The sequence below is a fragment of the Ostrinia nubilalis genome, chromosome 13 (assembly GCF_963855985.1).
Source record: "Ostrinia nubilalis chromosome 13, ilOstNubi1.1, whole genome shotgun sequence".
Lineage (NCBI taxonomy): Eukaryota > Metazoa > Arthropoda > Insecta > Lepidoptera > Crambidae > Ostrinia > Ostrinia nubilalis.
Genome location: NC_087100.1, coordinates 9265773 through 9409951, shown reverse-complemented (window position 1 = coordinate 9409951; position 144179 = coordinate 9265773). Strand labels below are relative to the sequence as shown.

Genomic DNA, 144179 nt, shown 5'->3' with positions numbered 1-144179 from the left:
CATGCGATTCCGCCGGCCGGCCGCCGCGCGCGGTCAGCTCCCACCCCGGAACGAGCCGCCGGCCCACTTTTCGGTTCTCACCGTATCCCACCGATTCTTTGTAGCCGTAGAAATATTTTTATTACGCTCACACGATCTAGCTTTGTGTCGATAACCTGGGTTAATTGCACGCAAATCAATGGCGCCGGCGGCGTCTGCGAATTTATATGGGCAAGAAAAAAGGACGAAAGAATTCCGAGAGCCTTGTATCGAATCGATACGATTATTGTATGGATAGAATAGTTGATTAACGATTGAGGCACCTGTATGGAGCTAATGCGTGATGTTAGCCTCTACGTCACTATGAGTCATATGCGGTGATAAAGTTGACTAGACGCATTGTCTACAACAATGGATCATTGCTTGTTCTGATTATGTCATATCGCGGGACAAAAACTTATTTACACTTAACATGCATAAGTTTAAGCTTCAAGATCTTAAGATAAGGTATTTAATAAAAATGCTAGTAACCGCAAAAAGCTCTACGAAAAGTCGTTCTAGTATGTAGCAACACTAGAAGTAGGTTCGGAATTTCATAAATTCGGTCATGTGAATGTCAAAGATACGTTGCGTAAGTATCTTAAATGTTTTATAATAGCAATTCACATAACACTAGATCATGCCCGCAACTTCGCACGGTTGGAATTTGGCCGCGCTTCGAAGACTACGAACATAGTTATAATAAGCTCTATTTCGTTTAGATGTTACTTTTATCCCTATCAAATATAATACATATCTTCCATATGACTTTAACCCATTGTGTATCGTCAGATGTCCTATGGGCGATGGTCCAGGGTTTGGGCGATAGCGGAGCGCACACGAGCGTTCGTGCCCAGGCCGCATTCCTGTAGCTTGCATTCCGCAACCGCTACTACAGACGACACAGCCTCCGTACTCATCAAGTGTACAGTTCGGTACAAATAAATTGATTACCAATATTGAGACAATGTTTTTTAAAACCTTTTTTCACGAAAGCATGAATTCATACCGCTGGGAATTGGAAATCAGTTTCAGTGTCCACTGTAGGTCCTGTAATTGCGTTTTTCGGTAGTTATTGGATTGTGAAGGTATTTTTAACCACCTATCTACTATTTATTATAGCGCCGGAAGTTAAAAATAAAAGGTAAATGGCGCATTAGACCCGATTTTTACATTTCGCTACACAAAACCTCTTTTCTAAGACGTCTCTTTTATCGATTGATCATAATTTGAAAGAAAGAAAGAAAGAAAGAAAGAAAAAAAATTTTATTTAGTCCAAACATCCAATTCCAATTTCATGAGTTCTTCTAAAATTCAGGAAAATTTCAGTAATTGATACTGCAGGAAACTATTTCAATGTAGAATGTCTATAGCGGAATAGACGTTATTTTATTAATATGTACAAAAAAATAGATTCTAGGTATAGGTACACACACGATAGTCGAATTCTTTACTATATCACACATTTGGTGCTGAAAATTGTGTATAATTCGGAACCGATCGTGATTTCTAATTATTTTTCATCAAAAAGGGTAAAAAAGTAATAAAATAATGCATACCCAAACAGGTCTTTATAAACTAACTATATGAAAGAGTTGCAAGAAATTAACTACTTAACTACGATTTTACCAATATTGCTTGATACTTCTTTTTACCAATATTGCTACGAAAAATGCTACGAGCTGTGCGCAAATTACACGAATACGAAAAACCGCGTTAAATATTTCAGAATACTTGCATGGGTATCATCGGGCGAGTTAGCGCGTTGGCAAATATTTCCCGTTCGCCGCGGGACAGCGGGCGGCTAGGGGCGCTTCTTGCCAGAACCGCATTCCTGCTTCTTGCATTCCGCGCTACAGACCCTCTATTACCCGACGCTGGCTCTGTTATCAACTTATCATAATGCTAGGAATCGATTGAGTGGAAGTTTTATCGATACTTTGTAACATCGATGTTTATACTTAAAACTAGGTACTGTAATTTCATTTTTGTTAAGTTTTAGAAAACGGATTGTTTCAAATTAATTCAGAAAATGGATTCAGTAATTTATCAATTGTTATCGAAAGTAATTTTGTGATTTATGTAGAGCATGTGGCAACTTTTATATCTCAAATGTAAGTTAACCTGATAGAGTCCAGTCAACAATCTGAATAAGTTTGTAAAGTCAGTAACAAAAATATGAGTGTAAATTTTTTAAGTAACTAAGTATTATCCTTAATATCCTTACTCGCAATTGAAACTTTTGCAAAGTTAAGGATAGGCTAAGCACACCATAGAGGTTGTTTTCGTACTCTCGCAATAAATTCGCGGTGCAGGTTAAGGGTACTCGGCGCGCGCGGCCGCAGGGTGGCGGGGTCGTCGCTCGCGCATTCCCGGCCTCCGCCGCAGGATTCCCACTCGAGCGCATTCTTGCCGCCGCTTCCACATAAAGAGTTAGGAAGCGACCGTTACGTACGAAATAATGGACGCGCGATTTTCAGTACGAGGAAAACTATGATGAAAATGTTTCGATAAACTTTTATCGAGGCATTTTATCGATTTTGCTCGATAAGCCCGTACATTTGTCGTTTAAAATCTTCGGAATTATTTATCATGCCCTGCATCCTAGCCCGGCGATTCACTAATACATTTTTGATAAGCGGTACTTTGAAGGGAATCATAATTATGCAAACTTTCATCTCTTCACACGATCAGTTATAAGCCGCACCAAATCTTATGAGAGTTAATTAAAACAAAATCCAATGATCGGCTCAGAATAAAAGTTGACCAAAAATGGATTATCCGTTCGATTTAATATTATTTATTTACCAAATCCGACTTTTATTGGCGTAATGGAAGATTTGAGTTGACACCTTGTAAGACGCGCCAAAGTTGACATTTATGCCAAACCATAAACGTCACGGTTGGCATAAAACGCGCGATTAATAGAGTCGACTCGTAAAGCGGCGGATGGCGGTCGCTTCCGATAATTTCGTCTCATCACTCCATTTCATCGCTATTTCGGTTTTATGTCCACAATCAAAGCCAAAGCGTTTAGAGAAAGAAAGTTGAATAATTACATAATGTCATAAATTGTTTATATAAATTTGATAAATATTTTAAGTGACGCACATTGCTATATTTTATTAACAGGGATATAACGTAGACATACATATCGTTTCCTGTCAATTAACTGTTGGATTCTTACTTCAGATGTTTCAAAAGTGTTGATATATTGATTTTCAACATTTTATAGTTCGGTTACAGTTCTAGCACATAACTGAAACAGTAGCTGAGGTATGAGAGCGACACGGGTGGGTGTTTTTGTGACGTCGAACGTCAGCAAGTCTTTAGAATTTTGAGCTCTGTCATATAATATGTCACGCCCTACCATGCTGCTTCCATACTTCAGACAATCAGTTACGAGCTAGACCTAGATCTTTACTTGACAAAGTCCTCATTGGTTACTATTGATCGACTGAAAAGCCATATCCACACAGGGTAAGTGCATTCATAGTTCGGTGGCGCGGGCGCTCCGCGGCGGCGGCGCCAGCGGTTCCGAGAACCCAATGGAATGCGACTATTTACAACTTTTACCTATTTGGTAACGTTTACAATGCGTGCACGTACCGCACTGCGCTAGGCAGATGTAACCTTTTGCTCTGACATTCCTTTGCCTGTATGTAGCCAGCTAATAAATAGCATACGATTCTTAGCGTTCGCGTTAAAATCCACTGCCGTTAAGTTATTGTATGAAATCCAGTAGTTAGTTTAATCTATTCTGAAGAGGACGACTTTTTGTAATACAATATTTTACGTCAAATGGGAAAGAATAAGACAGATAAAAAAAAGACAGTTCAACTAAATACTGTGAGAAAATTTTCCTGATGACTCTGAAATTTCAGCTTCCTGAAAGCACTACAGTACCTACTTACATGAGAAATAACAAGCACGGTGTTAAACTGTTTTGAAAAGTAGCAGTTAATCGCGGCAGGCTGTGGCAGACACCGATTAAAATTTCAGCGGAACAGTTAAAACTAAGTTTAACATCTCTATAAATGCAGTTAGGGTTAATTATCTGAAGTACATATTACAGATTCAGCTAAGTACTCTTAGTAATTCGTTAGACAAATGATGCCATGATTAATAAAAACAACCTTATTATAGCACATGCAAATTATTTAGGAATCAGTTTTCTTAGAAATTGTGAAAGAATTCAAACAAAATCGGGATTAAAGCCGGAACACTAAATACATCTCTATCTAGAGCAGCAAAATCGAAAACTCATCAACTACAAGAACACTGAACTTTACGTGTCCAATGCCTCAAGAAGCGCAATGCTAGTTAATTTTAGTATGAAAAGCAGCAGTTAACCGTTGGTTGCGGCCGGGCGGCCACAGTCGCTAAATGAATTAGCCTGGGCAGGAATGGGGTCGGCCAGTCTGGCTGCGCTGGCATCCGGCCTAACGACGATCGAGCGGCGCATTCTCTAGCCGCGCATGCTTGCTACAAGATGTGTTTGCCCTTTTGTTGTCTGTTGTTCTTGGGACAGTTTTAATCTGACTTTATTGGCATATTCAAACTCTTTAATAGCATATAATACCTATGTGTGTATCGCAGGCCCTTTTTACACGTTCCAAATATTTCTCTCGCCGCGCATGCTTGCTACAAGATGTGTTTGCCCTTTTGTTGTCTGTTGTTCTTGGGACAGTTTTAATCTGACTTTATTGGCATATTCAAACTCTTTAATAGCATATAATACCTATGTGTGTATCGCAGGCCCTTTTTACACGTTCCAAATATTGTTCTACTCGCGCATGCTTGCTACAAGATGTGGTTGCCCTTTTGTTGTCTGTTGTTCTTGGGACAGTTTTAATCTGACTTTATTGGCATATTCAAACTCTTTAATAGCATATTATGTATGTATTGAAAGCACTTTTTACACGTTCCTAATATTTCTCTCGCCGCGCATGCTTGCTACAAGATGTGTTTGCCCTTTTGTTGTCTGTTGTTCTTGGGACAGTTTTAATCTGACTTTATTGGCATATTCAAACTCTTTAATAGCATATATGTAGGTATGTATTGCAGGCATTTTTTACACGTTCCAAATATTTCTGTAGCCGCGCATGCTTGCTACAAGATGTGTTGGCCCTTTTGTTGTCTGTTGTTCTTGGGACAGTTTTAAACTTACCATTCTATTGGTACTCGAATTCTTAACCAGTTCGTAGGCCCTATTCAGGACACTTAGGCCCTAATCGACCAAACTTTTATCCGAGAATAACTCCTGGTATAACTGGCACATTGACAGTTTATGTATGGGAAATATGTCAAAACTGACGATTTATTCTGAGATTAAAATTTACTCTTGTTTGGTCGAATCCACCCTTACAAATATACCCATCCCAAATGTAGCTTGCTCTACCACCACTTCAAAACAAAATACTTATCGGCTGATGTCAAGACCTAATGGCGGATCTCTAATCTAATGTTCGTCGTGTTCATAATGATATGAATTTAAATACGTAACAAGAATTAGCATTAGTGTTTGGTACTCATGATTACAAAAGAGAGCCGACAGCAAACTGAACCAGGAAAACACTTGCGGAACTTTCTTTAATCTAGGATTAACCTAGCGAATTGACAGCTATAGAATGTCGTTTTAATTTAGAGTTAGATTAATTATTGATTGAAGATTAATGAACAAAATGAACAAATAGGCTTTGTAAAGTGAAAACGTAACCTAATCAGATGTTATAACGAATTATCATAAACACAAAACCTAAATCATAATGAAACTACGAATTAAAATAGAAGTTATGAAGACTGTCTGTCATTAGGTAACTATTTTGTAATAGCCTTCTATCTTGACCTATTCAAAACGACAATGGCGTTTTCAGTTACAGACCAACTGATAATTAAACTGTCAGTTCTAAATTACTAATGTAAGAGACGATTACCATTAGGTGTTTATGTTTACCTGTGTAATTAGGTACTCTGTGTACGGCGAAAAAGTAAATTTTAGGTACAAACATAAGTTTTAGCTGTAAATAAACATTACAACAAAAAAAATAGCGCAGAAGTATGAACTCGTGGGTCTTTAAGTCCCGATTCAACCAAACTTTTATCCGAGAATAACTCTTCGTATAACAATACTTATTATTATTATTCTGTGGTATAACTGGCACATTGACAGTTACAGTATGGGAAATACGTCAAAACTGACGATTTATTCTGAGATTAATATTTACTCGTTTGGTCTATTGCACCCTAAGACAATTACTGAAATTCCACAGGTAAGAACCTAATACCTACCGTTCATGTAGCTTGACTGTTTGAACAATAAACTATTTAGTAACTGTATTTCAGCAGAACTTACCAGAAAGCTCTCCATACGGAGAAGCCCGCGGCCTGCAGCGGCAGACTGACCGCCAGCCCCTCGGGGAAGTTCTGGATGCCAATGCCAAGTGCCAGATTTCTGTGGACAAACAAATTTCATACATCAGATATTGATTGACATTTTGATTGACAACACCCACCACTACTATTGCTATTGAGAATGGGATGCGTTAAATGAGGCAAGAAGGGTCTTTGTCCAGCAGTGGATCTCTTTTGTTAAGGTAAAAATACGTCATTTTAGCACGAAGAGCAGCTACCATTCTATTCAATGGAAAATAAACTTCAAACACACGTGACAAAGCATAAAAGTTTTTCATTATTCACAAGTGACGTCTTGAGCCACTCCAGTTTGTCATCTTTAAGCCATATTAGGTCTCAATCGGCAAACAAGAGCACTGTTGAGCCCGTGCCACTCGAGCGGCGTGTGTTTACATTGCGGGCGCTTGGGCGGGCGCCGCCCACGCCGCGTGCGCTGCTTCGCGACATCGCCTAAACAGGTGGCTTTATAAAAACTACGGTAATGGTACAAATCTTTAGTGATGAATCAGATAGAATTAAAACGGTGGGATGTGCTTGTGTAGAGAAATGGCACGCAAAAATGGACGAGAGGGCGGAAGGAATAGCGACATAAATAGTCCCGATATAATTTATGTACAGATACAGTTTTTCTGGTAGACATTGCAGTGATGACACCAATTTCTTATCAAACTAGACAACTAGTTTAAAAGGAATCAGTGATAAATAGATTTCTGTCAATCGATTTTAACGTTGGTCGTAAAGTTTTTATGAGCTTTTAGCGATTTTTTTTTTTCATTTTAGTGCTTTCGGGAGATAAACTTTTTAGTTATCTCAGAGATTTAGATATGAATAAGGATAATTTGTCTAGAACTCCTTTGCTTGTCAAATGGTTATAACTATGTTCAGTTTTCATCATGATATTTGTAAAATTCCATATCTAGGCGATGGTCTACGACAATATTCCCGATGGTATGCAACATACTTTAAGTACAATTAAGGTTTATACAATAGGTTCACTTAGTATCGATTGCAAATGTAGCCCATAATTATGCTGCCCACAATGATTTACCTAACAAAGAAGAACCAGAATAATCCGTGCTTGACGACAAAGTTTAGTTAGATTGATAATAAGATTTTCGACTTGTTTCATCTTCTTATACCTTATCCCAGACATGAGTTATTATACGGAAAGCAATATAGGTATCTTATCCCTTTTAATCAATGAATGAATTGTAGAGGAAAATGGATATCTCTAACCCATTATAACTATCTACAGGTTATTTTAAGTCTTTGTTTTGTTTTGTTCTAATGAAAAGACTGTAGGAAGATACCTATTATTATCAACTCATAGAGTATATGAGTAGTTTAAGTAAGGGTGTTCATTGGTTATCGCAGACATCTGGTCCACTGGTCCTACTGCACTCCATTGCGTTTCAATCAGCTCGAGTGTACGGCCGGCTTAAAAGCGCGAGGGAGATGCGCGGGCGCATTCCACCGGCGCCGCCCCCTCCCTGCACCTGCACCCTCCCCCCGCTCTAGGAATGCGACTAACTGTACAGCCTCCGTCACCGTTAAACGCAACTGTTACTGTAAAGGTTACCGACGTACGTATTACGTAAGCGTAATAGTGTACTATGTATTTGCATGTTAGTCCAATTTCGTTTGATGTGTATGCTGATCGGAGATATTAACAGTTTATTTTGCATTAATTATGTTTAGTTTTAAAGAGCTTATCGATTATGTGTGGTGACTATTAACTGAATATGTTAATCGTATATATTAAGATTTTTGCAATTAAATGAACACCTTGATGTAAAACAAGGTGAAAATAAAAAGTAATGAACTGATTTTCATATAGAAAAAGACAAAAATGACATTCCAGGTTACAATGCCATATAAAAACCAACTTTTAATGGTTCCAGTTGCGAGCAATGTTGCCACCAGGAAAAGTCATTGTTCGACTTTCGGCAGTGCTTGTAACGTTTAATCGAGTTTTTTATGATTACAATTACCATGCCAAGTAAAATATGTGTCAAAACGTTACACTTGGACTGTAAAATTTACGTAAACGGTAAACTACAAGGTTAACAACCATATCTTCGTCAAAAAGTTAAATTTTCCAACACATAGAGTGAAAATATTTAGAGCTTTTTCGAAATAAGGTACCTACTTAAAAGGTGAATATTTGAAATGCGATCTTTAGGTACTTGTAAAACAATTATAAATTGTAAGCCAATTATTTAAAGAGAAAAGGGCTTTTACAAATTTTGTGCCGCTATAAAAAGAGCTATGATCAAGAGTCGGAAATTGTTATGAGTTCCTAATATGTACAGTTCTCTACTTTTCAACATAATAAAAAAAGTTTACGGGAACATGTAAAAGCTACGAGTAGGTGTAAAAGCTACTCGCGCATAACATCGCATGACGCCCGATCATGTTTTCATTTAACGAGAATTTTATTAGAATACAAACATGTCTACCCTACAAGAGCGAGGCCAGGAATTCCTGTTAAAATGGTTAAGTTAATAAACATGCACAGCGGAGCCTTTGAGCCGGTGAAAGCTGTCCGCCGGCGGTGCGCGCGCGCCGTTCATCAATTGAGTTAGCCCTTCGCCGCATAAATAACCAATCTTGAGTGCGAGCATTTATTGACACACGATTTTCAGTTTTCCTTTGGAAACTTTTTGTAGAGACGACAGCAGATCAAGGTAATTGAATCTTTTATAGTGGCAATAGGAACTAATTTTGAACAAAAAATGTCTGGTGTGCTTATTGTTACACTGAATGATCAATGGAGTTAGCCCTTCGCCGCATAATTAAACAATCTTGAGTGCGAGCATTTATTGACACACGATTTTCAGTTTTCTTTCGGGCACTTCTTATACAGACGACAACATCAAGCTAAGTGCACCGGCATCTTTAGTAGTGTCAACAGGCGCTAATTTTCGGCAACAATAGCCTAATGTGCTGACTGTTGACTGTATTATCAATTGAGTTAGCCCTTCGCCGCATAAATAACCGAACTTGAGTGCGAGCATTTATTGACACACGATTTTCAGTTTTCCTTCAGACACTTTTTGTAGAGACGACAGCAGATGAAGCTAATTGAATCTTTTATAGTGGCAATAGGAGCTAATTTTCAACAACAATAGTCTGATGTGCTTACTGTTACACTGAATGATCGATGCAGTTTGCCCTTCGCCGCATAAATAACCAATCTTGAGTGCGAGCATTTATTGACACACGATTTTCAGTTTTCCTTCGGACACTTTTTGTAGAGACGACAGCAGATCAAGCTAATTGAATCTTTTAACGCGGGAATAGGAGCTAAAAACTCTTAAGAAACTCATTTATTTCTATAAATAGGCTTAAAAAAAGCACTTTTACACGTCCCAGTATTAAACCCTACCACTGCTTCAGGACAACAAATGGGCCAACAATTTTAAACAGCAATGGTCTGATTTGCTTATCTTGAGTGCGAGCATTTATTGACACACGATTTTCAGTTTTCCTTCAGAAACTTTTTGTGGAGACGACAGCAGATCAAGCTAATTAAATCTTTTATAGTGGCAATAGGAGTTAATTTTCAACAGCAATGGTCTGATTTGATTACTGTTAGCCCTTCGCCGCACAAATAACCTATCTTGAGTGCGAGTATTGACACACGATTTTTAGTTTTCCTTCAGAAACTTGTAGGTACAGACGAGAGCACATCAAGCCAAGCAGAGTCGCATCTTTTATAGTAGTATGCGTTAATTTCTAATTTAATTTTTAGCACAGCAGATTTTATCTTTTTGTACATAATTATTTTTCTATTTATAATTTATGTATTATGTATATTGTTAACTCGATTTGTATGTTGTGTGCACTTGTTATTGGAGCTGCAACAAGTTATGCTGTGTAACCTGCTTTAGACGCTTTGTATGTTGTGGTTGTGTCCCTGTTTTGTGCACCAAATAAAATAAATAAATAAATATAATAATCGCATCTATTACAAATGTCTAAAGAGCCATAGTTTGGCTGAAGTCTTGTCGTCTATAAAAATTGCTTTACGAGTTATTTTGAGTTGAGATTGAAAAAAATAAAACTTAGATGTGTAGGTACTGATTTTAGGGGCCCAAACGGTTTGCTTCATAGAAAATGGTTCTGAGTTTGATATAAACTCAAAACGAATGAAATTCAATGATAAATGAAAGCAAAAAATAGATATGCAATAATAAGAATAAAGATGCACTTCAACAAGTCGATATAACAAAGATATTACCTACTTAGTTTGGTTGTAACGTATTAGGTTATTATGTTATAAATAACCTTTTCAAATGTACAAAAATGTTAACTGCTTCATACTGATTACGAGAGCTATTGGCATAACATCAATTTGTTGCAAATTCCATTTGAATAAAGTTATTTCGTTACCGGATCGAAGTACAGTCAGCGTCAAATAGTTCATAACACCCAGAGTGGCCAAAAAATTGATAAGTAACACAACCTTATTCCAATTGCATCAAAGACGTGTTGCGAACTTATTAGCTTTGGGTGTCAAGAAATATTGGACTCTGACTGTACGTACAAGTTACACAATAAACATCGATTCCATGGTCGCATTTTCCCAATCAATTGATGTATCGAATTACGGCAAAGATAAATCGTTTGTGCGAACGATGGCTACGTTGGGCCTTTCTCTGACCTTACAGAAGGAATGCTAGTTTTAATTTAGAATTTTGGTCATAATTTTAAGCGAAAGGAATTTATTTCTACTAATCGTTACATTTTTGAGGTTGTTGGGAAAAAGTTCGCAATCTTACATTTTCCTACGTTTGCTACGCTAACATAGTGTAGGTCTTAACTTCCTAAAGGCGGATGTGAGCTCTACCTTACTAAGTGCCCCTGACTAGACCAAGTGGAGCATTGATATCCAAATAAGGGAAAAAAATACAGACACATCATTTGTATATCAACCAATACACCGTTAATAATGACTGAAACTATGCGTTATTCGTTATACAGCTTGGGCGGCAACGAGGGCGAAATACGTGCGGCGGGCGGCGCGGAATGCGGACGAACATAGAGTAAATTATTTGGGACAACGTGTGTACTTTGACATGTAAATGTCCTTTTTATTGCCTCAGAGAGGTAATTTGCATAAGATTATGTCACCTATTGTTCAAACTTTCTGAGAAATAAAACAGTTTATGTAAGTATACTTATAGCGGCCTAATTTCGCATTTCGGGACTGGAACTAAGTGGCAGTTTATTAAAGCTTTATAATAAAGAGTAAGAATGTCGAAGAGTAAGAAAAAAAATTCATCTTACGCTCTATCGCTTTAATTGTTTAGTGTGTCACGGAAACGGTTGCGCGCGCGGCCTATTATGTCAACTTACTAATATCTATAGAAATTTTTATAAGTGAACGGAGTAACGCTGACTCCGGATACATCCGAATTCCAATTACATCACAGACGAGTCCATTTCACTTTCCGACCTACCCGGAAGTGAATTCCTAAGCACGATCATACGGCGCGGCCGAATTTTCAGAAGCGCACACCAATTGCGACCCTGTGCGCACCGACAATAGAGGCGCCGCTTCGGCGACCGCAGAAAGTCACCGAGACATGCACGAAAACCCGAAGCGGATGTGAACGTTCGAAAGCGTCGGTCGAAAAGTGACTTAGTTTTCGAGCGTTAGAGTGTAGATTGTTGCGTCCATTTGAGCGACAGTCGCGAAAGTAGTGGCAACTTTCACGGCACGATGGGGGCGCAAGAGGCGGCTGCGCGGGGCCCAGCCGCGGCGGCCCATTGACGACACCGTGACCTACATACCGAAGCTCCATTCATGCCGCGGCCTCGCGAGCAGTGCGCACGCACAGGACTCTAAGCCCGCACACTTGCCGATACTGCGACACCGGAATTTCCATCGACCACTTGCATAACCTCGCGGCAGCCGTTGTCGCAATCGGAGCCGCTCAGGCCGAGGTCGCACCCGCTACCATCACTACACTTGTTCAATTAGAGCCTTCCAATAATATGCGCAATCAACTAAGTATAATCTCTATCCATCTCTAGGACGCGCCGGCTCGCACGCCAGATCGCCCTCGCAGCTGCCGAGCCACGAGAATCCTTGGTCAGATCGTGGTTCAATGCCTATTTTTAATTGATAAGCACCGGATACAGTCTAACGTGCAGACTCGACTATAATGTATGAGTAATGTTAATATGGCTAATTCACGTGAGACTAGAACATTTGGGAAGTGGAGTGTTGTCATCTAACAAAGGCCGAGAACACAGACTCGCATGTCCGCGATCGTTGGATTAATCGTGAGAAACACATGTTTACTCACACGTCCTAATTATAATACATAGACACTTCATATAATGTTCACACCATTTGACAAGCTTGCTTACGCTCACCGATGATTCGTTATAGATTTTTTTTTAATTATAACGAAGATCGTTTTTTGATGGTTTGAATTAAGACGATATCAGTGGAAGCAATAATTTATTATCTGAACATCAATCGTTTCTCAGTGAGTAATTACATTTCGATTTCAGTATTTGTTATTAGTATTTATACAGTGAGCATTGTAACCTCTTTGTTTTGTAATTGATTGGAAATCCCAACAAACATGTCGAATACGTTTAAAAACGTTACCGAAACACATGTATTTACATACATAAATATACTTTATAACAGGTACCTAGTTGCAGAATTGTATTTCTTTGTTCTAAAAACAAGTTTTCAAAAGTAAACGAGTAGGCAGCGTAGTGCTTGGTAGACAAAGATTACAATGTGGAGACAAATTCTTGTGAATTGACAAAGCCAAATGTTTATCAAAGAAGTGACATTAGAGTTGTCGTAACAACGAAACGAGACAATTGGGACAAGAATGCTCGAGCGGAGTCGGGGCTTACAATGGGCTGAAAGGTTTTCAGTTGGTCAACCTTAGAAGTGGCAAAAAGGAATGTCGACGTGTCTTTGTAGTATGCGGTGGTAGATGAAGTGGCAGTGCGAGGTAGTTGCGCTAGGTATGACAGGCGGGGGCCGGGCGGCGGGCGGGGGCGCCGGCTGCCAGACAGCGGGGCTCCGCATGGGAGGCTAACAGCAGCCTCTTGCATCGCTCGGTGTTCCGACACGACAGCTTCACGCGAACGGTGCTCCACTTAGATTAAAATTGCATATTAAGTAACGATTACTTTGCAATCAGCAGTCTCGTTTGGAAACGTTTACACGAAATGTTTAATAGCTGTGACTTGGGACGACTTTTTGTTATTTGGGAGGTGCGTTTATAAATATATCTAAGTTTAGAGACTAATGTAGAGATTTTAATTCCGTTGTTTATTCCTTTTCTTTTGAATGACATTTTGAAGAGTTTGGTCGTATTTACATCTTGGATAAATACTTATTAGTCTAATGAGTTCCGACATGAGTTATGCATCGCAGTGCATGCGTAATATGTAGATACTGCGAAATAAAACAATCATTTAATAATGTAAATACGGCTTTACTTTTCAGGCAAGGTATCTGTTTCATAAGTACAACGAATACCATTTAAAAAAAATGCTGATTGATAATATAAGTTTACCTAAATTAATTTATTATACTTAACTCATGCAATAAATTCGTCATTACAATAAAGTTTTCAAGATGCACTGTGACTCTATTGAAACGTGACTGAAAATGATTTCTATAAATAAAATGTTAATCGATGTTAAGCAAAAGTCATAAATATAATAGAGCATATTGCCAGTCGGCGACACTGTATATCGGCGCGGCCGACGACCGTTACTTGTGAAAATTATGTTTGAGTCGCAGTGACGGCGGCCCGATCACAGTATAAATAAATAATTAGTAAGAACACTTCAATACCTACTCACGAACCCACCAGACGGCTGGTGCTTGAGGAAAAAGTCGGCTGAAAAGGACGCGCGCTGAAATGAGACGTGCTCTACATAAAGCTCTCGCGTTCGAGGATACGCAAGATACACACATGATACATCTCGGCTCTGCTCCACCGGCCGTTGATTGGCTACAATGCGCCGGGCTGTCGTGGAAAGTTTCGCATTCGACACGTTCCCAGCAGGGCGCGTTATTAGTCTACTTAATTACTATACCGCTTATTTGATTTTATCAAACATAATAATAGTGCGCATAAAAATATAATAGGCACCTAAAATCGACTACCTATAATCATAAAAGTTAACAGACAAGAATTTGACCATTCAAAAACATAATTCATTATCTATTTAAAATACAAATATGGAAGGAATGACAGGCGTAAAAAGTAAACAATAACGGCGCTTCAAACGTCCATAAACAAATAAGTTTCTGATTAAAAATAATACCTACACCATTCACAGATATGAGACGAGCGATCGGAATGTAATATCTATTGAATGAGAGAGCAATTAATAATCAACATTGGAAAGCGTAAAAGATTACAAGCAGAGCCGACGAATTCTTGAGCGGGCGGCGAGCGCCATCGATACAGGACATTAGCGCGCGGGACAGTGCGGGCATCAATAACGACAACCGATTGCCAAACAAAATTTATGCCGCATTCAGATCACTAACTGTAAAAAGGCATCATTAAAATGACTAATCAAACGATCAACATTCAAGAATCCAGTAAATGTTAATTATATGTCGGAATTTATTGAAATTATTCGAAATAAAATTAATTCTCGTTGTGATATTTACTAGAAGAGAGGTTCTGGTTGTTTGTGGTGAAGTGGAAGGCTACCACGGACCGGTTGAGGTAAGTGGTCCATCAACCTCGCCGCCTCCTTGCGGGCAGCCAGCCGCGTGCTGGCGCTGCCTACCGCAGCGACGGTCGTTGTACAAGCCCCCCGATATGCGACTGAAAGCCTACTTTAATAAGTTTCAAAATCCTGAACAGGTCAAAACAACTCTGAAACAAACGATGCGCAGAAATTCTGCAAAGACTGACCAAGCTAGAAACTTTAGATAACGAATCCTACAAACCTAAATACCGAGAAAATTGACATGAAGCTTGCGAAACAAACGAAGATTCAGCACTTGGCGATACCGCGCATATTCTACACAAAGCAGCGATTTAGAATGTACGGCAAAAGTACAATGGTAGAACTAGCCCTATGGTAAAGTGCAACGAGATCGCGTCGGCGCCGCGCACGTCACGCGACCGCATTCCATGGCGCCTCCATTCATGTGGCGAGAGCGAGAAAACGCCACAATGCCTTAGGCGAGAACGAGAAAGGCGAACGAGCGCCGTTACCCTGTATGGGAATGCAATTCGTAAGCGCACGCGCACGGATTTGATGCCGGACTTGGTGCGTTCCATCTCACGCCCGTCACCCGGCATATCGGTGTCCCACTCGCTCGCTATGAGCGCTCCTTTCGGCGCAGCATATCTACCGATGCGTCTGTTTGCATACTGGGCGATGTGATTTGATCGATCGCCGGTTTCCTGTGAGAAACACAGGTTGTTTGTCGAGTCAGGTGGCGAGGTGCGTTACCGTTAACTCTTTGTGTGTCCGAGCCGCACGCAGTGCTCATTCCTTTTAAGGATTTGTCTATTTGACTTGTTCGTTACTAAAACCCCGACTGAAATAAATCTAATTTGGTGGAGATACATAAAAACAAATCAATTTGGGCACACCAACGACGCCGCGACGTTTCTCCGTTGCTACTGAATCTCAATAGCAAACCAAGTAGAAAACCCATTACATTTTGTCGTATAATAAAAACACACAGATCCAATAAAGTAGTGAGCGCGTTAGCTGTAAATTTTATAAGTACTTTCTTATTACGAACTAAATGGAATGCGGTTAGGCACGACAACCGTGTCCGAGTTCCGAGCCCTGGCCATAGTTGAAACAGGTTAACATTATTCAACTTTATGTTTAGCTTCATTCATATTATTAATGAATTTCGTTACCCAACCATTAGAAAATGTGTTATCGAGTCACCCTAACAGCCAAAAGATAATCTAGCAACCAATACGAGAATAGAGCATTGTCGCCCGATACCGTTACGCTTAGTCACATCCGCTTATACACATTACAATAGCAAGAAAGCTAAATATATCAAGTGAATAATGACTTTCTACGAAAAAAACTTTTATCATCGTACGAAATGGGAACGGCGAAATATTCGCCCATAACAAGAACCGCAGGAATTAGACTTACCTACTTTTGTTTTAACAAAATTTTCGATATTTCGAGAAAACATATTGTAACCGAATGATATTCAAATCTAAAGTGTTATCAGCGGCAAAAATATACAAGTTGTTGCGAGAAAACGTATAAAAATACACCAAGAGTCCCAGACACGCATAATACCCGCCCGCCCAGACATTGCACTTCCAAAGTATGTGATGAGCAGTTTATTCAATGTCACAATCTGGACTCTCGCCAAAAATTTCACAATAAGGCGAAAAATGTAAACACAGCCGCATTCTAATTTCACTAATAAGGTCGCATGGCTGGGACTGTCTCGCCGTCTGACCGCGGCTGCACGAGGACTCGCCAAAACAATTCGCATAACACCGACGACGTATTTTAGGAACCTTTGATCAAAACCGATGTAACGCTCCGACCGATGTAACATCAAATTTTTACATTCTTCTAATTCATGAAAAGAACAGTTTTGGCACTAATTGCTTGAAATATTGTCAAATATAAAACGGGTTTGATGCTGAAAACTTGAAAAATGTACCGTAAGTGTCTAAATAATTATTGTCTATTTACGAAAGACTTTGATATGTTACAAGGAGGCATCATTTTAATATTTTACTCTAATTTTGATCTGCATTATTGCGGGCAACTTCTAACAGGAAAAGTATAATTTAATTTTGCTGATTCTTAAAAAAGTTCAATTCTGCTGAAAAATGTTCAATTGATCAACACATGAGAAATGTATATTAAACTACCTACAAAACATAGTTATTGTATTGTTTTTTTTTTTTTCAAATTTATAAGAAACAGAATTGAACTCTATCTACTGTTAGTATCTAACAAGTTACATCAAAACTACCAAACGAACGAACTTTACACCAACTGTTTGAAAAACTTGCTCAGAAATATTTAAAGATAACTTCAATAAACCTTTGAGGGTCACGATAAATTTACGAATAGTGCACGCGAATTCCAAGAATCCTCAGAAAGCTGTCAACATACATCATGTTATGATTAGCATGCAGAGGCAGTCCTTGTGCATAGAATGTACTTAAGGACGACATGTTTCTGCTCTTAGTCATACAAGATAGAGTCATGTACACACGATTAATCTAAAATCTATTTAACAGTCTATACATATTCATACCGAACCTTTACATAAACGATATCTCGAATACATAATACATAATCGTCATGGTTTAGGTATTTATTCCTTCCTATAGTTTAATTGCGAATAGTTATCTGCTTACTCATCAAAGGTTTTATTCAAGATTATTCAAACCGGTAAGGTCGAGTAGGCAGTCAAGATAGTAACATGTTTAAGGAACACTGCTGATAATATTTTATTTTACTATTTATTCAGCATTGCAATCAGTCCCGGTTTTATACGAGTACTTATTTATAAGTAGAAACTACTACGAATACGAAAACTCCATGCATATCTTTCAAGTACCTACCTATCTAAGTAGTCCTGAACGTTCTGTAAAAATAAGATTTAAAGCTTTACTGTAAATAAAAGCAATGATTTTAGCATGGTATAAAAGCTCGAGGTTCAGCATGTCATAATGATTAAATTCTATAGTGTGATTTTACACAGATATTGAAGCCTAAGGAGCAATAATCTTCAGCAACAAAGGCCTACCTTAAAACCTATCAGGCAATTCAATTATTCTTTAGTACGTAGCATTACTTGCGATTGCCCGTAGATTTGTATTCATGAAACATTTATGAAGATAAAGTCACTTAGTTTCGGCCCTTCGAGGCATCAGTATGCGCATGATGTCATTCGTGAGCAACATGCGACTTGTACTACAAACAGGTATGTAGGTGAGCGTAAACGGCGCCAATGCGGATTTCCTTCAAATGCATTCCTTGCAAGCCTTCGCGATTACTCAGCGATCAATGTACAGCGACAAACGTGTAGTGATGGGAAGATTCACCGTTGTGGAATTAAGAACATACGAAGATACAGGAAATCTTTCGAAGTACATCAGTACATACTTATACTATAGGACATCCTGAGACCAGTGGATTAGTGGTTTTACTAGACTAATTCACTCGTCTTTGCCCGCGGCTCTACATTTCGAATCTACTATGAGCTCAAGAAACAAGCTTACGCGACAAGAACTTGTTGACTTTGTAGTTTTCTATTGGTGAAGGAATTAGGTACTAGAATATCTCGAGAAGTTAGCTCCGAGAGAAACATTCACAAAAACGTTTACTTTCATCAAAATACTGTACATTTCAGGTCAATTATGCATTGACATTAACAAAAATCATAACATTTCAGTATAAACAAACACATCCTGAAAAATCTATGTAGAGTCAAGCTTTCATCTCTTGCTTTAAAATCACCTACAGTTAAAAGATTTGAGATAATATGTAATTAAAAAAGATACTGGGAGCGAGGAGATAGTGGTCACACACTATAGGAGGTACCGGTCGCATGTTGAACAGGTGAATTATGAATGGGACACGTCATTGCGCCCACGCAGCGGCAGCCTGGGCGGCAAAGACGCCGCGGCCAACGTCGATAATTGCTTAATCGATATGCTTCTCGATTCGGGATGGCTATTATCGATATCACACAACAATTGACGACCTAATTAGAAAGCCGTGACGGGAAATCGGAGATTTAAAAGATTTTATACTCGTTTAATCTCTGAGAGGCATTTAATTATACAAGTACCTACACTGTGACCAAAATGAAGGCTAAATGTGATAGAAATAAGTTTAATTCTAAAGAAGATTATTTAGATATTATTATACAGGCGCCTAAATTTTATATTGTTAATCGGTTCTACTCAGCAAAACTAATTTAAAAAAGTAAAGAAACTGAAACATCAAACGAACAAATCACCGGTGAAATCCAATGCCGACACATGAAAATGCATTTATCGAAACGTGCATTTACACATAATGCAGTATCTGCCCGTGGCACACGATCAAAGTGCTAAATATGATCATTACGCTCGCAGGACATGAGCACAAAGGCGCCAGCGCATTGCTCACCCATTCATTCACCGAAGATGTCAAGGGCGGCAACTCGCGGACTTATCACAGATTTACTCACTTCACAATCATATAATTTACTCATGCAATACTCGGAAAACTTATGCAGATGATGAGAACCAGCCCAGGTAAACAATCATGACTCACGCTTAATTCATAAAAATAGCAGGCGCATTTTCCTGTGGCGGACGTTGTAATTATTTGTGTAACTAAAATGAGCAATGCCTATAAAAAGCCACGATGCCTCATTAATTCCTTTATTTATGAAAACAAAGATTTTATGTTGGACATGATTGAAACTACCAGAATCTTGTCCATCAAGACCTTTGGTGTCAGATAATATATTTTGCTTTATACAGCGAATTATACTCTCATGTAGTACTTAATATGGGCGAGAATTTTGCATGAAAAATTAAAATGTTTTCAAGAAGATCGGAGACATACGTCTAAAGATCAATAGGTGTATGATAAGCAGTAAACATGTTCAGTTACTTCCATTGTAACAATTTCAGCGTTCTACAATATACCCGAAAATCCTGCTTTCTTTTAGGAAAATAAATACAAATTGGAGAATTTACTGCAAAGTAACATTTCATGATGTAATATAACACAAACAAGTTACAAACGCACAGGTGCCAATGCAATACATATAATTAGTAGGTACATAGGTACGTCAATAATGTCTTTACAAAACGATATGCAACAACTACACAAAAACTTGAAACACCTAAGTACCTACTACATCACGAAAAGCAATTCGCTGTTATTTACCCTGTCATCAACATCAACCCCCTGATTGTACGCATTGAGTTATGGCGTGCACAACGGGCAATTATGGCGCGTATGACGCGGGCGCGCCGTGACGCGCGGCGGCGCCTGCGCATACAAATAATTGTTACAATAAACCACTTCAGCGCCACAGATAAGATTTATGTAACCGAACATTTGACGTACACGACTTTCATAGAAGTTAGAATGCATCGATAACAAGGCTCGGTACAAGGAAAATAACAAGGGTTGACTATAATCGCATGGCGCCGTTGCAACTGAAATTCTAAGGAAATGCGGTTTAATACCTTTTGATATGGAGTTAGCTTGAAAGCGTGGCAAAAAATTGTTTTGCTGTTGATATTGAATTGCGGAAAAGACATGTAACACCTATTCATTCATTTTAAATCAAATAATGATAGTTTTATATATCCCTTTAAGCAAACATTCTGAAAATAACATTCCAACTTCAGTTCAATCAATAGCCTCGTCCTTCAGTATTTCATCTCAATAATCGTATCATAAAGGCAGTGCGCCAAAACGGCCACAAATTCACCTTATGTGGAATCCAATGTAGAATTTGCACCTCAATATAGGTCCTGGCAGATGGAGGCAAGTCAGTTTTTAGGTACTTTAGGTACGAGCACACAATTTCCAGGGGTGGGCAGCTGAACCCCCCTGCCCCCCAACCATTCTAGGCATGCCCATGCCTCAATCTTAGCGCAGGCGATCGCGTCCGGCGGCCGGCGCACAGGAAATCGTAAAAGCGCATCTAGAGCGGCACCGAGCCGGCGCGGGCGCTTCTTCCGGCATCGCCGCGTCACTTCCGCCTGTCCGCCGGTTTATGAACGTTTGAACTCCTCTATTTCGGGCAAAGGCGCCAAGGAAGTGCCGGAATGGCTAGGATGATTTCGCTAACGACACTTCCCGTACCACGAATACCGGCTGTGTAGTTCGCTAGGATCAGATATTTTCGTGGCGCATTGTTGGTAACCGAATACCTACCTACCTACTTATGAAACTTAAGTTTCCCACGATTATTATTTCAAAATTAGGTACGTTATTGAGGTTTGATGTGTTTTCAGACATTTTTCAGTTTATTGCGATACAGAAAACGTTTCAATAACTTTTCGGAAAACGCCATAATTGTTTTACACAATTAGTTACCATGATGGTAGAGTTGAATTGATGTGAGCATGTGATTGATGTATTGTGTCAACCGTGTATCTTATTAGAGATCAATCAATGCAGCCACATAAAACCCAGCAGTTAAGTTGTCTTAATAAATCTCTTTTCTTTTGTGAGAAAGACATTCATGATATCGTCATTCCTAAACTACAATGCTGGGTAAACCATTAACAAATTGTTGTAAATTGATCAAACATTTCGGCACGATCGTTTAGCCACACCGCCCCACCTTTACCATAGCGCATTCCATCGAACAAAGTAAAAAAATGTCAATACGTAAACCCGAGCGACTGTTTTAGAAAGTATCGCGTTAGTAAAGAATTCGTTATGAAATAGTATGAAAAGGTATTGTTTGTGGCGGCGGCGGTGAAAAAAAAAATGAAAAAGCAAACAGTTGCGCATTCCAGTGCCTAGTGCACGTGGTACATTCCAATGGGGTCATGCACCACGCGGCGCGTGCGCGGCTGCGCCTGCGTAAAAACAAGTGCAGCGTTCCACCGGGTCCGCACTCCTCATTCGCCCGGATCCTCCTCGCAACGCTCACGTGTCAAACGCTTCGGCGTGTCAAGGGTGAATTCGTTAACGAGATGTCACATTTATCAAGATGTTAATCATTTCAAAACATCGTTACGCCTCTGAAGCGATTTTTAATACGACATTATCCAATTGATTTTTTGTCAGTGCTTATTTTTGTAACTGAATTCGCGCATTGTTTGTAATTGATATCCTTAAGCATTTACTTAATAATCATTATCAACATATTTTGTGTATTCAAATAAACGCAGTACTTAATTGACATAATCGTGAACTAAAACAGAAACCACGTGTAAGGTAACATAATGCACAAACACAATAATCAACGTTTGCAGTTTTGAATAAACCTACTTGACCCCGGATTTCAATCTTGTCAATAAAAATTGGGCAGCTAGTCAAATAGTTTGATGTCTTGGGTTGAATGGAATAAGCTTTATAATTTTACAAAAAAAGGGTAAGCTGTTATTTTGAAAAACCAGTTACTGAAAGAATATGTTTCTGGTAACGAACGAAACGAAATATTCATTAATAACAATCTTTTTCAGTTTTCTTCAGTTAAATAATAGGTGATTATCGTATTGTGACGTATCTTGAGGGAATCGCTTTGCATTGATGTAAACGGTTTCTACAAGTTTAGCGGAAAACACCGGGGAAAACTTATCAAGAAATGCAAAACTTGTTTTTACATTATTTATGTCAAGATTTGTAAATTAATGCCGTTGGTAGAGTCGGTAGCACATTACTAAATCCAAAATAGCACTTATTTGCAATGACATAAGATGCAGATTGCAGAATGATAGCCTGCTATGCTGTCACCTGTATTAATACATAACAGTTTTCGTTTAGAATCAATCCTTTAGCGTCATATCATAATAAAGTCAATTTCACCGGATAAAGTTTCAGTTTATCTGCCATATAGGTAACTATTTTGACTAACTTCGTACGCCAAGACATGTGAAACCAAAAGTTGCAGTTCGTGAGATCCCAAGCTTTAAGGGATTTTACCAGCAAGTGACGACTGAAACAGGGGATGAAAAATAAGTCCTTAATGCACGTTTTCACAATCAATCCCAAATTAAGTGACCCTTATGGTAACACATAACAGGAATTTTGTTTTCATAGGGGTCACTTAAAAATGAGGGATTGATGGTGTAAACGGGCATAAGACTCCTGAAAACAAGCACACAGGCCTTGACACAGGCGACGCTAGCGAGGTCCGCCGGAGGGCCGCAGGCTCCGCAGGAATGCGGCCGGCGTCCGGCCCCACTGACCTCCCCGCCCCGCCGCCCGCGCGCTACATTTTACAACGACCAACGGCATTTTCCGAGAGGAAAACTCTTTCTAGTGCCATTCCCAGGTACTGCCTGATTGAGTGCGTGGATAGAAGGGGTCTTATACAAATGATTCGATTTTGGACTCGCTGTTTGAGAAGTCACAGATGTGATAGAGGAGTTGATCGTATAATTGATAGTTTCGAAAATAAATCGAGAAGTCTTAATTGTATCAAAATAAAAGGAGTAATTATAGCACAAACCAATAAACTGATGTTAGGTTTACAGATGTGGAATAAGAAAAGCATAATGAAATAACGAATTTTCTCTAGAGGCGCTTTCTATCGGACCAAGAGAGGAAACTATTAAGATATTTTTTTTTGATTGGACACAAATGGAACTCAAGTCGGATTGTGTTACAAACCTTAATTTCACGGCATACCAATGTTTTCAAATAAACATGCGAGCATCAAACAAAAATAAAACTGCAATATTTTTCATCCCAAAGTCACCTCTAACTTAAATTTAAATTCCTCGACTATATTGTATACGTGTTACGGCGTGAATTCTCGGAGGAGGCGTAGCATAAAATCGACAAAACGGGTCCGAAATCCGTGGAAGGAGCCAACGCCGACACATTCTCGAGGCTCGAATCGTAAATTACCGCGGCGCGAGCGGCGCCGGCGCCGGGAGGAGCGCTTGTTACGTTATTTGAACAAATTCCCGGCGGTGTTAATCTGCATAATAACAGCGGCGGTACAAAGCGGTTGCCGACTCCCATTATGCGCGGGCGCCACCCGCCGCCCGCCGCGCCCCGCGAGCCTTCCCGACTCGCGCTAACTCCGCTGCCTTATCGCTTGCCATCGTTACGAACGTCTACCTCCGATGCAGTTTTCCTCATGCAGTAACAGTGAAATGCTTCCGAGTATTAAGACCGCAACTTTTATTCGGTGAAATAAAGAATAAATAGCACGCGCGGGACACAGAAACATCAATCAGTTTCGGGTTCAATGTAAGTCGAGTTCTTCGCGTCTGTTTTTTTCTTTACGGTCCACTTTAGAAGACCTAAACTAAATCTAATCATACAAAAAAGCTTCGATTGAAAGCTGTTAGAAGCTGCAACTTTTGTGTGTCAGACTGCAAGTCAGGTAGAAAGTAAGTACATTCGCAACGAACTATGTGAGAGCCTTAGTGGTTATATTTATTTTGTGTCCTATTATTCAAGATTTGTGATATTTCTTCAATCGATTGTATTATAGATTAAATCGGTTTGCGCAGTGAACCCCTAATGTGTGACTGACTACCCGAAAATATAGAGCGGCGCTTTCAGTTTACAGAACTGTTAAATGATTATAACAGTACTGATGAATGAATATCAGTCTAGATACTCGTAAAGATTGTAAAACATACAACAAACGCACCAGAGTGCATATTTACCTAACAATAGCTTATTGACCAATTACAATGCTCATCGTCACGTTGTCGGCGAAAGACAATTAATGGGTTGAGAACGACAAAATACGTATCGGCGCTGACCGCAAGTTGGAGTGTAATTAACAAAACGTTAGCTCGTTACAGAGAGGTGCAATTATTCGTATAATAAGGCAGGGGGCGATCTGCATAACAGGCGGGAACAAAGGAATCGTCGAGTGTTATCTTGTTAGCGTTACCGACCATTACCTGGGGCGGCCGCATCGCGCCCTGAGCGGTCGGCATTCCGATACCCCGGTCGCGAATCTTTTAATTTCATACGGCTATTTATATACCCGGTCCTGACGAGACAACACAAAATCACAAATATTCGGGAGATTGAAGCTTGGGATTGATTAATGAACAGTGCTCGGAATGTAAGGGTCTTTTTGCACATGTAGAGCAGGTAAAAGCATAGCATCCATAATTCATAACATTATTTGAGGGATCACAAAGAAGAGACCTGGCAATTTACAAAACATACTAATAATGCGGAATGAAAGTACAAACTATCAAAACGTACTTAAATTATGAATATTAACTCATTTTCAATCTATTCCATACCTATGCTCTACATTACAGATCGAAGCTCAAAACTCTATCTTCTATCTCAAGTATAAATTGAGGCTTTTGATTGGTTTTTCAATATTTAGACAAAATATCAAAGAACAAAATCAATGACTGTGATTGAAACGAGTAGGTAAACCAAATATTCAAGTTAAATTAGTATCTAGAGGTTACCTAACCATAGAGGTATCATGAATAGACTGGCAAACAGATAATCCTGCCAAACTATGTATAATATCCTACCTACAAATTTACTATAATCTCTCCGTGAAAAGGTTTTGATCTGGAAAAGGGAAATGCCTCCCATTCATACGGGTTGCCTGGGCATCATACCAAGGCTGGAGAAGAAGATGATAGAGCTATCTACAGAGGAAGAACTTATTTAGGTGATCCCACGGTCTTCTGTCAAATAATAGTCTCACATTATGGACTAGGGTGAGACCTATTATATTGACCAGTGTTATTTTTTTTAAAAGGTTTGGTATTTGACTAAGGTTTCTCTTCTCAGACCTAAGGATTGATGTCACTACTGAAACAAGTTAGTGTTTGTATCGAAGTTCTTTAGTCTAATTGAATTGGATGACTATTAACTTTTTGGTCCATCGAAACGTCAAATTACTGACTTAAATTCAAAATATGTATCATAATGTACCACCAAAATGATCTCAAACACTAAAGTACATTTTTTATCAAAGAATTCTACACATCGGCCACAAAAGCATAATAACCAAGTCTAATTAAACACGCAATATTCTAGCTATCGTCACTCGAAGGTAACAATGAATGAAAATTCAAATCGGTGGGTAATTAGGCGCCATTATCATTTTACGAGTCTAGCTTGAGTGCATCAGGAAGCTATCAATCAAGGAGGCTAAACTAGTGTTTAAGCATATTTAACTGCTCCCTATGCCTGCCCACACTTATTAAATTATTCATTACTGTTATTCGTAATACGAATAATATGTTTTTTATTGTATGATATAGCTATTTCTTAATTTTAGTAAATCGTTAAATGCCAACGCGGCAACGGTCTGTAAATATTATAATTAGAACGAACACAATTAAATAATGACCGTGCCAATGACTTTTGAATGTGAGCACACAAATATAAGAGTTAACGTAACCCAATAAGAAATTGCCAATCATTACTAAGGTACTCAGATGCTGTATGTACTTGTTAACAAGTACATTAGTGACAGGTGGCAATGTTTAACGGTTATGAATATGTTCGGGAGGCACCCACGCGTCGGTATAGACGACGCGACAAATCGTCAAGGTTGACTTCAATGATACGTCGCGCCGGCAGATTTTTCAGTGAAATAGTTTCACCGGGCGGCGGCGGCGGCGGCGGCGGTGACGGCTACGTCTGCGCCGCCGGGTCGATGCCCCGCGGCCGCCACGCGATTTGGCTCGACTCGGCGCAACTACAAATGAACCGACGTTGCCAATACACTCATTTCGCTACTCCTCGCTCCTCTCTCGGACACCTTCACCGGCGGGCCCCTCGGCCGTCTCGACTTACTCGCTTTGTGCACACAGAAAAAGTTTAAAGTCGCCGATGAATGGCGAAAAAACTTGCAACATCTCTAATTTGCCATAGAACGACCGGCGCTATTCAAACGTTTCATAATGAAATAGGCAGAATTAACTCTTGTTGCCAGAAACGAGATCACCATGCCAACGAGGTAAGTAGGCGTGTGACGGCTTATGCCAAACATTCGATGAGACGAGACGTGACAATTCTCTACGGCGTTTTATCTTTAACAAAAAGTAGACGGGATATTTATACTGAAACCTAAAAATATAACAGAACAACGATGAGCAATCTTCCATGTAAAAATAATAGGACAAGTATTTGAATCCAGTTCGATAGCACTTTACACGAGTGCACTCCAATTCCAAATTAAATCTGTATTAATTATTTTATGTCTGACACTTACATAAATTCTCCGAATAAGCGATTGCACGAGCGCAAGATGATAGAATTAAGTGTCGTAATAGAGTGTCGTTTGTTTAAATAGCCCTTTGTTTGGTACAAATCGTAAGTGGAGCATTACGTTCAATATCAATAAATTAAAATGCAGATGGCGCAAACAGTGTGTTATTAATTAATAGGTCGGAGACAGCGGGCCCGGGTCCCGGCCTAGCTTGCGTCCCGCTCCCGTAAGTTATCAATGAAATTCCTGCGCCAGCGCCGCCGCACCAACGGTGCCTCACGTTCCTTCACTGACGTAACAAAATGGCGGACACATAAGTACGTGCTTGCCCTATCTAAGTATTCATAGAACTACGCATTTTTGGCCCATGGAAATATACTAACGCAATTCCCAGGAAAAACCTAAGTTATATCATGACTACGAAATGAACTCTAAAGCAACAGTATCAGTTACACAATAGTGTTGTGTGAATCGCTAAACGTTATTAGCGCAATCTATTAAGAATTTGAGCTGAGGAATTGCTGCCTAAATGTTATAAGCATAAAAATGTTTATGGCGTAATACTAAATCAATACATTCGGAGTAGTTTCCTGATACGACTTGATGGTATTTTCATGTGGCTATAGACCTCTATTAGTTGTCCACAGTTTTATGACTCCACCTACTAGCTCCCTCTATCGATATATCTTCGGAACCATCTTATCATGAATAGTAAAATACACTAATCCATGACAAACGGTGGTTTGTAAAGTTAATCGGTTTATACAGAGGGCAGCACTGGTGAATGCTTAGAGCGCTGCTGGCTATCGCAACAACTTTGATAAAACTCGGTAGAGTCAAAACTTTTGTTATTCTTGGATAGATGGCGCAGTGTTTATAAGTCATCAGAAAAGGGAAATCAAGAAAAATTTATTCACCACAAGTGGCAACTAAATAAACATGCGTTTATAATGATTTTGCTTATGCTTGTTGGTTTAATATGATAAATTCTAGTCAACTGCTTTCTCTACAGGTGACCGAGGACATATGGCAGCGGATTTATCGGGAACTAAAATCAGTATGCAATCCGTGAATGAAAGATATTTTATCTTATCGATCTGTACAATAAGATCTCAGCAATCTTATATCATTGTTTAAAAATGTTTTCTTTTTATAAAATTATTTCAATTTTCATAAAATTCATAAAATTGCACGTGTTAATCTATTATGCTCTCACTCATTACAACGACCGAAGTCTTTAAATTCCACCATTAAATTAATGAACTAATTCAAATATGGCAGTGGTATATTGAATAGACCTTCTAAAGGTTTTAGAGGAATTTTAAAGTTATCCGACTTCATGCAATAAATATATGTAGGAGAATAGGACACTACAGTCGCAATGGCCTCAGTTGAGGTATTATCTAGCACAAAATCAATAAAGCAGTGCCCGCTCCTTTATGCAAACGTCCTAAAAAGCATTTCTGCTTTAATAAACACAGAAAACTAGTACTAAGTACAGTCACGGAATGAAAAGGTTCGTCAGTTTTCAAATTGATTCCTTCAACGAATCGCGAGCACATATTACCTTTTGAAACTATGTTACAGAATAATCTCGAGTTAGAGAAAATAATCTTTAACTGTTCCTTAGTAAAGTTCAAAATTATTCAGATCGAAGTTGTTTGACGATTTATCTTGTCAAGAAGATTATTATGATTGATAAACTAAAACCTTCTTGTTGGTTCAACCTGCCAGTATTATTTCTATAAAAAAACGACATTTTGTAACATTGTTGCACTGATGGGATAGAAAAATAAACAAGCAAAACCTTATTCGTTAGCCAACGTCATATTTATTTAAATGTTAGCAGCACTGTTTCTTACACTGTAATGTTGGCAGGTTTGACTCTTACAGTAGGTACCTAGTGCAAGCGAAAACCGACACTAAGGTGACGAACCTTTTCATTCCGCGACTGTACATAAGAGATAAGGTCTACAACATACCTGGCACTGTTGAAGTTAGCGGCATCGTTTTTGGAGGCGGCACCGAAGGAGACGCCCACAGCAAGCCCCTCGGGTATATTGTGGACTGTGATGGCCACAACGAGCAGCATGATCCGCTTCCACTGGGACTGCCGCGCTTCAAGCGCTTTGGCTATGCTGTCCCGATGGTCACCTTCGCCGTTCTCTTTCTGGAAAGTTAGAAGGAAATGTTACATGAAATGCTCCTGATTCCCTGTCTATTGTCCCTTACCACCGTTGTGGTGTATCTGGAAAAAAAGTTGCGATATCCACCTGCCAACGCTGGTCACAGAAGGAGTAAGTTGCTTTAGGATGTATATCATGGTCTTTATTTTGAATTGTGTTGGTGATTTTAACAGTTCTACAGGAGTTAGGTAAATGGGTATATGAGCCGACACTAGCCCATGTTCCCATATGCATATAAATGGTATGGTGAAGTTTAGTCAGAAAATTAATATCATTATTCTAATTATTTTAATTTTCATACAAATCTGATTTTATAAATTTTATTTTGTATGAAAATAAAAAATAAATAACTAAATGATGATATCAAATTTCTGACTTCATCATACGTATATGCATATTTATATGCATATTATGTTAACATGGGCTAGTGTCGGCTCATATTCGCTGGGTGCGAAGTACTAGGTGGGGGTAACATAATCTATCGCAGCGCTCATGGTGGTCAAAAGTAGAAATAATGTAAGCTCTGTCATCAGATGTATCTGTCAATGGCAAAGCGATTCTACATAATGCATTTTAATATCATTAATTAATAGCATGAAAAGGGTCCTACTGGGAACTTAAATAAAAGAGTGGACTGTATTTCGATAGGGCTGGTTTAATAGGCGTTTACAATTTGGAAATAACTAGACTATACAACGTGGTAGTACAAAAATGAGTCACAGTAGTTTTTGTGCACAGATGTGTGCCTTATGATGAGAGCGTGAATTATTGAACTCTGCCCTTGTTTTGTTCTTAATTCTTCTACATCTCGGACTTGTCCAGCCAATACCAACAACTTCCCTTTAAATACGGTTTGTGGTTGGAATTTGATATTATAACACTCACAAACCAGGTCTTCAAAACAATACTCATTTCGATCTGAAAACGATATTTAATTTATTACTAGCGATACAGGAACATTTAAATATATTTACTGTTATATAATGAAACCGTTAAAGTAGCTTTTTCTTTTTGTTTTACTGTAAAACTACAACTATAAATAAAGTAAACAAACCCTGACACAATCAAAATTAAACACACTTTTTGGACTTACCTCATTTGATTTGAATGACCAAAATGATTTCAAAACCTTTTTTCCACCCAAATCGTGGTATCACAACAATCTATTAGTCGAAAATATTTGTTATTTTTCATTTCGATATTTTTTCACAAATATACGACTTAAATGTCAATGTGACAGAGCCCACAAAGTTGTGGACGCTAGTTGGCGCTGTAATCGTGCACAGAGCCAATACCCATTTACCTAACACCCTGTATACATAAGATCGCACATGATTTCGGTCCAGACTCATAAAAAATTGTGGTTTCTCCACATTACAGTTTCCGTTGAGGAAAGTCCTGCACAACTCAATGCCATTCGTCAAAAGGCTATTTGGCAACGGAATTTTCCAATAACAACAAAGAGTCTTACCAACTTGCTTTTGGATGATATGAAATAATAAAATTCGTAATAAATTCACCCATTCCACCACCACAACAACATTTAAATGTGCTGCACGTATAGTAAATACCGACAATAATAATTGCGACCCGCTGAATCTTTGCTCACTGGCGCAATTGCAAAATTTTCCTGCGATTGATGCAATCAGATGAGTCTGCATCACTAAAGAAAGAAAGAAAGAAAAGTACTCTACTCTTTTTCATCTATTTAGTTCATTTGTTTTCATCATCATCACCTGAGTAACATGACACTACACTATACTTCGGCCTGCACTCCCCACGCTGGCCAGTCGGGTTAGAGAGGCCTGATGTTCGTATATTTTCTTTTATGACATCGACGGGAAGAGTGGCAGTAGTTGCTACTACGGTGCATTTGTTTTGTTCTACTTACTCCAGTAAGTGCGGGCGGCGCAGGACCGATCGTTATGGAAATCCTTGGAGGAGGTCTTTGTCCAACAGTGGCGTCATTTGGCTAAAACGATTGCTTACCAGAGAATGCTGCGAATGGTGATGGCCGCGCCGCCTCTGCGCTGTGTGCTGATTGCTGATACAGTCAGCAAAGTCTGCAGGAGGCGGCTGTGCGTCCAACGTCACCACGCTTGTTGACGGCCGCCTGTTGAGCGCCGTCATCATTTCTAAGTCCTCTATCTTCTCTTTTGAATCTTTAGTTTTGGTCATGCCTGTAAAAAATGAAGATATTTTGCTTACTCATAGTTAGACCCTTTTAGTCTTAGCTACCGGTCGGTGGAAATCCTTGCGGGAAAATTTTGTCCAGCAGTGGTCTCTCAAGCGATTTATCGCAATACAAATTCATAGAGGTTAGTAAGTAAGTACACAGGCACGCCTCGCCATTTTGTTCATTGGTCACCGATACGGTCGGGTATCGAAGATTTACGAAGGGCCTTAGTTGATAATAAAAAAAGCCTGCAATGATTTTAAATATTTTTCGAAGTTGTTTAATTGATAAGATTCGGAATGTTTGTATCAATACAATCTCTATTATCTGACCGTGACATGACTGCTATCTTTGAAGTAAAATAGAGTCGTTTTGCCGATTTGGTTTGCAATTTATTTGAAGATTTAAATGTAAATATTAGAGACTTTGATGTTCAGTCTTTTAGAGAATTCTTGGAGGATGTGTGTGACGTAGGTACCTACACAGACAGTAAAGAGTTGAAAAAACAAAGTTATGAAAATTTTTCAGAGATTAGGCGTACGACTTCCTCGGATTTTGATCGTATTAGAGGTTCAAAGAAACTATACCCACTTGATAATACTCTTCTGTATGAACATCTACTTACCTATTCATAAACCTGACTTTTCGATTAAAATAAAAGAATACAAAGCTTAAGGAAAATGTGTAGGACACGTACTAGTTAGCCATTACCAAAATAAATGTTTAAACATTTGTTTTCTAAACCAGTTTTACTTGGTCTTATCCTGCGCATTTTAATTTCCTATTAAGACATTGAACGGTATATAGTGAACGACCTGGCTTCTCATACCTACAGGTAAGTATGTATAGTCTTTGCCTACAGATTTTGACAATCTTGCAAATTAAAAATATCGTTTTACACACTTCGTAAAATCGTATCATAAAAACCGTTCCTTACTTAAGTCATTGAAATGCAGCCAGAAACCTGCACCAATATTATAAAGTTGAAGAGTTTGTCTGTTTGAACGCGCTCACGCGGAAAAATTATAAAACTATTTTAACGCGCCTAGGTACCTCTGGCTACCTACACGAAGCTGCGGGTACAGCTAGTGTAATTAATAAGATGATTAGATAGACCATACATTGCCTATCATGGCAAATCAGTAAATATTTTAGCTAAATCAGAGATGTCTTCAATCAATGATAAAATATGTTTACCCATCTAAAGTGAAGACATAATGATCTTAAATAATTAATGCACGAGTAACTACGTAAGGTATTAATTGTGGACTTTTCTCAGAACCTACAATCGATTCAGATCCAAGTTCTCATTGAATTATTTTAAACAATGAGGTTTTCTTTATCAAATATTGACGATCGAATCGCGCAAAGTTGACTTCATATTTATTCTATGATGTTCTATAACAAGAATACGTATAGGTACCTACTTGATTTTTTTTATTTGTTTGTTGATTTAGTGATGATAATGTAACACGACCGACGACTTTCAAAATGTTTGTGCACTATGTGTAATTGTGTATTGATATCAAAACCTGTATTTTTATGCATAACAAGGCAGATGTTTGACCGCAATCGCACCTGGTGTTAAGTGAGATGCAGTAGTATAAACCCATTTAAGAAAATATTTGGGAGTTACTATGTGCTCTAAAATTCACATTTGAAAAACTACATAAATGCATTATCATTTCAAAACTGCAATTAAAGCAAACACGACTCATATTACATGTTGAAACTTCTATTGCATGACATTATACATTAATGTCACTGCTATCTTGAAATACTTAAATAAATAAATATCTACATGCTTTACATATTAGATTGATGCAGTCATAAAGCAATGCTATTCACTGTAAATACTGATAACACTCTATGTGAACTCCAGACTACATGCTGGTAGCCAAGTCTTTTTAGATAAGATATATCTTAACAGAGACCACACTCTATTAAGAGTTAAAATCCTCAAGTTGATCTCTAGCAAGATAAAATTAACAATATTAGTATAAAGTTTAAAGAATCCTACACTAGTTTAAATAAACAGTAGTGACAAATATTGATGTATTTCCTTGTTATTACGTCTCATACAGAGTAACTTAAACTTGAAACACATCAGGGTCAATGTTAGAACTGTATGAAAGCAAGCCTTTGATACCAAGTCATAAAAGTAATAAAAATTACTGCTGATTACAATATACTACACACACACGACCCAACAAAAAACGTGATAACATACTCTTTTAATATTTACTAATAAAAATTGTATTTTGAATTATTTGTCCTCATTAAAATTTCCATGTTTATCAACTGTTATTTTTCTTATAATTATTCTTGCTTGAGGATCAATATGGGTGTGTTTCTAATTTGTAATCACAATTTCACACCAATTATTTAGCCCCATATTATACCTACAGAGCTTAAAGGTACTCTTGACAACTATATTTGCAGATAAATGTAATATTAGTTACTTAAAAATGTATGAATATGGTTAATACTATCACATAAAATATTCTGAACTTTGGGAATAAATTAACATAAAACATCACACAAAAGTTTGAGCCTTTTAGTATTCATACTTTGTTACACAATTAGCACTGTTGGCCATTCAATGACTATGTGTACTATATATGTGACCTTCAATTTATAAGAAATCATTATTGAAAATATCAAATTTGAAAGAAGGCAATGTAACAATATTGTAATTGTAACCATGCAGAAATAGTTTAGGATAATGAGTTAGATAGTACAGAATAACTTTAAAATAATGTTTGAAGATGTTAATAATAAAATTTTCACATCAACAACTGAAGTTGCTTCCATAGCCACATATTATTGTATCACTGGAATTTGAAGTACCAATATGATGATTTTGTTAATATTTGTTTAAAATTATCAATATGCATGCAAGGGCACTACATTGTAGCTGCTTCAATAAGGCATTCACTGGTGATTTTATAGATTTAATATGAACAACAAAGTTATATTGGTTTTATCTTTTTTGTAGGACCTTGCAATCAAAACAAGGTGAACATACTAGATGCCAATAACAGCCGATGATAGCAAATATATAATCCTAGCAAATTCAAAGATTAATAACAAACAACAAAATGTATCACCTGTATAAATAGTTTTTTCAAAAGTGGAATATCATTTAAAATAATTGAATGTTTCATTTAATACTTTCATTATGGTACAGATTACATTTAAAAAGTAAGTATTGAATAGTAACATTTATTGTTCCATTGCACGAATTTATTCTACCATGTTCCATAAAATTAAAATATTTATGATTTAAGTTAGACCGAGCTAAGCTATAAGTACTTACTGATAATAATTTTGTTGACATATTATATGCAATAGGGTTCAATTATTTGTAATATCTGGAGCCCAAGTAAAGGTCAAAATCAATCAAATAAATGAACAAGTCATCATTCGTAATGATCATAAAGGACCTACATATTGATGGTATGTGTTACTAGACAAGTTTATTTGGATGAAGGATAGTAGCTATCTGTCTATCAGCACAAACAGTAACTATTCCAGACACATGATGGTTCATTCAACCTGCACCAGGTTTGTGACCTCAGTTAAGCAAACTCACATAACGATAACAGAAGGGGACAAACCAACTCAATGAGGTAGGCAACAATTAACAACAAAGTAATAAAAAAATATACTTACTCATCATCATATTTGTCGAACTAATTCCCAAATAGTCCAAAAATCTGTCAGTTCCAAACACAAATACGGCTCCAAACAAAAAGCCGGCGGCGATTGGCACAAATGCAAACTGTCCTTTATCACCATAAAGGGGAGATCTTTCACACATTTCTATCGCTGGCTTCAAGAGAGACCAATATGATGCCGCTGTCATTACTCCGGCAGCAAAACCAAGTGATACATCTAGTAACTTCCTCTGTAAAAGAAAGCAATAACAATGGAATCAATATCACTCGTAATTGTTACTGAGGACCAGTTATCAAGCACAGTATACGCACATGTTTGCCTCGTATGAAGAATACGCAGCCGGCTCCAGCGGCAGTAAGTCCCCACGTCAATAAGGTCCCAAGAAGGGCCTGTGTTACCGCACCGTATCCCGATATCATTTTGTCACTTACTGCTAACTACGTATTAAGTAAATAATTAAATTTTTAAGTACTTTTTATGGAGCATTATTCAACACATGTTGACGCGAAATAAGTCACAGTTTATGCATTCCTTTTTATATATCGCACATGTTTATCTGCTTTGCTGTGTGGCCTTGCTGTCGTCAATCAAACAAATGTCAAATTTGACGTTACTCCGGCTGTCATAGCCACAGATGATATGAAAACTAAAGATAATATAAATTATGACCACAGATAATTGAGAGAGAAATCGAGGTAAATAGTGGAGATGTCTTATGACAAATAGTATTTTGATTGAATTTGTGAGATAGGAGTAAGAGGAAATTGTATGCTTTCTTTTTTGCAAAATAACACGATCACTTTTATTATCCTATTACTATCATATTCAGACATGATAATATTTTTAGATAGTTCTTCAGATATAGGGGTTTAGGTAACTCGTCTCTGCACTTGCCCAAAACAGTTAAACAAAAAAATACAGTTAGTTACGCGCTACGGTCCTGCTAGTCGTGGGTTTGAATCCCGTAAGTAGTGTATTAGAAGAACATTTAACTTTATTTAAAAGAAAGAAAGAAGAAATGTTTATTCAGTATTTGAAGAATATTGTAGTTTTACTCTTTTTTATTACCTGTGCTATTACTATGGGCTTTGTCCAACAGTGGACGTCATGCGGTTGAAACGAACGAACGAACTTATTACTATTAGACCTCTTAATATTAATTTGCAAAAAGGTACAACTTATGTAAGTATAACTGATATCTGAACCTGATACTGCCGCAACGAACACTATCGAAACTGCAACGTAAATTAATAGTTACTTAGTTTCAATAGTGTTCGTTATCTTGCGTCATCAATCGTTTAATCTGGTCAAAAAAGGTCAAAAAAGAAAAAGATCCACGCGATCTGATCTTTTTTTCTATAATGACTCGACCAGAACAGAACTTTAACCTGGAACCTGCGTTTTTCGTGGCGAGTTATGGGACCACTTGGACGTCAGTCGGTCGGTTCAGACATTTCCGTCTTGTAACTCCACTGTTAAAGTACAATCATAATATAGGTATACCTACTCGCATTTTAGTAGGGATTTCCCTGTAGAAATAACAAAACTAATAAAAAAAAGTAGCTGATTCACTCAGGATCATCGTACGCTGCAGCAGATCTCATGACTGTATATGCTGGTAGCTAATACACTAGCAACAGCAGGTAACTAAGTACCAACTACCTGTCAAGATACCTATTTATTGTTTATTTGAGTACAAGATGCATTGAGCCATTACTTATCGCCGGCCGCGGCCGCTTGTTATGTAAGTAAGTAGGATCTCTCAGACCTTATGAAAATGAGCCTCGCCCGTTATTGTTATTAACCCTTGTAATATACCTTCCTACTAGTTTCTACTAATAGTACTACTTAATTAAGCGCAAAACATATAACAGTGAATAATAATAACAAAAGTGTTAAATGTTTCCTAACAGTTTAAAATGAGTCATCATACAACCAAGATAATAAAGGCCGTTATAATTAGCCGGTAATATAAAAAAACGCACGTGGTAGTCCTTAAACAAACCGTACTATCGTCTTAGACGAATCAGTCACGTCTTCAGACATTCGCGAACGACGCGTTAACTGCCGTGTTAAGCGCTTAAGCGTTAATTAAACACGTGGGAATTGGCCCTGTAAAGTGAGATTACACTAAATACACCCATAAATATAAAGATAAACAAACTCGCATTGTGCTCGACTATAAAAGACGTACGAATCGGTTCTGTGAATCATTCAACACTGAAACTCTGCTAGGAAAGCTCTTATTAGTAGGCATCTTAGAAAAGGCCTGAAAATATTAACAAACTTAATTTAGATGTTTTTACACTAGCCCTAAACTAAGCTTATCTTATGTCCTACCTAGGAGTATTTAAAACGGTTATAAACATGCCTAAATACCTACTTGTTTGTAAACACAAACATCTTAAGTATACCTACTTACTTACATAGAAAACACCCACATACATAAAAGCAAACATAGTCCCCCAATAAAAAAGTTACACCTAGGATGGACATTGGATTAAAATGACATTTCCATACTAAATGAAAATTTAAGCCAGAGTTCAACTAGGGTATAACTTTTATTAGTTAGTATTATTATAGTGCGAGGTCGCGAGGATCGAACCCGAGACCTCCGGCATAATAGGTACTAGTCCGGTACATGAACCTACATCAAACGACCGTTACAAAAACTCCATTTGAAAATAGCTAGTTAACCTTAATCAAGCGTGCAGTCAACATTTCCTATAACAACTGTTTTCGGTTGTCGATATTAAAGTAATTAGCCCATTTTAGGTATTTCATTAATACCCATCTGTTGTTTACTGCCGTAAAATAGACGATAAGTAAATAAAATTAATAAGGCGTTTAACCAACTTACTTACACCTTACGCTTTGATATTTACCGATTTATCTGAGACTTGTTAAGTGTTTTTTTTTACTTACCTAAGTACTTAGTTATTTCAGCTGTAAAGTACCTATTACCACCTATGTACTTAGGTTTTCTTAATATCCAATCCTAGACACCAATTGGAGAAGGTAGGTATTACGATAAAACCATAAAACTAGGTTCTCCAAAATAAGCTTGTTATATCTAACTGACTGTTGATGATCATGACATATCAAGTTCATGATTTCGCAAGATCGTTGAACCCTGAGGAGCACATTTGGAGCGTGGCTGGTAGGTAATGTAGGTAGCAATCGTACCAGCTGAGGCTTAGAGTGAAAAGCGCACTCGAGCCGTGGGCAGTAGATATACAGGGTGGGTAAAAAATAGCACAGCTGTTATTGGCAGCTGAATGCAGACACAAATTATATTATTATCACATTTGTTTCGACTACCACATACCTACCAGGGAATGAAGGCATTAGATCAATTTCATGTTTCTTAAGATCATACTTAGTTAAACAAAAAAATACAGTTAGTTACGCGCTACGGTCCTGCTAGTCGTGGGTTTGAATCCCGTAAGTAGTGTATTAGAAGATCATTTAACTTTATTTAAAACTAGCTGACCCGGCGAACTTTGTTCCGCCTTAATGGCAATAAATAAGCAGACTTTTTTTTTTAAATTTCGAACGGGATAAAAAGTATCCTATGTCCTTCTCCTGGCTCTAAACTACCTCCCTGACAATTTTCAGCTAAATCGGTTCAGCCGTTCTTGAGCGCACTCGAGCCGTGGGCAGTAGATATACAGGGTGGGTAAAAAATAGCACAGCTGTTATTGGCAGCTGAATGCAGACACAAATTATATTATTATCACATTTGTTTCGACTACCACATACCTACCAGGGAATGAAGGCATTAGATCAATTTCATGTTTCTTAAGATCATACTTAAGTAGGATCATATTCAGAATAAATTTTAATTTGATAGGCATAGTTTTCTTTCTTCTTGAATTCTGGTATAAAATTACAACTGTAGTAACAACAACCATGGTGTCAGCCTTTATAGGCCACTCTATCTAAACTGGCTAATTCGTTTTTGTTTGAGTGTCTTCCAGAGTCTAGGTAGATTTTTTTTTTTTTTTTTTTTTTTTTTTTTTTTTTTTTTTTTTTTTTGACATCTGGTTTTTTAACTTTGCTCCTTTGCTTGCTAATTCTCTCAGTAGATCTATTTTTATTATTTCTTTGTAAACAGTTTTTTTGTACGTAGTTAGCAATGTTTTGGAAATTGTTGGCGGCGGCCTATGTCCAGTAGTGGTCGTCCAGTGGTTGAAATGATGATGATGATTGATTAAAGCCCCTTGAAAAGCTAGCTCTAATTTCGAATACCCGCAGGAACTACTAAGTAACTACGACACAGTTATCTGATTATCCGTGGGGATCAGTTCTTTTTTGCTCACCCTGTAGAGTGTGCAATGGATTGGCAGGCGTGGGGCTGTCGCGGCTCGCGGCCGGCATTATGTCCCGCTCGGCCCACATTGACAGCCAATTAGCTGGGAGGGGCTGCCAGCAATGTGCGATCCACTTATGGTCACGATACGTCCCTATAGTTCTGCTGGTTCTGCTTTCGCCACCACTAAAATTTTCTTTAGATAACAGTGACATAACAGGTAATTTTGAACGAAAAATTCAATCTTCCAAGAATGTTTGCCTATCCTTTGAATTCCACCAACTCCAATTTAGGTAATGGTGAAGTCTGTCATTCACCATCAAAATGAATAGATAAGGGAAGTAAAATCTCTGAAAGTTTTCAAGTTTTGTGATTTCTGTATAAAATGGACAAAACGAATAGTTCCGTATTAGGTAGGTCCATAAGGTTTAATTTAGTTTAGAACAGAAAGTAAGTAAATCTCTTTAATGGAAAAACTCTAACTCGTAATTTGGCTATAGTTTCACCAGTACAAACTTAATAGGAAAACCGCAATCATTATTTATTTTTGATACATAATGACCGAAATAACTTGACCTAGTGAAAGCTGAGCGTTTACGATAAAAATTCCAAGTAATTTTATGGCTCATTCTCATAATGTCGTGGTCCGACCCTGTAGCTGTAGAGTCATGTTCTTGTAGGAAAGAAGCATGTCGTCTAGATAGATTGTCTTATCTGTTTTCTTGTCTAACCTTGTATGATTATACTGAGCAGTTCTGAGGCACTTTACTGACTTTAATTTTACAAGGAGCTTTTAAGCGTCTTAGTCAACTATTTTTGTTGTTCTATAAAATCGTATAATCCTGTTATGGCCACTTTACATGGTTTCCGCACCGCATCGGACGCATCGACGGAAGTAAAATTTTGGCATTCGGTGAGGAGAGCAAACCATTCGTTTAATTTTATTAACATAACCTAGACTAAGGCCAAATGAGATCTTTAGCATGCTAAAACAGTACCTAGTTACTTATCTGAAGCAGGTATAAAAAGAAAAAAAATATTAAAATGAATTAATTACTTATGTAATATCTCGTAATAAGCCTAAACTAGCACATTCCTTCCTAGAAAGTTAGAAACATATTACTTAGGCTTATTTTAAAATGCGGCAGTGTTACGAGTTAACTTGAAGAGCATGAAACATTAAAGTAAGTACCACATAATAAATTCTCTCACGATCGAGCGTTCACGCGACATTATAATGCCTTCTAGTGTTGCTCGCAGTTAGCGCATCATAAAGTGCGATGGTACCTTAAAGCGCAGCGATGGCTGCGCTTGCGAGCAGAGCGTCTGCGCCGACGCAGCCACCGTAGCGATGAAAGAACAAAACATTCCGCTAGATCGTCATTATTCAAATTTTCGCTGTACCACTTGCCCGGTTGTTCCGGCCTCTGCTTTTTGTCCTATTTCGTAGCACTCTGAAATTACGATTAGTTCGGTCTAAATGAGACGCGGTCATCCGTGGCAGATGGCCGTGTGAACGTTCCGTTATCAAAACAGTTTACGCGGTTTGTGGAAAATCTAAGAGGGCCTGGGCGGAAGAGTTTACCGGCAAATGCTTACTTTCTATTGAAACAAAACCAAATCGGAAACCAGCAGCTAATGCCCTGGAAAGTCTCTTCAAATATAAATAAAAATTACGTGCGGTCTACCGCAATTTTAGTTCCCATTCGCATTTCCAGGAGTCAGTATTATCTACTCATCAAAATAGTTTTATCTATCAAAAATTACGGCTGTTTTCTAATCTTCAAAGTCACACTTAGGATTTTAAAATGTTGTTTGGAAATCGAATCCCATGCTGAAGACCATTTTAACTTCTGCACCATCGCGGCCGGCTCAGTCAAAATATTTATTAACTCGTTAGATTTTCATTAATCATCACACCATACAAGAGAACGAGCGCACTGACCGAGTAGTCCAATAAAACAACTTTAAATGCGTTCAAGGATCTTAGAAAGTTATTTTAACATACCTACATACATACACCTACACAAAATTTTGTATAAAATTAGAGTCGCATAAATCCTCATTAGCACTTGCATATACTTACTAGGCTATCATCGACATCTACGCGGTTAATAATAGTTTTAAATACAATAGACCAAGTCCAATTTATAGCAATGACTATTTCATTTCCACACTTTAAAAAACAATTAAGTAGTTACCTAAATAATATTTGGTTAGCGCAATTAGATACAATCAAAATCTATCCAGGCCAAGTATCCGTTACTTGATACGAATATTAAGGCATTTTAAGTAGCTTTACGTTCTAAGAAAACAAAGCGGATTAATTAAAGAAGATTATTAAATAAACGCTTCCTCAGTCATGCACCTGTTCGCGCAAGACGAATGATAGCAAACCTAATTAAGAAGTTGTTAATTAATTTTTATTCATCATAAGCCATCTATCATTACTCTGCTTATTCTCACGTCGGCTTATAATAGTACCATTTACATTCATTCATTCAATTTCATGCATTACATACAGTTACATGATCTAATGTTCAGCAAGCCACTTTATGTGTTAGTAAACACGACATATCTATTTAGGAAATAGACTTTAAATTACCGTTGTTATGTATCCGCTCGACCAAGACTTTCGGCGCATCTAGATGAGCGTGGTACCTACACTTTATACTGCATAAATACATTTGAAATCTATCGCCACGCGCTGTTTTTAGTCAAAGATCTAGAAAGGTAGAGCGGGTAGGAAGGTTCATTTTAAGAACAATTGGCTAGTATCTTACTACAAAATTCACGATAGTTTTCGAGCTGATGACATCAGTCTTGCTACCGTAACAAAGCTTTGACCCGACGTCCTTTCCTGACCCTGAAAAATCTTGAAACAATACCGCATGTTCCTCACTGCGTTGCATCGTGACTTCGTTGTTTATTGACGTTGTGACTTACGATTGCGTCACGAAGCGCTCGATAACGACGCATACAGTTTTACGCAGCCGCGGCCGTGTGCAATTAAAAGCTAATGTGGCGCATAAAACAAATGGCCGATGCAGATCGCCGGCCATCGCAACAACCGGTGCGGCTTTACTGCTTACCATGAGCATTACCTGGATTGCGTAACGGGCGCTTACTGTATCGATTTCGGTACAACCGATCTGGATGTGTCACGACAGCACGCGGAAGGTTCAACATCATCAATCATAGAATTCGATTCGCAGCGCTTCGTCTGGTAATGGTTGCAAAAACTCACCATCGCACGCGCATGCCACACTGCCATACCGCGCGCGTTTCCCTTGATGCATTGCTGTAATAAATCGCAGATTCTGCGATTTGTATCCAGGCCATGCAATTAGGTTTACGATTTATTACATACAATCTTTTGAAATTTAAAAATGGTGGTAAAAGTGTCCTATATAATAGTGCCAGTGAATCATTTCATATGTGATCCACAGGTCATCTTACTTTCACAATGTTACATTATTTTATTTTACTTCTACGACAGGATATTTAGAAAATTGACGACGTTTTAAGTAGACAGTAATGTCTGCTATTCAGAGAAGGAAAGCAGCTTATAAGCTAGTGCACGACAGTAAACGAGCTAAGACTTTATTATTAAAAAAATTCAGTACGGTTTCAATTGTGATCCGTGGTTAAGACATTGGTAAATTGACCTACATATTTTTAAAGGAATTTTCACTGAATTTCAGTTACGATGCAACTTAATTCATTAAATTAATAAAATGTTGAGACTGAATTTGTAGGTAAAATATTATTACAAGTCTGAGAAAGAATATCAGCTATAAAGATCAACGCTTTAATTAGTAAATGTATAATGATAAACATTCTCACAAAACTTAGAGCAAATCTACCGTACATAGTGGTTCCCGTTAAACAAGTATTATATCGACTACTGGGTAAGTAGAATCTTTAAGTAGCATACAATTTACATTAAACATGGCTTTCATTACCATATTAGTTATATCGCTTCTCATTAAACTAATTTTCTTAATAGCTTTATTTACCAATTGTCCGGTCTGAATGTAGGTCAATATTTTTCTCATTTTCCCAGGTTTTTACACATTTTTTTTTTATGTGACAGGAGGCAAACGAGCAGACGGAATAGACATAATGCCTCTTAATACAAATCAAGTCTCATACAGGAGTATCACGAAACAGAAAATTCTTCTACTGAACTCCTGAAAGTACTGAAATATCCGTAATGTAAATACATAAATAAAATAAAAATATCTTTCTTTCTTTCTTTCTAATGTATACTATTTAGAGCAAAAATCTCAAAAATATCTTGCTACCCATAAGCCACGAGTGTCATGTCTTTATAACCTATTTTCTCGTAGCGCTATATTGAATAAAAATTCCTAAGTACAAGAACAAAGAGAGACATTACTCATCGAGCAGCTCGCATTAAAAGTGCATTAGCTGCTGTAATTCCGATCACTAAGAGCCGAAGCTCACGATGCGTTGCGGCGGCGATGCGACGCGCCGGAGCGGTGTCGCTGCGTCGTCTTATATAGAAATATCTGTGGCGGGCACAAGAGCGATGCGGCGCCGTGCGGTACAGCGAAATCTTTGCGGTGCGGCGGATGCGGTATCGGCAACGCATCGTGTGCTTTGGCTTTAACAGAAATAAGTTCACAGACAAATCGTTTTCCGCTCCCCAGTGATGGTTCGCACAATCTCATAATTTATTACAGATAACGATCGGGCTGGAAGGACTGATTGGTGTTAATGACCAATTGATACTTTGTACCAGTCCAAATTTGGCGCAGCCGAACTTTATGTTCTGATTCTCTGCAGATGTATCATTGCTTCGATCTTTACCGGAGCACTTGCTCTACATAGATAAAATAAGCTGAATGATATCTTCATCTTACTAGGTAGTATGTTAAAAAACAACAGACACAAGCTGCTGAGCGTTGATTGACATGACCTGGCGACTGTTTTAATTTATATTGCCTTGCCATAAAAAAGAAAAAGAATTTTATAGCCACAACGAATCACAGAGCTTTTGAAAGAGCTTTTTACTCGTACTAAGGTAAGACCACTGAAAACTATCGTGTCTTATAATTCCATCACCATTTAATTCCGCTTCCGAAGTTAGCATAAAGACTGCGGATAAAATTTTAAACGCAATGAATAATTCGTGGTAAAATTTTACATGGTACGGTAGGTCAGCCACTGCGCAGAAATCTATCGTGCAGGGATTCGCAACGCAAACAATGAGACGGTTGACACGTGTCACTCACGCGCAGTCTGGCTGCTAAATTGGCGGGAGGCCTGTCACCGGCGCGAGCTTCCGTGGATGGACGTCAAGCAGCGCCGGCGCAACCGGCGTTACAGCCCCGGGGCCCCTACAAAAGAGGGGACCCCACAATAGACTTCAGAAAAAAAATTCAATTCAGACTAGAAACCATCTTTTCCTTTGATATTTTTTTCGCGTTTTACTTTTATCTACAGTACTTTGTACAAACATGATTATGTTTAATATTTTTCATTTTATTAGGATGCTTTTATTGCCGCTATGCCTATTTATAGACCTCTAAATCCGGCCCTGGCGTCTAGTCTGTGGTCAAGATCAACGACTGTCCACTTTTCTGCATTGTTCGAGCACACGGAACAGGTGGACGCACCGGCTTGTGTTTATAATGCACTTCCTTTACTCTGAGCTATAGATACTGCGATTGAATTGCAATTTGTTTCAGGAGAGACTAGCTTTTTCCCACGACTCGTATCGCATAGATTTCGATCAAAATTAAACGTATTAGTTAGCACAGTTTACTAATAATTAACCTAATTAGTGCTACCTATTCAATAGTTTTGTATGAAAGAGTAACACTTACTTAATTGTTCGTTTCAGCCAAATATCACAATAAAAAACAAAAAAAAAAATAATGGCCTCCCCCAAGGATTCACTCATTAGTATAGTTCAATGTATTATGGTACGTTTGATTGCATTTAAAATATTTATTACTTGTTTACCTACTGCATATTCTTCGTGCCCAATTCATGATTAGTAACCAGAAGTTGTTACATGTGTATGTATGACGATAACAGTATTTTTAACTAAAATGCACGTGCATAGGCTCTTGTTCATTTACATTTCATTGAACTCTAACCTTAACTTAGGGGCCTTTTGAGAAGTTCACAAAGTATTTTTCCTTTACAACAAGAATACCAAAAGTGGTAATAACCAAATAAGTTATCTTTCTTTTGGCTTAAGCATACGCAAAAAGGATTTGAAGTCAGCCCGATACTAAGATATTACCTTAACCACTGCCTTCTGACAAGTAAATGCAGTATAAAATTGAATTGCTTCTTATTGATGTCAATTTAAATAAAACTTTTTTATTCACAAACTTAATTTCTGATTAGAGAAACAAGACCATAGCTGCGCAGTCAAGAAAACAGACTACTACCTATTTTTTTAATATGGTTTTGTTTTTATTAATACTTGATTAATATTTTCATAGTCGATCTGGAACGACAATATCAAGTCGTGGTCGTTTTAGAAGATATTGCTTTCCTCAGTAGCAAAAACGTAGTCCAAAATAGTAAGATGACCGGCGAACGAGCAATAAAAACAAATTCGAACGATTAGTAGAGTTTCGACAATGTTTTTGTTAAAGTTCTTTCTCTGGACCAAAAAACGTATTAGCTTTTATAAGTTTTTACTCAATTTGAACGGATTTTAGTTATTTAGCAGATATACTTTTTATATTTAAGTTTACAATTACATTAATTATATTTTGGTAGCTAACTCATCTAATTTTAAGTTTTCACTAAAAAAACAACATTCCCTGAAATGTGAATGCCACTTTCTCTGCCTACAGGATGATCCGGAAAAAAATTCAAATTGATTAAAAAGTATACGAATAGTAAGATCATATTATGCAAGTACAATCATCATTGGTCTAAATATACAGGGTGTTTGGTTTATACACAAAGTTTGTCTAACGTTCTACCAAACACCCTAAAATTAGGCCATTAAGCCAATGCATGATGTTTTCGTTATTATGAAATAAGTATATTTTCGGAAAAAAAACTACATATTAATTTACACTAAGTACAGATGTGTATCTGAAATCTTACATTTTTTTATGTTGTCAAATAGCCTCTTGTTGGTTCAAGTCTATAATTTCCGTCCATTTAAATGAATTATTCAGTTATTTCTGGTCGTGAACATGTGAGTTATAAATGTAAATAATGGCCGATGAGATTAGAAATTCCATTCAGATGTGTGATCTAATACGGGTGAATACGGAAGGAAAACCTATTTCATTTATTATCATCGGTACTGAAAACAGGTTTTAAGCTCTACCAATCACATTTGATTTAGATATAATGCATTATTAGATCTGTGTACAGTGAACAGCATATTAGAATATACATTTCTGTAGCGAAATAGTACTTATTACAATTTCATAAAAGGCTACAGTGTTTAACTTAAAGTGCCGTCGTCTGTAGCTACTAGATTATGTAGATAGCGAAAATTGTGATCGATTGTCTAGATGAGGAAAAGGCGACTGACTTGGATCCTACCATATGTGATGAACACGTACACCTCTATTACAAGGTTAGAAGTAGGAGGTATCTATCCTTAGTTACTCTGGGGTTCGTTCGTTCGTTTCAGCCAAATGACGCGCACTGCTGGACAAAGGCCTCCCCCAAGGCTTTCCACAATGACCGGTCCTGCGCTGCCCGCATCCAGATTCTTCCCTCGAGCTGCACCAGATCGTCGGTCCACCTATAGGAGGCCTGTCTTCCGGCCCGTGGTTCCCGGTGGTAGAACTTTTCTGCCCCAACGGACATCATCTCTACATTATAAGTATTTGGAAGATTTGTACCAAAACTTCTATTGACAAACGAAAGAAGTCGATGTTGCGTCTTCTATCACAAGTATTGTTTTTAGACTCTTTTTATTAGTTCATACGTGCTGATATTCTATTATTAAGCTGCCTCTAAACGTCTGTCATTAACACAGACAGTGTAGAGTCGTAATGTACATAACTGTAAACTAAATTGAAGGTATGAAATTGCCACCATAATTATGTATGCAACAATGTAATCCCCCTATGAAATTTTAGCAATGTCAGCGCCAATAAGCGATCCGTCTTACTTTGTTATTTCTTTGCTATTTGGTATTGGGTCACCAATAATAAATAACGGGTATACTAGTAAAGTGTCAATCCTACTAAGTAGGTGAGTATTTAACAACACGATCACTTACGTTGTAAGACAGCGAGACATGAGTAGGTACCATTTCATTGTTGCCTTCCTATACTCGTAGTATAACTACAGTGATACAAAGTTTGTCTTTTAAAAGCTTCAAATAAAAGTATGCATGTTGAAATTACTGTTATTAGTCAAACTGGTCTAACTAAGAATAGGTAATCCACGATGTCATTTAACACCAATAAACGACCAAGACCCTTATATACATTTTTCGTTAGTTTTTCAGTTAAAACTTAACGTAACTGAAACATATAGCCACGGTCAATACACTTAAGTACGTTTTCAGCGATAGCGAAATCAAACTGCAGCACGTGTTACCCCTCTGCAAGCATAACGAATCATTTTTTCTGCGGAGTTTCTTAACCTCTAGAGACAGATGATTAGACGATGTTTAATTACTGAGCAACCGTAGGCCATTAGCGGAACAAAGTAAGGGCGTGACTGGACGGTCACGGGTCGCCGCCTCAGCCACAGCTGCCTCTGGTCTTGTACCTCGTACACCTGTTAACTTCATCAGTGTCAACCTGTTTGCTGATTACCTCATGTATTCTGAGAAGTACCTAAGGTTCTTGCACTTTAGGCTGCTTAGTAGAAGCCATTTGGAGCTTTATTATTAGGAGCAACAAAACTTCATTTCGCGATATTTACCATGTCTCCATAGATTTATGTGGTGATTCTTATCACTTGAACACAGCTACAGGTTATCAAAATCTGATATCTTCTGAAATGTTCGCCTATGTAGGTAACATTATGGAAGCAATTGAGTACCTATTAATTTATTTAAAAAAAATACTTTAGAACTTAATAATCGTAATTAGATAGAGATCAGTACTCTTAAGAGTCCTGCCTGCATGAAAGGAGGATTATAATATTCTAAAAAGGAATAAATGCTAACGGGTAATGCGATGACATGTTTTGATAACTATTAACAAGCAATTAACTTCATTATACCTCTAATTAATAAGTTAAAGCTGACCATAATATTTACATATTAGAAATAAAGTTTTGCAACCTAGGTAGTAGATCTATTCATTTCAATAAGATATACCTATCTTTTATAATAGGTATTTATTAATTATTTTTATTTCCGATTGATCAGTGACATTTCAGTGAACATAATTTATCATGCAGTTCCAAATAGCACTAGCAATAACAAGACTCGTGTCTACGCCCAACGAAACTTATCTTGAGATATTCATCTAAAAATTGATTGACTTTCTATAGCGGTTCTAATTTTATATCAAGACGATAGCCGCGATGAGCTCAGTAAAAAAAGCTATTTAGCCATCTTATCGAATGATCATTTCCTGCGTTTGTAGTCATCGCTGTGGAGATTGCGACCCGCGCATAACCGCGCTGACCCGCTCTCGAAGCTCAGCCGACTGCCATTCAATCACAGCACTCCACAATTTCTCCACGCGAATGTCACGGCAATGAACACACCGCAAACTTTGGAACCAAAATCTGCCCTGATCCGATGCCAATCAGCAATGTAGATCACGAGATTGCCAAATTGCGAGGCGGATCGGTGATTGTGTCGTGAGAACGATAAGGTACAGGCGAACAGGTGGTGCCCTCCCCGTCGATGGCTAACTGTTCCACCATCATCAACGGAGCAAGCCGAGCGCGCCTGCGGCAGTCCCGTCCCGAGCCGTCGCATGCGCACCACGCAACCCGTCTCCTAAGCGCAGACGCATCGAAACACGCGCGCGGGAAAACTTACGGCCGCGCTTTCTTCGGCGCTCGCGGAAAGCTTCGAACTTTGATCTGATCAGTGCCAGTGTGGATTTTTATTTTTTTCGCAGTGATTGATTTATTGTTTAGAGGAAAAAACAATTGTTGGTTTTTTGTCTTGCGTCAGTAAGGTAATCGGGGCAGATAGCATTAACGGTTGGCTCCGCGCTCGAGTGTGGCAGACCGCAAGCATGACGAGCGCCCACGGCTGCGCTCTCGTGCTGCTGTTGCTGGTATGTTTTTATGATCATCGGCTTGGTTATCGATTAATTTATTGCGTACGAGCAACTTAACTTTAATGATGATATAAGAGGGAAGTGCATTTTCTGCACGAGCTTTATTACCTTTAATAACACTATGTAGCGATAAATAATTTAACGTCACACGACCAATTCTTCCACATTTCAACTCATTTTCATGGAAAAACTAATATTTTTGGTGGTGGTTTTTAAGTTCATTTAAAGCTCTATCCGATCTATTACAGAAATAGATGTTCCTTGGCCACTGTACTTTTTGTCCCGATTAACAATAACTGATCAATAGGCCAAATAGGACATGGCCTAATCTTATGATAAATCAACATTAAATCGAGGTTTTTATGCATTGCCTGTCAGTACAATTTTAATTAAACGGACTTTTTCCGTTGCGATATCGACTCGACTGAATGAGAGCGGATGCATTTGTTTCTGACTGACCCTGGCATATGCTTTTAATAAGAAAGTCTTATTATCATGAAAAATATACAATACAGTGTGAGTCACGTTAAAGTGTACATATGAAAATAGATGAAACTAGACCTAAGCGGTATATCCTGATAAAATAAAAACAGTAAAAATGCTAAATAATAGGCAACTAAAAAAATACATAAAATACACAAAAAAGGCCAACAAATAATAAAAAATGATACTTTTTGAAAAAAATCTGCTTAAAAATTCGTGTTTTTTTGGTTATTTGATAAATTTCTCCAAAAAATGCCCCTATAACCGGTGGTTTTTATTAGTTTGTATTATTCTCTATCGTATTACCTTCGTAAAACTAAAAATTGCATGTCTCTATCCCTATCACAACGTTTGCAATGATTGTTTGAAGTAAGCCTCTCCGGGCGCGCCATTCAACGCTTCGTTAACAACGAAACTGAAAATGGCTCTAGATTTGTAATTTTGATAAAGACAAGTTAGATTTCAAATAAAAACAAAAGATTTCGAAGTAAAATAAGCATTTTAGTTAAAATTAAAATTGTCTCTACCTGTAGCGGAAAATAATGTTGTGGCAGGCCTTTGTTCAAACGATCATAGCAAATGTTGTGATAGGGATTGAGACATGCGATTTTTGGTTTTACAAAGATAATACGATAGAGAATAATACAAAGTAATAAAAACCACCTGTTATAGGGACATTTTTTTGAGAAATTTATCAAATAACCAAAAAAATACGAATTTTTAAGCAGATTTTTTTCAAAAAGTCTCATTTTTTATTATTTGTTGGCATTTTCTGGGTAGTTTATGTATTTTTTTAGTATCGCCCGTTATTTAGCATTATTATTGTTTTTATTTTATCAGGATATACCGCTTAGTTTAAAAGTTATTACGTTTTCTTTACAATAAGTAATTGGAAGAAAAAAAATTCTATAAAAAATTAAAAAAAAATCTCAAAAAAATTTTGACCTCTTTTTTGTCGATAAAAATAGGTCTAATTTCATCTATTTTCATATGTACACTTTAACGTGACTCACACTGTATAACAAAAAGTAAGTATTTTTCTCATAATTATCTTCATTGATCAATTATTTAATTAAGCTTATTTTATCAATTATGCAGTTTTTCAATTTACAAAAATGTAAGTAAGAAGTAGTAGGTTATTTATATCAAACCAAATACTAAAAGCTATAGGATAAATATCCTAGTTCACGATAAAGCGTAGCACGTGTAGTAATCGAGATATCAGTGCTACAGATGCTGGATACAAGCCTGAAATGATAACTGAAATATAAGTCGACAGCTAGAAACCTGTCATCATTTGTTTGAATGATGGTATAGTTAGTTCTTGCAACTCATGAAGGCGAGTGAGCTTTATTTGTGTGTGTACGTGTACATGCATATAACGATAGTGTAATGTCTATCAAAACTTTTGAAAAACGATAGCGAGCCACCACACATGTAAAGCTCACTCGCATTCGTGAATTGCCACAATTATAAAGGTTTAGTGTTTGTCTGTCTGTGGATGCGAGTATTCTGGACTAAAAAAAGAAAAAATGTGTTTCCCGCGTGCAATAATTAATTTCGAAAGAGATGTTGAATCTCACAATGAATATTTGCTAACTTGTGCTTTTACAAGCATCTTTTAATTGAATTAAGATATTCGTTAGCACAATTTTATTACCTTGGTGTGCTTATATTTTCTTTTGGCTTTTAACTTCATTCGTGTTATTAGATATTTATTTGTTATACTTACTTACGAACAATCTATATAGGTATATAAAACTCAAAAGGTGACTGACTGACTGACTGACATAGTGATATATCAACGCACAGCCCAAACCACTGGACATGCAGGTAGATGTTATGACGTAGGCATCCGCTAAGAAAGGATTTTACGAATCTCCACCCCTAAGGGGGTAAAACGGGATCCACGCGTACGAAGTCGCGGGCGGCCGCTAGTTTATTTATAAAATGTAGATCGATATGTGTTGCGATGACCCTGATTGTCACGTTACGAGTAGAATTCGGTCGTTTTACGGAATCATAAATTATTTTTATTGCCCAGAACATAATGAAGTCGATCATTATAGACCACCGGGGAATCGCCGATGTCACATTTACGACCTAACATTAACAACATTAACTTCTTGAGATGTCAAGAACAGCCGAGAAAGCAAAAAGAGAATTAAAGTGAAAACTCAAAGGTGATCTTGCTAACCTAATTCCCCTTACTCTCTTGATTTTATGGGCAATAATAAAGACTTGATAGTTACTGCTCTTAAAGAGATTCGCATTTTATAGTGACGTAAATTGAATTTTAATACCTGCCTTATGCCTCGATTACCTCAATCTTTACAGTAAACTACGAGAACTACTAACTTATGCCCTACAGGCTATGTGACACCACTTTTATACAATCTGTATTTATTTACAAACAAAACAAATAAAGATAAGGTAGTAAAATAATTGACACCTCTTTTGTACAGAGTAGGTACGATCGCAATATCTTAATGCGTGTAAAAAGACTACGAAAAAATTAAATTGTTACGTAGGTTTTTATTTTACCCATTAATTGGTGTGATAGTACCAAAGTAAAAAATGTAGAGAACCCGTAAAGAGTTACCACTGCCAGTTTTTATTGCTGGTTCAATATTTATTTAACCAGCTTCAAAAAAATGGTTTCGCAATTACCTACCTAATTTGATAGAAAAAGTGACTAACGTACTATTTGTTTTACACATCAATTTGCTTTCCTGTTTGCTTTTTTGTTATTCCAACTGTAATCATTTGTTAATTACATAACATTTTTCTTTTTCACGGCGGATAACTCAAAACGAACAGGCGGAATTCTATATTATACTTATTAATTAAAATCCGTTACGGTTAATGAGCATTTCGAGAACTATAAGTAGGTATTTTAAGAAAAGGTACTATGGCTGTAGTAGTTACTACAGTAAGATAATACTTATGTTACAGTCAAAACTCATAATCGATCAGAACCACTTTTGACTGCAAAAAATCAGTCAAAAGTGCCTTCGCCTGATTTCAAATTTTACCAATCAGTCCAAACTTTAAGGTAGGTGTGATCACGTTGTATGCACAAATCATATCAAAATTAGACTTTAAAATGGTTTTATAAGTAACGCATTTTTGATGATTTCCAAGTAGTTTTCGCTAATCATAACACTTTGTACGAATTTAGACTGATTTTTCGCTGCTAAAAGTGGTTTTGACTAACGCCCTTGGTCAAAACCACTTTTGACTGATTTTTGCAGTCAAAAGTGGTTTTGACTGTATAGACTTTATACAGTATAGTCTTATTAGGTGATGATAAGGGTTTATCACCCATTTACGAAGTCGCGGGCAGGTACATATTGATGAAACAAAAGTATAAATATATTATAATTTTGATTTTATTGAATCCCAAAAATTGTAAAAAACTAAGTAGGTATAGTATTAATTTAAATTTTTCGAAAAAACAGACCTACGCAATTTAAAAACGCCGCGAAAAAAACAATGAAAATTCTCCGTTCCATTGTTCCGGTTTCTATTCATGAATAGAATCTTCTGGCCATCGTTTTATTCAGTTATCACATTGAATAGAAAGTCTCAAATGTCTCGTTACATGGCCCTGCGCCGGTCTATAGAAGAATCGTGATTGAAGCCACTTATAAAATTAAATTTCACGCTCGAGGGATTTGCGTGAAACACATAAAAACATCTTAAAGTGGAGCTTGTAACCATAATAGAGATATATTTATCGTTGGAATAAACAAAAACATGTCTGAAGATTAGATATAAAGTGAAAATAACTTTTTAGAACATAATTATGAATTATAAAAACATTTGCCTTTTTTATGGATTTAATCAAACATATTTTAGAAATATTTTCATGTCTACACTCTACAGGTTGGAAGCTTGGTAAAAACTTAATGAAAGCTTCTTTTAATTTTTCACTGTAGTAAATTGTTATTACCGGTAAATTCAAGATTTTATGTTTTGTTTTCGCAGTTTATCATAAACGTGTATTGGGTGTGAACATTAAACACCTATAGCGTACAGCTATTCCAAATACTTTGAGTCGGAATACTTAATACAAGGGAAGACGAGGGATGAAAAGATAATCCTCCTTCTGTCGTATTCGGGTAAGTATAGCCCGACCAGGAACATAAAAACCCTCGCCATGTTGCGGAAAACTAATGGTACTAATTTCTTTTAATGGCAACAGTAACTGAAAACTTCAATGACATGTCACCTTGCATGTCAGTCTATTGCTGTCAAAGTGTAAACAAACTTTATTTTAAATGTGCGCAATTGATTTTGTGAATTAAATTGCTAAAATCTTTTTATAGTCGTGAAAGAAAAGTGGTTCACAATGTGTTAAAGTATTTGTCGAAGAGAAATACTAAGGGTTCGGACAATATTTTCATTGAATAATGTTTCCGACAAAGGTTGTCAAATTGACTGACATGTTTATCGTATAGTACAGTCCACTATGAAAATTAGCTGTGGTTTGTTTCAACTACCTATTTTAAAGTTTTTTGTCACTTTCTAAGTGTTGAATTTTATGGAATTGGGATCTTTCCCGAGTATCGAGTTTGAAGCGTTCATGAGCAGACATTGCATTTGAATATTCAAGTACTGAATTTGATTATTGATGAATAACAAAATAAATCCTACTAGCTCGATTGATGGTTTCATTTAATTTATTTAAACCAGGTTACCTATAATAATATTTTTTCGTTAATTTATGAAAATATCAAATTAGCCCGTAATCCTGAATCCTGATACATAAAGTTAGCCTATTAATTTAACACAGGTACGACTGTACTCAGTGTTGCACTATCAAATGCTATTGACGCGCCTCTATGCCAGGGTTTTTATGTTCCTGGTCAGGCTATAATAAGATGATGGAGTAACAGTAAGCAACTTTCAGTGCACGATACATAGGTACGAGTAATACGACGTACTGACAGTTCTGCTTTTAAGCTTCCCGAAATATGCAAGATAGCATCTTTCAATAGTTAAGATACAAATAAATAAGAATGGTACGATATAACTCAAATATTTAGCAAAAACACAATAGTCTACGCATGACGACAGATATATTACTGCGGATATGGGTACTCTACCACGCGGAACGGTCTGAATTTTTCTAACTGTACCATTTGTAAGTACCTCCCTACCGTATTGTTATCGTAGCCAGTGAAATTGTATTATCCGTCTTCAGAAATATTTCAATTTATGTCAGTAGGGCGCGCAATTTCGCGACTGCCAAAGAATGGGCCAAATTTATTTCATACGATAACATCTTTTGAATACGATTTACATTATTGTTGCATTACTAGGTATTTAGGATGTTTTGTGCGAATCATAAATCTTTGTCTGGCTTTGATTCTGAAAGTGAAAACGTGCATGCTAAAGCTCTCTTAACATAACTGAACTACTTATTCTAATTTTACCCCCAGTTTCTCACAACCCGTTAAGTGTCTGACATTTCACTAAGTAGGCGATGGAGATACAATGGACTTGCACTAGAAACATTGTTTAGACAATTAAAAAACGTTCACCTAATCGCCGGGTAGGTGTATTGTTTTAAATGCAACTTTTTATCAGTCCTTCCCACATACACCGATCAGGTATTTGAGATTAACTACTTCAATCCTTTCATAAGCATTATCTAGAAATACAATACACGAACCTTGAAAAGATTCGTTGTTTTGATGTTCGCGTTAAGAATGCAGTAAATGATCATTGTCCGCCGTTGATATTTAGGACAAACTTTTGATTTTAAGCTTATAAGTGTATTTTTATAAATTAATTAAACTTAATCTTTTAATATTAACACCTCTGTGAATACACCTTTAAACTGCAGTTGTACTGATGATTCACTGCATTCTTAACGCGAAGTGCGAACGAACTATAGGACTCTATAGCAGAAAGTTAATATAGGCAAAGATGATAAAGATAAAGATTCAAGACGACTGTCTTGAAGGATCTTTGCCTATATTAAAATATTGTATTTATTTTATGTCATCTGGCTCATCTGCCCATCAAGCTCGTGTATTTTGTACAGACTTCAATGTTTTCTGAGGGAAAAGGATTATCCTATAGCAAAAGAAGCTAGTTTTCCCCTAAAAACCAAAGAAAAACGTAGAAAAACGAGAACAAAGTACAAGCTTAATTAACCTAATACAAATAAAATTACCATTAATTTTATTTATAGGTACCTATTTCAGATTTATTAAACGTTAAGCCTTTTTAACTGCCCATTGTCCACTATCTTCAGGCGGATACTAAGGGACATTAGGCCTCAAAAATGCCTGGCCAGGATGGGGATTGTCAGGTCAAATCCTTCAAGCTTATAATTAGTGACATTCTCCTCCTGCAGTGGAGACATGACGATGAACTATTCCCACTCCTCGTTCCTGTCGCTGCAACTCCTGTGTAAGCAGGATCTATAGCTTAATTAATTCAATTTAAAAAAAGATGTCGTTTCTAATACAACTGCTGCGCTAATAGTTTTTGTAACTAATGTTTATATTAATAAGACAAATTAATGTTTCTCTGTAAATCTTTTTGAGGAATAGGTAAATATCTATATTATAACCACATTACCTCTATGCCGCCGATCTTACAGCAACTCAGACGCGTCGCGAATGATCGGCGCGCGCGCAACCGGCCGCACGCTATCAATTACGGTGCACGTGTAACTGCATTATGCATCGCGATGACGGCTGGTGGCAGAGATTATTTTACAAATTGCCAATTAGATCAGTGTCAATTTATTCATAGGCAGTTAGATTAGCTATTATTTAATGTGCGATAAATGAACTTTATACTAGTAAGTAATCTATGAATGTAAACTTATAAAAAGTAAAATGAACAGATACCTACCTAATATAGCCTAGTAAAAATTACTTCATTAAAGTAGACCTAAAGTACGCATAAGTAAATAACTATTATGACTGACAAAGAATTGAACTTATCTTGCCCTAATAAGTACTACTTATCTTTCCTACCCGATCAAAAGTTCTTCAAAAGCTTTTTCCTAGTGATTATCATTAGGTGTTTGAAAAAAGCATTTTTAATCTACATAACATCATTACAGCAAACTGATAAGAAAGCTTGTATCTCCTCGCCCATCGTGTAGGTAATAGGGATCTTTTGCTGCTTTTAACTATTAAACTAAAGCGATTTTTCGCTGAACTTCAATTAAATAGTCGACGGCCGCCTCTTCCGCGGTAATTACCTTACAATTACACTTGCAATCTTTTCTTCACAACTGTCCTGCTGCCTGGGAAAACGATAAGGTACCGTGGGACTACCCCATGCAACCGCATCCAATTTTCAAATTAAGGAAGTGATAAGTTTTAATGGTGTAAATTGCTTTTTATAACTTAAATGGCCATAATAAAGTAATAACTGAAAAGTTTCTTACTTAATAATTAACGTTACCTACCTACGTTTAAGTAACTGCTATAAACAATAATAGTTTTAGATACAATTGAGGAGGTTTACAGAAATTCTATTTGGTCTCTATTATTTATTTATCATCGTCTTAAATGAGCCTCTAAAGTAAAACTGTAAGTAAAAAGTAATTGCAAATACGATTTACAAAACCAACTCGTTATCTAAAGAAACCGGAAAGCTAGTCTGTTTAGTTAGGTCTAAAAAGTCTGCATTCTAATATGGTACACGTAGAGTCGTAGAAAACGCTAAAGAACCGTTTTTGTTACCGAATAAAATCGTTCTCATCCTCCGAAAAAGTCTTCACGCCCAATAACCAGAGCAGCACCGTTTTAAAAATACTCGCTTACCGTTTGAATGCGAATTTGCATACGAGCGTCAACCAACGACCGATTATCAACAACATCCGAACGTTGTTTCCGCACGAAGCAGCTCGCTGAGCCAACGGTCAGAGGTTTGACCCCAACGAAACGAGATAAAATCAAGCACACTCTCCATTGCTCTCCTAACGAGCGCACTTTTCAATGAATCGTGTTTGGAGATGGTAATGCACAGCGTTCACTTACGACGGTTGGAGGAAACGAAGCGTAACTCGAGTCTAGCTATCTATAGCGACTTACTTTCGACGCCGCATTAGCTGGCATCACGTACGTGGGTTAAATGGTGTGGTGGTCCGATTTATTTGTAAAACCGCAAACCATACTTTAACTTTAGCAGAAACCATCAATTTACCTACTCCAAAAGAATTTAGTGTTTTTATTGCTTTTATTTCATCGTTTACGTTGATGTTACTACGTTTTAATGCAATCTTGTAACAGTTTTCTATAATCGTTTTCTTTGAATTTTCTATTTAAATTGATCATTTAACCATTTTTTTGTCAAAATGTATACCTTGCTACCTACCTAGATATTTAAATGAAATGAATTAAAAATATGTTGAGGGAGTAATACTTACCTTGCATAAGTATGAGCATTACGTGCCTTAGGTAACATACTTTGAACAATGTTAATCGATTAGTGACTGAATAATCTCTGGCAAACATATTTCCATTCTTTAATTAGATTCAGAACAATATAAATATTGATTTATATTGTTCTGAATCCACGTTCTGAACTAATTGTAGTTACATACTTTATTTAAAAAAAAGAACATTAAAAGGAATGTAAAACCAAACTTAATTTGTGTGAAAGCAAACGAATCTAAATAAGAGGAAAATACAATAGAACAGTAAATTACTCGTGGCATTTGGCATATCAGCCAAGATAACATTCAATTCAATGTAGAGTTCATCACGTAAAATATTAGAGGATAGGATAATAATGAAATCGCCCATGACTCAATTCTTGCACACACCAAACTTATTCTTATGGGCGCTAGGTTTTTACTTGCGGTTGATCCAGAACTCTATTAAATTAATCTTTAGATTGGTTCAGTGACTCCGATGTCAATTTCATGCTGTATCACGCATAGAGGATGGGTAGCTTAAAAATTAATAAAAAATGGCTGGACATTCACATTTTATAAATACCTAAGATACAGGCATTACCTAAATATACATTTTGCTTAGTTTAGGTATTAATTTTACCTTAATTTGTTGAAACCCCACTAGTACGTATTTAGGCTAAGTTTTTTAAACAGTAATAATTCTTATTCTTATTCCATAATAAAAGGGTTTAACAATTATTAGGACTTTATGATCTAACCATGATAGAGCAGCTTATACTTATTCTATAGCGACTATTTTCTGTGAGAGTAGACTCGTAGCACTCACAGAGAATAGTCACCATAGAATAATTATAAGTAGAGTTGTTTTTAATTCTGGTTAAGGAAAAATTATGAAACAACAAAAGAAAATCTAATTTCATTCATGAACTTCAAAGTGTAAGACTAGAGTAGAGCATTTATTACTGTGGGAATGCAAGATTATTGTTTAAGATTAGTTTCTTAATATTTATTATTATGTAAATTGTTATTCATGAGCAAGATAATGTACTCAATGTCTTACTTTCATACGTTAGGTATATTATTTTTTGGTCGAATTGAGTGGTACCTAATGTGTTTTATAAATTAAGATAAATTATTACATTAAGGGGGATAGAGCATTAGATTTAAGTTTTAAAGACTTCGTATTATTTTGAGAGACGTTTATTCCTCATCACCTCTGAGATAAAAACTTACATACCTATATCATTTTGTAACAACATATTTTATCTTACCCTACCAATAAGACACCCACTCACCCAAATAAACGCCTGATAACAATCGGAATAAAGTCAAAACTTTAAACAATGCGAGCGACCCATATACCTAAATATCTAACAATGCATACATTCAGCTGAATTAATTAAGTTAACTGCACAATCGGCTGCCCTTCCTTCCTCTGATTTTGAATGCTTATTGTTACAGATACAAACTGCGTGCACACAAGATTACGATGGTGAGTTAATTTGTAATACCTATGTACACTACCTTTTAAAACACATAAATCGTTAAGGAGTCAAAGAAACAGAGTTATCTCAATAAATTTTGATATTCGTTGATATCAATCAATTACAGTCCATTGCATCGAGGAGCGCCAAAGAGCAAAGCTCACATTTTTTACCTTAGCTATGTAATTTATAAATAATAACTACCACTGACATTAAATGTGAAAGTAAGTAAGTGGTAACAGTGTAAAATGTTTTCACGCGTTCGCCGTTTTTAATGAATTAGAGATACCGATAATGTCAACATACAGATAACGTGCGAATAGAAGCAGCGTAGAAAGACGTTAGCTTCCCGAAATGCGTATCTTCATTATCATCATTTCAGTGATTTCAGTCACAGGACGTCCACTGCTGAATTTCCCAATGATTTCCAGATATAGCCGTTTGCGCATAGTTTTAAAATACTTTATCAGACAGCACACCACTCCTTTCGAATTTCCAAATGTATTTTACATTACTAACAAGTAACAAATACATGCCCTGAAAATCACCAGTGTTTTTTTTTTTCTTCAGTCACAGACATCCAATGCACATTCTCAAGCGGCGGGTCGGGCATCCGTGACTCGGTGACAGCACTCCTGCGCAAGCCCGAAGGCTTCCGAGGGGCGCCGCTGTTCGCCGACGACCGCGCCACCGACCCCCTGGCCGACCCCGTGTGCCAGATCCGACCAGAGCCTGACGACCAAACGGAACTGCTGTACAGGCTACGAATTACAGACTTCACGAGATGCGGAGTGCTGAAGAGGAATGTGAGTATTTTTTTAGTTTCGCTTTACTGTGATTCTATAGATAACGCGACCTAAACTTTTATTAATGCGCATACCGTCACGAAATTTTTCATCACATTACAAGAGCGCTACAGAATGGCCATGTCCAAAGTCATGAAACACTTGAAGGTGCTTCGCTATATTCTACTTCCCTGAATTTTTAAACGTGGAAATTCAAATCGCCTGAAAATAAACAAACATCTCAATGAAACAAATGGATTTGGTAGAATTATTTTTGTCCTTCGTTATATTTTTTACGTGGTACAGATGTTAGTCATAGCCTTACGCTGACGCTCGAGTTTATTGCTGCTACTGAAGTTATCATGCTTCATTGTAAAGATAAGTATGTTCCAGGTACATACAGTTTATTTCACGTTAATGTTAACTAAACAGATCATAAACGGGATTAGTTTTCACTACGTGATCTTTGCTGGAAAGAGTAGGTCGAAAATGTATAAAAATGCTCGCTCATCAGGTGATCAACGGGGTTATGTCAGGCATGTCGGCTTGTCAGAGGTAGAAACATTATTTGCTATCGAAAGTAGATCTCTAAAGGTTAAACGATTTAAGAGGCGATGATTACTGATGATAGAGATGATATGCACCTCATTTAGTCAAAGGCGCTCGTCATGAGTCATTCGACCTAAATATTTTACTTTTATCGTGTTTATGGTTTATTAATTGATCCCCAATGGATAAATATACCAATTAATAGATTATAAGTTAACTCATTTCATTATTAAATGAGCTTGAATAATTTAGGTGGGTATAATATGACATTCTAATAGTTGGTAAATATGAAAATAATTAACAATCTGGAAGCAAAATACAGGATGAATTTCCATTTACGCGTGTTCTATTGAATATGCAGGCAATGTTTTGTCATCGGTGGATAATAACCCGTGCCGTTAGTAACGTACGGTGAGTAGTGGCCTACAGAGCTGCTCGCTGCGCTGATATATTATTAAGCGGTACCCTGGCATACTGAGAGGTGCATTAAACACGTGTACATCGATACGATTTCAAAGGAAACCTTAGAATCCACCGTACTAATGCTCGGTTTCCACGAAAGCGGAGAAGACGACAGTTTTTTGAATTACCACTCAGATTTCGTTTCGCCACGTTACCAGAAAACACAGCGTGGGACGTCTACCCACAAGGTGGACCGACGACCTGAAAAGGTAGCAGGAAAGCGCTGGATGCAGGCCGCTACCAACCGTGCGATGTGGAAGTCAATGGGGGAGGGCTCAGTTTCGGTTACGAAACGTTTGGTTATTCAAAACATATCTCTCCGCTTTAGTGGAAAACGGGCCTTTCTCGTCAGTCGTCATTTGTTTATGGTGACGGAAAAACTATAGAAACGACCTCATTCATCTTTCCTTCACGAGATCTACTACTGACACAGTAGCTCTATAGTAGATGGGTAAACATAACATAAATGTCTATAATAAGGAAATCTTAAGCCCTTTATCTCTTGTTTGCTGAATTGGATAACATAGTTTTACAGTGTAGGCGCATGTTGCATATTTTGAGATTACATTTCCTTGTTTAAACTTTTTGACCGTGGCCTATACTTTTCTCATCAGCTTGTGTAGACAAGGCGTAGAAATACCATCTTCTGGCTCATCAGTATGCTGGTTTCAATTAAAGGCGAGAGTGAAAAGCACTTACAGGGCAGATTATGTACCATCCTGGACAGACTCTCATTTGACATCAGGTACGATAGGGTCAAATACCTAGCTTGTTCTGTATTAAAAAATCTACTTTAGTCTAAGTATGAGCCCTTTTCAGGCCTAATGATACAACACTATATGTCATTTTGTTGCATGTAAAAGACATTTTTACTAAGAGCGCAATAAAAAGACTGTTTAGCACATAATCTGTGTATGTCGAATTTGGACGCCTTATTGGAATCGCAGGTTTTAGAAACTGCTTTTGCTGCGTTGAACTTCCGAAAGGTCAAAAGTCTAAAAAGATTTTATATGAAAAAAACTTTGTGTTACTTTCAGGGTTTCGTGCACGTCCGAGTGTGGTTCCCACAGTTCCCCGGGGTGGTGATGCAGTCGGACCAGGAGCTCATCATCATGTGCAAGCCTCCGGAACCCACCATCATAGAGAACAAGGCAGCCGGCTTCGCTGGCAGTTTGTGAGTCTTCTTCTACTTTACTCTTATGGTGTTTCCACGTTTGCCGATGTCGTTGGAGCATAGTACCTACTTATCATCTTATCTACTCCTGGTCATATGTCTTATTTACTTCGAAGTTCGAACTCCTCATAATTCTTTTAATGCAATTCGTTGCAAGTTCCAAATCAGTCAGGACCAATCAACTTTCATTGTTTGGTTTTCATTGGCGGCCAAACTTCGAAGTTGCAGCGATGTTAAGTAGTCCTAAAATATTATGATGATAACATCAAATGTGCTACGTGCCATTTAAGTGTTACAATTTATTTTATGACTGAAACTATAGCACTAATAACTTTATTAGTTTCCTTTCTAATCCTAACACTAGTCTACGAAAGATCTAGCTAACAAATAAGGCACGAACAGCCTAGTTTTCGAGAAGTGGAACATCCGTAATAAATTAATTCAGATACTGCGTAACGATCAGCTACAGAATGGGTGTTATAATAAATCATCCAGTGATAGAATCACTCAATAAAGGAATGACGCTTAATAACAGCTATTATGTTAGATTAGGGGCGTTACCTTGTATATTAGGGAGACAGAAAGCCGATGATTATACGGCGGTACAAATTTACAAGCCACGATTGTAACAATAATGTCTTCTTCTTGCGCTAAATAAATGAAGTTAGGACTATTATATTAGTAGCAAAATTGGTATAATTTAAACACGATTAAAATTAGGTAAGTAAATTAATGACTCTACATAAAAACTCAACGAGTTTGGCTAGCCCTCTACCGAGCATTCTGTATACTCGTGCTTATTACTCTAATGTTTGACCTATTAACGGGAACGGTGCGAACCTGCAACGGGAGCAAAAAGACCACCAATCCATGGCGGCCTTCTGTCTGTTATAATAAAATGCAGTGACGTATATGTACTTACTTAGTGATGACGTTATATTAATAGTTGCATTATATTTTACAGCTTTTGATAGTGATATGACGGTGATAGTAAATACTTGCTTACACACTCCATCAACAAGATAAACTCATGTTATTAGAGTGATCGATGGATGATTTTTTACTCTTTCAAGCTTAAGCAATTCAAATGTTTGATAAGTTTGAGACCCCGGGAAAAACAAAGAATAGTTTTCATCCCGGATTTTGATTGACCGATATTTTTGGGGACAAAGCTATGGGCATAAGCTAGTCTTATCTAATCTTATCTTGTTATCCCCAGCCCCCACGGAGCGCGTGTGTCCGGGGTGGTAGAAGAGACGCCAGGTCGGCTGGAGTACGAGGTGGCGCTGTACAAGGAGGCGCCGCCGGTCACGCGCCACTCCAACCACTCCGTCGACCTGCCTGTTGACCAGGTAACTGCTGTACGTTCAGCTGAGTTCTTTACTATCTATACTAAGTAATAAGAGACACAAAGATGTCGCCGGCCGCCTCCTTGTACAGTAATACCTCCAGTATTACTGTACAAGGAGGCGCTGCCAGTCACGCGCCACTCCAACCACTCCGTTGACCTGCCTGTAGACCAGGTAACTGCTGTACCGTACAGCCTGTACGTTCAGCTGAGTTTATTATTATCTATACTTAAGTAATTAAGAAAGACAGGGCAGTCATCCGGAAGCAAAACACTACGCAGCCCACAAATCTAGCTTAAACTCCAGATCCTCGCAATCCTAAAGTAAGCATTATCACCAAACAGCGTAAGAATATTTCATTAAAAGCACTTCATTACATTTGAATTCAGGAATTAAATTAATTAATTAAGGAACTCTGAATTTTAAGATTAAAGAATACATTTTTGATAAATCAATAAAATATCTCACCTCTCATCTCTTCGTAGGCGGTACCGATCGGCACAAAGCTTCAGTTGCGCGCGCGCATCAACCCCGAGTCAGCGTGGCGCCACATCAAGCTGCTGGAAGTAGCCGTCTCTCCTGACCCCGACCGGCCGCACGCTGCCGGCTCCGTACTGCTGGTCAAAGATGGGTAAGCATTAACATGTAGGTACTATACTAATTAGTGCTATAAAGTGAACGTTGCATCTCGTGGGTCGAATCACGAAAAGGCGTATCTAACAAAATGGTGATATTGAGTTAAACACACCATGTCATTAAAAAGCACGCATTTTATAACCTCACAAAAGATCGTTACTTAATTATTTTTCAGGAAGCCAGTATTGACAGGTAAAAAGGGCCCGAAATGCATTCTTCCAAACTTCAAATAAATTGATAAAAATCAGTTACCTACGCCTTTTCGAGATTCGACCTACGTCTGTTTTATAGTTCTATGATCTGAGGTTTACGTGATAGAAATTGTCTATCGTAACGTAAGCGTGTGTGTAACGGCACGATCATTCAAATAGGTACCTATGGAAATGTAAAGTCGCGCTCACGTCGCGTCACAATTTACCTAGATCACTGCAGATGGGAAGACTGAATTGCTTGAAGCAAATGATGGGTTTCCTAATATGGGGAATCTTACTAAGCTATAAAGTACGAGTAAGTAGAAGGGAACATCAGGCTTCCACAACCCGTCTAGGTACTTAGGTCGTCTATAGGTCCTCTCTATCTTTTGTTTTGAGAGGTTCTACAGTTACAAATAAATTACATAACGCTGAACTCTTCCATAATTAATACCACACGATAATGATGTTACTATACACTTTTTCACAGCTGCCGTAACCGCGAGTACGCAACCATCATCCCGCACCAGCCGGCGCGCTACCGGGAGCGGCACAACGAGGTGTTCCTGGACTTCGAGGCCTTCCTTCTGGCCTCCATGAAGGAGCGCTCCACTCTCTGGATCCACTCGCAGATCAAGGCATGCATGGACGCTGCTGACTGCCAGCCTGATTACTGCCTGGACTTGTATGAACCCTCGGGTAAGCTAATGTTTTTTAAAATAGAAACTATGTACAGAGGCCTCATACCGACAAGGTTTAAAATTTTGGTCATGTGACATCAGAGGTTTCCTTATTTTTCACGACACAAAAAATATCCTACAACTTGCATATTTTCAGGGTAGCTGTAAGGGTAGCGCATTTTCTTACATAACTTTTCAATTCCTATCATTGGAGGTCCGAAAATATTTCTCATACAATTTGATACCATAATGATCATTCTTCATAAAAAATTTAAAACCTACATATTTAAAAACATAATCATTGATATTCATAATATCACTAATCATACACTTAGTTTTTACTAATATTTATTTTCATATATTTTTCTATACTAATGATCGAAACTCATAATCATTCAAATAAATAACTATAATATTCATAAATGTGTTGTTTCCTAATATTTGTTTTCATAAATTTATTACTCATAAGTGTATTTATCCATATTATTGAAAATCATGATGTCTATATTCGTATTAAATCGTATTTTAACATTAAATTAATTTGAAATGGTCCAAAACAGGCAATATTTTGTGCCACAAAACTAACGTGACAGAAACGAATCGCTGCAAAACCGACTCCACGTAGTCTTGTCTGCCCTACCCCTAGAGTGTAATTTAAAAGCCGGAGGCGCGGAGGGAGGGCAGCCCTCGCCCGCTGTAACGAGATGCCGATCTTTTTGGATCGCCGATGGCGATCCAAAAAGCCGAAGCTGCGGAAGCAAGCGTGGGTGCCTGAGCCTCGTTACGAAAGGGCGGAAGGGCTGCACATCCCGCAGCGCCGGAGACGAGGAGATACCAATGCATGCTGCATGCTTGCTTTCATGCTGCATGCTCTGCATGCTTATCTATCTACTCTATTAAATTATATATGATTTTTTTAAAGATACGAGTATGTCGTTATTTTTTTAAAGATACGAGTATCCCAACTAATATTATAAATGCGAAAGTAACTCTGTCTGTCTGTCTGTCTGTCTGTCTGTCTGTCTGTCTGTCTGTCTGTTACGCTTTCCCGCTTAAACCTCGCAACCGATTTTGATGAAATTTGGCATAGAGATAGTTTGAGTCCCGGGAAAGAACATAGGATAGTTTTTATCCCGGTTTTTGAAACAGGGACGCGCGCGATAAAGTTTTTCTGTGACAGACAAAATTCCACGCGGGCGAAGCCGCGGGCGGAAAGCTAGTGTCGTTATAAAGTAAATTATTCTGAACAACAACATTATGAGTTGAAGTATGTTCTTAGTAACAACATTATTAATTAAAACAATATGATCAATGAATGTTATGAAGAAAAAAGATCTGAAAATAAAAATTATGTATTTTAAATGGTTCTTGGTAGTAACAGTATTGATAAAAAAATTATGATTACTAACTGTTATGAGCTCCGATGGTAGTAATAAAAATGTATGAATAAAAAAAGTATGAAAAATAAAATTATGAAGAGAGATTATTATGAACACAAATCGGTAGTAAGACAAAGAATAGGATTTAGAATTTTATGTGAGCCAATATAGAACCAGCTGTAAGTAATGAATGGGACGCATAGGTAACAGAGAGAAGTCAAAGTTTTCTTTTTTTTAATCGTAACCGTTTTTTATACCTGGTATAGGTATAAAAAACGGTTAAGAATACATATTTACATTACATTTTTCTTTTATTAACAAAAACGTTATTAATTCCAGGACACGGCCGCAAACGCAGATCTCTCCCTGACGCAGAGCACACTCACAACATCACCAGCTCCGCGTTGGTGTCAGACAACAACAGTACGCCCTTCACGCGGTTCAAGGAGAACCTCGAGTACACCGTGGTGATGCCAGGGGAGCTGTTCCACCGGACTCCACTGGAAGCCACCTGCGCGACTTCCATGATGGTTGCAGTGGCGCTGGGAGCCTTGCTCTTTATGTCCGCGCTTTTGGTGAGTGAATATTAAACTGGGACTTTTAGGTCTTTTACACAGCTAAATACAAAATACAAATACAAAATCTCTTAATAGATGAGTCATTAAGTTGGATCATCTCGTATACTAAACTTAGTCTAACTTAGGGAAAATTAATCAATAATAATAATAATAATAAATTTTTTATTTATCTCTCACACACATAACATCAATTACATTGATTGATATTTACATTTAAGATGTTACACAATATTTATATTTAATTAATTAATCCTTAATTATGCTACACTGTGTGTGAGAGACTGGAGCCTGAGATAGGTTTCCGAAGAAACCCGTATTACAGGTCTCCAGAGCTCCCACCTCCAATTAGTGACCTGATTAATAACATTAATAAGATAGGTGATCTAATGTCTACACATGCAAGTATTATTTGGAAAGAAGTGTACATGCAATGAATGTGCGTGAGCAGAATATCAATTTTATTATAATGTGCGTATGTTTCAATTTATAAAACACCTTTACACTATTCTTTTAATAAAGTATTTGTATAATTTGATAATAAAAATAGGTATAATTGGATAAAATAGAAAAATAAAAACTATAATATGTGGTAAAATTGGCTAAAAACTGACAAAATGTTTTAACTTGTTTTAAAAAGCCGACAAAATTCATTAAAAAAATAATAATGGTAATTAATCAATAAATAATATAAAACAGATACAACCTCCAAAAAAAAAACAAAAAAATTTTATGTGGTTCAAAATGACTAGACCAAATTTTCCATTATTTAAATTTAAAGTGGTGGGTTTAGGAGATTTTCAGTTTCTAGATAATTTTTGTTTTTAAGCCAGTTTGATACCGCTTCTTTGCAGGACATTCTAGTGAGAGGGTATATGGACAGCACGTTATTGGTTTTGTTATAAAGGTACGAGCCCAGAAAACAGTAGAATCGCTGTGCGTGTTTGGTGTGCAGTGGTTGGCTGCAACAGACCGTGCCCTTTCTTCGCTTTCCTTTCTTGAGATCTGGGTCGTACTGAAGTTCTGAGTGTTTTTTAAGCACTGTTTGCAATACAAACGTTTGTCTGACGGTAAGTATATTCCATTCTTTATAAAGGGCGGTTGTTGGGAAGCGATAGGGGTGTCCGGCACTCACCTTCAGTATGGCCCTTTGAGCCCTCTCTAGTTGAATAAGGTGGGTTTTAGCTGCACCACCCCAAGAGGTGATGCAGTAGTCGAAAATGGTTTGGCAGAGAGCGTAATACACCATTTTTATTGTTTTGATATTAGCGACGTGCTTAAGCCTCTTGAATATGTAAATAAGTTTACGCATTCGAGAGGTGAGGACCTGGATGTGAGGTTGGAAGGTAAGGGCCTGATCCAGGACAACACCAAGATACTTGATTGTATCTGTTCTTGCAAGGGGAGGACAAGAACAGGTCGCCGCATTTTCGGGGCATAAGTGTACGGTAATGTCGAGTGTTGACGGCGGGAGAAGATGGGACCGATGTACAAAAGCTATATATTTAGTTTTCGACACATTAAGTGTAAGAATGTTGTTTTGGAGCCAGGTGGTGACAATTTTCATGCCCTCCTGCGCCGTGGCAAATACTTCAACCCAGCTGTCACCTGTAAAAAATAGAGCTGTATCGTCAGCGAAGGTAAGTATGGAGCCGCTACGGAGTTTAAGATCACATAGGCTGTTGATATATATCAGAAACAGCGTTGGCCCATTTATACTCCCCTGCGGTATACCATAGGAGACGTTCTCTTCGCCACTGAGTTTATCGTCTATTTTTACTTTTTGGTAACGTTTAGTTAGGTAGTCCTGGAAAAGTTTGAAAGGGGTACCTCTTACTCCGATGTGTTCCAGTTTGTACAGGAGGTGAGGGATGGAGACTGTGTCAAAAGCCTTGGCCAAGTCAAGAAATATAGTTATTACTTTCTTTTTTTTGTCCAAGTTAGTAACTATGAGGTTGGTTAGGTTATGAACAGCGTCATTTGTTGATTTGCCTGGTCTAAAACCATATTGAGATGGTGATAAAAGGTTGTTGTTCTCGAGATATTGTATCAGCTGTTTGTTCATAAGCTTTTCAAGAATTTTGGAGAGTATTGGTAGTATTGCAATGGGCCTGTAGTTGTTAACACAGTCTTTCTCCCCCCCCTTGTGGATTGGTTTTATCAGAGCCAATTTGAATGCTCGCGGGAAGACCCCATTCGATATTGCAAGATTGCAGATGTGAGCAATCGGAGGTGCCAGCCAGAAGATGTTATTTTTTATTATTTCCGTAGAGATTGAGTCAACGCCGACCGCACACTTGGTTTTTAGTCCATGTATTATTTGGATGATTTCAACCTCATCAGTGGGGAGCATGGCAAAGGAGTTACAGGGAGAGTTACCGTCAGTGATACCTATGGATGATGGTAAATTCATGGACTTAGGGTTTTTCTCTGCGAGATTCCTCCCGACATTGGCAAAGAAGTGATTGACCTTGTTGATGCTACCTTGGGGGTCCGAAGGGGAAATAAGGCAAGTAGAGTAGTCCGGAGCTTTTTTTATATTAGCGACAGTTTTAATACTTTCCCATAATCTCCTTTTGTTTCCAGTAGTTGCCTCAATCAGGTTCCTATCATGATCTCTCCGGGCCTTTTTTAAAATAGATTTACAGAAATTTCTGTAGCGTTTGTAGGTTAGCTTCAACGTTTCATTGTTGGGGTCTTGTTTTAGTTTTTTGTGTAGACTATCCCTATTCTTCAAGCAACGTATGATGCCACGAGTGATCCACTGCTTACTTGTTCTTTGTTTTGAAGGGGTAGGTATCTGTTTAGAATTACGGCCAATTACTGATGATAGCTGATCTATGAAAATATCTGTTGCAATGTTTGTGTCAGAGCTGGCTAGTATTGGCTCAAAATTCAGAGATTGTATGTCAGAGGTCAGCTTGGCATGATCAACTCTAGTAACAAATCTTTTATAAACATCCAGTGGGTTAGTCAAACAAATAGTAAGGGTTACACAATCGTGATCTGTTACTGAGGAATCCACCACAAAGCAGAAGGCCTCGAGGTTAGTTTTAATTATCATGTGGTCAATACACGTCCTTCCATGCGTCGGCCTTCTATGCCCCGGAAGTAAGCCATGGCCAGCAAGCATGTTTAGGTAATCGTGATGACGTGAGTCTGGAGTATTTGGAAGGATATCTATATTTATATCGCCACATAATATTATATTACTAAAGTTTTTTTGACTGGTTAAAATTGCATCTAGGGAAGAAAGAAAACTATTCGTGTTGCGTTCACTCGGTGGTCGATATATTGCAATAAGGCAAAAGTCATTACCAAGTTTTAAAACTAGGCAATTAGAATTGGTTTCGGGGGGCTCCTCGACAGTACAACAAAGTTGTGTTTTAATATAGATTACAACCCCCTCGTTCTGAGTTTTCTGTAGCGTGGACGCAATAGCTGTATAACCTTTTAAAGCGGGAAAGCTGCTAGCTGAAGGGAGCCAACACTCAGTCAGAACTATAATATCCCATTCAACGTTAGATCTGTGAATTAGGGTAGTAAAGTTGTGGAAATTACAGTTAAGGCTTCTTATATTTTGTGAGATAATGTTGAGAGAGCGACGAGGGGCATTAATCTGTAGATACGGTTTAATATCTTCTATATCGCATGCTATTGATTTGGCCACCTCCAGCGAGTCCAATCCCGATTGAAGAAAATCAATATCTTGTACAACCATTGTTAACACTTTGAGTGTATAATTGTATTCCGAATAAGTAAATAAATATGACTAGGAATCAGTGAATTCAATTTGTGAGACATACGAATTGAAAGTAAAGTATTAATTTTAATATGTTGTTACGATATATTATGTATTGAAGTATTAATTTTAATATGTTGTTATGTTATCAATATTTATTAAGCAACAACAACAACATGCGATTGGCAGGCCCCTCTTTCCCAATTTGGGCAGGTGCCCAGGGCCCCGCGATCGAAGGGGCCCCATCAGATGGTAAGGCCCCCCCTTGATCCAGTAGGTTAAAGACGGTCCTGGCGATTAGCCGTTGTTTTATTTTTTAATTAACTGAGTAAATAACTGCCTGTTTAGCTACTTGTTACGTAAGAAACAGTCTCTTCACATTTACTCATAATTTTGTGTATTCTACAACTTTTTAAACAATTCTTTAATGCGGCTCTGTTATTTTCAGATGTGCTATCTAGCAACCAAACTGAACTCAACGATGATCAAGAACAGCAGCTTACAAGCCCCCAACGGGAAGGGCTTCGAACAGATCCTGAGGGAGCTGGCACACCACTCGCTCCCTGACTCAGGATACGCTGGGAGACCCACTGTACAATAGCACAAGACTTAAAATAGAATTAACCTCACTCGCTTGAATACGAGAAACTTCTTGCCTATAGGGTATTCTTATTCTATGTATAATTTTTGAGTTAGATAATTTTACATTCCTATAAACTAATAGGTACACATCCTCTTTCTCTAAACTGTATCTACACATCCTTAAGAAAATAAGTGACTGGTAATTTTAAAAGAAATTAAATAATTTGTAAAATATTCATTGTGTACAAAGTCAGTTTGAAATCATTATTTGTAAACTTTTTTATTATAAACGAATTCTTGCTTCTGGAAGTAGCACATTGCTGAAAAAATTGCATTATTTATAATAATTTAATTATGTAATTTATTAATTAATTTAAGAGAAATGGAACTTATGACTGAAAAATCTGAAGTTATGCCGAGATAACTTTTAAACTTTTTCAGCCATGACTGTCACTTTATTGTAAGCCATTGAATAGCTCTAGAAGTTTAATTTATTAAACCAAGATTTTAATATTTAACTAGATTTAAACGATCTAATAAAAAAGACAAATAAACATTAAAGACTTTTCATTTAAAAAAAACCCTAAATTATCTTAATAGAATAATTTAGTAAAAATACTGCTGGCGAAGTGGAAAAAGCCCATGACGACAATTAATTATTTGAAAGCCTTCTTGGCGGGAAAGTATATAGCGTCATGTTTAGCAGTTTTGTTTTATTTTCTAAAATTTATGTTTAGCCGACTTTAATCGTGGATTTAACGTGCATGAGTGTAAGCAAACGAAACAAAAGAGTGTAAACATATGATTTCAAGTTCCCTAAAGAAGTCCGCGTGTTTCAGTAGTGTTAAATCTTTACTGAAACTCAAGGGGATAGGGGCAATGATATTATATAAAAACAAAAGCAGATATGTTATAAGCGCTCGCGCTGTGAATACTCAAATACGTCCCAATTGGGACGTCTTGTGTTTAGTCTTCGTGTGGCCTGCGTCGTGCGCAATCGCGTGCGTACCACACCGTAAGTTCCTGTGTTCTTACCAAAATAAATAAAAAATGCCATCGCGTGTGTTTCGAAAGTGTACCAATTATGACTCTAAAGTAAACAAAATACAAGGGATCTCTTACCACATGTGATTATGCAAAATTATTTAGTATTTATATTTTCAATTATTTATGCAAACAATCAAGACGCCATGCGCCATGTTCAAGTTAAGAAAGAGAAAGCGATCTTGTTTTGACGTTAGAGCGATAAGGATGCGTGCGCTGCGGACATAGATTAGTTTGTGCAGAATCGTTAAAACTATAGCTATCTCTTTCATTTGCGTGCTATTTCGTATCTTTTGTTTCACTTATCAATTACATTTGTCAATGTGTGCAACAAAGAGCATAAAAGAGTAAGAGACGGCACTCCATAGATATTTTTTGAGCTCACGCACACATATGCATTTTAGAGAACGACCCGCAAATCTTTACCAACCGCACAAACTACAGGCGGAGCTACCAACATAATGCCTTATTTTCTGACAGTATTAGTGACGTTCGTAATAACTTATCGATTATCGATACTTTGCTAGGGTTGTAATTGCATATCGATATCTAGTATAGGAACCTTCAATATTTTAATGATTACTATTTTTATTTTATACTATGTGTAAGTAAAACGAAGTTTTGTAACGTAAATTTTTTATTTCGAAATAAAATAGGTATATTACAATAAGTATTGAACATGACATAGCAGTTGTAGGCATGAGGAATTATTGAAAATTATAACAAAGTACAGAAATGATAATTTTGTAAACTTTTATTTTCACAACTTTTTCTAAGAAAAAATAGGATTTTTATTTATAAACATCTTTAATTTTCTTATCAGCTGATCGAACCTCAGCCTCAAGATTACTTTTCAATGCTTTGTTGCTGTGCTTTTTTACTTTTGTCAGCAAAATTGTTTTCACTTTTTATGAAGCTGTCATTAATGATTTTACAACTTTTTCTTAGAAAAAGGTAACTTAATATTTTAAACATCTTATCATAAATTTCTTTATTATGTTGTTGACATTTAAACCAACTAAAATTACAATTTGTACTCAACATTAAGAAAATGAATTTTCCAACATTTTCCATATATATCTGGTCGGCAATATGGTCATGATAAAATTGTTTAGCTTCATTTACGGTGGTACATAATTGAATTGTTGGATAAACGAGACTTTTTTTATCATGCCACCATTCGCGAAGAGATATATATGCATACAAATCAAGGAGTTTTCACGCTCAAACACTCTTCACAAATTAAACAAGAACTGTTCTGTAATAGTTTGGCAGCTAAATACCCGCTTACATATACTACTGGTTGGTTTTCAAGGCTACACAAATTTTCAATGGGCTGTTCTAAGTTTTCAGGGTCCGGGATAGACAACACAGGATAAAATTCAGTGTCTGTGGAATCTTGAACATTAATTTTTATTTCTGTTGTTTTTAAATTAGTTTTTAAAATGTCTTTATATTCCAGCATATGTTTATTGTTGTCTGCTTCACAATTAGCACTTCTGCTATGAGGCACTTTCAGCCCAGTAACCATGCTTGTTTTAAGCGCTGCAGTAAAGTGCGTGATAGTGGGATTTCTATTGGTTACACTGTGTTGCCTAATGATTCCAAATAAGTTTTCCAGAGAGTCTTGGTTAAACTGTCTAAGGTTCATATATTTAAACCCTTCATTCTTTAACTTTTCCCAAATATCGTTTAAGGATTTGATAGATATTTGATATCCCTTTACGCATTTAACATTTTTTAGTATCGTGTTTTCCGCTGTTATAAATTTTATGGTTTTTAACTTATCAGTATAAAAGGTCCAAGACTCAATGTGATTACTTGATGTGGAAACATTTTCCCGGATCCCTTTCTTTACGTCATTTAAAGATGATGGACCATTTGTACAATCAAATAGTTTATCTAACTGTTCAATCACAAATGCTGTATCATTGCAATCAGAAACTTCTTTCCATGCCATCATTTTTAAAATAGCTGCCACGGTATTACTCAGAGCATGCGCAGCATACTTCACCCTCATCTTAGTTTTGAATGTTGGATTTACAATGGTACTATTCAGTTTTTTAAAATTTAAAAAATTTCTGTTGTGTTCTTCTGCAACTACCAAATGCCTCCATTGTGCAATTTTTCCATCGAAAGACATATTTCCACTTTTAAAGAAATTGTTTCGTAATGATTTGAACAAGTGAGGGATGTCATAGATTATAAAAATTTTGTCATTATTTACAGAGAAAAAGTTGCTATCTATGCCTTGTCCACAGTTTCTTTTTAACATGTTAAGAGCTCCTATATTTGTAGATCCCTGATCACAAACTGTTGTTAGAACCATAAATCCGATTTCTTTTAATTTTTTGATGATGTCCGATATAATTTTTGCCAGTTTTGCTGTTGATATTGTGCCTTCCACAAAATAGTGCGCAATATATTGCTTGTATTTATGTTTAGCACCCTGTATCATAAACACTAACGCATGGTCTGCAATTTTCTTTTCTCGTCCCATGTTCTCGCCCTCTCCATAATCCACGTAGCCATCCACTTTATCAGCAATTTCGTTATAAATTATCCGTTTCTTTAACGCCATCTCGTCAAATATTAACGAGCAATATTTATTTTCCTTTGGCATACTTGATGCTTTTGCCTCTAACATATCAATTATATTTTTATTTATACCAGGCTCCATTGGTATATTTTTTAAAATCCTTTGGAGCGTTTTAGTGCTTGGTAGCGTAAACAGCTTTTGCATATAGCGGTATGCTTTAGGGGACCGTTTAAATATAGCCAAAGCATATATTTTGTTGGCTAAAGTCCACCTTTTTCCTTGTGACTTTTTTTTGTTATTCTGCACTACATCCTTTACTAACGATGTCAGCACTTCCGAATCTAACTTGTCTAAATTCACTCTTGACTTCGCTATATTCCTTATTGTTTTTTTTGCATTTTGTAACTGTCGCCAAAGCCTCTTCTCTTTAATTGTAAATGTTGATGAAGTGTCTGTAATAAAAACATTTCCATTAGTAAAAAAAACAACATTAAAGCAAATTGAATTGAATATTGGTTAATTAATCAGCAATTTTACTTAGTTTTTTAAATTAGGTATGTTTTATCTTACCTTTCATTTCAATGTTTTTCTTAGGTCTTTTATAACTGTGGACTAATATTTCTGCCTGTGCATCTTGATGGCAAATGTTTTTATCATCTGAAATATTATAAATATGCAAATTAGTTTAAAATTTATTTTGTTGTTTTATGAAACATATTATTTCCAAATCAATCAATCATTATCAAGTTTTAAAAAAATGCAAAGACAGGATAATGATAGCTCTTCTCATAAAATATGAAGCGTGGGCCCACCTTCAATAACAATGACATAATATTAAATTAAAGGCATTTAGAGGTTTTAATGTTCTGCATTCTGGATGCGGTCTGCGGGTATGTCAAGACAATCTGTAAGTGGTCGTGATAAGGCAATCAGTCACGTGTGCTTTGCGTTCTTTGTTCGTATCCGCACGGTCAAATCGCATTAATATAAAATGTACAGAAACCTAGAATGTTGTACATATAAGTTCATTTTGACCTGACTGCAGACTGCAGAACGCATCCAGGGTGGCATTCTTTAGTTTGAGGGAAGGCATATTTTAGAAGGTAAATAATTAGTTTGTACACTTACCATGAGTAATGGGTTTATAGGTCATATGTTCTGGTGCATTGGAAGTAGAAGGAAGAGGTTCAAAAGTTGTTTTCGCAGAAATACCAGAATCTGGTATATCCACAGCTCCCAAACATGTTGAATTTAGTTGTTTGGTTGTAGTTGTAAGGGGAACTGAAAGCAGATAATGAAATGTGAATTGGGTAATAAAATGTCATGTTCTTACCCAACTTTAGGGTACAATCAGTCTAGTACATGTCTTGCTCACATTAAAAATTACTAGCTTATAAATATTATTAAACTAGCTGACCTGGCTAATTAATGTAGATTGCTTAAAATTTTTCAAATTGGTCCGGTACTTTTTTTGAAGAATTTGTATTACACAAATTACTAAAGTTCCTCTAACTCAACACACATTCTAAGCTAAATTGTGTTACGAGTGGGTTTACTACAATATTCAAGCTGTGGGGTTCTAACCCGCACTTTAGGCTATCTTGGCTTCGAGTTACGGAGCCGATCAAATACAAACAAACAATTAAATATTTCCTTTTTATATTATTAGTATAATTTTAGATAAACATACCTCGTTCAACTGGATTTGACTTCTTTGGAATGCAATATGAATGATCATAAAGAACTGTAACAAAGTATAGATATAATTAATAATTGAAATTATATATTATTTATTGATAAGCATACAACACATGTTTGTGGTTACAAAGAAAGAACCTTGTTAAATTGCATTCGGTTGGTTTGTTTTGGAAACCAAAGAAAATTAATTAAGACATCTAAATAATTCAGAAAAATTGATAGATAGTAAATTAAATTTAAAAAAAATAATTGAAGTCATCATCATACCTGTCTTGAGGTTTTCTTTATTGGAGTCTTTTACATGAAGAGGAAACTCTGTCAAAACTTCATCTGGCAAGATGGGATTGCTCAATTCCAGTGTTGGAATAGCTGAGTTCTTCAGCCGAGTTCCTTTGGCATTGAAGGATTCAGGAGTGAAGTGCCCACCACAAACAAACTTCAGTTGGTGTAACTTTTCAATAGGTACATATGCTAAGTCTTCTAAGCCAGCATTTTTAACCCACATTCGACAACTGAAATAAGAAATACCTATTAGAAAAGAAAAAGAATAACAAACTGAAATTTATTCATCAACTAATTTCTTTTAGTATTGTTATGCAATTCATTTGCAGAGTACGAAACAAAATACTGAAATTAAAAATTGGTTATGGTTATTTACTGTATGATTAAAAATATTAATCCCAGCCTTTAAGTTTACACAATCAGTAAAATTATCTTGTAATAAATGAGTGTTATTAGAAACTTACCGGTCAGAATCCAGAGGAAACCTACTCAAAAGTAAGGGTGATCCACCACGACTTCGCCTCTTATTACAAATAACGCACTTCTTGTTGTTTCTACTCTCCATTATCAGTAGAAGCCTAAAATGAAATAGGTATTAATTAAACAAAGCCTATAATTTCTCTCCAACCAGTGTCAATGCCCTGGTTCATGCATTTACCAGTTTTGAAAGTACATTTACATTTTCATCACATAGGGTTGTTTTTAATGAAAAATAGATTTGTAATAGATGTAATATTTCAAGTAAGTAGATAACATACCCATTAAACAGAAAAGTAAATAAGAGTTTAAACTTCTGTAGAAGTTGAAACACAGCTTATTTAAAAGAGTCTCTATCTCACAAAAAACATAACACTGAACAGCAAACTTTATCACGCCCGATACGGAGGAACTTAATCAACTCAACGTAAACGACAGAAAAGTTTATTTACAGTAATATTGCACCAAATCTGAGAAAATAACTTCACACGAATCAATTCGCCGGTTAAAAACTCAAACTCAATTGACAGACATTTTTTTTTCATTTGTCAAACTAACAATACTACCAACATAAGGACACTAACAATTATTTTTAGTATGGTGGTATTGATCCGCGGGTTCCCCTGCTATAGTGAAATCAATCCAAAATGCACTTTATTGCTTAAGGGATAAGGTTGTATATCAATTGCTACATATAGAGACTAGTTTTTGTATGAGAAGTGTCTACCCATAGAGAAAAGTAATACATAGGAAATAGAGAACCCTCTCTGTCAAATTTTTGAACCTACTAATTGACAGCCTGGTGTTAAATTCCCTGTACTTAACCTACGTACGTAACGCTCACATACATACATAGTCCACGAACGAACAAAACTCCGATGAACCAGAACAGCAGCAGGTACGAAGGAATGAACTTGAATTTGACTCGACTCTTCAATACTTTAATAGGGCCACAGAACTCATAAACGATGGCTAAGAAAACAAGAATGCATTCAACCTAACAAAAACAACACCGGCCATTTTGGAGGAAAAACAAAGTTGCCATATGTTAAATAGTAATTTCTACTACTCTATTATGTAAATTATAACAAAAAATGTCACCGTTCAGTTTTAAATTAAAACAAATTAATTTCATTTTAAAAAAAGTTTTCACATTGTAATTAACAATATTCTGAAATATATTTTAATTAAGAAAAAAATGAAAATATGAAGGAAACAGGAGCAGCGACATCTAAAGCGTTTTAGGGTAGTTAAAAAGTATTGCTTCCTCATTGTTTAGCATTGCTGCAAAATCTAAAAAGCTTTTAAATATTTTAAGATGTGTTTCTGGAGTCTGGTGGGGTGCTCACCCAGCGTCATTAAGACTTTTATACAATGCTATTATAAGAAGTGTACTTGACTATGGCAGTTTCTATCTAGAGCCTTGTAATTTAGTTGGTTTAAGTAAATTGGATGCGATTCAATCTAAAGCGCTAAGGATTATAGCTGGTGCTATGAAATCGAGTCCAATCAATGCCTTGCAAGCTGAATGTGTTGAGCCCCCATTGAAATTACGCCGCCAATATTTATGTGACAAGTATCTTTTCCGTGTACTTCAATTTGCTGACCATCCTATATATAGCAAACTCAACAGACTTAATGATTTAATTGATACTTCCTCTTATTGGTCACGTAAATCTCCTCCTTGTGTGATTATTAGTTTTCGTAAATTTATATCAATCCAAGAACCTCCTTTCTTCCGATATTTTCTGTAAATTTTGAATCCCTTATTCTTACTCCGACAATTCATTTCAACCTAGACATACATAAGGATGACTACAATGCTAACATTAAGTTCAATCAGATCGTAGACGAACACTGGGGCGATTGGCATCATATCTATTGCGATGCATCTAAGCACTCTCCAACGGGTCATGTTGGCGTTGGCGCATACCATAAACAATATCATATTGTCCAGAAAATAAAACTCCGTCCAGAATCATCAGTCTTTACAGGAGAATGTTTTGGACTGTTTAAGGCTTTAGAGTATGCTCTCCTTATGAAATTAAACACAACTGTAATATTTTGTGACTCTAAAAGTGCTTTGCAGGCATTACATAAATTTCCATTTAAGAACAATACTAATTATCCTATTATTACAGAATGCAGGAAATTACTTCACAAATGTAGTCTTAACAGTCATTTAATTAATTTTGCGTGGATTCCTAGTCATACCAATATTCCAGGAAATGATAAAGCTGATAAGCTGGCCAATGAAGCGGTTGAGTGTGGAGATATACATCCGTACACAAATTATTGCCATGACTTAACGGCAGCCCTTCCCAAAGCTTATCTCAAATCTGCCTGGGATGAGAATTGGGAGTTCACTAGCCAATCTAAGGGGAAACATTACAAGCTCATTCAACCATCCATCCTTTGTAAACCATGGTTTGTTAAAATTAATCTTTCCAAAACAGTTACTACCATTTTAACTAGAATGCGACTTGGTCACGTGTGCACTCCAGCACACTTGGCTAAAATTCATGTACTTGATTATGATTCGTGCACTTGTGGTTCTGGCGTCGGAGACTTAAATCACATATTTTTTTACTGTTGCCTATATGATCGTTCCTCTTTTATTAGTTCTCTTTTAGCCATTAAAATTCCTTTTCCTACATCCATCACTTGCCTATTATATACCAATAACATTGATGTTTATAATATCCTAGCCGAATTTATTACCCATAATAATATAAAATTGTAATTAGTAATGTATATTGTACTTATGTAAATATTATTTTATTTTTATTATTTTGTACTTATATCACACCTAAATTGATCCTATGAAAACCATCCTTTGTTCCGTTTCCTTCCGTAATTGATTCGTTTCCCTACCTTTTAACTTTAACCCAATCCCACCCTGTCTAAACGCAATGTCCGCAAAACTTATGGCAAAACTGAACGCAAAAATCAAGAACCCCGTCGTGGCTAAACGCAATCCGCGAGAGCCATAAAGAAGAAAAAAAAAAAAAGTATTGGAATTTATCGACTGAAGTCGCTGTTTGGAAGCAAGTTTGATCGTAGTATGGAAGTTTCCGTACCCTGTGTCTACCCACTGGTGTGCAATTTGGAATAGCTCGGCACGGATTAAAATCGTAATTTCTATGAACGTAACATATCTATAGTTCTGTAATATCATTGGATAGGGGGGTATCATCTCATTTATCATTATCATTTCATCAATTTATGATTATTTTTTATACTTGAATAATTTTTACACTTTGACACTGGCTGTGCAAACCACACGAATCCTTAATTGAACAAAAAAAATGTGGACTTGGGGCTTTGCTAAAAAGACTCGAACCCAAGCCGTAAGCTGAAATTTAAAAGAATACAAATGTCATGAAATAGTGTTGTGATGGTTGTAGATATCGATTGAATTGAATATCGATTGTTGTTGACATTTTTTTTGTGTATGATTATTATAAAATTAATTTCATTTAGTGCTATGTCCGAACATAAATAGTAGAATTTACGTTAAGATGATAAATTTAATCAGTAATGTAAAAACTGTTTTGCTTTTAAATAAAATGATTCCCAATAAATAGGGTTGTTGAAATGGAAATGGAATTTTAAAATCATTTCACTTATCATAGGTACATAATCATCTTGAAAAAGGATCATCATGAATAAAATGTATCAATATTTTAAGTGATTTGAATACGACTAAAAAATTTACCGATATTTTTATTTGACAATAGATTTTGTTACTACATTACTTACAACACTAATAACATAAACATAACCTAAAAATTGTTTCGTCGAAATGTTTTGATTTTACATAATCGTAATTAAATTAATTTTCTTAGTTAAAATCTCGTTCTCCAAAGCGATAATAGTTAGTTTACATTACGGACAATTAGTTGTAATAATTTAGTTGCATTATTCCAAGAAAAATAATAATTAAAAACTTCAATTCAAAATTATAATTATTTTCAAACACATTAAAAAACTAAAGTGCAAGTTTGCAGACTACAAAATGAGCAAAAGAAATCTGGATGCCGGCCCTAACACTGAACCGAAATCAAAACAAGTTAAGCATTGGTCACTTGGCTTACTTGAATCTATGAAGGATCCCAAGTCCATAATCAAAGAAACTAAATCCGTTGTAGTAATACGAGACAAATATCCCAAAGCTAAAATCCACTATTTAATGCTGCCAACAGAAAATATAAACAGTATTTATAAAATGAATTTGGAGCATGTAAAGCTACTTGAAGAATTTAATCGATTGTTTGAAGAAATAAAGAGTGAACTTAGCGATATTAAACTTAAAGCTGGTTTCCATGCAGTGCCTAGCATGCAAAGACTGCACATGCATGTAATAAGCATAGACATGATCTCTCCATGCTTAAAAACCAAAATTCATTGGAATAGTTTCACTACTAATTTTTTTATTCCATTTGAAGGTACCTACAAAATTCATGTATTTGATATTATTTATACAAGTTTATCCCCTATGTAATTAATAGCACAGATAATTTAATAGTAAATTTTTATTTATTGCAGATATTTTAAATGAACTGAAAGAAACTGGGTCCATAAAGAAAATGTCGCCCGAGCTTCACAAGAATTTAATGGCAACTCCTCTTCAATGTAATCAATGTACTTTTAATCCTAAAAACCTGCCACAACTTAAGGAGCACTTATTAACGCATAATAAATCATAAGATTTAATCAACAATTAGCTTCTTATTTTAATTAAATCCTCACTTTGTTGTGCTTAAGCAAATAAAACAAATCACATGTACGATTGCACTTTTTTTATTGCCAAAAAATGAACAATTAGATCAGTCACTACACACATTATGTTGCTTTGTCAATATAAAAAATCTAGTAAATTACTAGGACAAATATGTAGAGAGATCACAACATGTTCTGTTGCAACAGAACTTAAAAACAACGTGCAAATTTATAACTTTGTATTATTATGACAATTTAAAATTCAATTGTAATTAGTTTAAAATGTTATTTTAGCTCATTCTAATGAATAATGTAAAATTAACAATATTCTTAATCTAATCAACATTCACATCACATGACAATTCTTATTTACATACAAATATATAATAGCTTTAATGGGTCTACCTTGAATATCCTTAATAAAATTGATTTGTGAATAAAATTGTAATATGCTAAAATTCTCCTACAGACATACAAGTTGTAAAACATTTGTACAATTTCTGTCATATTTTTTTATAATTAACTTACATATTTTAAGAGAGTACATTAATCACAAAACAGAACCTCTACATGGCAGTTTACTTGATCGGGGACTTTCCGATTCTAGCATTGAGCTAGACGTACTGACACCATCATCATCTGGTGTATTGTAAATAGATAAATTTCTGCGTTTAAATGTCTTCTTAGCACCTGCTGACATTGGCGTAGCACAATCAACAGGAGAGGCACATGTGCTATCGGACAAAAATGATATTTCTGTCGATAGAGACGAGTTTCTATTTGTATCTTCACTGTCATTATCATTTGGAGTTACAGGAGCAGGAAGTGAAAGTTTAGACTTCATTGGTGTCCTCACTACAGATGTATCAACTTCAGGTGATTTAAATTGGATGTATGGAGATTTCGTCAACTCTACATTTGGTTGAGTCATAGTCCTTCCAGATCGAGCCATAATAACTTGCACAGGGTCATCAATGCCAAGCTTTTCACACAAATTAACTGTTTGTGGGTTTGATATAGGATTTGAAGGCACAGTTTTGGGAGCACTAGGATTGTATATGGGCGCTGTCCGTACAAAGTTATCTTCACTTATTCTTGTATCTTGCAACAGTTTTAGAACAGCTTCTTTCTCAGCTTGTGTTGGAGTAAATTCATACCTAGAAAAGAAATAATTACATGTTATACTGGCACTAAAATAATTAAGATTCCAAATAAGTAATTTTCTTGTTATATTGGTTATACTGACCTTTCATTTCCACCAGGACCAGGCATATGAACATCAATGTTCTTCACACTTAGTAGGTGATTGGTACTTTGAAGAACAGCCAGCCATTCTTCATCATACTTCAATGTTTTGTCACCATCAAACTCGGTCGGTATATTCAGAATTTGCAGATGTCTACGCTTTGGAAGACACTTGTCTAAGGCCAAAAACTTTGTTTCATGGTCATCATCATGTTTGACTAATGCAGCAAATTGACAATGTAAATGAGCAGCAAACCAGTAGTCTGGTTTCATAGAGTGTAATAGTTTTTCAGCTGGAACGCTTCCCAATTGGTTAGATTCAATATCTTCCCTGTGAACAAACAAACAAATTAAGATTAGAACTATGTACAAATCTGAGAGGATGGACATTTTCATAAGCAATTTAGTACAAAGGCACTTTAAGTATGAAGAAAAAATACCTAAAAAAAGGTTTTCTTCTCAATAAAAACTCCTTATCTCCATATTCAGTGATGCCACGTGGCCAATCGTGAGAGAGCATGACATGGACTTTTTCCCCCAGTTGACTGAGCCGGAAGACATCCAGCGAGCGCACATGGTAGACTGACCGTAAGGAGTTCTGAGTGTATGGAGGACATTCCCACAGTCCTTGTAAGTAATCATGCCCCTTATAAATACCGGACATACCTGGAAAAAATAGAATACAATATTTATTAAAATATGATTCCAATTAAATAACATATTGGGGTAAAGTTGATTTGAGGTCATATTTCTGGTGTCAGATAATGAAGTACAAGTTACAATCCAATAAGATCTTTTGAAGCAAATTATGTAGAAACTTACAAAGTTGAAAGAGTCATTAATTTTTTAAATTACTTTTGGTTGTTTGTATAAAACAGTATTATTCAAACAGAAAGCTTACCTCCTATCCTCAAATTCCCGAATTTGATGACACTCGCACGGCCCATGTAAAAGATGTTTGGCGCCACCCAGCCTCCATAAGGGAGCTCCTGAAGATAGTTTGAAGCTTCATGGTTTCCGCCGATGAATATGGTAAGTATTGGCGCACGTCTCTCACCACTATAGTACCTAAAAATAAAATTCGTGTTAATTAATATACATATCTTTAAAATACCACAAACTAGTTTTAGGTTAGAAAAACAAACAGGTTTTTAAACTTAGTAAAAGTGTATAAATCGTGTAAAATTCTTACTTGTAGAAGCTGCACATGTGTTGATACTTGTCTGGCACTGCCATCGACCGTAAATCTTCACCATTTCGTACTGATTGGAAGTCACCACAACATATCAACAAATCTATCTTGATTTGCTCTCGCGCTTGTAATGTTTCAATACAATCGTAAATCTTTTCAAGTTCACCATGAGCACAACCTTCTACGGCAATCTTCATTTTAATAAATTGATACTCAAACACTAAAACAGTCAATTCTAATTCAAGAATCACAAGCACAAACTGAAAATCAACAAAACAACACAACACCGTCCTGTCGTACGTCTGTCACGTTCGGCTGTCACCGTCACACTGACAAGAACAGATAATATTGCGCAGTTGTGCACTGTGTAGCAGGCACAGACTACGTCTTTGAAATAACTCATTACGCTAGTAACGGTATTTTAAAAGGAGTGGGGAGGCGGAGACGCGTGCGCCTCTTGTTTACAGCATTTTTTCTTATAGTCATTATAATCATTTTAGTAGTAGTAAAATAATGACAAAAGAAAATCTGATATTAAAGGTATAGCGGCACTGCACTGCACGTACGAGTGAGAAGTAGGACTAGTAGGTAGGTACTCATTCCCAAATCAATAAAATAGCCACCTTAGATTACATTATGTTTACTTTTACAAAATTGTATTTTTCAAAAATAGAATTTTGATAATCAAACAAAATTACATCCTACTAAAACTACGAGTAAGTATTTATCTTACTAAAAAGTCGATGAATCTGATTTCGGACAAAGATAATACGAGTAGGACTAAGTATTATTCCCAGGCTCTACCCGTCTGAAATAAAGATGAAGTAAACTAAATTTACCTGATAATTAGGTAGATCATAAATAAATCATCCATTCTTTAAATTTCAAGGCTTTATGCTTTATGGAGATAATATAAAAAGCTTCTAATTTACCTACTTACTTAGTTCCTAGAGTCGATTCTCGGGCAGGACACGCAAAGGTTGTTTCAATAAATAGATACGTTTGGTTAAATATTATTTTGAAATCTTTCTTTGAATAGGTAATTAATTATTGATAGGTACCTACTTAACTGCGAGAATTACAAACAAAATTTTATATACAAATACTTAAATAATAAAATGAGAATACTTTTTGGGTGGTTTACTATTTAACGACTTCGAAAAAATGTTACTGTTGAGTAAGCGTTCTTTGAATTAGCATGAACCCATTTTAATAGGCATTAGTCATGCATTATTAGCATAAACGTCATTAGGGCAGGATTAAACAATAATTAGGATCACTATCTACCTCTTACTTTCTTACCAGGCCTTATCTTTTTACCTGACAATAGTAGTTAGATAATTAGCGTTTATTGTATAAAATATTGTTTGTAATCCTTCAACACCAAACCACAAATAACTTGAGAAGTTGCTGATAATTTGAACAACAAGGAGTTTTCCTTTGTAAGAGCTTTCTTTTGTTTGAACAAAGCCGCGGCCGCTCTCGTGGTCTTTCTTTACCCTTTGATAAAGTTTTTTAAAATGCAGATTTGTTTGCTCATTGCTTGCTCGCTTGATTTCACGCTAATTGCATTCAAATCTAATAAAAATAAGTGATCAAGTGTGGTGGCAAAACATTTCTTCAATATTATTGGTAGGATGCAATTAGCGTTCACTCATTTTTTAGGCGGTAGAGTTGGTGTAGGTACCTATATTGGAATATTTTTTAAACCTTTTAGAACTGAATGAATTTAGGTGTTGAAAGTAACATGTTAAAAATACCTACCATTTACAATACCTTCCAATCCATTGGATCTTAATCCGGTTATTTCACTTCAATAGACTCTGTCAATTTTTCTGACAAAAACCACATTAACACCAATCTTTTAAGTAAGTAGGTAGGTGTTTTCTGGGTATCTGTGATTTGAGTAGGCAAACATCATCAAAAAATAAAAGTCATTTGAAATTATTTTTTGTCTTTTATTACCAATTTCTATTAGTGTTCTTCATACCTATTAATTTTGCATACGTATACGATCTGAATCGGTCAAAATCTACCGACACAACCAAAACCGACTTTATTACATCTCAATAAATTAGCGTCGGCTAAATTATTACCGCGAACCGGATTGTAGGCACGAGATAGCGGGCGTCGTGACGTCACAGCGGCCGGCGCACGCGCCAATGGCGAGGCGAGGCGGCGCCGCCTGCGCGCGCGCACCGCCCACTGCCGCGCGAGGGAAAACTCGGAAAAGTCGTGCGACTCTATCAAAGCTGCAGCGGATATTGTATGTTTTGTCGATATAATTTTACCTTTTGAAGTACATACCTACCTATCATTTATAATCTCAGGCCTAATGTAGAAGTAGACTTAGGTAAGCTTCTCTGAAAGAGGAAATATTACGTATTTCATATTACTTACTTCATTAAAAAAATAGAAGGCTTATCTACTCTACTATGTGATATTTTAATCCAGACTACGATTATAATATGTAGTTACAATATTTAGGATTACCAATTCTTAATGGTTTCTAATTAGCACTGTTAATTTGAACAAAGGAAATTTTTAATAAGTAGGTAATTACTAATTAGGTACTTAGAATTACTAGGCACATTTAATTTGAGTTGAGAACGGGTTAGGCATCGATGATTCAGTAAATAATCAAGGAAAGTACCCATTATAGGATTACCCAAGTTTAATGTTAATTAATTAAAATAATAAGTAATGAAAACTTAAAACAAGAAACTTAATTTGGTGTCACAGTAAATTAAATTCAGCTGTGCATATTTTCCACTGTCAAATCATTTTGATATCGTAATGTGCATTTAAATAACATCTGATAAATCGATAGGTAAACAAACAAGAGTGGTATCAGCGCGCTCCCTCTGACGAGTTTAAATACTTTATAGTATGCGCGGGAGCATAGAGGGCTCTTTATAGTGAGTGCGCGCGAGTCGGCCGCACGCGCCTCCGCGAAAGCTTTCGTTCCTCGTACACAATGAGCTGGGACCAGGAGCACGACCGACCATGCGACAAGCTGGAAATTAATGAAGCTGTCGGAAAACTGCTGCGGAATTTCAATTATGAAAACATCATTCCACAGCCTTCCAAGTAAGTTCTTTTGGGTTTTCTTGGGTGTAAAATCGTAGAACTAAACAAAAAAAACTAGATAACTACTCAGACCATTTTCTATTTACAATATTTTATATTGACTCGAATTAGAATAAGTACCTACTAAGCTAACTCATATTTAATTAACCATTGCAATTAGTTAATTAAACTTTTATTTCGAGTAATATTTTCATAAACTAAAAGTTTATTTTTTCAATAAGTAGGACCTAACTCTTATTCACAATAAATTCCTCTGGGATTTTTATGTAATATTATTTTTATTAATTTATTCCGATGTTATATTTGATACAATACTGAAATCCATCGAAACATTGTTGCGGATATTCCCAAGTAGATATACAATTTTCACGAAACGAGCTTTGTAGAGTTCGCCGCATACATTATGTAAAGTTGATAATATTTTTTGTATTTCAACTGGGTTGCACGAAAAAAGGCTCTCTAACTTTTACGTGGGTACTGAAACTTAATCGTATTTAATCAATGTCTTACAACTACCTACCTAGATAGATTTTTAATAAAACCAGAAACATCATACAAGTCACACCTAGACCCTAGTTTCCATGACGTAACTGTTCATTTTTTTCATTCATTATTTTAATCTGTGTTTAATGGAACTTTTATTATTAAGTATTGTGAAGTTTTCATGGTCGTCGTTCGTCTCTCAGTACTCTAGGTTCAGAGTTAATTATGAAAAAACTTTTTAAACGTAAAATTGATCGTACCTTCTCTTAGCTTCTCAAAGCTTCTTTTGCATTTAATATTTCCCAAATCATCAGATTTGATCTACATATTTATTAAAATAATACTACAGCCTCATTCTTTTTACTTCTTTACTCAAAAGCTTTTTTTACTTTAAAGTTATATTATAGACTGCTTAGTATAAAGTTGTTCTTCGTTTTTAAAGAAACTCGATATTTTTAATGAAGATTTAATTTCGAATGCTCGTTTCATACCGGAAACAGATCTCGAGTGGACTATAGGATTAGAACAGATGTTGAAGATATTCCTTTACCCGCGGCTTTGCTTTTGCCTTCTCTGAATGGAAACTTTTTACTGTCAGGAAAATACATAAACTTGTGCGAGTATACCCACCAGTCGCGGGGGCAGCTAGTGGGTTATGTGGGGTTCTCCCTGCCAGAAGAGAAGGGCCTACTCACTAAAAACCTGAAGTTGCCCTCGGTAAGCCATTATGGACTTCACATTGACAATGCACAAGCCGCGCGACGGCTTGAGCCATAACAAAAAAAGTCTATCCCGTTTCTATTACTCTTAGTAAAGTCAACATAAAAATTAGGTACCATCACAGCCAGTACAAATTACGATTCCAAATTACTCAAGCTCAATTTTATCCCATCAAAAACAATACTTGTCAAAAAAACCAAGTCTCACAACTCAGTTGTTCTACGGTAAAAAGTTGTGAGATCCAAGTAATACCAAGTCCAGGCCAGGAAATCTTTAACGTTTTACATAAATTATTGACTTGGCCATCGCACTAAATAATTTAATTTACACGTGTTTTCATGCAATGGCCAAGTCAATATATTTATGTAAAACGTTAAAGATTTCCTGGCCTGGACTTGGTATTACATGGATCTCACAACTTTTTACCGTAGAACAACTGAGTTGTGAGACTTGGTTTTTTTGACAAGTATTGTTTTTGATGGGATCTCATTTCTTTTTGTATTTTGTAGACAGCAGTTATGTATCTAGAAAACTGGACCAAAATTGAAATATTTTACTCGACTTGGCGGGGACACTACCGTGCGCCTTTATATTTATATGGTATTACAAAGTTATTTAAGTAAGTAGTTAAATATTTATAAAACTGGACCGAAATTGAAAAATTTTGCTAGACTTAGCGGTTGCACTACCGTGCCCCCAAATATTTTAGTTTTTCCTTGATTCATACACCAAACACTACTTATATTCCAAATTTGAAGCTTCTAGGTCTGCTAGAAGTGCCTTAGAATTTTGATGATCGGTGAGTCAGTCAGTCAGTCAGTGAGTGACAAAATTAAGAAACTTTGACCCGTTATAATTCTTAAACTACTGGTTCAAATTGAATGAAATTTGAAATATACCGTGTCTTTACAATGCCTGCATAGCTAATGAAAATTCAGCCTTCTAGTTTTATCCACAACGAAGTTACAGGCGGTCGAAAATGGCCTGAATTGCTTCGAGAAAAGGATGGTACGGCTGTGCCGCTTTTTTGCTCGACTTGGTGGGGGCACTGCCGTGCCCCCAGATTTAAGTAGGTTCCTACTTTACAAAAACTAAAGCCATTTTTTCATAAATTCAAGAATTATAAACTTATAGGTATTAGGTACTAGCTTTTGGCCGCGGCTTCACCCGCGTGAAATTTAGTGTCAAAGATCGGCATAAATTATAGCCATATTTATGTAAATCTGGGTTACAAACAATAATGTCTACTTCTCATCGCCACGGTTCTCATCGTCACCTTCGTGGCGAATTTAATTTCTAACTTATTTCAACTTTTTGTAAACAAACATTGTAGCGCTTGATGTGAAGATTGTATTCTCAGTAAATCAGTCAAATAGTGAGTCTCGTTTGGAAGCTTTAACGTTTTGAATTTTTTGATGCCACGAAAGTGATTCTGTACTTCACAGCAATATTTTTTTCAAACTTTACTACTGTAAATGACTCTTAAGTGTTTATAAAACATATATTTTGTCTTATTTTCATAGATAAATAGCAATAACATAATATAAATAGGTACCTACTTAAATACAAGATAAAATTTTACCGATTACGTCACCTACTAAGTTACAAGATTCTACGCAATTGGTTTTAAGGGTGACACTGGTGGCATTCTGAAATGCTAAAGAAGCAAAAAACGGATTATCAGTACCTCAATAAAAAGAACTCTAACTGATTATTAGTCCCTCAACAAAAATATATTTTTTATTTAGGCCAGAGGGCCTCGTATTTTTGTTGTACAACTTTTAACTCAAACTTCAGATTAAATTTATCTTACAAACAGATACACAGTCACATATACAGACAAACATACAGTCATACAGACAGACAACAAAAATACGAGGCCCTCATTTTTTATTAATGTACTGAACTCTACTTAGGCACCACGTATAATTTATTAGTTATTAAAATATTATAAAAACATGAACACCAGTCACTATCTTTTAAAATAAACCAAAGCAAGAAATCACTTTCGTGGCCTAAAATCACCTTCGTGTATAAAACACCACGAAGGTGATGCCACGAAGGTGACGAAAATTTTAGTTTTTTATGAATTATCCTTAAATTTGAATTTAACGGTTCAAGTCAAATACTACACAAATAAGTCTAACATGTTAAGTTTTCAATGGCAAAGTTTCATTTAAATTGTTTAAATTTGAGTGGTAGAAAATATTGTTCAAGCAAGCGACGCGGCGACGGTATGTCTATGGATAATCACAAAAAGTTGCGTATTTTTTTCGCGGAGCGACGATCGACTTATCTCACCTCTCCAATGGTCGAAGCGCGACTGACGTTAACCGAATAGAACGCTGTGATTGGTTGCTGGTGTTCGGTTTAACGGCAATCTTGTATTATTACTCAAAATTTTAGGTACCTAAAATCGTGTGACCAACGTACGAGTATTTCGCTTTCTCAATTCAAAATAATTATAAGAATATATTTTTTTTTACTATTGTGTGGAAAGTATATTTAATAACGATGATTTTAGTATATGCTACACACAAATTGAATGAAAATTGTGAATGCAGTAACCAAATGTTTCATTGCAACCGAAGGTGTGACACGATGAGAACGCGAAAAATGACCCCGTTTTTTATCGTTTCATGTGATTTTTTCATATTATTTTTGCTTCTATTACGATAAAATTTATTTTGTATGTAGCTAAATAGATATTTTATCATCTGATTTCAAAGTTATTGTTCTAACTTATACCGTTTATGAACTATTATTGTGTGACCATCAAATTTGAGTGTAAATGAGAAGTACCCTAATACTGTAAAGTTTCAACAAAATGCGTTCAGTAGTTTTTGCGTGAAAGAAAGAGAATAGGTACTACATTTATCATGACATCCTAACATTCATACAAACTTTCGCATTATAATATCCTACTTAGTAGGAATTAGTAGCATAGTAGGATGCTCTTCAGGCACAGCAAGCTTTTTTTTTCCATCTGATACTTACGCTATGTATCAGAAACGCACGTGTTTTCCGTAAGTCAAATTCCTCTTGACAATTTATTTTCCGGTATTTCATTAGTTTCATAGTGATTGCGACGGAAATATTTATTTTTCAAATGTGAGTCATTGGTTCGCCATCTCTGCTCTCGGGCCTATACTCACTAAGTACATATTATTGATTGGTTCAAAACATGTTATCTATTACATCTATCTTTAAATTACATCGCAGTAGAGTACTAATGAGAAAATAACATGATTAGCCGTTTCTATCGTTAATTAATGGATGCACAAATAGGCGGGGCCTCTTAATGGCCAATACGCAATGATGACAAATAAGCAATGCTACTAAATACTGACAATAATTATGAATAATAAATGTTTCACTTGAACTCATTTGTTGATAAGAAAAAATATCCACCACTCGTAATTATGCGAACTTTTTATCTGCTAAATTAATTACGAGAAATGGTAATACATTATTATAAGTGAGATAATGAGTTCTGTCCTCTAGGTATTAATATGTAATTATGTAAATATTTGTTTACTTATCTAATAACTCTACATTAAAATTTGTGTTCATCCATTTCTTCATAGTGCTTAATTAAGATACATGACATTATTATTCAAAAACTCTACACTTATTATAGTCAAAATTAGGTATTTAGCTTGGCCGTTTCGATACCATCACATTGAAAAATTTATATTTAAGCTGTTCTGTTCTGTACTGCCAAATCACATGTTGACTAAGATATAAAATTTATTGTAGAGTTTGAGAAGATGGGCCTCATAAAGTTAGGGCGTGTAGAATTAAAAGCTTGTCATGAGTTCTGATAGATTTTTGATAGAAAATCATAAAATTTTAAGAAAAATGAACTGACTGGAACTGACTAATTACTAATCTATTTACAAAACATGATGAAATAGTCATACTAGTACAATTTTACGTAGTTTTGAATGCAGAAATGGAACAACTTGTAAAAAACAATCTACGTGATGCCAACTACTTTCGTCTAAAGGCAACAAAAGGCAAGATCTCTTATTGCCTCCTTTTTTCATTATCATTGCGAGCATTGCGGGATCATATCGATCATTTATGAACTATCCTACTACCGATAAGTATGTCGGAAGACGAATTTTACTGGAATCCATTATAGCACGTCGTGGAAATACCATAATTAGTGGTACATAAATATGGTTTGCGATAGCTTAACGGTCGCGGCCGACCTGGGGTCAGTGGTGGCACTTGATCCACCGCCTCAATGCGTTTCTTATCGCTTATCAGTCCCTTGTTCATTAATTCCGTATCATTTGTCGGCTCGTCTCATCATCTTTGAAGGAGAGAAGCCAGCAATGCTGTTCGTGGTATTCATTCTCGTATCTCGTGGTAGTTTTACGATCGAACGCGTTATTTTATGATTTGTAACGAGTTTCATTTGTTCAATTTTCTTAGAGAAAATAATAATATAAATTGTCATTTAAGATACACCTACGTACCTACCTACTGTTTTAACAATGCCTGAAGTACTTTTAATGAATTTTTATTCATTTGAACTTTTCAGGAATTTCCCTGTAGTTTTCATCATGAATAATTATAGATTAATTTTACATTAAATTCTGAAACATCGCATTTATTACACTAATTAATTAACAAAATATGTAGTTCTTAAGAAATTCATAAAATGAATTAGGTACATATCAAAAAATAACAGCCGAGGTCATAAACTAAGTAAATATTCCATGAGCTTCAAGTTAGGACATGAAATCTTTCGGTTAAAAGTGAATTCGTTTGATAACCTTATCTGCTGCAAATAATGTTATTATTAGACACTTTACACACCTTTTGCTTGAGTTGACTCGGCTGTAAACTTGGCGTGGTTTGTAGAGCTCGTGTGACAATTTTTATCTTCTTCCTGCCTCTTACGGATTTGTTTCCGCGTTTGCTGATACGCTGAGCAAACATTTTCATTGTGGGGTGCTTATCTCCTGCCAGGGGTGTCCCCGCTTACCCTCATCCCGTCTTCTACTTGGTTAAATAAAGTGCTACATAAGGTACCGTTAATCTATTAAGGGTGGATTCGACAAAACAAGAGTAAATATTAATCTCAGAATAAATTGTCAGTTATTCGACATTTTCACATATTTCCCATACTGAAACTGACAATGTGCCAGTTATACCAGGAGTTATTCTCGGATAAAAGTTTGGTCGAATCGGGCCTAATAAAGTCAGTTCCTGTATATACAGTGTGAGTCACGTTAAAGTGTACATATGAAAATAGATGAAACTAGACCTATTTTTATCGACAAAAAAGAAGTCAAATTTTTTTTTTTAATTTTTTATAGATTTTTTTTTCTTCCAAATACTTATTGTAAAGAAAACGTAATAACTTTTAAACTAAGCGGTATATCCTGATAAAATAAAAACAGTAATAATGCTAAATAACAGGCGATACCAAAAAAATACATAAAATATATAAGAAAGGCCAACAAATAATAAAAATAAAAAAAGATACTTTTTGAAAAAAATTTGCTGTTAAATTCGTGTTTTTTTGGTTATTTGATAAATTTCTCCAAAAAATGCCCCTATAACCGGTGGTTTTTATTACTTTGTATTATTCTCTATCGTATTACCTTCGTAAAACCAAAAATCACATGACGTCTCTATCCCTATCACAACGTTTGCAATGATCGTTTGAACTAAGCCTCTCCGGGCGCGCCATTCAACGCTTCGTTAACAACGAAACTGAAAATGGCTCTAGATTTGAAATTTTGATAAAGACAAGTTAGATTTCAAATAAAAACAAAAGATTTCGAAGTAAAATAAGCATTTTAGTTAAGATTAAAATTGTCTCTACCGGTAGCGGAGAATCATGTTGTGGCAGGCCTTTGTTCAAACGATCATAGCAAATGTTGTGATAGGGATAGAGATATGCGATTTTTGGTTTTACAAAGATAATACGATAGAGAATAATACAAAGTAATAAAAACCACCTTTTATACGGGCATTTTTTGGAGAAATTTATCAAATACCAAAAAAAACACGAATTTAAAAGCAAATTTTTTTCAAAAAGTATATTTTTTTAATATTTTTTGGCATTTTTTGTGTATTTTATGTATTTTTTTTTAGTATTGCCTGTTATTTAGCATTATTACTGTTTTTATTTTATCAGGATATACCGCTTAGTTTAAAAGTTATTACGTTTTCTTTACAATAAGTAATTAGAAGAAAAAAAAATTCTATAATTTATTTTTTTTAAATCTCAAAAAGATGTTGACCTCTTTTTTGTCGATAAAAATAGGTCTAATTTCATCTATTTTCATATGTACACTTTAACGTGACTCACACTGTATAGAGTCTATACAATGGGAGCAATATTTATTGGTTAGGTATTGACTACTGATACAATTTCTTGATCGCTTCGTCTTACTCCACGTACCTAAGTAACTGAAACTACAAAATTTTAGGATAACTACTAAAAGCTCGTGAAGCCCATCTTATTTAGGTAGGTTCGTGTAATATAATTACACTCGGCGCTGGCTAGCCTGCAGTTCCTTTGCTTGAACTTGGGCGTCTAGATTTATACATTTACCTTATTTCAAGCTTTAGTTTATTCAATAGAATTCGTAATTTACCTATGCAACTGGACATTTTAATGAACGGAAAAGCACTAAACATCTAGCAGTACCTAATGATTTACTAAACAATTAGCGAGTGCGCGTGTATGGTCTACGAACAGGAACACATCTTAATCAGGCCAATGTTGCCGCTATTATTCAATGTTATTCAAGAACTGACAAAGAGACTAAAATACCTAGGTACCAAACTAAAAAATTACTTATGTACATTCAATTTATCGTTACTTAATTCACAATTTGTTATCATTTTTAACATCTAGATACGATACGATACGATAGTGCCGACCCAGCCAGGACGAGGCCTGTCCCGGTCAAACCGGTATACCAGGGGGCACGATTTTAAGGAAAGACACGCTCTGGGATGGGAGAGGACGGCCGACTAGCCGCTGCGTCTTTTAAACCGCGACCGGTCGACCACAACCAAGTAGATATGCATCCTGAGCCTGGTCTAGGAAAATAGGTAAAGACGGGTTATCGTTGATAGGACTGAGCGTTGATGCGATGAGATGGGCGGTCTGGCCTTTGATGAGATGGCTTTGGTTGTTCTTGGTTCATAATTATACTGCTGCTAGACTAGCCTCGTAGTTCTCTTGATGTCTGCGGTACTACGTTTTTGTCGTCTCTGTATCTTCCAGATTAATTATTTCTTCTACTTCTTTTCTTAATGTCGTTGGAAGGACTAAACGCGTGGTGCGATGAGATGGGCGGTCCAGCCTTTGGTGTGGGAGGTGGCTTGTTTATTCTTTGTTCTCGTACTACTGCTGGACTAGCTTCATTGTTCTCCCAATTGTATCGTCTTATTTTCTGCCTTTATATTCCTCCAGGTAAAATATTTCTTGTATTTCTTTTCTTTAGCTTAATCTGGCTTTTAGTGAGACGGCTTGGTTATTCTTAGTTCTTGTACTGCTACAAGACTAGCTTCATTGTTCTTCCGATTTTATGCTTCTTTTCTTGATATCGTTGGTCGGACTGAGCGTTGATGCAATGAGATGGGCGGTCTGGCTTTTGGTGAGGCGGCTTGGTTTTTCTTAGTTTGACTGCTACAAGACTAGCTTCATTGTTTTTCCAATTTTATGTTGCTTTTCTTGATATCGTTGGTAGGACTGAGCGTTTCTGTGATGAGACGGGCGGTCTGGCCTTTGGTGAGATGTCTTGGTTCTTGTACTGCTGCTAGGCTATCTTCATTTTTCTCCTGAGGTCTGTGTTAGGTAGGTACCTACTGAGTTTTTGACGTCTTCTTCTTTGTTTACATGTTCCGGGTCAGATATTTCTTATGCTTCATTTCTTATTTCTTTGTGTCATAATTGAATTCACTCTTTTCTATTTCTTGGATACCTAGTAGATGTTTAAATTTTAGTTCCATTTATCCCCAACCTCTGAAAAACTTGACTTTTTTTTTTTTATTATTACTACGGCGGTAACTGTGGTTTTGGGTTTTTGTCGTCTTCTTTGTTGTCTGTTTTCCCTGGGTCGAATATTTCTTATTATTTTTATTTTGTCTTGGGCTAAATAATTCTTCTCTCTTCGATTATTTGATTTGTTTGCACTTTTGACTATTCCGTCGATCGATATGTGCGGTTCTGGGTTTTTGTCGTCCTTTTCGCTGTCTTTTGACATGATTTTTCCATATCTAGTGTTTCTTGTGCTGCTTTTCTTATTTCTTTTTATGGTGGGTTAATTTAGTCTTCTCTCTTTCGTTTCTTGTATAGGGCTTGATGCGGTAAGCGGACGGCGGGTCACTAAAAACGGAATTTTTAGGAGCGCGTTCATATTTTTCTAACATTAAACGGTTCGCCTTGGTGTAATCTAATATGATTTCTTTTTAGTTCAATGATCTTTATGCAGGGTGACTGTTACATTAGGTTTCTTCCATCGTTTCCATTAGGTTTTTATTTCTTCACTGTTTCGTGGATTTTTTTCCGGTGGATATTTTAATTTCTTTTAGCACTTAAATTATTTTCCGATATCTTCAAGATATCCATGATATTGTCCTCTCGAGGCAAAAGACAGTGCTCACTGCCTCGTTGGATTAGGTTTTTATGCTCTTGGTGAAAGGATGTATTCTCATTGAAAAAATCTTATTAGATTCAAAATTTCTGGTTGAAATCCGTTTTCCGACAAGGTTATAGAGCAGAGCTTGTTGAGCTGTATGTGTACACTGTAGGTTAAACTGCTTGCGATCTGAAGTTTCTTATTGGAATACGTAGTTTCTGCAATCGATTTGAATATTTTGTGGTTCCTATAGGATTTCGTCATTAAATGGTCAATGGCATGGTTTTGGTTGCAGTTTTTGAGTTTTATTATTATAATAATTAAATTAAATATTAAATGAGTTTCTTAGGCGGAGTATCTCTCTTCTGTCTATGATGAAGACCCTTTGCAAAATTCCTTGACCATCTCAGTGCATTTAAGTCTCTTAAAATTGTACTATGTTCAGTTACTCTTTCAATTTTCCGATTGCGGTAAGCTGATGTTCTATCTGATAGTATTTATCTACGCATGTGTAAATATGGCAGTAAATCCTGATTCTTTTAGGTTCAAGATTTCTTTGATGATTTTCCAGGTACCTGGTCTGCTCTTTGGTTGGTGATTCACTTGTTTCATCCGCTAGGTATATTTCTCTCGGTAAAATGTACAAGATCTTGTCTGGCCGCTTTTTGATCAAGTCTGGGATACATAGGTTCATTGATTTGGTAAGCTCTTTCTCAAAGTCGATATTTTCCATCGCCAGATAGTTTGAAAGTGTATGCCTTCATTTTTTAGCTGTAGAAAGGGGCTTATAACTAGAGGGTTAGTGAATTATAACTACCTGCTTTCAACAAAATGTTAGTCGGGCCACCTCTTTTTTTGTATGAGTTGTACTTTTGAATGGTTTACGACATGCAGATGTAACTATTAGTTTTTTTTTGCAAAGCAAAGGATCTCTGTTGTTTCAATTTTTTTTTTGTGTATTTCGTGGCAAATGTGTTTAAAGTGTCCATCTACTAATGTTGGTACAATAGTGAAGTTAAATTTTATTGCTTTTGGAAACTTTTTATGGCGACCAGATGTTGACCTTTCTTGGTATGCGCTTTGAAATTTTGTGCAATAGATGTCTTTTGTTTGGTGAAAGTTTTGTAGGGATCTTTCTTTGCTATCAATTATTATTTATACCTACTAGGATAATGACATGCAGGAAGTAGAATACATATTGTAGACATGTAGAGTACATGTAGAATCTGTATGTATCAACATTATTAGTAAAAAAGTAAAGTTTATGGACCAAAATTAGAGCTATTCATTTGACAAACTATACGATCTATGTTACATATTTTTAAAAGAAAATACTAGATCATAATTATGCGTTTGCTTTGGTGCTTTTGACAAGATAATTGACACCAAATATTTAAAAAGAAAGAAATAAAGATAAGGAAAGATCTCACCGGGTTTCGCAGGATTAGTTTTCTAGGCTTTTAGCTTAGGCGCTGTGCTGGTCACTGTGTACTCGAAGCTTTTTTCTCTCACCTACAGTTTTTCGCACTCAAAAAATTGATCTATAACCACTAATTTTTACACAGCTGACTATGTTAATAGGTAATCGCGACTATGATTTCAGGTAATTCTCACTGTTAGAACATTTGGGTTTCACCGTCGCGTCGGCGTCAAACGCCATAGGGCTTTGTAAGTGCCTTTTAGGGTCGGACCGTCTGGAGCGCACGTGTTGCGCACGTCCACTCCCGAAGGCTGCCCAAAACGAACTCCTGTTATCATTTTTAACATCTAGTCAGATAAATACCTACCTAATTAATTAATTTCTAATTAATAAGTATATTACATTACAACTCAGTAACATGAATCACGTAGATATGCAATTAGCAGACATCATTTAGCCACCCTTCCTTCGTCTTAGTCACTTTCTTAAGAAATACTGAACTTATTTTTCATGACCAAATATTTACTGCCATTTAACAAATAAAGCTCGCTAAAACTTCGTTAGTCTGTTGAAGTGTGTACAATCAGTGTCAAAAAGTTTGTGGCACCCAAAGTAGCCAATAAGTTTGCAACACGTGTTAGTTACAATCGGAATATGGTTGTCTTGTCAACTTTTTGCCCAGTTTGGCTGTCACGAACTATTTGAAGCTGACTGTACAAGGAGCTCACCATCAGTAAAACTACATTCCACAAGAAACAAACAATTGAAGTTTCAATTCTAATCCCTTCAAAGGGGCCGGCAGATGAAGACTTCCGCGCCTGCTCGCGTGTGGTGGTGTGCTCTGCAATTGTGGCCTGCGCCCTAAGTGGGGGTGCAAACATGCACACAGGTGCCGGTAGACCCCAGTTTGTTTGCGCCACTTCGCACCCCCACTTCTGTTGCACTTTGACATTATCTAGGCTGCAATGTTTGATCATTTACTGCCGTAAAATTATTTTGAACACTATTTTTTATTGGCTATGTAGAGCTTTGATTTTTGCGTTAAATAAATACTAGAACCAAAAGCCTATCTAAGTAGCTATATTATGCATACTTGTAGTAGGCACTTTCTATAGAGACATGCCTGCCTAATGCCTATACTTTGGCACTGAAGAAAACGGCAAAAAATCCAAGTACTTTTCTACTTGTCTTGATTTAATTAAACAATAATATAATAAACGCTCGGACCGCTTATGTATTTTGAAAATACATAAAATATTATTTCCCGTTTCCCATCGCATCGTTATAAGCTTCATATTCAGTCTGAATTACAGCCAAAAACATATTTTTGATTGGGATACCAAATGCTATATCTGACGGATACCTTAACTTTAGAGGAGTAGGTACAAGCTAAGTCGTATTTTAATTGCACATCAGCGTTTGCGCATTCCACGCTTCCCGCTCCGGTCCAGCCAAATATTGACAGAGCGTAATCTGGGCGGCTTCGGCTGCGCGTGAGCAGTTAGCGGGCGCTCGGTAACGCGCGCGGCCAACACGCGGTTCATTACCAGGCCTACTTATTTCCAACGCATCTACTCGCTAAACGTTATTCGCGATGGGTACATACGTAAAGTTATGTTATGAAGTGTTTGCAGCGAAGACGAACGAAGCAGCAAATGGAAAGAGAAACGAAACTTTTCACGCAAGCTACGAATTATTTTCATAAATTAATTGATTTAAACTTCTTTCATTCGTTTCAGCCGAAACGTCCACTGCTGGACAAAGGCCTCTCCCAAAATTGGTATAATTACAAAATACCAAATGATACATACTTATTTCCTACAGTGTTAAAGCTTCAATTGGTATTTGAGCTTAATGTAGAGTTTCATACGATGATATAATAATCAATTGGTCGTCGTACTGTATCGTACTGAACTTATAAATTATTGCCTATCGAAATATTGATTAAGATATGTATAACAAATACCAGGCGCGTCAGCTATCGCTAACTTCCCAACAAAACTGATGTTTACAAAAGAAATGATAACATAAAATTGCGAATAGATATATCAATTTGAAAGATAATTATGGATTGCGCATTTCAGCGAAGGTTGTCTCCATTCAGCCTGAAATACATCTTAAGTCAAAGGAGCAAGGTTTTCCCCAGTATGTCTGTAATACCTACGCATTACGTCGATATTTCATATTATCAAGTGTTATCAGTGGCAGTGTGGACACAGATGCCTTGGATGCGTTCCCATGCGCCTCGCCACCCTTCACGGCTACTAATTGAACGCTTGAGAATCTGAGTCAAGGACTGATTACTTATTGAAACGGCTATAAACGAAGACTTGAACATGTTGCGATGGTCAGGTACTGATGGAAGAAGACATTAAACATCTATGACCTCTAGAACTTCAGGCTGGAGCAAGGTTTTATTATTTTTATATGGCTAGGGCATTAACTAATTCATCGTCAGTAAGCCTACTACTACTACTATTCTTTCTGTTTTGAATTTAATGAAATACATTTGATAAGTTAATTTGGAAAAAAACAGAAGAAACTTTATCCATTTACAATTTAGGTACATAATGATTTAATTTAATGAATACTTAGGTATAATAATGTCCACCAAAATATTTACATACTTATTAAGTTTCCGGGATACGCTTCCAATCGCACTCGTTCGCAGAATACGATAGTTTATCAATACATAATGTTATTATGCACATCTGCCATTGGCCACGCCTTGTATTTACCTACCTATATTGCAAAATTATTGCATTATTATGTGAGATACCTATTAATGTTAATGTTTGTTAGGGGGCTGATGAGACGAATACAGGACTTACAAATAAAATAAGTTACAGACAGTTTATAAATAAGGGCAGAGGAAGTTAGTAGAGCAGAATCTGAATTAATTAGATGCCAATGTTTGTTTGAATTTGATAATTAACAAAGAATACTTATGAGCTTAAAAGAATAAAACATTTGTTCAAAATAAATATAAGACAGTTAAGCTAGAATTTCCGCATCTTATAATAGAGTTTCACACAAGGTTTCACCATTTTAACGCACTTAATTCGCAAAGTAAACATGAGTCTGTGAGAAAATTTTCCCTTTCCCGATTATGGGAATTCCAAAACACGATAAGGTTGCACAGGGGTGATTTAGTGAGTGGTAATTCCCCATTCAGACCCTATTTTCCCATGAAAGCTATGACCAGGTGATCTTTATCTGTCATTTGTTTTGTTAAAGGTTATAATATGTAATTTATAGGGGTGACACTAAAGGTATTTTAGTCGGTGTCACTTAGAACAGTGATTGAAATTACAACTAATTATGATAGGTGAATAGACTCGGGACTCTTAGATAAAAGTACTCCATCAGTAACTTAGGTTTTAGGATGAATTTAGAGACGATGAGTCTTAATTCTGTTTGACCCAAAGGCTGACAGGGAGAGTTGCCATATGGCATTAATTTTACCTTTTGTAGGTACCTACCTACCCTATGTGCATAAATGTATTTTGTGCACATTTGCATCCGTTTGATCCCATATAAAAACTTACTGCATTTGATCATATTATAACTACCATTCGTAATAATTTGATTGGTTTACGTCGATATCTATCATTTATCAATAAACACTTGAATAACTTACATAATTTTAATAACTGTAGGTACCTACCTACTTATTTACTGTAAACATGAAAATAATGAATGAAATAAAATGATTAAATGCTTTTTAATGATTGTTAAGTGGTATGTTAGTTATCTTTTAACATGGATATTAAAATCAGCTACTGCTTATGTCCCCCATTTGTGTACACGAGTTTTACAGAGTCATTAATTGTTTATAGCCGTCGTGCATGTCCTGAGATAACCGACATGTTTAGAGTGTTCAGCTTTCAGTAGCGAGGGACAGAAGAAAAAAAACATAACTTTCCTTCTGGCGCAGTCGGATAAAAATACCGTAAATTGAACGATTTTTTCTTCTGTTACTACAAAATTTCCAAAGATAAACAAACTGATTTACCTAATGTAGGTATTTTTTCAGCAACTACTCAGAGCTTTCTTTATAAGGTCTTAATGCTAACAGTGCTAAGTTCTCCCTGTATAATTCCACTTAGATTAACTTACAGTAGTTTTTGCAGTTGTAATACAAGTGGTTGACATGACAACACTAGTTTATAGCAACTAAAGTGTTTTGCCAAACATAAAAGTAAACTTTAAAGCAAACAAAAGTCACTTATGACTTTTCGTGTAAAGGTGCGTAAAACACCGAACTTAATTTGTTAACTTGTAGTCCCTAAATAGCACTGACAGTTAACTATTTGCGACATGAAAACTGGATCACTTTTACCGCAAGCTGTCTGCGTAATGTTCGTTGTCTAATTTATGCGTAGTTATCCCGCGGGCTGCGCCGGCGCATCACAGGCAGAAATAGCGTGGGCGGGCTCGCGACACTCCACCGGTTTATGACTTCCTCAGCCAACGGCCTGGCCATTGTGAATCTTCTCTAGGTTGCACTTCTTAAATCGGTAGAACCAGCATCTTATGGTTTGCAATCAAGCTAACTTATTGTCATTTAGCAAATTATGCTAGTGAACTTTCACATTAACAACGGTTAATGACTTCCTCAGCCAATTGTGGATAGCTTCTTTAGGTTGCACTCTTAAATTGGTAGAATCAGCAGGCTAATAACTTATTGTCATTAGACAAATTCTGCTAGTGAAGATTAGCCGATCAATTTACACTTTAGATTACTTTAGGTAAATACCTAGATGTTAACAATGCAGAATTCCCATCAAGCTCATATGCAAAAAATATTTGTGTAATATTTTGCCGTTTCTGTGCACTAAGTAAGTAGGTGTGCTGTATATTGAAATGTTAAGTTAGTCAGTAGCATAGTATATGGATATTTACTATATATATAATTAGACATTACGTCGCACTCGCAGTAGTTAAAAGTAATAATTAATACGGTCAAAATTATTTCGACAACAACAAGTAGGTAGGCATAGTACAATAGTTACACACATTATGTAACCCTACCTTTGTTTATAACTATCCATCACATATTAATAGTTCCTGGTATTATTATACCTACTGACGAAAATTGTATTGCTGAGGCTACCATAACAAAGGCCCGAACGTTTGTAGGCCCAAATTGTTTAGCACCAATAAGTACGCTCCCGTCTCTATTTCGTACGTGACGTTAGAAACAAAGAATACAAGTAGTAGCCATGTTGTACAATTCATCACGAATTGTAGACGATTTATTGAAGTTAGGTATAAAAGCCTGCTTCTTAGTGCTGAAAATAGTTGAGGTGTCAATTTTAATAATGTAGAGTCTACTCGTATCTAGTTATTAATAGCTGGATTGTAGAGTTTGTAATATTCAGAACATTTTTCACCAATAAATTGAAGGAAGTCAATAAATAAACTAATCATTAAATATCTTACTGAGTAAGAAGTTATTACTTAAAAAATTGTAGAGCTATCAATCACAGTTAACTTCTTAATATAACTCTGCCTTAAAATATCTCTATAATATTTCCCACCCTCCCCTTTCTATTCGAGACTTAAATTGGGGCAGAAAACCATAAAACTACGACAAACTATAAAGTTTTTGTGTTAAAATACCTATAATATTAATAGCTTGTCAGTTATTTTCAATTGGAGATTGGTTAGTTTTCTTTAGACTGATGAATGATTACCTATAGAATAAGATATTAGGTAACTCTACATTATAAAAAATAATGTGTGCTTAATTTTATGACATTAAAATGATAATGATGTTTTAAGTATTTCTTATTTTTATAAACATATTCATTTTAATTTTGATTTGTTAATTTCAAAGTAGTAATTTATATGACGCGCTAGACAGACAGCATGAAATATAGTTGTACAATCGCAGATCCATAAATCATCAAGCTATAAGTATAATAGTCACATGTTGGTGCTTCTACAATCTACATGATATGGTACAGTCGACAACAGTATACATTTTTGTAGCAAAGTAGCCTCTATTACAACTGAATAAACCACTTTGGTTAGGTTGATGTGCCGTTGTCCATACTCTTCGTACGCTCTTGTGCGATTGTCAGAGAGTTACTAAGCAGATGGCCGCGGCGGTAGGTCCCTGCTTATCCTCTGGCGCTCATAAAAACTACACTCCACGAACGCTCTAAAACGTTTTGATCCAGCGATAATTACAGCGGTAATTGTTAGCTAGGCAGATAATATTAAGAAGATATTTATGGAACTTTTAGGTTTTTAAAGTGCATTATGAATGTAAGATTCAATATTAGGTATGTAAAAAGAAATATTAAAATCATACCCAAGTAACATTTTACTCCATTTAAGAGTTCACATTTAGTTCCAATGTGTACTTAAAGCATTAGTACAGTTCACTCGTGATGTATAAGCTGTATTATTGCAATTAATTACACCTATACCTGTCTAAGGGACTTATAGGAGTGTAGACTAGTGTAGAGTTATACTTTTATATGATTGTTGGTGTTATAATACTCTAACAACTATCCTTTAGTCAGCCATCTGACTAAGAGCATTATAGGAGGGTAGAGATACGGCAACCGCTGTTTAACGGCCTACTTGTACGATGTTATAGAGCTAGCATTTTAATAGAACACACGTGGTCATTTATAAAGCCAAAGGCTGTTATGTTTACTTGTTTTAGACTGTTATACAGCTAGTAGCTGTAGTAGGACTTGTTTGTGATAATTAAAATAACCTTTTTTTACTATCTGTACAAAAGTGTTTCAATGGTTCGCATGAACACTGTAGGCTGTTAAAAGGACTATATGTGTTGTCCATTAACATCAATAGTAGTTTATTTGTCCACAAGTACTACTCTTATTTGCTTTAAGCTGAACACGAATGTGAATGTGATATTCTATTACACATTTCCCCAAGCCTGTTTTTAGTTGTTCATGGTGGTTCTGTACATGATGCAGAGGAAAATATTATGCCTGAACCTGAAATTTCCCTTCAAAATATACCAGATATCAGAGTGTGATGATTGCAGTTCTTGTGATAGTGAATACCATTTTGATTTGGACAATTATATTTTAACCTTTCGCAAAAAAAAAATAAGAACATGGGCTATTGAAAATCGTATTCCTTATTCCGCTTTGAATAAATTATCAAGCATAATAAACGAATTTAAACCGAGAACACTACCGTCTGATGCTTTAGGTATTCATACTTGACTATTAGTACCTGGGCTAGGCGATTTAACGGACATTAATAATTTTTATTGCGGATCTCTAAAATTTCAGTATTTGAAAGAATTAAAGATACACAATTGACCTGAACTAGGTACATCTTAAAGCTGTACATAAGTTCACATTAGAATAAATTTATAGACATTAGCGCTGTAGTGGTACAAATGTGGAACTTCATATAGATAACAGCATTCTAACAGAACACATGTGAACCTAATATACGCTCACCGCATTAAATTGGAGTTATAACAGTTCACATAGCCGTATTTCATTTCCACCATTTTGTTCTACATAACCTAAAATATTTACCAAATAAATCTCCAAAATTAATGCAGATTTATCACAAAATTCGCAGATAGAGCGATTGAGTTTTAGTTTCATGTTATAATTAATTACCGTAATATAATTATAATGCCAATCCAATATCAAAAACTGAAAATTGTAGATTTCCTCTCAGCCAGTTTTAAATATTTTAAAATTAATATCGCGTTTTTACAGAGGCGCGTAAATATTTTAGCTGTAAATATGTATACATTTCACGATAAAGTTGCATTCCCAATGGCATTAACATTATTAAGTATTTAAAACCCGTGTTATTATTTGCATAAATGATTATCCGCCCGAGTTGTTTCCCTCTTGGCACTCACGTACAAATACCAAACTAATATTAAAATGTGGAAATAATTTAAGACACACGTGAACTTTAGGTAGCATTGGAGTACTTTTGTCGGACTTTATAACTTTGAAAGCTGTGCATTTAGCCACTTGTTACTCTTTATTGTCCTCACGTACGTTGTATGGTTCACACTGCGTCCCATATAGTGCCGTAAGTCAGCCTTAAGTACGATGTTACTACTTAAACTGCTATTGTAATGCTATTATACTGCTAATGTACAGCCTTAGTGAACTTAAAGCTGTCTAATTTGTGCCCAAACTGGTTCTATAAAAGCATTATAGCAAGCTATACAGCTCGTATACAGCTGACATACACAGCTTGTGGAGTACATGTGAACGACTATTGAACTCTTAAATGGAGTAAAATGTTACTTGGGTAGGTCAAGGGAAAATTCAGCACTTTCCTACGTTACCGCCTTAGGTAGCCTGCATGAGATTATTTTTTACTCCTACATTATTCCAGGCTGAGGAAAACTTTATTTGCTTTTATTCTATTTTATGCTATAGCACTAATTGTAGCTCCCATATAACTTTACAAAAGTAGAGTCAAAGGTAGATTTAAAGACATCATAGGGAGAATAAGCAATTTAAACTTAATTCTATCTTGTCCCTTCGGTAACATAATTTTCTTGGCAAAGAACCTAGTTAGCATGAAACATTCACCTAACATAATATACCAACTAATAATCGTTGTTGCTAGAAATGATTCCAATAAACAAGGAAACCGCGTCGGTTCCCCGAAGCAGTAGGTAATTATTCGTGCTCATATTGCTTCCCGAGAGTAATCCGTTAGAAATCGATCGACTTTTAGTGGCGTGTCAGTGTTCGAAAAAGTATAATTTATTGTCAGCATTCAGATCGCGAGGAAACCCGAACGCGTTAGAAAATAAAAAGAGCGATAAAATGAGAGATGTTTACGAGCGTAAAATGACGTGAGGCCGCGCCACTCGGCTGTTTACAAGTTTACATGCGCGGGCGCAGTATACAGCACGCAAAGGGTTAGTCGTAATTTATTTTCTTTATTGTAGTCGTCACTTGATGGTTTTGGTTACCTAGTAATTATCGGGCGCGCGCCGAAAGCTAAACCAATTTGAGGAGAGCCGGTGCCGGCTCAAGTGCGCATTTCATATTGTTTATGTCAACATCAGCTTTTTGTTCGAATCCGGGTCTAAGCCTCAGCTATTTATAGCTTTTGTGCTCAATGCGTGCCGCCGCGGATAAGTGCCCTCGTGTTCGACTTCAAATTGAAACTCACATTAATTATTTATCAATGCCTAAAAGTTAACAAATGTGTTGAAATTATTATTTATTTATGTTAAGATCCTAAAGGCGGATTTGATAAAATATCAATAAATACCAGTACCACAGAATAACAGTACCTGCTACTGTACCAATAGTTAGGTTCAACCAATGTAATCAAAATTTTGAATATAAATAGGGTTTTACTCCCACTAGGTGGACTGACGATCTGGTAAAGGTCGCGGGATGTATATGTATGCTAGCAACGCAAGACTGATCGTAGTTGAATCCTTTTGTCCAGCAATGGACGTCATATAGCTGAAACGAACACCTACACTTATCTTGCTCTATAAATTACGTCTGTTGTTGCGTATTGTGTTAAGTTAGGATACGTCTTCGAGCTTACTACAGTGATAGTAACCGATGTACCTTCATTCACAGAGGCGGCGGCTGCATGCGGCGCGCGCACGTGAAGCGGCCTATGAATGCCTTCATGGTGTTCGCTCAGGCCATGCGCAGGCGCCTCTCTGAGCAGCGGCCGGCACTGCACAACGCAGAGCTCAGCAAGTCGCTCGGCAGCATGTGGAAGTAAGTAAGACTCACGAGAATGTGTTTGAACAGGTGATGGGCAGATATCCTTGACCCGCACTGTAGAAGAGACTTAATTAGTTCCAGCAAAACAAGGAACTGTTAGAAACCGTTCGTTCATACGGGGACCATACTTGCTACTCACATCTCTGAGGTGATGAGCAGAATTGCTGGCTTTGTAAAGTATTACGAAGGAATGATTAAAACATAAGAATTTTTATCCATTGCATCCATTTTATGCATCTCTACATTGACTTCAATGAAAGTTCCTGGAGAGGACCGTAAAATTTTATCGGCATTACTCACCACAATCAGGGTAAAGCTTGCTAATCTCTTAGCAAATCTCTTCCAATCATGATGAGACGTTTGATGTCAAATCACCCCAGATCTAGAGGACCGAGAAAGTATCAGGGGGGAGGGGGGATGCGCGTGCGGCGCCCAACCGAGCGCGTGCATCGATTGTTTACTCATTAAAATGCTATCGCCGCTAACCGACACGATAACATCTCTAACTGTCTTTGGAGAAGCAATTCGGATCAGCCGGACAGAAAATCAAAATTGTAGAGTGAAACTCATTCTTGGTATCGGCAGATTTTTCTATAAATACAAAGATGCCTATGCAATATGCACCGACACTCTTAATATTCAGAAGGAATGCTATAACACCACTGAGTATGTTTCAGTTGTAAAAATGCATAAAAGAGAATGTAGAGACGCATGCTACAACGACATTTGCAGCATAAGGTTCCGCTGTCGCATCTACCCAACATAACAATGTAGGTACCTACATGAATCGATGTCATGTCTTGCTAATAAAAATATAATGACTACGAAACATTTTCTTATACTAGTTCCTACTTTTATGTACCTCTGTTTGTTTTTAAGGTAATACCTACTCGTATTATAATGATTTTTACAAGTCGGTTGACCATTGATTACAAAATTTTCAGTTGTTTATTTCGCAACTTATGAGCTTAATGAACATTTATATGTACATCCAGGCGGATCTACTTGGACTTAAGGACTTAAAGAACACGAATGTAACAATTTTGGTTACTTTATTAAGGAACCCTAAAATGGTCTAAAACACCTTGATGCAGGCCACCCACGCGCCACCCGCTATGACACCAGACTGACACGGCTATGCGGGTCAAACGCTTGAATCATCTAAGAAAACACTCGGTCAAGAGACCCTGATTGGTGTTTTGATCTGCCGGCCTCTCTACTGTCAGCGCACGCGCAGCGCCATCGACTCGGTGGAGATTAGCAAATACCCATAATTTAGGATTTTTTAAGAATATAAAGGAAATAATAAATTTTCTCTATCTTTTTTGGTTCGCTATGCAGTTGGCAAATTATAGGAAGGCAGAATCATACATTTTAAAAAGTGTGTAACAAAATGTGTGAAAAAAAGATTCCTTTTTTTTGTCAGGAAAATGCATTGATAGCGTTCTAGCTCAACCTTGTGCAACTCAAATACTTAATCATTTAGTATCTTAAGTCTCGTATTTACTTATTAATTGATTGGGGCTTTCTACCAGCTCTACGGTAGAGCTAATTTAGTGGAGTTGCAGTGATGAAATTAGTATAGTTTTTACAAACTTAATCACAGCAACTCTACAACAATTCCAAAGACGCAAACAGACGAAATAAAATGTCTAAGATGTCTAAAATATAACTAATTATAACAGTGAGTAACTGGCGCAGACATCTGCGTTACGGTCACTGATCATCTCGTAAAAATTATCTCCATCCAACATCTCTCAGTAAATACTTAACAAAAACAAAAATCTGATCCTATTTTTTATGCCTAGCCGACTCAGTGAGCAACTAATAACATGTGTTTTTCTACAACACTAAGATAATCCTATACACGTATACACACAAGTCAGGATCTCTACAATAAATGTATTATAGACGTATTATATTATACGATTAGTATCTTAATAAAAAAATCGGTTTACCAAATTACAAAACTTTGATTATGGTGTTTATTTATTTGCATTTACTTTTTAATTTCATATTAGGCAACGAAAAACATATTTTCAGACTTAATTGTCACTAAAAATGGATGCTAGCTAATTAACGATGAGAAATGAAATGTGGAAATAGTCTAGCCGATGTTATCGCTACCCTGGCGGTCGGCCTAGACGGGGCGTCCCAAAACCGAATACTTTTTCAAACTACACCCAATGGTTTATAAGCTAGATTAAAATCAAATAGGGCGCAAGCGTAGTCCTGACTTTAATTTCCGGTCGAAACGATTTAGGTCTTAGATTTTACTTGTAATAGTGGAAGAATAAATAAAATGAGATTTTTTCTATTCTAATTTCAAAATGTTTCTTCCACAGAGGTCTGAGTGAAGAGCAAAAACTGCCGTTCATCAAAGAAGCAGACAAACTGCGCACTCAGCATAAACGGGAGTACCCTGACTATAAGTACCAGCCGCGGCGCCGTAAGCCGCCCCCTACCAGCACCCGGTTGAAACGGGAGCCCTCTCCTGACAGAGACCAGATTGACTTCGCTGGCATGCCGGAGATCTCACCAGCTCTACTGCCGGACGGGCCGCCAGATGGCGCAGAACTCGACCAGTACTTAAAACCAGGCAATATGCCCGAATACCACGAACTTCAAAACAGATACTCTGCGCACAGCTTAGCTCATCACGGCCCACCACCAATCTACGCACCAATACCCCCACATCTTCACCCTTCGTGTGCAGACTGGCAAAACTATCCAGGACAACCGTAAAGTGTTTCGTAGTGTTGTGTAATTCCCCGATCTAGTGATAAAAAAATATAAACTTTATCGTCGCGAGTATGACGAACGAGCATAGCTTTTTTGTGAGCTTTTAAATTAGGTCACGCAAATAGGTATAGTTATATTGTATAATATATCACATACCGCCAGTCGGAACGATGCGCACGTGCGTGTAATCATGAACAAACATTTGCCATAAAATTATTAATACATCGTAGACTTCAGCAATGCGTTCCTCCTGGCTTGTAATTATTTGTTAAGTTACATTCGTTTAATAAAACACGACCATTCTGAATTAGATGGCTACAAATCTCCAAAAGCGAATGACAGATTACTCATACCTACTACTTAACTAATTACCTACACAATTTAATCGGTCCATCTACAAGAAAACGGCCATGCATGTGAAATATTATATTATTTTTAAAATCTCTATGAATTATTCTTGTGATTCATGTCTAATATAATTTTTAAACTCCATGGAATCCAAAGTTAATTAAGAATTATGTTACTAAAATGTAAACAATGGTTGCAATTCCTTGAATCTTATAAATTACTAGTCACTTATTAGATTTTGCACTAAACTATGAAAAGTCATCATCATAAAAATAATTTAATAAATAATAAAACATGATAAAGGAACGTTATTTATATTGGATAAAACCAAACTAATTAATTGAAATATTCTATAAAATAAACTAAAAATGATTATTATGTTAGAGAATTGCCACCATTGATTTAAATTGAAGTTTATGGATGATCTAGTTGATAAGATATAAGTTAAAGAATTATTCATTAGGTTTAAATTATAAGAAACTCGTAATTTTAAAGTTAAATCGGGAAACAAGACAAATCCTTGTTTTCATTAAGCTTTGTTTAGCCTAAAGCTTAAATAATGTTATTTTAATCAAAATTTAAGTTACATTACTTAGGGACTATTTTATTTGTAAATATATTTGTACACTACCTAGGTACATCACTATTACTTAAGACAATGCAGACTACAAATGGTTGATAAATTATTTTGTTGGAAATACTTAATGTTTTGCTTTATTTAAAAATAAATATTTTACTAGAAAGTACTATCTTTTACTCGAATCCCAGTATTAAATACCTTATACTCGTACGAAAGAAGAAGAGAAAACGAAACGACCTAATAAAAACGTGTTAAAAATGCAGAGAAAGAAACCCTTCCACACATCGAAGCTACTTTATACATATACATAAATTAATTTTATCTAAGTCTAGTATTTTCAAGAGCTTTAGTTTTCAAGAGTATTAATATTTCCATACTTTCAGAAGGTTTTTCATAAACTTTTATTCCGCTGAAATACCTCACCAGAAATAAATAAAATTTTTGAAACACGTAAGTTTGTGTAGGTATGAAAAATTACCTTTTTCACATTTTACATACTCCACCTACCTAGTTCTGTGACGATGAATAAAATGATGTCAAAGATGTAAGCTGGTTTCTGATTTTCAGATAGGTTTCTGACATACTAACTGTCCATCAAATATAGGTACCTACTTACTAAAAGTACCTACTTATAATGCAACTTTTCCTATCTGAAATATGTAAAAATCTAAAGATTTCTATCAGACCGAAGCCTGTACCCCTATCTATTGGAATCAATTAGAATGGTTCGATGGCGTTCTTGGAAATGTTATCCCAAGTCAAGAAGTTAAAGTTTACCAAGCGTCGTAATAAGAAACTCTTGATTCTACGTAATTTTCCAAAAAATTAGGTATTTTTAACCCTTTACGGCGCAAGAACGTATTTTATTATTTTTATATCAAAAACAGGTCGTATGAGGTATATAGAAGATGGGAAAAATAGTTAAAAAAAACACACTTGAAAAAAAAGTATTTATTTTTGAAAAAAACATGGTGTTGCAGAAGTGCATCATGGTGTAAAATCGTACCAAAAAGTAGGGGGTAAGAGAGGTTTATGTGTCAATGTTTACTACGCAGTTTAATCTTATAATGTACCATTACGCGGTCCATCAGGTCCTCCCATGTGATGATAATATTCTGCTACTATAAAAGGCCCCTCTACAGTAATGTTTCTTTTGTGACTTGTCAACTCTACTTTACTACGGATGTGAGGTTCTTGCCATCAATGCTGGATACCCGATTCACAATCTTATTAACTCTCCAAGCTACCAAGGATATACCAACGCCATCATAACTTGAAACCTGTTCAACTGATGTTCCTCTAGGTTATCCTTTTAGCTGCTTTCCTTCTGGGAGCTTACAGTTAAGAATGCGGTTTCACCTAACGTTTTCCAAAGCTAAAATCTCATGGCAGCTCTTGGATTTCATTAGCCAGGTCATAAGATCTTCTGAACCTTATCTGGTTTACACTAAGCTCTAAGTTTTCATTTTTCCATAGTGTATTTGCCTTTAGGGATAAGCGCGCTTCTTGATATGGTGGCAGAACTGGAACTAGGGGCAGGAACAGCTTGCAATGTATCACATGGCTGAGCTGTAGTGCTGCTATCAGCCTCAAAGTACGGCGGCAAGATGTTCTTGTCCTCTGGCTCCAGTACTTCTGGTTCCTCATCAGAGTTCTCTGTTCATTAGGTTCCAATGTGTATGATGGATCAGCTACATCATCGTTGTCTGAGAAATCTGAGCCATCATCACTATTTTCCCATTGGTCCAGAATATTCTCCAAGTCCTCAGTCGTCCAAGATTGGGTCCTGGTACCTGGATGTGGAAGCCTCGAAGTCATAATGGGTCTAGAAGAAAAGAGATAGATATTAGACACATAGTAAAAATGATAAATTTAAAGCGCAATGATGCATAACTGCATCATAAGAAAATTGTCCTCTAATTCTGTAAATACAATAAAAATCATTTTAAATATATCAAATTATTGAAAACCAATAACTTACCCTCACTCCACACCAATTTCAGATCAATATTTTCATTAACACCAGAAAAACAAAGAATCAAAATCACCACCGAACAAAACAAACCGGATTTTACAAGTTTCTCACTTTAGGTGATCACAAAAATAAAATAGCGCCATCTAGCACAAACAGAGTTAACTAACTCGTAAGGTTGCTTTGCTGCAGATATGCCGCACTACGTTAGAAGGTATTTTTGTTACTGTTTGAAAGATTCTATGAGTTCAAGTGGTATGATGCAGAACTGCAATTGAGCGCCGTAAAGGGTTAATATTATAGGTAAGTACTTAGTATACCTATTAAACTTAGATATTTATACAATTATCTTATTTCTTATTTCGTAACATTCTGCAATATCTTACTAAATGGTTGCTTACTCTACAATTCTACATAGATTTAAGGCTGAGTTGCACCACCTAATTTTAATGGTAACTACGACAATAACCGGTGCTTTTTGTATGGAGTTTAACAGATTTTTGACGTTTGTCAAAGTTAATGTAAGATGGTGCAACACAGCCTAAGTTTTGCGTGGCAAATTCATTATATAGGATGATTAATAACATTTGCATATTTCTACTCGAAAAGGAATTTAATCGATTAAATAAGCGCTCGCACATCACTTCGATTCAGAGATGAGCGATAAATCCGCGACCCCTAACCGCCCGCGCTTCCTGCGCCCGCCGGCGCAGGCGCACAGAGCCTCCTTGTTCGACCCTCTATCTTATCACTCTCACATTTTCGCGACTAATGAGTGCAATAAACATATCGGCAGATTATGTAATTACGCGACTTCACGTGAATTTATGCTCGAATGATGATTTATCATGCCTCTGATGTGCCGGCGGATGATAACGTGATCTACATCCGTCGTAACATCCACCAGCTACTTGTTTGGTAACTTGCACAAAAAGCCAAACAGAAAAGCTTCCATGCCTTTATCATTATTTTACATCAGGCGAGATGCATATCGTGCAGGCCAAAAGCTTTACCTGTAGTGGTATAAAACAGAAGCAATCACTTTAGTGTGGGGGACTTTTCTGAAAAGCCATAATGATGAACAATTAAGAAGTAGGAAGAACCTTAAAAATTACCAGTGGCGGTAAACGTAGAGACGAGATAAGTAACTTGTAAAAAGTAAGTAAGTAGGTAGTAGGTAAGTACACGTGCCTCAGCTCAGCTCAGCTGGTTAAGGTTTCCAGTTTTCCACCAAGCAAGATAGACGTGAGCATCTCACTGACTGAAGATTATCTAAAAAAAAAGGCGACGCCTTACAAAACTGTAAATCATAACTGAGGAAAACTGTCAATTAGACCGTCGCCAAATCATTAACAACATTAGTCACCGTTTCAGAGATCGGTGAGTCAAAAGCCAAACTTCCCTAGAAGCAAAAACGTAAAAAGCTCTTGTTATGATATCGTAATGGTGCATCGTGGGCTGCAATATTAAGATTGAGCGCAAATGAGCCGAGCGGCGCGTGCGCCGGCGACTCGCGTTTCACATACGGCCGCCCGCCCGACGGACATATCGTGTAACTCCGAAGTTTTTGTGCTACAACACATAAGATATTAATTACTGGGGCGGAGGGTAACGCGTAATTTTACGCTTTAATCTGCTGCTGTTTTAGTTTGACATCTTTATTTGATGAAGGTCTAACGGAAGACAGTAAGTGGTATACGTTCCCAGCAGACCTTCTTAGGTCTGTATATGTAGATAAATATTGCATTGCATTGATCTTATGCTGATTTTTATAATATTTTTCTGAGTAAAGAAAATTAAAAGGCCTATGATTCTAATTCGGCTATTCTCGTTAGTTCCTTCAACTAAGTAAGTAGGTCAACTTCAACTGAACTAAGAGGTACCTACTCTACAACTATATTACATATAGGTACTCCTTCCTTTATTACAATTCTTTCAGAAAAAATAATTTGGCAAACTAAGTACTAAGTAAGTGATTGCATCCAGGCTTATTCCCAAGTCCAGCTGAAGACAAGTGGGGAGTATCAGTTCTACTTCAAGTGGCATCAGCGAGACAGTTCGTGTGAAATCTCATCTGTTGCCGCTCCTGCGCAGATAGCTGATGAATCAGAGGTTCTCAAAACGTTGGAGCATTCAACATTAACAGGCTTAACGTTTAATTCAACATATAGCGATTTAAAATATTACCATTAAAACTGTTCCTGTCTAGTTATTACCTAACTAGACAGGAACAGTTTCGTAGCTAGCACTGTCCACAAATTTGAGAAACTGCTAGAACTTTTCTTAATTGTGAGCAACTTTCTGCAGCCCTTACATGTACATACTTGTGGTCACGTTACCTATTTATAGAAGAATGCATATTAGAACATCCATGTTAGAACTAAGTATCATTAAAATTAGATACAAGAGACATAAAACTACAAAATAATAATGTAAGTAGGTACCTAACCTACTTACTATAAAACTAACAATAAATTAATTATTAATTTAATTTTGTAAACATTCCTTCCCATTCTTCGTCTACTCTGTACTTACCTATCCATTGCTATCATATTGAGAACCATTGCCTTGTAAGGCGACACCGTGCGTCTGGCGTACATCGTTGGGAAATCAAATCCTGCGCCCGCTTCAGCCAGCTCAACATGTGGAATAAAGCTTTCGTGCCCATTGGATTTTAAATGAAATTACTTACTTATGAATTGAATTATGGTGGAGTAGGTAATGGTACCTACGTTTGTAACGCATCGTTATGATAATATGTGCAATTTCAAGGGCTCAATAGACTTCGGGCAAAAAGTAGGCAAAACAACATTATCATGCTGTGTGCTAGACAGGTAAGTATAACATTTTATTAGGTCGCGACATAATAATGTTATCCCTGGGTATAATACGCATATTACTGGGTACATGCTAGAATCTAGACTGAAGTCTAGGCTAAAATAGTAAACTACCATAATTTGAGGAATTCGGCCTTGGTAAAGATAGACCTACAAAAGCTTAATATGGCGTGATGCTTTTCAATGGGATATCATTCCATTACTACAAATTATACAAATGCAACATATTTTCTTTAACTCGATAACGTTACGGATTATTTTAATTTCAGATTCAGTCAAATGGCAACACTCTTATGTTTTTTTTCATGGCAATAGTAAAATTCTGTTCCTTTTTACGTTTTGATCTTTAATTTCATATCGTTGTTATCACTGTGGTTACGGTTATACAGGGTGTTTCTTGTAAGGTGTCAAGCCGAAGGCAGGTGATAGGTGAGGACTAGACCTATCGATTTCACCCCCATGTATGTTCTACGATTTTTCATAGTTTAGAAGTTATCGTTAATTTTGTGATTTTTTCAAATTGTATGACCCAGTAGGCTTCAAATTTTTTTATCTTTTTTTGGGGTCGACTTTTCTCAGATTTCTTTTTTTTGACAGATTTCCTATTAATTGCAGATTTTTGAAAAAAATAATCAACTTCCTATCTTTGATGCAAGATACAAAATTTTTGCTAGAAACATAAAAAAATATGCTATTAGCGGAACATTCTAAAATTTTCAACTTAAAAGTTAAAAAAAAAAAAGAAATTCCATAGGTCCAAAATAATTTTAAAAACTGCGCAGTTTTCTGAACTTTCATAATAACACAAAAAAACATGTACTTAATAGGCCATTATTTTCTGTAATCGCTCCACTAAAGTGGTAAGTCGGAGATTCCGTTACATGTTTTTGACTTTCTTAGGACTAACTAATGATTGCAATTCTCTAAGTTTACGTTACGTAGAACACATTTAAAGACAATAACTGAACAGAACATTTTTTTATCCACAACGAGGAATCTCTTGCCCTTCATCTGACCTGATGAAAACTGATGGATGATCAGCGAGCTTCACTCGGAATCCTAAACCACAGAGGAATTGGCTGTCCTAAATAGGTGGCCTTACCACTAGACCACAGTGGTGGTTGTTACTTTACGATTAAATTCGATATACCTACATATTAGAGTGTGAGAGAAAGGGAAAGAGTTTGTGTGTGTGTGTGTGTGTGTGTGTGTGAGAGAGAGAGAGAGAGAGAGAGAGCAAAAATGGGTGTAATGATTTAATTTAAAGTAAATGTTCATAATGTCCGCCGTTGACCTGAATGCACATTGGACAACAAAAAATTCTTCGTAAAACCTTCTTCTTCATTTTAATTTGGTTTTGTGCTTCAGTCAGCTTTGTCCGCAGTTCATCAATATTTTCATATTCCCTATTGTATACCAGATGAAGGGCAAGAGCTTCCTCGTTGTGGATCAAAAAATGTTCTGTTCAGTTATTGTCTCTAAATGTGTTCTACATAACGTAAACTTAAGGGATTGCAAACATTACTTAGTCCTAAGAAAGTCAAAAACATGTAACGGAATCTCCGACTTACCACTTTAGTGGAGCGATTACAGAAAATAATGGCCTATTAAGTACATGTTTTTTTGTGTTATTATGAAAGTTCAGAAAACTGCGCAGTTTTTAAAATTATTTTGGACCTATGGAAGTTCTTTATTTTTTCAAACTTTTAAGTTGAAAATTTTAGAATGTTTCGCTAAAAGCATATTTTTTATGTTTCTAGCAAAAATTTTGTATCTTGCATCAAAGATAGGAAGTTGATTATTTTTTTCAAAAATCTGCAATTAATAGGGAATCTGTCCAAAAAAAGAAATCTGAGAAAAGTCGACCCAAAAAAAAGATAAAAAAAATTACTAGGTCATACAATTTGAAAAAATCACAAAATTAACGATAACTTCTAAACTATGAAAAATCGTAAAACATACATGGGGGTGAAATCGATAGGTCTAGTCCTCACCTATCACCTGCCTTCGGCTTGACACCTTACAAGAAACACCCTGTATAGCATGATAAAACAACTTAAACGTGGTGAATTTGGGACATAATCGTCTATCAGAAGTTTTAATCGACACAAGTTGCAAATCGTGACAGTTGTAATCCTGAAATCACTTCACCCCGGTCTGTGTTTTTTGTATGTAGTTCCTTCACTCCGTGACGCATCAAAATATGAATAAAAGTACTCTGCATTTAAATTTTAAATTATTTCGTAATCTCAATATACAGTGTGAGTCACGTTAAAGTGTACATATGAAAATAGATGAAACTAGACCTATTTTTATCGACAAAAAAGAGGTCAAAAAATTTTTGAGATTTTTTTTAAATTTTTTATAGAATTTTTTTTCTTCCAAGTACTTATTGTAAAGAAAACGTAATAACTTTTAAACTAAGCGGTATATCTTGATAAAATAAAAACAGTAATAATGCTAAATAACAGGCAATACTAAAAAAATACATAAAATACAAAAAATATGCCAACAAATAATAAAAAATGATACTTTTTGAAAAAAAATCTGCTTTTAAATTCGTGTTTTTTTGGTTATTTGATAAATTTCTCCAAAAAATGCCCCTATAACAGGTGGTTTTTATTACTTTGTATTACTCTCTATCGTATTATCTTTGTAAAACCAAAAATCGCATGTCTCTATCCCTATCACAACATTTGCTATGATCGTTTGAACAAAGGCCTGCCACAACATTATTCTCCGCTACAGGTAGAGAAAATTTTAATTTTAACTAAAATGCTTATTTTACTTCGAAATCTTTTGTTTTTATTTGAAATCTAACTCGTCTTTATCAAAATTACAAATCTAGAGCCATTTTCAGTTTCGTTGCTAACGAAGCGTTGAATGGCGCGCCCGGAGAGGCTTAGTTCAAACGATCATTGTAAACGTTGTGATAGAGATAGAGACATGCGATTTTTGGTTTTACGAAGGTAATACGATAGAAAATAATACAAAGTAATAAAAACTACTGGTTATAGGGGCATTTTTTGGAGAAATTTATCAAATAACCAAAAAAACACGAATTTAAAAGCAGATTTTTTTTCAAAAAGTGTCATTTTTTATTATTTAGTGGCCTTTTTTGTGTATTTTATGTATTTTTTTAGTATTGCCTGTTATTTATCATTATTACTGTTTTTATTTTATCAGGATATACCGCTTAGTTTAAAAGTTATTACGTTTTCTTTACAATAAGTAATTGGAAGAAAAAAAAATCTATAAAAATTTTTAAAAAAATCTCAAAAATTTTTTGACCTCTTTTCTGTCGATAAAAATAGGTCTAGTTTCATATATTTTCATATGTACACTTTAACGTGACTCACACTATTATCTGTGTCTCAATGTATATTCATTTGTTCGTAGTAAAATAAACATCAACTAAGAACAAGCCCTGACAGACAAAACGTCAGTGTCATTATTCTGTCAGCGTCAACAGTTTGTCATTAGTGTCATTTCAGTTAATCTTGTCTTGCTTGAAGGAAATGTTATCAATTGAATTGTACCGTAGTGAATAGTTTTCATTATTTTGAGAATTCTAATTTTTTTCGGAAATGGTCAGAGTTTAGTAGTGAAGAGTATTTAGAGACAGCATTAATGGCCAAACTACCGAATGGCTGGGTTCAGCTGGTGAGTAATACTTTAGCAATGAATTGAATGAGACCCGATGCAACGGGGCTTGGTATTTTGTATAGATTGCCTTGTATGAGCTGTTTAATTGGATGGAATTACCCAATTGACGAGCCAATGTGTTCAATATATTGTAAGGTAGTTAGTAAACTATATAACAAGTGGTTGTTATAACATACATGTATCCTATTTGTAAGTAACATTGCGAAACTATTGTGTTGTCAACTCGGCCAACGAAGTTTACGAGTTATTAAATTTAGAACCAGAGTTTCGCAGTCGTTGGTTGAATGGTACTACCATACAATCAGTGCAGGTCATAAAACATCCAACATTCTGCCAAAGTTAAAAGTAAACTCATTCCATACTAAAATTATTTTTCTTTCGTTTGAATCTTAATACTAAGCTATTGTATTTTATGAACCATCATAGGGCAGATTTTTTTGTTGTGGCTACCAAATTTTTGAGAAGAAAAGTAGTTTGATGCTCTAGATATTTATTATCCACTTAACAATACCTCAAATGACTCCTTTCATCAATTTCTCATCATAATTATTGCAAAACAGGTTTCCATAATAAGTAAAAAATATGCAACTTCCAATCCCAGCATATTATCTGAAACTTTAAAGTTAATTCTATTCTAAGGGTGAGCAAACTTTTTTCCCCAGACAGCTTAAAAAATGTAATATTGAAAAAACTAATCCTATACAAGTAATATCCCTCCCTCTATTTAATTTGTAAAAGTGTGATTTTGGGATAACTCTTGTCTGCAGCATCATATTTATGCATTTTTGGGTCTTTTAGAGGAAGCTGATGTATATTTTTTCAAAATATGTACTAGCTGTACGTACAAAAATATGTTTTTTGCTTTTGAATAAAGATATACAACTCCATTTTATTCAACTCAATCTGGTATTTAAGATTTAAGTTAAGGGTAACAGTATTTCTGTGAATATTGCTTTTCCTTCCTTTATGAATAATACTTCTAAAGCAGCGATTCCCAAACTTATTTAGTCTACTGCCCACTTTGAGAATAAATTATTTTTTAGCGCCCCCCATTTTTGTAGTCAAGAATCGAGCGCAGTTGGTGTCTAAGAGTCCTCCTAGTAGATGACGCCTCCCAAGCCTCTACACAACGTCCCGATTTTTTTTCTGGGTCTCTTACCCCCCTTTACGCCTGCAGCGCCCACAAGGGGGCGTTATCGCCCACTTTGGGAAAGACTGTTCTAAAGTCTAGTCTAACTGAAGACCCTTAACTTTGCTTTAACTTTTACGTGCTGGTACAGTTGGCAGATCCATTAATAAAAAAGTACATAATTTTCTGCCTTCATAATTATAATTAAAAATCATCAGAAAAACTTATAGGAAAAGTCCTCTTCTAACAACAGTGATACATTATTAGTGTGATTTGAGACATAGTAAATTTTATACCTGATTAATATAGGTCCAAGTCTGGTCAACTGAATTGTTATCAATTTTTATCTATTCTGCTTTTAACAGGTACCTGTCTGAAGGCTTCCAAGTGATAATTGAAAAGTCGAAAGAAGCGAAATGCTCTCTAAAAGACGTACAATTGCGTTTCTTGTGCCCTGATGATTTGGAAGAGGTATGAAAGTTATTAAAAGTTAACTAAATTAATATTACAAAACATTAAAATCATACTGATGCTACATCATCATATTTCTGTTATAGGTTCGATCGCTATGCAGAGACTGGTTTCCCATAGAATATCCGCAGTCATGGTATGAAGACATAACATCGTCAGAGAGATTCTTTGCGCTCGCCGCCGTGTACAAATCACAGATCATCGGCCTAATTGTTGCCGAGATCAAGCCTTATCTAAAACTGAACGCAGAAGACAGAGGGATATTGTCGAGATGGTTCGCGTCAAAGGACACGCTTGTTGCGTACATACTCTCTTTAGGTAAAGATTCATTTTATGACGCAGATAACTTTATTTGTCTGGTTAGCAATGCAGATAAAACAATGCGAAAAAACATATTCCTCTTACGTTGGCAGTATAGTACTTATCAAATGTTCTGGCGATAAGGAATAGCTGCGCAAACTTTAAAGCATTAAATTATAGTTTTAACTCATAATTTTTGCTTAATTTAACGATTTGCCTCGTGTAATCATAATTTATTGCACTGACTAATGAAAATGCTTACTAAATTCTTTCCATCAAAGAGGAAAATAAGTAGTTTACTAATTGTTGTGACTAAGTTTTAGAGGTTTTTCGTAAGAAGCTGGGTCATTGAACTAGTTAGTAAAAGGGCGGTTCAGGTGGTGGCGAACACGACTACCAGAGCAGAGGTTGTCAGAGGATGCCCTCAAGGAGGCGTCCTATCGCCACTACTATGGAACATGGTAGTGGACAGTCTGTTAAGGAAACTAAATGACAGAGGGTACACGGCCATTGGATATGCAGATGACATCACCATACTGTTAAACGGAGGGGCTGAAAACGTGCTATGTGAAATAATGCGTTCAGCCCTGAACATTGTTGAAAACTGGTGCAGCGACCACCAGTTGTCAGTAAACCCAAACAAAACTGAACTAATCCTTTTCACTAACAAAAGGAAACTACCAGAGCTCCAGCTACCAGAACTCTTTAAAACAAAACTCTCCCTCTCAACACAAGTGAAGTATCTGGGCATCACCTTTGACCACAAATTGAACTGGGCGAGTCACATTGAAAACAAGACAAAGAAAGCCTGTATAGCATTTTATCAGTGTAAAAGACTCATTGGTAGCAGATGGGGTCTTAACCCAAAGATAACACTTTGGCTCTACACATCAGTTATCAGGCCCTCTGTCACTTACGGATCAGTTGTCTGGTGGCCCAGAACAAAACTATCCACAGTAAGATCAAAACTCCAAAGCCTGCAACGTCTAGCAAGCATAGCGGCCACCGGTTGCATGAGAACCACACCATCGGCATCACTTGAGTACCTTCTGAATCTTAGACCCTTAGATCTCATCATTCAGGAGGAAGCGCAAGCAGCCGCTCTAAGACTTAAAGGAAACGGCCTATGGAAGCAAAACAAGGAGACAGGACACTCTGCGATCCTGCAGAAAACCATAAAAGAAATACCTCTCACTGAGGCACCAATCGATAGGATACCCTGTGAACACATTTTCGACCGAAGATATGATATCCAACTTACAGCGGAGACGCGAGATTACTCTGGAATCAATGAAGTTAGGATATACACGGACGGCTCCAAAACTCAAACGGGTACAGGAGCTGGTGTCTTCTCGAATGATCTTAATATAAGAATATCAACAACTTTAGATAAACACAATACAATTTTCCAAGCAGAATGCATTGGAATCACCAAAGCAGCACAGGCGGTAACAGCCAGAGACATCCGAGGTCTAAATATAAGAATTATCTCGGATAGTGCATCCGTACTGCAAGCGCTACAAAGCAACACAATAACAACGGCCCTTATATTGGAATGCCATGAAGCGCTCCAAGACATTGCAGCTGTAAATGGAGTTACCCTACAATGGATCAAAGGGCACAGTAACTCTTTAGGCAACGACGCAGCGGATGAACTGGCAAAAAGAGGTTCGGACACAACAGTATTTGGCCCGGAACCAATACTGCCGATACCACAAGCACAGATCAGGAACTGGCTGCGTTCCAAAACAGAAGAAAAACACCACACAGAATGGAAAAATAGCGAAGGATGCAGGCAAACAAAAGATGCGGTTCAGGACGTATCGAAAAAGTTCTCCCGCAGCCTCATCAGACTAAACAGGGACAGCATCCGCAAGGTTTTAAGTGTCATAACAGGACACTGTATGCTAAACAAGCACCTATACAACATAGGTGTCACAGACAGCCCACTGTGCAGGGGGTGCATGGAGGCAGAGGAAACACCGCAGCATGTGCTCATGGAGTGCAGTAGCGTGGAAGAACAACGGGCTCAATTTCTTCGATCACCGTCGTCGCTACAGGAAGCCTGCAGCAGCCTGGACGGGCTGCTCGCCTTCTGGGGGGATCTGGGGTGGTTGGAGTAGGAAGATAAACCACAAATCGCGCACAATGGCCCTATCATGAGGCTAAGTGCGGTATTCGATTGCCCTGCAAAACTAACTAACTAACTAGAGGTTTTTCAAAATTATCCTCAACAGTGCAAATTCTGTTACCTAAAATAAAAGGTACAGAATGTGTCTAAACAAAAATTCTTTACCTGATAATCCTGATATTATACCTCAGTACAGTAACGTAAGGGTTTCGGCATTGGATTCGCTAGCCCGATCTCTGTAGCCGGATTGAGTGGGTTCCACTTCTAAAGCAAGCATCATATTAGCTACGGTAATATTAGTAACTCGTTCCCAAATAAATTATTAACTGTACTAACCAATTTTGAACCTTCCCTCTCTCTCATTAAAGGCGTAGTTCGCTCGTACCGGCGCTCGGGCGTGGCGACGATGCTGCTCGACGTGCTGATCAACCACCTGTCGGGCTCCATCCCGCAGCCGCCGCACGAGCACCGGGTCAAGGCCATATTCCTGCACGTGCTAACCACCAACTCGGAGGCGATACTCTTCTATGAAAAGAGAAGGTAGGTGCCAATATAGATTAACTACACTGAACCGTCCCTCCCGTGACATTGACGGGGGCGCCACCGTCAATATCGGATCGCTGGTTCCGATTTTTGCTATGTTGGCAAACACTGGAATGTTATTGCAGGAGGGCGCTGCCATCAATGCCGAGTTACTATTTCCGATCTTTGCCATTTGACGTTTCAAAATCGTTCAACTATACCTACTTGTTTCAAAACTTCAAAGTGCTCTTTCATAGCCTACTTCCAGATTCTTTTTTTGCCGCGTCTTTTTCATAAGCCCCCGATGTGAGTTCTACAAAAGTGCCTTAGCTACCTGCGCTGCTAGACTTTTAGAAGAACGTTTAGAGAAATTACATTGATTGCGCTAACACCGCGTCCATAGCACGTTCCAATAGGGCAGTGGACACCTAGTCAATTGACATACTTTTAATGATATGACGTCGTTAGGTCGTGAACTCAATTAACTGACAATTTATTGGTCTCGAAATTACTAAAGATCTAATTTCACTGGGTTTTCAGGGCAGGAATGAAATGATTTTTAAAGAAGTGATTTTTTTGATATTTCTTGTTATTGGGAGTCGACAATCCAATTTTAATAAAACGATTATTTCATTTGGATATCTAGATAGATGTTTTATGCCATGTAAAAAAAAAGTAAAATTTCTTAGAAAAGCTATCATAACATAGTATCTATATAACATAAAAATTAGGTCACTGAATTTCAAGTGTACAAATGAAACATAATCTAATCAGTAGTATCAATACATTTCCGTAACAGTGATAAACGATATCTGAGTTCGTAAACAGATCTTACTACTGATATTATGGCTTTCTGAGCGGAGCTAAATGAGAAAATGGCCAGACGTTTCTATTTTACGACATTACTTTTTGTTAAGTCTGATTCAATTGTCCAAAAAGAATAATGATTGCGTTTTTCGAAAGGTCCTCTCCTGGTTGAGTCAGATATTATGGGAATTACTGGTCAGAAGGCTTAGTGCGAGTTTAAATCAAACGTCTTCACTAGTAACTGCGTAAAAAACAAGACATTAAATGTATGACGGATTATACAGCGCCCCTAGCGGATACTTTGAAGAACTAAAATCTTCATAGATTTTTGTGACGCACTCGATATCGAATAGGTTTGATGTAAACTCACACTAGGCCCCCTGATTTGGACCACCCTAGACTGCTACTCACTTAACATCAAGTGCAATGGGGGTCAAATACCTGCCTTCTTCTGCTTAAAAAAATACTTCTAAAATATGCAGTGGTCATACAAAATGGCTGCGTAAGTAAGTACCGTGGGACCTTCACTAGTTGCTTTTGTCCTGTCCTAAAATACTTCTTTAAATTCCACCTTTTAATCTAACACCTTCTCACATTAATTTCAGATTCCGCCTCCACTCGTTTCTGCCTTACTACTACTCAATAAAGGGCCGCTGCAAAGACGGGTTCACGTACGTCTACTACGTGAATGGGGGCCATGCACCGTGGGGTCTCTACGACTACGTGAAGTATGTAGCGCGAGCGGCCTGGAGAGGCGGCGGACTTTACCCGTGGCTGTGGGGCAAACTGCGCACCGCACTAACCATAGCTTGGCACAGGTAGTCCACACACGGATTAGGGTCATAACACCCTGTTTGCGACCACCTAGTTATTAACATCTAAACGACGGATCACTCGTTAAACTACTCACACATTACTAAAACAGTGAAAATTACCTGAAGCCTTCTATAAATGCCTGGATGTGACAGGTATTTTCCAACTGTTCCAAAGAGTGATTCGTCGTTTTAATACTAATAATTAGATGGACGGAAACAAGCGACATGACCCTACACTTACGCCGGCATACCTGGAAATCATGATCATGACAGTGAAACTTTTTGCACTCGCATCTCTGTTATTCTGCCACGTTATTGGTAAGTATGACGGAGATGTGTGTGTAATTGTTTCAAGATATAAAGATGATGTCGGCGTAGTGAAAGCTTTCGAGTGAGCGAGGTGATAGTGACTTCTCTATGACGTGATAATGTATATTTTTAAACTGCAATAAGAACAGACCTTTACAGGTTGTTGCTACTTATAGACTATGGCCATGATCGACAAAATAAGACTAATAACAGTAAATGATATTATATTAATTATTCTATTTTAATATCGTATGAGATGTCCTCTGCAATGTTTGCATGGCAAGTCACTGCCACGTCACTCACTATGACGTCATTACCAGCACTAATCATCGGTGATACTCAACTTCGGCTCTCAGAGGCAACGTGAACGAGAAAAGCATTAACTAGATTATGTGATATATTATTATTCTTTCGAATTAAACGCCTTATTAAACTTAGAAATCAATATTCAACAGGTGACCCTGAGAGCCGAAATCAGTATAAACATTATACAGGGTGATTCAACTGTACGTGGTAGAACAAATCCGAAACTAAGTCGTCTTTGGGCATTTAGAGCTTGTTTTCTCATAGTTTGGGATCTGTCCAATCACTGATACTTCACCCTATGTGGTTTGCTTAAACAAATTGGCACAAATGAATTACAAAACATATACCAAAGGATGACACGGCATACACGACGATGACATAAAAATTTTATGACAAATAAGTTACTCTAGGTTTAAATAAATGTGAACAGGACATAGTACAAGAACTTGTGTAATCCTTTGTCAGTTCGCCAGTTTGTTTGAAGTGAACGATATTTGATAGCTACTCACGACTCGCGTCCACTTCAGTTATTATCGGTGTAAATCGTAGCACACGAATTTATGGAAAGTAATAAGTGACTATAGGATGTACACTGCACGGGAACGTACAGAATACATTATAAGCTGCTCCCTAATTGTGTGACTCAGTATCTATATTGCATTCAGTTTTACATTGTACATATTGTCATTTTCGTTGCAAAATAACACCTACTAGTCTTCTACTACTTAAGGTGGCAATACCTATCTTTGTGAATTCCGACTTTTTATGATGGGTGTATCAGATTGGCACAATACAATCAGTCGTAATCGTAATAGATATTGAGTTAAACAATTAGGACCCTGATTGAAGTGGTATTGTACCTCGCAAATGAATCGTGAACGTATTGTCCACGGCATATGGACCATGTTTGATTGACTGACATACTCGGAAAGGGTCGAGGTGATGTGTGCAGAAATGCACTTCTTCATGAATATACGTTAGTCGACGTTTTGGATTGTCTTATGAAATCGATTTTTACAAAATATATCGATTTTGTTCGTTCGTGTAAATGTTATTACTGATAATTAATGTAAAAAACTAAGAGCAGAAGAACAAAATTTTATGCATCGCGATCTCTTCATCTTTTAGCGACAAATAATTTTATAAATGGTCTCTTCGCAATTTTATTGTTGTACATACATCGATTGGCTTAGTGAGGGAAATGTGTATAGCATGATATTATGTATCCGCCTTTACGTTGGTTTTTGGATGACTAATGTTCGATGTGAGCGTGGGGTATCGTGCAAAAGTCAATTGAAATTAGTATTTAGTGTTAATTTAGTTCAGTTGATGGTGATCGAAACAAATTATAATCGTCGATGACGCAGGCGTTATTGTCGTTGTTATTAAACTTGACAATCCAAGACGCAATTATAACAAACGAATTATATTTCAATTCATTATTTTACTCGTAATCATTCATTGTTACTTTATTTTTCATAAAACATAATAATAGCCAAAGAATGAAACCTAATAATTTCTGTATTTTATCACCATCAACTATTAGTGAATGTGAGTCACATATTATTTAACTACTTCACACAGTAATACACATTTCATAATGTATTATTTTTTAATGATTTAGTTATTAAGTTAAAATACAACAAATCCTTTTATTTTTCTTCCGAATTAACTTACGAAATTCTTTGTTGAAGATCAATGTATCCCAAAAAAATCTCTTCACTGTTATAATTTTTCACTATTTGCTACATTATCGTAAGTTCTCACATAACTTAGAGGTGAGTTTTTGTGCAGTCATTGTCGCAATTTAAATTTTAAGGTATTTTATTTTAACGCACGAAAACAGTCCTACTTACCCTTTTCAGCGGCAGATTAATAAATTGTTTACCGCATTCTGAACGTTCGCGTATACGTCACCCTATTAGATACTCAACTCGCTACTCCAATTCTAAGATGGTGTTTTGTGATAATTATTAGTACTCGAAGCTTTAAATTGTAAATGAGTACACAAAGTACATTTTCATGTTTTACGAATATTGTAATTGACATCTCATTTGCCTGTAAATGTAACATTGAAAGTTGTAACAAATGTAAGAGAATTGCAGAAATATTGTAAAGACAGTATTGTGTGCCATGTATAACTGCCAAGAAAATTAAAGTAAGGTGCCTGTGTGTTCAGTATAAGATGTAATTTTACAGATAAACGTTAAATTAATACTAATTTATTCAAATTTATACCTACATCAATAGTGTGACGAAGTGAAATATTTTTATTGTAATAGATAATAATTAAAAATTATGTTAAAAATCCTGGTCCATTTTAGCTACTCCGCTATGAACTTGTTTCTGCACTGAACCTTACTTATATACGTAGAGGCCTATTCGTTACTCATTGTAAACCAAAGTATTTCATCATTTGTTATTATTACTTACTCATATTATCCATATTTTATTCTTAGTCAAGTATTAATTAAATTATTGTTAAGTGTTTTTATAATAAATGAGTATTATTTTTGGACCACAATAAATTATTTTATTATTCCATTGATTTTGTATTTGTGATATTGTCCTAATTGGAAATATTTTCATATTGTGCACTTGGTTTTAAAATGTTGAATTAATATTTTGTGTATTTTTGCTAGATATCGAGGCTCCGCGGCCTGTGATCTTTTTAACACTAGCACTCTCCTAAGTAATATTGAATATAAATTTATGTTATATTTCTAATCTACACTTTAGTACATGACTATTATGAAGAAAGAATTTAGCTTCCAAATAAATATCATTGTTGACTACTGCCGTGTTTCACTTCACCCATAGACAAGGTAAATCAAAGAGAAGTCATAACAATTTCAGAAAATCTTTAATTTTAATAATTGCTTCTTTTTCATCAACTATGCTGTACAAACTATATCGCTTAAATTAGAATTAGCAATTAATAATTGCACGTAAAAAAACTTAACAAATAGGTATCTTCAACTTTTCGATTGGAATGAACGATTATTACATTATGTAATATTTTTTTACAATATTTATAACCCTACTAAATGAAAATCTATTCAACAAGCAGTCACAATCGCCCAATGATATGTTAAAATTATTAATGTTTGAATCATTATTGCGCTCTAATATTGTAGGCGAGCCCGGGCGGCTACGAGACCAGGCTGTCTCGCTCGTGGGGGCCGGCCTTGTGGTTCTGCCCTTTGAAGTCCTTCAGTCGAATTGGCGACGACTCGCTGCCCGAGTCGCCCTGGAATATAGCGTTATAGCGTTTATATTTAATCATTACATAATTATTTAAAAGCACTGGCGAGTTAATATGGGCCCTCGCCCACGGCGACAGAATCGCTACTAGTGCGCGTTAGTCGCATTTGCAACGCACTACAGAAGTGATGCCAAGGCGCTACAGCATCGGGACTGCATTGCTACAAAAAGTCGCCGCGGGCGAGGGCCCTAAGGTCGCTTTGCTGTAACAGTGGCGTCAACTATACCCTGAACATTAGTGAACATTATCGTCCGCTTTAAGGCCTGGTAATCGTTTATTTTTACAAGTATGAAAGTACGTTTACGAGTGTTATCCGTGCTCAGGGTACTGATATGCGCTTAAAACAATACGTTGACTATTGTCTATTCTCGCTCAAAGCACACATGATAATAATTGTTTCAAATTCGATTTTTCCACCAATGTTACTACCGAAGCTACCAAATTACCTACACCCAGGTAGGTATTCCCTCGTGGTTCTTATAAAGGAAGTTTTGAACTTCCGTTTAAAACTTTTATTTACTAAAATTATTTTGATTATTGTTAGTAAAGGTTAAAGAAAAACATTCTGTATACTAACATTGGCGCCAAGCGAAGTGGTCTCCTGGAGGAGGAGCTCGCTGTCGGTTCCGCGCGACTCCTTGTTCTTCAGGATGGACCGCGAGCGCGAGTCACCTTGCTTATTGCCGTTTTTACCTGGAACATAAGGTATATAGTAATAACTTCAACTTTTTCATATTTATTGTTACCTAATACATTTTCAAACATTATTAAGTTCGCTTTGCGGCTGATGTCACTATTTTGTGTGAACAAAGTCGTCATGGTCACTCACGTTTCTGGTAAAGCATATATTATTATTATGGGTGGTGCTCGATAAACATTTGCATAAAAATCAAAGCATTTTGCATACATTTATAATGCGTTAATATAATGCGTAAACAGCATGGCAGAGGGAGTTAAGGAGAGGTTAGAGCAAAAAAAATGTCTACGTCAAAATTTTGATAAAACCAGGGATCAATGGCTATTTACCAAAAAGGATGTGGTGATTGATTATCCTCGTAGCTATCCCTCTCGGCGGCCTCCTCTCCTCCTCCGACCATTCCTGAAAACCAACCCAACCACGTTCTTTTTTACCATGAAATAATTGATTGTTGTACCTATGTACAACTCTCAAAGCGTCTCCGGGGAAGGAAGCATGCAGTCGATACTTTTCACAAAATTAATACCATGCAGACAGGACAACGATACGATTAGTACTGCATAAAGACAAGACTGGGACAGTGCAGGATTCGACAATTCGGGAGTCGTTCGATTTCTCCGATCAGACCGGTATTCGGTTTTGTTCTTACCTGCTGGAAGCGGGCCTTTCTGTGTTTGGGCTTGGCGTCGTCGGGCGGCAGGCCGGCGGAGGCGGGCGCGTCGTCGAGCGGTTGCGGGAGGCTGGTGCGCGAGGAGTCCAGCCGCGGGCCGGGCGCGGCGCCGGCGCCCGCGCCGACCGAGGTCGCGCCGGCCAGGCTCGCGCGCGAGCCCCGCGGCGAGCCCTCGCCCTGAGAACCTTTCGCACATAACACGCCCCCGTCCCCCGAAGCGCTCCTGCGCACACCGTTAAACTCTCCCGACACTGTGCCCCCACCCGCCCCAGAGCCGCCACCGCCGCTACCGTCCAGAGGGTTCACATACAAGTTTGATGAGTCGTTCTCGCATGCGATGTCGCCCTCTGAAGGAAAAGGGTGCGTAAGGCATGATGCAAATGTATCTGTAACGTAAGACATAAGACGCACATGGAGCACGAAAGTGGTGTGTGCTGCCCATACTAAACACTAAAACATGTAACGAGTGAGTGCTTAGAAAAACAACATAGAAGTGAGCTAATGAGGAGTTTTACATTGAGATAAATCGAGGATGCTACGGGAATCTTTAACTACTTGATTACAAGTAAATATCAATGAATCAAAATGAATAATTACTTGATAAGATACAGCATTCATGAAAATTATTTGAGGAGCAATCGTGAACAAGTCGATTTCATGAAGAAAATCCACTCGAGATTGCGATTGATTCGCACAGACTTTGGTAACTTGAATCAAAATGAAGTTTGTTGTGGAATTGTTCACGCTTGCCCAGGTGCTAAGACAAGGCTGCGTACCAGGGCTGTCGAGGCTGTTGGGCGTGGCCTCGGGCAGGGCCTTGGGCGCGGGGTGCCGCTGTAGGCACGCCAGCTCCACGCACACCGGCTGCCGCAGGTCCGACGTCGACATCGGCATCAGCTGCTCCGCGTCTATGAACTCCTTGTAACCCTACCGATCACACAACAAAGTTACGAGGTCTTCATTAAGTATGTATTTTTTTTTTCATGAAGAATACCTTACTCGAATTCGAGGGAATTTTCTGTTAATTGAGAATTCTAACGGTTTTAATTTTAAACATTGCCTACAAGAAATAATATTCTTCTGACTGAAGAAAAGATAGAATAACCCATGAACCAGGGAATATATTGAAATAGAAAAACATTAAGTACCGAAACTAATGAGAAGAATAAGTTAAAGAAAGTTACTTAAATTAAGAGATAGAATAGCAATTATTATACCTTTCATACTTACAGGTAAAACAGCTGGTTGAATGGACTATTAGTATAAAATAGTTTTAGTATAAACAGTAACTCAAAAGGTACGCAAAGCTATACAATATTATTCATTAGTTGTACGCGAGAATGTTATTAATTAGTATCTTAGTACCTTGAACGTGCAAAAACAACATTCAAACTCAGAAGGCAGCTGATCCAAGTCAAGCTGTTTGTCAGCCATCTTCTTTTCCTAGAAAAAGAGAAACCATTAGATGCTACTGTAGTTTTCTATTTCTTTAAGTTTAAAAGCGGTCAAAATCTACACAACAGTAAGTGACAATAAGATATTAGTTAAATGGGTAAGTTTGAAAGCTGAAATACAATCACATTTATCATTAATCTTGTTTATTTAAGTTTGTATGTAGTTAAGTAAATACCAGTGCTCTAGAAGGTTTCTATTCTAATGATTTTGTAAGCTAGGTAACTAACTATATTATTTATCAATCCGTTTTACTTTCAGTGAGTTGGCTGTTGCTAAGTTGCAGCACGTGTTAGCGAAGAAATTAAAATTCTTACTGGTGTTGGTTCAGGATTAATGAGCAAGCGTTTCTCCGGCGTGCCCAGGCCCTCAGTCGAGTACCGGCGCTCTTTCTTAGGACTGCTCTGAAACTGTGACCTACTGTGTTAAGAGCAAGCCAAGTGCGCAAATTTATCGAGTGGGTGCGTCCGCATCTTTGACATGCGTCTGGTTTCGAATCCGTCGCGCAGTTGCAGATTGATTGGGAAGCTTTATTGGGTCAAACAGAAGTTCAAAAGTGGGTGTGCTGGAATAAAAAAGCGATCAACTGATCGTCATCAATTTAGAATTTCGTAATAGGAAAAATAAGCATACTGCACTATAAGTAATCAACTATGAAAACTGTATGTTACCTACTTAGCTCACCGTAAGAAATAGCCACGGGCCGTGGACGCACCCAGGCCGTTCGTTTGTGTCTCTTACCTGGCTAGGATCAGTACTCTGAGGTATCTTGTTGGAGATGGCGTGTTCATACTGTTTGTAGCAGCCGGTGGTCGCGGGCGCTTCACCTTCCAAGCTAGTGGCATCCGCCTGCGACAAGTTGTGTCCTGGAGACACACACCATCGTAAGTAGCCACGATTTTACATTCCTCCACCCGGTTAACTCCAATTTTACGCAATTATTATAATGTAAGAGTATTTATGTCCAAGAAAACGAGTAACATTTAAATAACAGATGATAAACAAGTAGCAGCGTGAACTACACAACACACATTCCACACGAATAGTCTATGAATCCAGCTTCCTCCGGATACACACATCAGAAGGTCCACAGAAGAAATTATTAGTTCTAGGAAGCGTTAGGCTTACGCTGACAATTAACGACCTTAGATTATAGTGTCTTCGCCGCACATCGCAAGCTACACGCGACGCGAGCCCGACCCGAGAACGGACATTAATATTAGGGTCGAGGATGACGACTGTGCAAGTAGCAAGTAGCTCATCTGGCGTCGTCTCTCGCCTCAATGAGGACGCACTTGTCACCTGAAGACAACGAATAAAATACTCTGAGTGCACCACGTGGGAACGGTCGGGTGAAGATAGCTGTAGCTGCGATGTAACGTGATCTGTTTTGATTCTGAAGATGTCGCGAGTCCGGAGAGCTAAACGATACGACACATGCGTTCATTCAACATTCATTGCATTCAATAACACAACACAAATGCGGAATGAGCACGAGAGGCATGCGTGCAAAGTGAAGAAACATACGCGGGCAGAGACACATGACATGGACTGAAAAAGCGGTGCAAGCAGGCGCCCTGGGGCAGTACTGACCTGTGTCCACGATGACGTCGATGAGGTCCATGCTCTTGGCGAACGCGTCGCGCAAGTTAATATGGTGGAACGAGACGATGGAGCCCTCGCGTTTGGCGCGCTCGAGCGCCTCCCGCCTCTTTAGCGCCTTCTCGCGCCGCATCTGATTCTTGTAAAACTCGGCGAAATTGTTGACGATAATGGGGATGGGTAACGCAATTACCAACACGCCGCAAATACAGCAAACTGAGCCGATGACCTTGCCCAACGGGGTCGTGGGGTAAATGTCACCGTATCCGACTGTGGTCATGGTGATGCCGGCCCACCAAAACGTTTCCGGAATGGAAATGAATTTTGTTCCCGGTTCTTCTTTCTCGGCAAAATACGCCAATGAAGAGAATATGAGTACTCCCATCGCGAGAAACAACATGAGCAGTCCGAGTTCTTTATAAGAGTTTCTAAGTGTGAAGCCGAGCGACTGCAGTCCGGTCGAGTGCCGGGCGAGTTTGAGGATGCGCAATATTCGCATGATACGGAAGATTTGTACGACGCGACGTACGTCTTGAAACTGGTCCGTCGCGTTCTTATTCGTTTCGAGCAGAAATAGAGATACGAAATAGGGCAAAATTGCCAGCAAGTCTATCACGTTGAGTCCACCCTTGAAGAACTTCCACTTATCCGGCGAGGCACTGAATCGCAGCACATACTCGAGCGTGAACCAAGTGATGCACACGGCTTCAACCATGGCCAGCTGCGGGTTGTCCATGGGCGCGCCCTTCTCGTCGTACACTTGCATCTGAGGTATCGTGTTGAGAGTGAGCCCTATCGTGGACAGCACGATGAAGAGGATCGATATCACCGCAATCACCTGCAAGTACGCAATTGTGAGGCCGGCGCTCCCCGCCACCGCGCTGCCCGCGGCGCTGCCCGGGGGCGGGCGCCGCGTGTGTCAGTTTGTTAAACTAAGTATGCCAGTGTCTATACATCACTAATCTTCCTACAGTTTTGTACATCGGTATGCTACGAATTCTCGTAGGAGGTTTATGTAAGTAGGTATATGTAAGTATTTACAGTAGGTAAAAGACGGTTAAAGCCAATATCTTATGTAACAATGTCTTAAAAATAATGCTTAAATTTTGGTGTAAAAATAACATCTATACGTGTGATATGTTAGTAGTGTTGTGTGGTCGAGGTGTAGATAGTAAGTAACTAAAATTAATGGGTGAACGGACGTGCGTTTAGTCGCGAGTGGCTTAAGGGGGAGCACGCGCGTCCGTCCATTGCCCGCGTCGCTCGGTTATTCGGATCAGTACCACGAAGCGGAAGCATTAGTGGGTCGATGGGAGAGCGCTGGGGCCGGGAGCGGGAATCGGGACGGGAGCGCGGCGGAGGGCGGGATGGGAGAGGGACGCCGGCGAGCGGCGCTCAGCCGTAGTGGGAGGCGGCGCGGGCGCGGCGCGGCGCCGGCCGCACGCGTGTCCGGGGGCGCCCGCGCCGTCCCGTGCCGCCCCGCACGCGGGCCGCGGAGCGCCGCCGGCGGCGGCTGGTCACATCGCGTAAGCCCATCCCATGTTTGCAACTTTGCGACAACAATTAAGCTTTGTTTTATTAAATATTCTCCATTCGGAGAACGATCGACGCGGCTGTGAACATTTATAAAAATTAACTGTTACAGAAGTATTGTTTCGGCATGAAATGCCTTTCTTCGCGTGAACATTGAATAAGAAAATTAAAATATATATTATATGTATAAATAAGACCTATTTTTACAGTACCTATCCAATAAATATTATAGGAACAGAGTTGCTGCATAAATGTTTTTATTTAATTAAATATTACTACGAGTACTACAAGGATTTTCAATATTAAGCTATGCAGTAGTGGAAGGTAGTAAATAATTAAATGAAGCAACTCTTTTTCCAAAGTGGCTAAGATAATTTTGTTAATTTTCCACGGTGGGTGTAGGGTTTTTTTTTTACAAAATATAGAATGTTATGGAAAATGTTAAAGAAGTATTAAGCGTAAATTGCATGGCACTCTCCCAATACACCGTGGAATATGAACAAAAATAAATGTGTTAAGTACTAAAATTGTATAATATTGTATAAATGTCAGATACTTTGATACAAAAATAAAGGCAAAACCGTTAACCATATTACTTATATTTTGTAAAAATATACCATGATGTTTAGTACTAATGCAGAATTTTCTTAGTTTTTTTTTATTCAAAAAAGATTTTTTTAAATCTCTAACGATTTTACCTCCATTTTATACATATTTTTATAAAACGAAATAAAAAGTGTATTATTTATAATACAGTATACCATACTATACAGAAAGTACAACCTTTTAAAATTATGAAATAAATACATCGAGTTCATATTATAATCAATTTGCTGTGTAGGCAAGCTGCATGAAAATAAGTTCTATAAAAAATTTACAGAAAAAGAAATAAAAAAAGGTACAAAATAATACTTCCGAAGTAAAGGTTCTTCTAAAAAAAAAGAAAAAATAAATAATATTTAATACTTACACGCGCGTTAGTAGCACCGCTGTTGTCGAAATAATTATGAAATGTCGAAGTATGTCTACAAGCTGTAAGGTGATCCAACAAAGTAGCGGAAAGTTTGGTTCGACAAAAGCGATCACATGTCATGGTCACGATACACGTACAACATTTGAACACAACACCACATTCCATAACACAACCAGCGACAAGACACAGACACGACATCCAAGTAGGAGCAGCGAGAGATAGATGTTATTCATGCACCACAAAAACTACACGGTCGTACAAAAGCCTAGTTCCTAAATAAACCTACGAAAATACCTAGTCTTATTAAAACTAACTCACTTAACTTTAAAAAACTATTTACAGGTACCATTAAATAAGTATGTGCTTCATATCGAGTAATAATTAAGAATGAGAAAACTTGAGCAGCAATTAAACAAAGTAAAGTTAAATGAGTTCCATACTTCGAGTCCTGCCATTGTCTGTGATGTTAAAACTCTCCAATGATGTAAAACTGTGCAGTGCAGATAATGCACTTAACTATTGAATAAAAGTGTATAACAATATTATGTTGCCAGTGCGTAAGCTTTTCCTTTTTAAGTAGGTATACACAGAAATGGATTTCTTAATATATGTAATTAGCATTAACTTCTTTGTAAAAAGTGTTTACTGTGTACTGAGTGTGACCTACAAAGTTCGTGTACAAAAGACGTGTGTGACAAATATATTTTACATAAATAACGTATAGAATAAACTGTAAAATCTACTATCTACATAAAAATACAATATAAGTGCAAAACTTTGACATTGTAACTATTCAAATTGCTCACAGTTGACAAAAGCGTTAAATTTTATATTGGCTATACCTTCCCGTCATCAATAAAGTTAACATCCTTGGCAGCATTGCTAGAGTGGCACGATTAGTTGAATATAATTTTAGTGTCTTTTAATAACGGAGTCAGACAATACGTTACCCTAGCTGCAATACTGGTCGTGGGCTTCTCGAGCAAGTCCCAGAGCCACTTCTGGTACTGAGCGCAGGTGCCCTGGCCGAACTCTTCCTCTTCTCTCTGCCGAAGGCTCTCGGCCTCTTTGCGCATTTCTTCGTGCACGTGCTCTTTCCGCTGGTGGTACTTGTGCTGGCAGCACGACTCTAGGTAGAGCTCGTCGACGCCCCAGTACTCCAGGTCATCGCTGAACGCCAAAACGCACATCTCGTCCACTAAATGCAATTTTCCAGTGCGGTAGAAGTTCAATATTGAACTGAAGCTTTTCGGGTGCCTGAAAAGTTACGAATTCAAATGTTAATAACAATGCAATAACAATAATATATCGCTGCATAAGAAGAACGACACTACATTCTTTATGATGTAAAGAATAATCACATGCAGTACAGTAACTGTCATTAAAATTTGCAGTGCAGAATCAAAATTATGCAATTCGTTTTCAACCACTCTTCTGCCTTCGGCCTGAAACGCTCTACCGACGAGCAATTTTCCGTTTTACCTCACGTTCATTACAGCATCAGAAAAAGAGAGACAAAAATTACTGCTGTCTTTGTTTTGCTTTGAATAAAAGCTCTATCAAAAAAATACCTACTCGTTTTCTTGACCGCCTCGTGCGTGCTGCAGTCTCGCAGCCGCCCGAGTCGAATCATCAAACAGCGTCAGAGTCAGTGATATCAGAGTGAGGCGGAGCTGAAAATTACTGCTGTCGCTCTTTTGTAATGAAAACTCTTTACCTATCGAAGAAGTACTCGTTGTCTTGCAGCGAGTAGTCGTCGCACAGCTCCGTGATGGCCTCGTGTGTGTTGCAGTCTCTCAGACGCCCGAGCCTCGTATGGGGCAGCCGCTCCAGCGTCCGCCACAGCACCTCGTGCCGGACGCCGCCCACGTTGATGATCACCCGCTTGCTCAGCGCCTTCGCGCGGAGCATCATAAACGGCTCCGGCGGTAGGGACGACATTGATCTGGAAATGTTGAAGAACACAATAAGAAAGACGATAAAAGCACTTGAAAAAGATAAACGGGTTATAAGTTACAATTTCGTTTTGTCTAATGCTTTGAATGACCATGGTTCTGCCGTGGTTCTGCGCTGTGCTCTACCCCAGAGCCAACCATTCAGCATCATCAGGTAGGTACCTACCTATAGTCTTATAGTCGCGGGAAGCAGCTAGATGCTTGCAGACGGGTCGTTGAGGAAATCCTTGGAGATGGAGGCCTCTGTCCAGCAGTGGCTGAAATGTTAATAATTTTTCGTTCATTACCTACCAGCCGCGGCAGTGTTTAGTCGCTTTACTAAAAGCGTAGATTTTTTAGGCAGCGTGCAGCATTTCGGCACCGCTGGTCGTGTGATGCTTAAAGTTATCACGGCGCTCTTCTTTGCTCTACTTTTTCTTTTTCCGTCCTCATCAGCATTTTGTCTTCACAGCAGGAGCACGATTTTCTCTCAAAAAATTACTTTATAGTGTTGGTATTTACCTGGAATGCGCCCACTGCAGCGCGGCCGCTTTGCTCGCCGCGGCTGGGACATGCGCCGGCGCGAGCCCGCGGTCGAGCAGCGCGTCCGGCGGCGCCGCGAAGCCCATGGACGTGGGCGGAGGCGAGTCGCCCACTTAACTTTCATATCACCTTAATTTACTAAAAGCCTACATTTTTTAAGCAGCGTGCAGCATTTCGGCGCCGCTGGTGTGATGCTTAAAGTGACCACGGCGCTCCTCTTTGCTCTACATTCTCTCTTTTTCCGTCCTCATCAGCATTATGTCTTCACAGCAGCAGGAGCACGATTTTCTCACAAAAAAATAACTAGTGTTGGTATTTACCTGGAATGCGCTTGCTGCAGCGCGGCCGCATTGCTCGCCGCGGCTGGGACATGCGCCGGCGCCCGCGGTCGAGCAGCGCGTCCGGCGGCGCCGCGAAGCCCATGGGCGCGCACGGAGGCGAGTCGCCCACGTAACTTTCATATCACCTTAATTTACTAAAAGCCTACATTTTTTAGGCAGCGTGCAGCATTTCGGCGCCGCTGGTGTGATGCTTAAAGTGACCACGACGCTCCTGTTTGCTCTACTTTCTCTTTTTCCGTCCTCATCAGCATTTTGTCTTCACAGCAGGAGCACGATTTTCTCTCAAAAAATTACTTTAGTGTTGGTATTTACCTGGAATGCGCCCGCTGCAGCGCGGCCGCATTGCCCGCCGCGGCTGGGACATGCGCCGGCGCCCGCGGTCGAGCAGCGCGTCCGGCGGCGCCGCGAAGCCCATGGGCGCGCGCGGGGGCGAGTCGCCCACGTGACTTTCACATCACCTTTATTACAAGCTTACAGTGTTTAGATAGCGTGCGGCATTTCGGCGCCTCTTGTGGTCTACAGTCTTATATGACCACGGCGCTTCTCTAAGCTATACTCAGAGCCAACGCCAATGTTACTCGTACGGAATTCCACTGCAGAATCACATCCCTCTTTCAAGAAAACTTATATTTACCTGGAATGCGCCCGCTGCAGCGCGGCCGCATTGCCCGCCGCGGCTGGGACAGGCGCCGGCGCGGGCGCGGGCGCCGGCGCGAGCCCGCGGTCGAGCAGCGCGTCCGGCGGCGCCGCGAAGCCCATGGGCGCGCGCGGCGACGAGTCGCCCAAGTGACTTTCACATCACCTTTATTATAAGCTTACAGTGTTTAGATAGCGTGCGGCATTTCGGCGCCTCTTGTGGTCTACAGTCTTATATGACCACGGCGCTTCTCTAAGCTATACTCAGAGCCAACGCCAATGTTACTCGTACGGAATTCCACTGCAGAATCACATCCCTCTTTCAAGAAAACTTATATTTACCTGGAATGCGCCCGCTGCAGCGCGGCCGCATTGCCCGCCGCGGCTGGGACAGGCGCCGGCGCGGGCGCGGGCGCCGGCGCGAGCCCGCGGTCGAGCAGCGCGTCCGGCGGCGCCGCGAAGCCCATGGGCGCGCGCGGGGGCGAGTCGCCCACGTAACTTTCATATCACCTTAATTTACTAAAAGCCTACATTTTTAGGCAGCGTGCAGCATTTCGGCGCCGCTCTACTTTCTCTCTTTTTCCGTCCTCATCAGCATTTTGTTTTCACAGCAGCAGGACCACGATTTTCTCTCAAAAAAAAATTACTTTAGTGTTGGTATTTACCTGGAATGCGCCCGCTGCAGCGCGGCCGCATTGCCCGCCGCGGCTGGGACAGGCGCCGGCGCGGGCGCGGGCGCCGGCGCGAGCCCGCGGTCGAGCAGCGCGTCCGGCGGCGCCGCGAAGCCCATGGGCGCGCGCGGGGGCGAGTCGCCCACGTAACTTTCATATCATCTTAATTTACTAAAAGCCTACATTTTTTAGGCAGCGTGCAGCATTTCGGCGACGCTGGTGTGATGCTTAAAGTGACCACGACGCTCCTGTTTGCTCTACTTTCTCTTTTTCCGTCCTCATCAGCATTTTGTTTTCACAGCAGGAGCACGATTTTCTCTAAAAAAAAATAACTTTAGTGTTGGTATTTACCTGGAATGCGCCCACTACAGCGCGGCCGCATTGCCCGCCGCGGCTGGGACATACGGCGGCGCGGGCCCGCGGTCGAGTAGCGCGTCCGGCGGCGCTGTGAAGCCCATGGGCGCACCCCCGAGCGAGTCGCCCACGTAACAGCAGCAGGAGCACGATTTTCTCTCAAAAAATAACTTGAGTGTTGGTATTTACCTGGAATGCGCCCGCTGCAGCGCGGCCGCATTGCCCGCCGCGGCTGGGACAGGCGCCGGCGCGGGCGCGGGCGCCGGCGCGAGCCCGCGGTCGAGCAGCGCGTCCGGCGGCGCCGCGAAGCCCATGGGCGCGCGCGGGGGCGAGTCGCCCACGTGACTTTCACATCACCTTTATTATAAGCTTACAGTGTTTAGATAGCGTGCGGCATTTCGGCGCCTCTTTTGGTCTACAGTCTTATATGACCACGGCGCTTCTCTAAGCTATACCTACTCAGAGCCAACGCCAATGTTACTTGTACGGAATTCCACTGCAGAATCACATCCCTCTTTCAAGAAAACTTATATTTACCTGGAATGCGCCCGCTGAAGCGCGGCCGCATTGCCCGCCGCGGCTGGGACAGGCGCCGGCGCGGGCGCGGGCGCCGGCGCGAGCCCGCGGTCGAGCAGCGCGTCCGGCGGCGCCGCGAAGCCCATGGGCGCGCGCGGGGGCGAGTCGCCCACGTGCCAGCGCGCGGCGCCGCGGCCCGCCCCCTCGCCACCCATGCCGCTAGCTCATGGCGCCGGGCGCCGTCGCTTCATTGGCGCGATGATTCCCGGCTACCCCTTTCAAACTGAAACAAAAAATACAATTAACCTTTAGTACCTACCATAGAACATTAAGGGCATTTGGATGCTCTTTCTCAGGTTTTGAAAACCAAAGAGGAAAACTTAGAAAGAGAAGACAAGCAAGGCCGCCTATACTGAAAATATCTATCAAATCAAATCAGATC

At 37.3% G+C, this 144179-nt stretch overlaps 7 protein-coding genes across 7 annotated transcripts in view; 4 read left to right on the top strand and 3 right to left on the bottom strand.

The window, feature by feature from the left end:
• LOC135077612 (zinc transporter ZIP11) overlaps positions 1 to 35960 on the bottom strand; it is a 50119-nt gene extending 14159 nt beyond the window's left edge. The window contains exons 1-5 of the mRNA XM_063972164.1: positions 35665 to 35960; positions 35348 to 35582; positions 31486 to 31676; positions 29293 to 29480; positions 6374 to 6472 (exon numbers count right to left, since the gene is read on the bottom strand). Coding sequence (XP_063828234.1) covers positions 6374 to 6472; positions 29293 to 29480; positions 31486 to 31676; positions 35348 to 35582; positions 35665 to 35772 — 821 coding nt within the window. The 5' untranslated portion in view covers positions 35773 to 35960. The remainder of the gene's footprint in view (positions 1 to 6373; positions 6473 to 29292; positions 29481 to 31485; positions 31677 to 35347; positions 35583 to 35664) is intronic.
• A 13597-nt stretch (positions 35961 to 49557) lies between these two features.
• On the top strand, positions 49558 to 72898 carry LOC135077178 (uncharacterized). The gene is made up of 9 exons (XM_063971727.1): positions 49558 to 49879; positions 60222 to 60252; positions 60815 to 61050; positions 63078 to 63214; positions 64434 to 64566; positions 65049 to 65194; positions 65881 to 66089; positions 67789 to 68024; positions 72215 to 72898. The coding sequence occupies exons 1-9, from the start codon at positions 49838 to 49840 to the stop codon at positions 72365 to 72367; spliced, it is 1323 nt and encodes a 440-aa protein (XP_063827797.1). The 5' UTR covers positions 49558 to 49837; the 3' UTR covers positions 72368 to 72898.
• A 9253-nt stretch (positions 72899 to 82151) lies between these two features.
• LOC135077611 (aprataxin) lies at positions 82152 to 83111 on the top strand. Its single transcript, XM_063972163.1, has 2 exons — positions 82152 to 82836; positions 82937 to 83111. The coding sequence occupies exons 1-2, from the start codon at positions 82407 to 82409 to the stop codon at positions 83095 to 83097; spliced, it is 591 nt and encodes a 196-aa protein (XP_063828233.1). The 5' UTR covers positions 82152 to 82406; the 3' UTR covers positions 83098 to 83111.
• Positions 83112 to 83175: 64 nt separating this feature from the next.
• LOC135077610 (lariat debranching enzyme) lies at positions 83176 to 85857 on the bottom strand. The gene is made up of 5 exons (XM_063972162.1): positions 85548 to 85857; positions 85257 to 85423; positions 84796 to 85021; positions 84357 to 84686; positions 83176 to 84267 (listed from the first exon to the last, which is right to left on the bottom strand). The coding sequence occupies exons 1-5, from the start codon at positions 85742 to 85744 to the stop codon at positions 83661 to 83663; spliced, it is 1527 nt and encodes a 508-aa protein (XP_063828232.1). The 5' UTR covers positions 85745 to 85857; the 3' UTR covers positions 83176 to 83660.
• Positions 85858 to 88456: 2599 nt separating this feature from the next.
• LOC135077634 (transcription factor Sox-9-A-like) lies at positions 88457 to 113448 on the top strand. Its single transcript, XM_063972190.1, has 3 exons — positions 88457 to 88637; positions 109463 to 109609; positions 111961 to 113448. The coding sequence occupies exons 1-3, from the start codon at positions 88525 to 88527 to the stop codon at positions 112358 to 112360; spliced, it is 660 nt and encodes a 219-aa protein (XP_063828260.1). The 5' UTR covers positions 88457 to 88524; the 3' UTR covers positions 112361 to 113448.
• Positions 113449 to 121582: 8134 nt separating this feature from the next.
• LOC135077609 (N-alpha-acetyltransferase 60) lies at positions 121583 to 131345 on the top strand. Its single transcript, XM_063972161.1, has 5 exons — positions 121583 to 121757; positions 123255 to 123360; positions 123447 to 123678; positions 126160 to 126331; positions 127726 to 131345. Exons 1-5 carry the CDS (start codon positions 121741 to 121743, stop codon positions 127940 to 127942), a joined length of 744 nt encoding a protein of 247 aa, XP_063828231.1. The 5' UTR covers positions 121583 to 121740; the 3' UTR covers positions 127943 to 131345.
• A 49-nt stretch (positions 131346 to 131394) lies between these two features.
• LOC135077254 (potassium voltage-gated channel protein Shab) lies at positions 131395 to 141933 on the bottom strand. The gene is made up of 12 exons (XM_063971792.1): positions 141873 to 141933; positions 140460 to 140687; positions 139693 to 139999; positions 136228 to 137074; positions 135376 to 135500; positions 134952 to 135044; positions 134548 to 134625; positions 133959 to 134109; positions 133162 to 133529; positions 132842 to 132914; positions 132393 to 132508; positions 131395 to 131800 (listed from the first exon to the last, which is right to left on the bottom strand). The coding sequence occupies exons 2-12, from the start codon at positions 140681 to 140683 to the stop codon at positions 131702 to 131704; spliced, it is 2481 nt and encodes an 826-aa protein (XP_063827862.1). The 5' UTR covers positions 140684 to 140687; positions 141873 to 141933; the 3' UTR covers positions 131395 to 131701.
• Between the last annotated feature and the right edge of the window lie 2246 nt (positions 141934 to 144179).

Bases quoted from the DNA above. Each gene is read 5' to 3' on its own strand.
- LOC135077178 (XM_063971727.1), top strand. From the start codon at position 49,838: ATGACGAGCGCCCACGGCTGCGCTCTCGTGCTGCTGTTGCTG. The intron at 64,567-65,048 runs GTAACTGCTGTA...ATCTCTTCGTAG, and splicing joins TCGACCTGCCTGTTGACCAG to GCGGTACCGATCGGCACAAA. The intron at 65,195-65,880 runs GTAAGCATTAAC...ACTTTTTCACAG, and splicing joins GTACTGCTGGTCAAAGATGG to CTGCCGTAACCGCGAGTACG.
- LOC135077611 (XM_063972163.1), top strand. From the start codon at position 82,407: ATGAGCAAAAGAAATCTGGATGCCGGCCCTAACACTGAACCGAAATCA. The intron at 82,837-82,936 runs GTACCTACAAAA...TATTTATTGCAG, and splicing joins TTTTTTTATTCCATTTGAAG to ATATTTTAAATGAACTGAAA.
- LOC135077610 (XM_063972162.1), bottom strand. From the start codon at position 85,744: ATGAAGATTGCCGTAGAAGGTTGTGCTCATGGTGAACTTGAAAAGATT. The intron at 84,687-84,795 runs GTATTTTTTCTT...GTTTGTTCACAG, and splicing joins AGAAGAAAACCTTTTTTTAG to GGAAGATATTGAATCTAACC. The intron at 84,268-84,356 runs GTCAGTATAACC...TTTCTTTTCTAG, and splicing joins GGTCCTGGTGGAAATGAAAG to GTATGAATTTACTCCAACAC.
- LOC135077634 (XM_063972190.1), top strand. From the start codon at position 88,525: ATGAGCTGGGACCAGGAGCACGACCGACCATGCGACAAGCTGGAAATT. The intron at 88,638-109,462 runs GTAAGTTCTTTT...CTTCATTCACAG, and splicing joins ATCATTCCACAGCCTTCCAA to AGGCGGCGGCTGCATGCGGC. The intron at 109,610-111,960 runs GTAAGTAAGACT...TTTCTTCCACAG, and splicing joins TCGCTCGGCAGCATGTGGAA to AGGTCTGAGTGAAGAGCAAA.
- LOC135077609 (XM_063972161.1), top strand. The intron at 123,361-123,446 runs GTATGAAAGTTA...TTTCTGTTATAG, and splicing joins GCCCTGATGATTTGGAAGAG to GTTCGATCGCTATGCAGAGA. The intron at 126,332-127,725 runs GTAGGTGCCAAT...CATTAATTTCAG, and splicing joins CTCTTCTATGAAAAGAGAAG to ATTCCGCCTCCACTCGTTTC.
- LOC135077254 (XM_063971792.1), bottom strand. From the start codon at position 140,683: ATGTCGTCCCTACCGCCGGAGCCGTTTATGATGCTCCGCGCGAAGGCG. The intron at 137,075-139,692 runs GTAACGTATTGT...GCGTACTTGCAG, and splicing joins CGACCAGTATTGCAGCTAGG to GTGATTGCGGTGATATCGAT. The intron at 135,501-136,227 runs GTCAGTACTGCC...GTGTGTCTCCAG, and splicing joins CGACGTCATCGTGGACACAG to GACACAACTTGTCGCAGGCG.